General features: G+C 37.9%; 8 protein-coding genes across 10 annotated transcripts; 5 read left to right on the top strand and 3 right to left on the bottom strand.

Annotated features, from left to right (window-relative positions):
* The first annotated feature begins 6634 nt into the window (after positions 1–6634).
* LOC145778764 (glucosidase 2 subunit beta-like) lies at positions 6635–14894 on the top strand. 2 transcript variants are annotated; one of them, XM_082590340.1, is made up of 13 exons: positions 6635–6817; positions 7745–7906; positions 8494–8592; positions 9058–9185; positions 9425–9639; positions 9985–10066; positions 10499–10621; positions 11638–11787; positions 12217–12350; positions 12679–12768; positions 13006–13080; positions 13806–13905; positions 14274–14894. In XM_082590340.1, exons 1-13 carry the CDS (start codon positions 6712–6714, stop codon positions 14415–14417), a joined length of 1608 nt encoding a protein of 535 aa, XP_082446466.1. In that variant the 5' UTR covers positions 6635–6711; the 3' UTR covers positions 14418–14894. The 2 variants fall into 2 exon arrangements, with proteins under 2 accessions (XP_082446466.1, XP_082446467.1); XM_082590341.1 differs by lacking the exon at positions 11638–11787.
* A 17227-nt stretch (positions 14895–32121) lies between these two features.
* LOC145778006 (solute carrier family 35 member D2-like protein) lies at positions 32122–40284 on the bottom strand. Its single transcript, XM_082589387.1, has 9 exons — positions 40172–40284; positions 39550–39670; positions 38484–38623; positions 38158–38226; positions 37390–37492; positions 36782–36942; positions 36481–36642; positions 35715–35796; positions 32122–32586 (listed from the first exon to the last, which is right to left on the bottom strand). Exons 1-9 carry the CDS (start codon positions 40282–40284, stop codon positions 32554–32556), a joined length of 984 nt encoding a protein of 327 aa, XP_082445513.1. The 3' UTR covers positions 32122–32553.
* Positions 40285–52114: 11830 nt separating this feature from the next.
* LOC145778732 (cysteine-rich protein 2-binding protein-like) lies at positions 52115–73540 on the top strand. The gene is made up of 15 exons (XM_082590292.1): positions 52115–52298; positions 52651–52765; positions 58845–58973; positions 60674–60846; positions 64703–64827; positions 66034–66138; positions 66503–66641; positions 66851–66959; positions 67262–67379; positions 67609–67770; positions 67930–68045; positions 68339–68425; positions 68648–68815; positions 68955–69087; positions 69565–73540. Exons 1-15 carry the CDS (start codon positions 52151–52153, stop codon positions 69736–69738), a joined length of 2001 nt encoding a protein of 666 aa, XP_082446418.1. The 5' UTR covers positions 52115–52150; the 3' UTR covers positions 69739–73540.
* Positions 73541–76915: 3375 nt separating this feature from the next.
* LOC145778248 (uncharacterized) lies at positions 76916–87410 on the top strand. Its single transcript, XM_082589704.1, has 5 exons — positions 76916–78492; positions 85472–85756; positions 86164–86374; positions 86863–87025; positions 87181–87410. Exons 3-5 carry the CDS (start codon positions 86237–86239, stop codon positions 87336–87338), a joined length of 459 nt encoding a protein of 152 aa, XP_082445830.1. The 5' UTR covers positions 76916–78492; positions 85472–85756; positions 86164–86236; the 3' UTR covers positions 87339–87410.
* A 3536-nt stretch (positions 87411–90946) lies between these two features.
* On the top strand, positions 90947–96903 carry LOC145777991 (uncharacterized). Of its 2 annotated transcripts, XM_082589369.1 has the most exons (6): positions 90947–91037; positions 92091–92290; positions 92712–92834; positions 93380–93598; positions 95106–95610; positions 95961–96903. In XM_082589369.1, the coding sequence occupies exons 2-6, from the start codon at positions 92120–92122 to the stop codon at positions 96482–96484; spliced, it is 1542 nt and encodes a 513-aa protein (XP_082445495.1). In that variant the 5' UTR covers positions 90947–91037; positions 92091–92119; the 3' UTR covers positions 96485–96903. The 2 variants fall into 2 exon arrangements, with proteins under 2 accessions (XP_082445495.1, XP_082445494.1); XM_082589368.1 differs by lacking the exon at positions 90947–91037 and having other exon boundaries at positions 91982–92290.
* Positions 96330–104375, bottom strand: LOC145777992 (serine hydroxymethyltransferase, cytosolic-like). The gene is made up of 9 exons (XM_082589370.1): positions 104070–104375; positions 103150–103295; positions 102183–102313; positions 101667–101782; positions 101134–101277; positions 100403–100613; positions 99833–99940; positions 99174–99355; positions 96330–98946 (listed from the first exon to the last, which is right to left on the bottom strand). Exons 1-9 carry the CDS (start codon positions 104297–104299, stop codon positions 98772–98774), a joined length of 1443 nt encoding a protein of 480 aa, XP_082445496.1. The 5' UTR covers positions 104300–104375; the 3' UTR covers positions 96330–98771.
* Positions 104376–109348: 4973 nt separating this feature from the next.
* Positions 109349–130137, top strand: LOC145778100 (telomerase reverse transcriptase-like). The gene is made up of 16 exons (XM_082589514.1): positions 109349–110206; positions 110328–110514; positions 111728–111842; positions 112358–112559; positions 112787–112966; positions 113040–113113; positions 113757–113799; positions 113960–114049; positions 114368–114491; positions 114601–114688; positions 124697–124782; positions 124854–124970; positions 125711–125877; positions 125952–126138; positions 127440–127553; positions 129293–130137. The coding sequence occupies exons 1-16, from the start codon at positions 109358–109360 to the stop codon at positions 129403–129405; spliced, it is 2736 nt and encodes a 911-aa protein (XP_082445640.1). The 5' UTR covers positions 109349–109357; the 3' UTR covers positions 129406–130137.
* On the bottom strand, positions 129811–133607 carry LOC145778101 (tumor susceptibility gene 101 protein-like). The gene has a single exon (XM_082589515.1). It carries the CDS (start codon positions 133585–133587, stop codon positions 132340–132342), a length of 1248 nt encoding a protein of 415 aa, XP_082445641.1. The 5' UTR covers positions 133588–133607; the 3' UTR covers positions 129811–132339.
* Between the last annotated feature and the right edge of the window lie 7026 nt (positions 133608–140633).

The raw sequence follows: 140633 nt of genomic DNA, 5'->3' as shown, positions 1-140633 counted from the left end.
TGGCGTGGTTAACAGCTGATGGCAAAAGTAGCCATTTTTACATCATTTCAACGCCTTGCAATGTTGCCTTGAAATACAGTTGTCTGAACTTTTCGGCAGGATATGTATTCTAATTTTAACAATGAGGATTATTGCGTTACATTGATCGTTTGTTAAAAAGAAACGTCACAGAGAAGCAAGTCTCAGCTGGGTTCCGCACGTGCTTAGGCGAATGTGGCGACCTTATTCACGCTGATACTGATAGAAATAGAAGTTCTGCACAGAAGGGAGGGTGTTAGACTAACACTATTGTGTTAGTTAGTTAACACTATTGAGGGCTTACACTATTGAGTCACTAATGCGCATTTGTCTGGACGGTCCTGACATAGAGATTTACAACCCGCGCCGGCAGTAATCGCTTAGCACAACGATTCTATAACGCGAAAACCACGGAACAAGTGATCGTAGTTGCTTTTGTAATAAGAAAATTTGGATTGTTGTTTTCAATTGTGTTTATTGCGTCATTATACGACTGTCATTAACACTGATTTATTTGCAAGCAATCTGCTCCAGTATACTTCAGGGTCGGTTAATTAAGCCATCAACCATTGCAGAGTTATTCTGTTGTAGAAAATCGTCTTCTACAAACACGACTACACAATACTGTTAGTGTGATTTTGTGCAAAATCTACATGTAAAAAATAGGGATGGTAGAAGTAGGGGATTGCTTACTCAAAATTCAGGTGGACAACTGGAGGGTCACAATGTTATGACAAAATTTGATGCAACTACAGCTTGAGGTCTACTGCCATAATGTCGCATACTCAGGTGCAGTTTATATGACCTGCCCACGTGTGTACAAAGTTTGTATCGCCAAAACGAATGTATAAAAATGTGTAATATCATGTTTATTTAATAGTATTCAAATTATGATAATGCAGGGGTAGAATCCACGCTACAGTAGTAATGGTACGTAGCCTCACACTGCTGCAGTAAGGTTTTGCAGATTTTCTACCACCCAAAATTTTAACCAAATATAGCAATTCATTTGATGAGAATGAATTTACCTAGAATCAAAGAAAACGTTGTGCAGTTCTGCTAATTTTTGAACTTCTTAGTAACCCTCCAGCTGTCCATTTTGCAAGAAAAATCATTAAAGTGAGTCGTCCCGGTATTCCACTGTCCCTAGTAAAAAATATGTCCTGTTGAGATATTAAATGTCCGCTGAAAGGGCTAGTCTGGTAGGACATGCTTGACCGCCGGAAAAAAGTACAAATTTCGAGGCCTGTGCATTGAAGGAGGGGGCACGCTGCCAAACCTTGTGTTTTGCGATGAGAAGAAATTTGATGTCCAACATCATTTTAACAGTCAGAATGATCGTCTATGGTCAAGAGATGGTGACTTGAAACCCCGGCTAGTCACTCGGAGACAAGTAGTGGCATCAGTGATGTTGTGAGCCACAGTCATCGAATCAGGAAAAAGTCTATTGATTTTTGTGAATCAAGGAGTGAAATTGAACCAAGAAAACTACCGAAATGATATTCTTGAGGGTTCATGGGCAAAAAACACTTCAAAAATGTAATTGATCATTCCAACAAGATTCTGCCCCTTCACATGGAGCTAAGAGAGCGCAAAACTGGCTTTCGGCCAATGTGCCGTTTTTCATTTCCAAGGAAGAATGGCCTCCTTCATCCCCATACCTGAAACCCCTAGACTTTGGCATCTGGTCTTACCTGGAGAGCAACGTTTCGACTGAACACCACCAAAGTTTGGAAGCGGTGAAGGCTAATCTGAAAAAAGAATGGACCAAAATACTTCAAAGAGTTATTCGTGACTCTTGCAAGTCTTTTTCGAAGCGTCTCCGACTTGTTATTGACGCAAATGGCGAACACACTGAGTAAAACTTGTTTATCCTAAAAATTTATTTATTTGACAATGATTATATGTTTATTACTCAAAAATTGTCTAGCCTTTGTTAAATACAGTTGTAACGTTAATTTATTGATGACCCTGTATCTACGATGTCACAATTTTACTTATTCCTCCGGTACTTATTCATATCTAATCTGTAGGCAAAAGGTATAAATGGGGAACATATAAAAACTTCATTTTTGGTGGCGGGTTTGGGGGGGGCTTGAGCCCCCTTAGCTCCATGCTGGGTGCGCTATAGCTTCTCATAATGTAATTTTGGAAAGTTGTGAGTTTTTTCATGTTGCGGAGGTCCAATTTATACATTCTAGACCAGTGGTACTCAACCAGGGGTTCGCGGCTTCTTTTTTTTTTCGCTGAGTCTTTCAGTCATTTGTCCGAAATGACTTGAAAAAATTCAGTCATTTTTTCTGATGAAAATATTTCCTTTCAAGTAGCTTATACAACATTTATTTTTTCAGACATTTTGACCAATTTGACTATATATTTTTTCGGACATTTTAACCAAATTGAATATATTTTTTTTAGACATTTTGCTAAAAAATTGGTCAATGACCAAAAAAAAAAAACCTAGATCCGCAGGCCCCAAGGGGTCTGTGAAGCGATTTTAGAGAGTCCATGAAAGTTTCAGCATAATTGATAAATTGCAAAATTTAAAAATTGTTTGTGCTTTGTTTATTTATTAGCCTACAGTGATTCTTAAAGTGTAAGTCGCAACGCACTGGTGCGTCATTTGAAATTGCAAAGGACATTGCACAAAGGTTTGGTTTCTTAACTAAAAAATATCATATATAATTTTTAACGACTTAAACCTTGGGTATGTTCAACTTAGTTCTTTTGAGACAGCAGATTTTGTTTATCAATGATTAACTTGGAAATGCAAACGTTAGTCAGCAGTATATTACCACTCACCGTTTTGAAAATGACTGTGATTATAACGAATTAGTATTGATTACAAATGAAAAAAAGGAGAAGTTCTTTGTAACGGTTGAAAAATTTCTATTAAGTTTTAGTCAAATTTATAGAAAAACATCAAATGAGCATATAGATCACTGATGTTTGATTCTGTGTGCCAACATATAGCTCATAACATAATTTCGTCAATCTCATCAATCGTCAAGTGCGTTGTGAATTCAGCGAATTCTTCTAAGTGTGTTGCTTCGAAACTTATGTAACATATGATTTTATAAGGAAATGCAATAAATCAAAATTTCAAATAGGAATTTTTAAGGGTCTACGACTGCTTTGAAGGCACCAAAAGGGGTCCACCAAGACAAAAAGGTTGAGAACCACTGTTCTAGACTGTATAGCATGACTGATAAAACATTAAGTGTTGAAACTTTTTGATTTTAGTTTGATTGGGATTCTATTGGAGGTTAAGATCTTTTTATTCTTTTCGAATGTTGCCCAGTCTAGACCAATTTGGTGTTTCTCCATCATTGATCGAAGGCCAAGATATGCAGATTCTGATACTTGTTTTATCTGCTTTTCATATACAGTGAGATTGAGTGAGTTGTTGATTGTATCAGTTGTCATGCATTTGGTGTTGGACACATTTATTTGAAGGCCATTTTTGTATAAGACTGTCTGAACTTGTGCATTTGTTGCTTGTTAGCTGTTTTTGCATTGCATATTTATTTGTATATAATACTGTACTGTATGCATGACCGGCACAAGATTATTTTTTTAACCATAGGCTAGCTTTTAAGTTATTATTTTTTTCATGATCTGTGTCATGTCTGTATCGCAAACTGCTGTAAATCAAATTATTGTTATGATAAAAGATAGACGTAAAAGTAAAACGTGAAAAGTCAACACACATTATTACAGCTTTCTCAAAATCTTATTTTTATGCTTTTGCTTTGTAAATTTTTTTGCCAACTCCACCATGTTGAGCAATGAGCATGAAAGCATAATCACAAGTCCTAATGTTCATTTAAGATGGTCATCACTCATCAGGCCTATCCTGAAGTTCAGTTCAATTTATTGTTTTTCCTGGCGATAAACAAAAAGCATGCCCTGCCCATTGTAGAGCATGCCCTAAAAACGTTGTAGAGAAAGTATCAGTAAAATTTACCAAGCAATTGAATCATTTGGCACATTACCTAGTCCTATAATATCAATAATCATGCTTTTATTTGCGCCCATTGCTATAACATACAGTAGGCCTACACTGCGATCACAGATGCGATACAACAGACGACAGGAAGCAGCGAAGTGACATATAGTCTTCGAGTCAGCTGCCGCCCTTATTTTGGCTTGCCTTTAAGTGTCTTTCGCCGAGACACACAGCCGCGTGCTCTGGAGCGGTGTCGAACCCACGTCTCTTTCTACCTTGAAGTTATCGCTGCACTAATATTAACAGCGTATTTTGAGGTGTAATAGACTTTGGGAGTCTTCTAGCTATTGCTTTTAGTTAAAGTCATTGTCGTTTATGTTTTTGCTTTCTCTATGAGGCCAATATTGTTTTAATGTTTTGCATGTTTTTGTTTGAACCTAAAACTGACATACTGTCTCTTTAGTGCCTGATGCAAATAAAAAAATAAATAAAAATAAAAAATAAAAGAAACTGAACACCAAAGTGTCATGTTGAATCTTTCGTTTATTGATTTGTGCATATGGCTTAGCTTTTCAGACTGCATGCCACATTATCTACCTATGTCCTGTATATCGACCCCAACATAAATATGTGGACCCTTGGCCACCTGGAGATGCGGCCTGATTTGTCACATTTTGCAGATTCTGATTACAGCTACTGCTAGTGCTTGACTGACATTTTTCGAGATGTTTTTACTTTTTGCGGTTTCCTTATGACATAAAAGTTTTTTGTTACCTTGGGGAAACAATAGCAAATGAGAAAAAGTAAGTTGAAAAACGCAAAATCAGACTGTTATTGAAAAATTAATAGTCTGACTAAAATCTTCGAAATCAAATTTTCTTTGTTTTTCAACATGTGAGGATGTTAAAACCTATTGTGTCATCTGGGGAAAAGAATAAAGAAAGCGTAAAAATCTAATTTTTAGAAAAATTTCTTTAAACGTTCGCCCAAAGTTAGAAAAACCTGGAAATTTCTGAAAAATGTGACAAATCAGGCCGTATCTTTAGGTGGCCATGGTGGACCTAACAATGCTCAATAAACACGCGATCAATTGGCTGCTGTGCATGGATTTAACAACGTGACCTACGGCTGCCTGAAACGCAAAAAGAAGAGCCTAGTCTAAAACAGCAAAATACAAATCCACACTAAATTTTTGGCTTGGACTTTGTGGTCTCTTTTGTTGTTTCAACCTTCACTTCGTCAAATTGTAGAATTTTCTTTTTTTCTCGTAGCAGGCTCTTGTTGCAATGATGCAGGAACTTCTATTCTTTTGCAAATTCATCACAAAAATTGTTTGAAGTCTTCATGAAATCTGCATCTCAAAGAAACTCTTCATAGGTCTACTATACTGCCTTCATAGCATCCAACTGTATTTGTCATACTATGTCCTCTTAACATATGATTAGTTACCCATTGTGATCACTGGCCTCTGTCAATGTTTTTATCAATTTTGGTGAGGCATGTGACTGGGGCTATTAAAACAATTTTTGAATAGTACAAAGCAAAATCAAGACATGAAAATTTGAATTGGAACAAAAAATTTTTGTTATAATAGTTTTAAATGTGATTAAGATTTCCTCAAGATTTTATTATTACTAGGGCCCGCAAAAGTCAATAAAGTCAAAATTTTTTAAGGACCTCGTCTGTCCATGAATCAAAGAATAAAGTTGTTTTCAGCACCTGGGAGACTGTTTCTGAGAAGTTTATAGGTCAAAATAAAGTCAAAATTGACAAAAAAGTCAAAATTTTCAATGAAGTCAAAATTGTCAAATTATGGCTTTTGACAAATTTTTTGTGTTTCTTGAGAGTAATTTTGTCAAAATCCTAGAAGCATTGTAAATCAGTAACTGCGACACAATTAAACGATATTAACCCATAAAAGCAGGAAATATGTCTCAATGCCAACTTGCTGGATCAGCAGTAACTTTTATTGCAAATTGTCCATTGTTTATTCATTGTTACGTATTTAAATAATTCTTATAAAACACTTCTTCTTCACAAACGTCGTCTTTTCGAAGATCAACAGTTTGGATTTTAGGAATAGCTTACCGGTACTGACATTCTGTAATACAAAAATGCTTAAGCAAGCTAAATCGTCTTCAGCAAAAGTTAGACAGATTTGTCGAGATTTTCCTGATAAATGTAATGCAACTCCCGGGGGTGATTTAAGGTGCAATTTTTGCGAGTTTATAGTGAAGTGCGATACAAAGTATTTTGTTGAAAGCCACAGGAAAAGTAAATGCCATCAAGCTGGATTGGAGTGACAACAAGCATAGCAATCAAGGCAAACTTTTATTGAACAAGCTCCTTTTATTGAACACGTTAGGGTCTGAAATCGACAAAAATATTATGTTTGGGTAACTGGTATCAATTCAAGGAAGAACTGTGGCCTCTACAAATAAGCAATTTCGTTAGGTCAAAATTTGATAAAAATAAAGTCAAAAAAACTTTTTTTTAGGTCAAAATAAAAATGGCCCTAATTATTACTATACAGATTCACTTGAATTTAGTTTAACTTACTCTTTACCTTTCGCAAAAATATGGTAAAAATGTATCTGATTACAAACGAAAGTGACATTTTTGCTCAAGTGTTTTGTTTCACAAACTTACTGTAAATTTGCAGGCCTTGTAAAGCAAAAGTCTGACTGCATTTGCTGTGATGTTAATTTTTTTGGAACTGTGTATTAACCTAACTTAGTTTTAACATGTTAATTTACATTAAAAATGTCTTAATTTATATCCTTTACATCTTCATTTCAATAAGTGCAAACGATATTCAAGTAGACAGACCCAGAGGAGTGTCATTGACAAGTGAGTTTTATTTTTGTTAATTCACAGCATTCTCTTAAATTGTACTAGTACGATATTCACTATTCAAACGTGGAATAAAATAGGTGTGTTTTTTACATAGCATGTTAGGAAATTTTTGTACAGTGCCGGTAGCTGTTTATTCATTGTTGTTTGACAATACCCAGCAATAACATATCTGATGTATGTTATCAGAGAAATCAGGTTTTTTTAAACAAAAAGCAGTCCTTAATCTTGCTTTAATAAAATTTGCCTCAATTAGTTTAGCGGTGAGATGTACAATGCAATGAGATGTCCAATGCAATAAGATGTCCCTGCGCGGAATGGCCCGTTTCGGTGAGTCCGATTCGGTGAGTCCAATTCGGTGAGTCCGATTCCCTATTCAGTGATTTTTTGAATTTTTTTTTAAAGTTATTGGGTACCGTAGCCTAATTACCATTGCCCTTTTAGGGTTAGGGGTTAGGAGTTAGGAACTCACTGAATCGAACTCACAGAATCGGACTCACCGAATAGTAGCAGACCCGTCCCTGCGACAGGTTGGCCGAGACTAAGTGTCTTGATCCCCATTCTTTCAACTTGCTCTGTTTTTAAGTCATGGTATCTTTCATTCAAGTTGCTATAATTAGTGTACACTGTTAGCAGTACCGGTATTAAAAAGTTTAAAAGGTTAAAAAACCAAGGGTTGATTGGAGAAAAGATATGACACAGTACAATTTTATTTAAAAAGATTAGCTGTTAGGATCTGCAAATGTTTGCTTACTGTTAAATAGGCAAAAAGATAACATGGTAACCTTGTGTTTTCATTGTCGGAAGTATTGTATTTTTTCTGAGAGTATCATATACTGTAGTATCGCCTACCAGTACCTATGGTAGAATTTGTACATTACAATTCTGATTTACTCCTATGTATTCTTGTGTAAATGTTTGCAGAAAAAGTGCTGTATGACCGTGGTAGAGATTTTACATGTTTGGATGGAAGTAAAACCATAAATTTTCAATATATCAATGATGATTATTGTGATTGTCAAGATGGCTCAGACGAACCAGGGACTTCAGCTTGCCCTAATGGGGTTTTTCATTGCTCTAACACAGGTAAGCCTATATTTTGTTTTGTATATGACAGCCTATCTACATTCAGTTTTTCTCTTCACATTCGAAGAATAGATTAACAGTTAAAATACTTATATAGACCTGTTTTAAAAACAGTGTTTTTATGAATCTATACTTTATCATTTACTTAATCATTGTCTCTAAATACTGATTTTTACTTTGTTAGTAATTGTCATGTTGCTTAAGGCATTGTCAAGGATTTATAGTTGAGATTGTCTGGTTTCTACGTGGCTATTGCCTGAACTCTGAGAGTGCCTAACAATGGTAATTTCAGACAACACTTGCCTTTGAAAGGTCCTACTTAGATATGTTGTTGGAACCTAGCGTTCTGTGTAGAAGTCAAGTTACAATGATAAATAATAGTTTGTGCTTTTAGCAGCATGGTCGTTGCACACTTCACAATGTAGATACTAACGACCTGTTTTAGCCACTCGGTTATAAAAGCTAGTGCAATTAGCTATTACCACAGGAACTTGCAGCATCAGGTAAAAATTGTGAATAGTTTTTATATTGAACCACTACTCCATTAAACTTTTCTCCATAAAATTTAATAAGCAATTAAATTGCAGGTTATCAACCAAAAAATATCCCATCTTCACGAGTAAATGATGGTTTGTGTGACTGTTGTGATGGCAGTGATGAGTGGATAAATCAAAGTCTTTGTCCAAGTGTGTATATAATTATGAATTTTAGCTAGGTTTTATATGAATATTCACAGTTGAACCAGTATAATAGTAGTATATCTAACTTGCTCACAGCAATCATCACTTCTATCCTTATTTCGACAGAAGTAAATGCAAATAATACCATTTACAGAACAGATGCACGTGAAGCTTACTTTGGCAAGGAACTTAGGCCATGTGCTTAGAGTAGCGTTGAATGTTTCTTGATCATATTCTGTTGTTGATATTATGTTGATGTTCAAAGGCTTTTATGTGTTTCCTTGCTATTGGTTTAAGTACTAAGTTCTGTTGTTGATATTATGTTGATGTTCAAAGGCTTTTATGTGTTTCCTTGCTATTGGTTTAAGTACTAAGTTTTAAAATGCTGAGAAAATATAAAGGCGTTAGTTTAGTTGGTATAGAAGAAGTTTATATAAATTGGATTGATTTAAATATCAATTTTTTGTCAAGACACATGCGTTGAGTTGTGGAAGATCGCTAAAGAAGAATCGAGCAAACAGATGGAAGAAGCCAGTCAAGGTTATGTTAAAAGAAAATCGTTTTCTGAAACTGGCATTGCCAAGAAAGCAGAACGACAAGTATGCATAACATTATAACACTAATTTACTTTTGTAAACAATTTTCAATATGCAGTTTGGTAGATGTTGTCTTCACTTTGTGAAAATTATCAATGAAATAAGTTGAATAAGTAAATTTCATAGTGTCGTGTAAGCCGAGCTATATGCCATTGCAATGGCTCGAACACTGAAGTTTGAAAAAGCTTTGGGGTTATCTGTTTAAAAACATTAAGTGGTGAACAGTGCTACTTTTACTTCAGGAAGCACTGGCGCAAGAAGAAGCAAAACTTCTGCAAATACAAGAAGCAGAGACTTTATTGCAACAAGCAAAGGTAGAAGCTGAAGCCAAGGAGAGCCAAGCCAAAGAAGAGCGACGTAAGATCATGGAAGAGGATAAAGCGCAACGAGCTAAAGAGGACAATTTAAAACGGGGAGCAAGGGCCTTCGCAGAGATGGACACAGACAGGGATGCAAGGTGCCAGTTATGACATTTTGTAAACTTTTCATGTTATTTAAACTCTAATGTTCGCCATTTAGGCCGAAACGGTTTACCACAGTCTGCACTCTGCACTTATATATACAAGGATATTTTTTCTGTATATATTTCGAGAATTAGTACCGTAGTGCTTTACTGTTGATACAAATAAAAATTGTGCAATAAAATTACACCATACAGAGCTTAAAGATTTTTCATCGTTTTTGGAAAATAGCTATTGTCAAAGCATGAATTCGCCATTCTTACGTTTTTTGAAGGAAGGTAAAACATAATAGATTTAGCATAAAAAGTTCAAAGCTAAATGTATGAACGTCCGTTTAACAGTTTGACATCAAACGAACTTCAAGCTCACTATGAAGTAGACCCCGATGTGTCGGACGGAGATTTTACTGAAGTTGAAGCTCAGGTAAAATTTTGCTGAACTCCTAAGTCCTGACCCGCTAAGCAGTTTCTGGGAAATTTTGAAATTTTCATGCAATTGTTTTCGTTTTATTTCGAATGCAAACAATGAAATCGCTTTCTAATGACATTAAAACAAAGTAAATATGCTCAAAATTTAGATTTCTTACTCAAATTTTTCAATCTCTTGGTGAATCATCGAACTGCATCATTTGCATACTGAAGCATGCATCTCAGTTGTAAGCCATCTGCTCAGCACAGCTGTTAATACAATACGTGCTAAACAAAAACTTGATATTAAAGATGCTGAAAAATGACTGTATTGACTCGTAGACGTGACATCTAGGTTGAGTAATTTTTTTGTACATTGATGTTTGTACATCAGTTTGTTTTCACAATGCTCCTATGCTACAACTTTTTCAAGTTTTATTTCGTATAGGATCTTTTGTCGGGTGAATCGGTCGATTTGAAACAATTTATGGAGTCTGTTTGGGCAAAAATAAACCAAACATTTTTGACAAACATATCACCACACGTTGAAGAACAGGAAACACCAAAGGAGGTAAGTGCACTATATGCCAATGCCGTTGACTTTATTATAGCTTTTGTCAATAAACTGACGAAAATGTTCAATCGTCGACACAAGTCATAGCTTGTGGTTTGTTGAAATGGCATAACGCATTGACACGGCAGAAATTATTGAAGGTTTTTTAGCGAAAACAAATCGCTGCTTGTTTAGCAGTAGCTGAGTCTGTTTTGTGGTTATCGTATTACAATAGCTATATATAATTGCCAAGCAAGATCTTTTAGACTACATGTACAATAGACCCTGACAGCAAATCAGTGGTTTTTTTACATTTGATTCAAGGCTTACAGGCGTTGAAGCAACGTAAAAAAATGACTGATTTGCTGTCTGGGGAGGTAATGTAATGATTACGAAGTGACATGATATGTGTGAAGAGTTTTACGCGAATTTGAATACTTGGCATCAAAGTACACGTATAGTGTCTAGTGTTCTTACAAGTTGACTGATCAGGCATCGATGTTGAGCGAACGTCTGAAAGTTTCGCTTTAATTTATTGTGGGACGACAAGAACAGAGAAGAGCGTACTTGTCGGCTAGAGTCAATTACATATGAATCAATTTACAATACATGTGATGGTTTGAATTGCATCTTGACACTTTGAAAAGAAAAAAAGTTCAAGGAAAAGGCCCTGTAAAACTGTAGGTCTAAAACGCTTCACTAACAAAAGTTGCATGGAATAATCTTGTTTATGCGTTGAATTGTACTCACCGGAGAAGCGACGCATGTTTTCAGCTTGACATGTGCACTGTGCAGTGGCGTAGACGCGGTTTAGCAAAGAAAAAGTCAGATTAGTCGGTCTGTTGTAAACCGGTAAAAAGAAGTCGTAGATAGCGAATACAGACTACTGACCCAACAACAAACACACCAATGATATGTTTTTTTCGCTTGGAACGAATAAAGTTTTATTTCCACAACTTTGCTTTACAGTGTGAACTAAAAATAGAAATCTTGGATTAATTTTTTTTTCTGAGTAGCCTTTGATTGATTCGAAGGAAAAGAAACAGATAATGAACACGAAACGGGTAGTCAGAAAAAGGGAAGGGCAAGCGTTAGATGAGGATACAGACAAAGAAGAAGAAGATTACGATGATGAAGCCCACGATGAAAGTGATAAGGAGAATGAAGAATACGATGATGAGATTGTGAGGAAGGAATTGTTTATAGTTGTTAGCAGCACAATATGTCTATGAAGGTCGTCGGACCACTCGGCATGCGACAACTCAGCAAGTATACATCAGCTACTGCCAAGTCAGCAAATTGAATTTACGTGTTCGCGTCAGACTTGCTTAGTTATCGCTTGCTAAACTGAATTTGCTGACTTGCGACAAGCCAACTTTTGACTTGCTCAGTTATAAAGTTTTAGTGGTTTAAGGTTGAAGAGTTTATGAAGGTTTAGTGGCAGGACAGTTTCATTATTTTTTAAAAACAAAATACTTATTTAAATACTAATGAAGTAGTTCACGACAAACAGCATGTGCGTGTTGCAAGCAGTCATTTTTGAAAGCTTTTTAGCAACAGTTGTAGTTGGCCTGTCTCAATACGAGCAGTATTTAATGATCTCCTTTTTTCAGGAAACACCCGTGACCGACGAAGTGGAACTGTATTACGATGACGCAACACGATCGCTCATTGAAGCAGCCAATGAAGCCAGAAGAAAGTATCAAGAAAATCAAAATGAAAAGGGGAAGATTGAAAAAGAGATTGGGTAATTTACACTCTGTATCTAAAATGATCTGGCCTACATTCATCAATAAATTAATCAATATAAACCGCTGCAGTGCCATCGAAATCCATTTTCAACTCATCTTCATTTCTGCTTGGAACGTTTCACATATACCTCGAGTTTAATTTAATCTTTCACTTATATACCTAAAATAAAAGTTCATTTGTGTATTCTTATTCTAACAATTTAAACAAACAAATATTAGTTGTCAAAGCTTTACAGCCTCAACTATTATTTAGATCATCTCAGCAAAAAAAAATCAACAGAGTTGTTGTGAAAGTCTAATTTTGTCCATTTTTGTTTCTTTTAGGGAACTGAACAAAGCACTTGCCATCAACTTTGGTCCAGATGAAGCTTTTGAAGCATTGCAATCTCATTGTTACGAATTGATTACCATGGAGTGAGTTACTGGCACGCTGTGCTAACCTTTTTTTTTTGCAGCAAATTAAAAGGCAATTAGTGACGTTAAGAATCTATAATAATTTCACGATTTACTTGCAAAATGTGCGTAGTGCTGGAAACACCATTGGATAGTTTCAAACAGTTTTAAAAAGTACATTGCTTATTATGGAATCGTCATTTTTCGGTAGCTTTTGGAGTTTTGAGTTTCCGCTACGCAATATGTATTTTGTTTCAGGTACAAATACAAACTGTGCCTCTTTGACAAGATCTCTCAAAACCCGAAGAAAGGCGGTTCGGAAACAATTCTAGGGCAAGTTTGAAATTATGATTTTACGCAGCAGCTTGTTTATATGATTATTCTAAAATCGTGTCGTTAAATAGGCCAAATTTTGGAAATCCTTTTCGTTTGTCATTTTTGAATTTGTTTAAAAGTTGTTAAGTGTATAATGTTCAAATAAATGTTGCATGGAATTGATTAAATTTAAAAAAAAATAAAGCTTGAGGCTGCAAAAATATCGAACTCGAAACAAAACACTTTCTTTTCAAATATACTTCTGTCATCTCAGTGCAGTGAATGTGTGAGTAACTGAGTGTGTTGCTGAAGAACACACCGCAAAACCATTGAAACGAGCCTCCTCCGCCTACTAAATACAACGGAAGGTCTGCGTTTCTTGGATGACGAGACCAAACTCTGTCAGCCTTTCGGTGTGAAGAAAACATCGTTAATCTTGTTCTTAGACCAGGCTCAAACGATTAAGAATGTTGCAAGTCTTGAACGAGCAACTTAAAGGATAATCTCAGCGAACGCATTGAACGTTAGTGATTTTCATGTTGTAGAATGGCGTCTACGGAGTGTTGAACTTTCAAAGCAACGTTATCGAACGAATTCTTTGTGGTATAGATGCTATCATGATACTGAGAGTTATAGCCACTGAGAAAAAAAGCCTAAATACTAACTTATTGGAATTGCGTTTAAGCTGTTACCGTATTCGTCGTTTTGCTTATCACTTGATCTAATTTAACATTTCACTGTAGACGTTGGGGATCTTGGAGCGGGCCTTCAGGATTTGAGTTTTCAAAAATGAAATATGACAACGGACTCGCGTGCTGGAATGGACCAGCCCGTTCTGCAGAGGTAAGCATGCTTCAGATCACAAACAGTTTCAATCAATTACATGCGTTTTTTTTTTTACAAAAGTCATACGCAAATTTTTAGTCACAAGAAATCGAAACCTTTCCTTGCCATTGTGTGTGCTTGTGCAAAAGTCATACGCAAATTTTAATACGCATACGCAAACAGTTTCAATCAATTACATACGTTTTTTTTTTTTACAAAAGTCATACGCAAATTTTTAGTCACAAGAAATCGAAACCTTTCCTTGCCATTGTGTGTGCTTGTGCTATGTGTAGAAATGACCAGGTAACGTTAGTGAACGAACAACAGCGGTTAAGTTCATATTAGCGTCTACTTCATTAATTATTTATCTTGGTTTTTATACTCAGGTGAGAATCCGCTGCGGTGTTGAGCATAAGCTCTTGTCTGTCGATGAACCATCTCGGTGTGCTTACGTGGTGGAATTCGCAACACCTTGCGCATGTACAGAGCCCACAGATAACTTTGATTTTAATTCTAAAGACGAGCTATGATTATATCTGTCAGCTTGTTCATTTTCTTAGTATATTAATTTCACTTTTCATATTTTAGCGTAGTTCAAAAGTTTGAAGCAAGCTCTTAAACTAACATTGTTTTCGTAAGCTCCGTGTAAGTTGTTTCAATATATTTATACAAGCTGCATCTGCATATTATATACGGTAACTGCGAAATATGTTAGCAATGATCTAAACACCTAGTACGTAATCCATCCAGAAATGCACGGTTTGTTAAGAGAAATTTAAGAAGGTTCTTTGGGAATGAAATTGAAGTTTCTGCATTATTGTAACGTTTTGTGCAATTTTGTAATGTTGTTCGCTGTTAGGCTACTTCGTTATTTTACGGTATGCTGGATTCTTATGTATGCTACTAGCCACTGCACGTTACTTTTTTGTTTGTTTGACGCAAACTATGCCAAAATTCAACGATCTGTTTAAATTGTTTTTGAGCAAGTAAATAACACGATGCCACAACATGAAAATGTCGCACAGGGTTATTGGCTATGAGAAAACTTATTCTTACTTAAGCATTAGCGTTGGCACGGGATCCAGGGTGCATAAAATTGCATTTATGTATCCATTTTAGGGCCCCGAAATCTTTCCAGGGAACCCAAAAACGAACTAAATACGATGTATTCCTTGGAGTGCTATTGTTTGGTTTGGCTCAATGGTTACGCGCCCTGCTGAAGATCATGCCGCTGTGGTTCGACTCTCGTAGTGTGCGCTTGAGCAACGCATTTCAGGACTGCTCTCCATTCAGCGGCACCTAGTGAATGGAATAATTGCCCGGCAACAACACTTCAACAATCGGAAAACTTCACTCTGCCAATGTCGGTAACCGGCCCTGTGTCAAGAGCATCTACAAGTAGGTATGCGAAACTACCAGGAATAGCCTATCACGGCTTTGTCAGTCCGAGGATAAAAATGCAAAACCAACTAATTTCCCTGGCCTGTTAAGTGTGCCGAGCTGAAACTATTCTTTCAACGTCCCTTAGACAATCATCTCTTGCTTACTAGTGAAGCACAACTGATTCTTCACAGAACTGGCACATAATCTAGGAAAAAAGAACGTTATGGCAAAGCTTAATCAAGACACCTCTAAATTAGATAAAAATGATAGCGAGTTCAGAGATATTTTTCCAACATAAAGAAGTTGTCTGTAAACAAGGAATTTAGGATAGATGCCAACGCATTATTGGTACAATATATTACAATGGGACTCCTGCAAATATACAGTGTTTTCCCATTCGTGCGCTCCTAAAGTAATACCGGGTCCAAAACCAGGCATACTTTTGCTAACGCTACCGTACTACGCTATAGGTCTACAATGCTATTGCGGTGTCGTATCGTTAAACTGTCACGCGTGCAAGAAAATTGCAGCATGCGGTATTTAAACCGTAATACCTCTTGTATTTTTACTAGACTTGTATTTAAAGACAGGCAAAATATGTCGAAGTATAATATTGTAGTCGATTGTGTAATATTTGCGCTTAATAAATATAACTTATCAATGACTGCATCATAGGCTACTCGAGTACAATATCCTTGTTTAAATAAACCTGAGCTAAACCATCCAAACGTGGCTCGGCCTATTGTCCTACGTAAGAAATAGCACAAACCGGAGCGGATGCAGATCAGCAGCATTTTTTTTTTGTTTTTTACAAAACAGGAGCTGAAACGGAAGTCTAAAATTTTTGAACAGGATCAGGAGTTTAATTTCAAAACCGCATATAGCCTAAATTTATTTTTGTCTGAAAAGATTGCTCAGTTTTTAAAATATAATAATGTATTTCACACCAGGGTCCCACGAATTACCCATAAATAAGTACGCATATGCCACGTCGAATTAACCATAGTCCACGCCAAATTACTGAAAGGCTAAGTCGCGTTGAATTACCCATAAGTAGGCTACCATAAGCCACGTCGAATTACCCGTGAGTCCGGCCGAATTCGCTCACACGAATTACCCATAAGTCCGACCGAATTTGGTCCCACAAATTACCCATAAGTCCGTCGAATTGCCCATAAGTCGCATCGAATTACCCACAAACACCATAAGTAAGGTCGAATTACCCATGGCCATGAGTCCTTCCTAAAACCTATATCTTACTGAAGTAGGCTATCTCCTGACTTAATAACGAGGCATAAGTAAGAATACAACAGAAGTAGCCAACCTACCCATAGGCTAAGTTACATCGAATTACTCATAAGTCGCGTTGAATTAACAAGTCCGTCCGAATTACTTTATATGGTTTATGGGTAGGCCCTGTAGCGCACCTAGCATGGGGAAAAGGGGGCTCAAGCCCCCTTAACTCCGCCACCAAAAATGAAGTTTTTGTATGTTCCCCATTCATACCTTTTGCATACAGTGATGGGCATTATCGGCGATAAATTTTTATCGCTTATCGTTATCGCTCAATTGTTTTCTCAGTTATCGTTATCGCCAAAGGCAATATTTGATTATCGCCGATAAATTTTATTTCGGATCAACACACAAGTGGAAAGACCATGAAAAGTAATATTTTTACTAGTCACCTAGTTAACCGTATCTGTCACTGCTTCCTTTTGGCGTCAAGAGTTACTGGCCGAGACCATCAGGTCTACGTCTCTCTTACTGCTAATTACTCCGTCGGCTTATATCAAATAACAACGGGAAAAAATATGCCGTTGGTCAAAAGCTTTATCTATCACTTCAATCAATTTATTTCGCAAAATATATTCGTGATTGTGTATTTTAGGTAGAAAAGGTGATAAAGACTCGGTTTTTGACCTATTTTCGCCATTTCTTGGTCAAATTTCTCAGTTCGCATTTTATTTTGAAAGTCTTCTAGCATAGAACACAGAATTTCATCAATTTTGTTTTTCCGTTTCTGTGCAAACAGTATTCCAGGCACTTTTTACACTACAAAGCAATTTGCGCGAATAACAAATTACCTCCCTAATTATTGTCTGCCAGCAAAGGATGACTCATCGTCAGCGTGAATGTCTGAACTGTTGTAAAATGCCATATGTGAAAGTAACTAATGGGTTGGTGTCCATATTTACGTCGATTCCACGTCAAGTAATGTCGAATAATTGTACATAACCCTGTAGCAATTATTTTCGACTTGGATAGGCGATAGCGAAATTCTTTAGTCAAAAAATCTCATCTTAGGTAAATTTGACATTAGTAGATGTTAAATCAACACAACCTCTTCATTGACTTGCATGGCTGAAAGCGTTTTCCGCAAGCTAAGGAAATAAGCTCAATCATTTTGCAATACATGTAGTTTCAACTTCTGTTCATAAACAATACATTATGAAAAACTACTCAAAGTTGATGGATTGATTGACTTGGTCAAGGACGTTGTACTTTGGTCAAGACATTTAGCTACTTCAAATAACGCAACGCACATAAACTTCAATCCGAATGAATATTTGTATTTACCTAGATTATAATTCACTCTAATGTAAAAAGTACGTTGTTTTTCGTTTACTTCGTGTTTTTAATATTCTGTATGCTAGAATAGAGCAAGCATGTGATTACGGAAAATATATCATGTTTCTTTACATTGCACTACTCTATTTGCATTGATACAATAAATTTAATCCAAAGTTGAATAAAATCGTGTATATTCGATGTTTCAAAGCGTCAAAACAATTCAATTACTTTGCAGTGAAAATCATTTTCTTCTTCGATAACTTGCTAAAATTTGTAATAGAAATTTTATTACTTACCCAGCTAGCAAAATCCCCCAATTTTAAATCCCCCAAGTTGATTCAATGGAAAAATGGGTGATTTTTCTAGCTGGGCAGGCACCTATCTAGCCAGCAAAATCGGTCGTTGTTACATTGATTCAATGTCGTCGGGCGTTGAATCAACGTAAAAACGGCTGATTTTGCTAGCTGGATAGACATTGCCTGCACTATGGCTAAGCTGCGCCACTGTTTTGTCGACAGACAATGCGTAGTTTCAACTTATAGTGATGATGATGATTATGTGCCTGATCTGATACAGACGTTGGCGATCATGGTCTTCCAAACTTCTCTGTCATTTGCCATTCGTATAAAATCGTTCGTTTTGACTGTTGTGTTTGTGGCCCATTGATTCAAGCTGTTTAAATAAGTTAATCTTTGTCGACCTCTGCTTCTTTTTCCCTGTATCATCCCCAATAGAGCTAATTTTTCCAAATCTCCATGTCTGTGAATATGACCTACAAATTGCATCTGACGCCTTCTAACTGTTGTTATTAATCTCCTTTCTGCATTTGCCAATTTCATAACTTCGTCATTACTCTTCTTTTCAGTCCAAGATATCCTCAACATCCTTCTGAGAAACCACATCTCAGCAGCCTCTAGTCTTTTCTTCATATCTTTACTTATTGTCCAGCATTCACATCCGTAGGTTAGAATTGATTCTACATATGCTTTTAAAACTTTAATTTTGGTCTTTATTGTCATGTTGCGATTCCTGAAGACTGTGCTCATTTTACCGAAAGTATCCTTTGCTATGGCGATTCTCGATAAATCTACGAAAATATGTCGGATGCGGTTGGATGCGCACGTTTGAGCAAGCGTTCACTCAACTTTTTTACAGATTTTGTGAATTTGCTTTTTGATCATCGCAGTTAGCTCGAATTCGGCAACTTGTTTATAAACCAACAAAAACAGGGAAAGCACGTCGGAGGGAAATTTATAATCAAAAGAAAACCTCAATGAAATGAAATCTATTACACACATTAGTTAGAACAGAAGAACTTTTGGAGCATAAAATATGGGATTATATGATAATATAAAGTAAAACGAATATAAGGGCCAAACTACTTATAAACATTTGAATCTAAACGTTTCAAACAAAGCGGTTTTTATCGTCTGTAGAATAATAGAAATGGACTCCGTTTTAGATCAAATGTTTACCAATATTTTGGCTCATAGATTCCTGTTGGGTAAAAGAAATTTAATGTTATAACAACGTTTCGTATTCTTCAGCCTGGTTGACCCGTTCATTCAAATTACACTCCACTTGGTAACATTAATCGCGTAGGTGTGTTGATACAATGTCTCATGACGTTCCATCAACACAAAATCAGGCCATTTTGTACACTGGCAATACAGTGCGCTCAGCTAATTCACGTCGCATAAATGGCAGACTATAAAGCAGACTTGCAGTATACAGTAATGAAATATTACAAGTGGAGCAAGAGTTTTCTGAATAATATCAAACACTTCTTGGCCCAAATATTTACAACATCACTGCAACTCAGTTCACATAGTTTTGACGACCAGAATGATGAACGACTGACTTGAATAACTTATTTGCACGAGGGGCACAATTTGTATGCGTGTTTTATGCAAAGCGGGCTGGAGCACTTTTCACAACAATACACTGTTTTACCAATTTTCTTTCTTTTTGCTGTATATCCTGTACCTCTGATTCCGTCTAAACATGTAGAGCATTGCTTCTTTGAGGGTTGAGGTTGCTGATCCAACTGCGGAGGATTAGGCCTAATACTTCTTCCTAGGTACGACGCCATCGTCTTCCGTAAGTGATCATTGAGTGTTGGCGTGTTATCTAGACGATGCGACATGTGAGGCTTTATCAACGATAGAGCGAGCTCCCAACCTTCGAGGAAGCTTTCGTCTGCTCGTGCATCTGCCAATTGCATCCCTCTATTCATATAGCTAACCGTCATTGCGTTTACTCGAGCTACATCTAATAGATAGGAAAAGGCTGACACCGTCCATTTTGATGATTTTGGTTTGACAGAATAAAATCCCATCTTTTGGTCGACTACATCTGTACCACCTTTCGTAAAATCGTAAAATTTTATGATAGCTGGCTTCCTCTTACCGTCATCTTTAGTTACTCCTAGAATAGGAGTCATGGTTGAAAGTACCAGGACATTTCGCTTTGCGGAAGATTTCGGCTTGACCACGTAAGATGTAGCAGTAAGATGAGGTTTTGATTCTTCCCAATAAACTTTTGTACTGAGCGGTTCTCTATCGATAAGAGAGCTTATATCGCCAACACCTTTCCTGGCGGTTTGCCACGTTCCCACCAACGTGATTCGTTTCATCCACAGCTATTCTGCCAGCTCCAGCGATGTATAGAACCGGTCAAGGGAAATATTACGCCCTTCTAACGAGGTCGCTTGCTCTAAATTATACACAAGAGTGCGAACATATTCAAAAACATTGCTCAGGTAATGTGGTCCTGGATCTCCAGTTGGTTTTCCAGCATATGCAATGGACGTATATGTGTAGAGTACACGCGCACTGTTGATACTTCTAAATAGCAATCCGTATTTCGCTGGCTTGTTTCTATTGTACTGACGAAATGCTACTCCCACACGAGTAGCATACAACGTTTCGTCTAAAGACAAAAAATCTTCTGGAGTAACAACTGCCGCACAGTTTGTAATAAAAATTTCAAAAATTTCTCTCATTGCGGCAAATCGATCGCTCTTCCAACGACGGGTTCTGGATGACTTGTCGTCAAATCTGAGGTTGGCCGACAAGAATTTAAATCGATTCAACGACATTGTTGCAGCAAATATTGGATGGCCATACACATGAGAAAAAGAATGCTGAATTCTGTGAAAGGTATGCTTCAGTAACCCTCTCACGAACCATAGACCAATAAATGCTTCAATCTTTGTCGCATTAGTTTCCATCAAATATGGAGCACGCCAAGATACTCGCTGCTCATCCGATATCTTTGCCAATCGTTCTCGAATGCTTGCGTTGGTGCTTGCTACTATAATGTAAATTATTTCAACAGTGAAAAAATTGCGCCAGGCCGCGAATGATGTCATGGCGTTTCTATACGGAACATTGACTCCAGGAGTGTTATGAATAACATTAGCTGAACTTTGTCTCCCTATTCTTGTAGGACGATTAGTTGTCCACACCACACTTTCTTTAGTTCTCTTATCAATTACAACCGAAATTCGCTCTTCCTCCTGATCAGGACATGGTTGAAAATTGTCTTCGTCTAGCGCATTATCCACCGAATTGACGACATGATGCCTCCGTTGCTGCGATTGCCTCGGTCTTGCAATAATTACCTCCTCATCACTGCTTTCCCCCGACGTTATAGGATCGTTTTCGCCATCACACAACGGCAAATCCTCGTCACTGTCGGAAAAGTCTACTTCATTTTCGTCCTCTATGTTTGCAAGTATATTTGCAGCTTGAATAGCGTTATAAGTTTCATTCGAATTTGAAGCCATTACAAGGTATCTAGTTTTGTCCACCTGGAACATTCAATATTGCTATGACTAAGTACTGCTAATATGCATTTATCTCATTGTAGTTCTAAATGCTGGCATTTCCACAACAATCAAATTTCTAAGCATAATATATTCAAAGAATGGATTTCGCCATAGTAATAGCATCTTCAGCTAGCATAATTATGTAAAAAAAATTTATTGGTTAGAGTTGAAAGCACATTTATATTTAAATTTAAAATGCATGAAACAAACAAATAAAGCAAAATGTATTATAATGGTAAATAATTTTTTATCAAACAGTCTAAATAATTTCTGGTGTACATTACTCTGCATGCATATTATTCTATCCTCAAATATAACAGATTATAAAGTTTCAAACAAAACACTGTAAACCTGATGTTCTAACTGGATTCTAACAGTGAAATTGAAGTGGCACAAAATTTTGAAAGAAATATATAGGCCAACTGCAATGGTCAGATCATCTATACTAAATCTTCCGTTTATGTTGATTCCACGTTGGTAGATGTTCGATTGTCGGGACAAAAACAAACTGTTCCAGCCAGATACAAGACGAAGTTTTATCTCTAATCGTTGTAAGAGTTATATATTACATAGTAGGGTAATGTAAAACTGACGTAACACTGGAACAAATGTGATGTCGTAACAATAACAGCATGAATGTATTATGGGTTGAGTATTGAGTTGAGTCATTCTCTACGGCGTTTATAAAAGTTCAAAATACTTTATACTTCTATCACCACAGTGATTGACGTTGTTTTTGCAATGCCATCGTTGTCAACGTGGAACCTTTTTCGCTATAAATACCAGTTCATTTGTAGTGTTGTTCATTCGCAATTCAAAAGTTGTACTGAAGAGAGCTAAATGCTCGAAATCCGGATATACAACAAATTCATGTTGTGTATGAATTGGAATTAAAAGCGAATTGAAGTTCATCTGGTCCTTTGTCTTCATTCATAGAATTTGAGCATACGCTGACGACGACGACGACCACACGTTGAAGAAATGTAACATGAGAAAATGATGCGCATTCTCTTGTGCCAAGCCATGGAGGCAAGACCAAAATATCGCGTCGTTGGTCAGAGACCGACTCCCCATGAAGAATGGAATTTTAGCGCTGTCCCAGTTTGAATGACAAACACAAAATGAAACCGCACGCTAATAGTAAACTGTCAATCAAGCTATTGAATATCGGCAAATCTCTTGCATTTCATAACTGGCTGTGACAAAAGGTTTATTGTGAACTTCACAATTATCCGATACCAACATAATCGGGATTAAAATTTGGGGCAAGAAAAAAAAGTAAAAGTCAAGAAATCTCAGATTTTTAGCCTCACTGCTTCTATGTGAAATTGCTGAATTAGCAGAGGGCGAGACCATAAGGTCTACGCCAGTAACAGATACAGTGAAACTAAAATTGAAACCAGTTCTTCTTCAGTGCCTGAAGTGTGTGTGCACAGGTCGTTGTCAGGAGAGGGGGCACACTGACAACACAAAAATTTTTAGAGTTGCAAATTGCAATACAATGAAATGCACGCAGCAATTCAAATCAACACAACATCACTGAAACAAGTCATTGCGGAATATGATATTGCTTGAAGCATTTGACATGCAGACCGACATTACATTTTTTGCATCTTGTAGTAGGCTAGTTTTTGCATGACAATAGGCGCATCGAGTTGCGTGGTAAAATTATGCTAAATACAGTATAACCTTTCTTATTTAGGCTACCTATGCGACACAGCCTACCTCAATCAAATATTTTTATTCCCACTAATGCAATGCCTATAGCCTATTGTAATTCTTATCTCAACAACTCAGCGTTCTGCCATTGCTTTAATGATAATGTTCACTGTTCACAAAGAAAACAAAAAAAATTATCAGAAATTATCAGTAAATTACGATAGTTATGGTATTGTTCTAAAACAAACACGACTAATTTGACAAGCTTGATGGATTTTAAAGTATGCACATTTTTACTACCAATAACGCTTAAGATTACTGATAAATTTTCAAGCATTTTGCGTTTTTTGGAAGTTTTTTAATTATTGCTGACTTTGCTGTAAACAGCCCTTAAAGCAGAAAGCAAAATACAAAGTTTGGAATTTTTTATGGTATATTCATTTGATTTAATTATTTTGTCTACTGCACGTAAGCGGCAGTGTAACTCAATTGATAAAAGCATCCAACTGGTATCTAAAGGTATAATTATAAGCACGGCGGTTACCTCAGTGGTTTGATTCTGGATCAAGAGGTTGAAGATTCGATAACCACTGCCGCTGTTGCGATTCTATTCATGCAAAACTTACAAAAATTTTGTTCCTTTACAGTAGCCTATATTATGTTCGATTTTTCGTCATGTTGATGAAAACAGTTCGTGCTGCATGGGATGGGGCAGCGCTGATCAAGAAAAAAAATTATCGTTGTCGGACATTAGCCTATCGGCGATAATTTTATCGTTTATCGTTATCGCTTAACTTTTTTTTGATTTATCGTTTATCGTTATCGCTTTAGGCATTTTTCGTTTATCGATTATCGTTATCGCTTAACTGAAAAATGAGTTATCGCGCCCAACACTGTTTGCATACAGGTTAGATATGAATAAGACACAACAATACAACAGGGCTGAGCATTATAACAATATATTTTACATAGAGCTTCGGTAGAGAGTTTGTCTTGTTCAACCATATAGGCATAGGCCTACGAAGCCGAGTAACGTGATCAAGTTTAACATCTTTGCGTAGTTTTGTGTTTCTATATGTAATAAACTTGAAGATGTGAAACTTGACCACGTTACTCGGCTTCATATGCTTATATAATTTCAACTTCTTGAAGGTAAAATTACATTAGGAAAAGGCAACTACGCATAAATAGCCTAGCTACGGTGCAAAAAAAAATTGAATTTTGGTGTCAAATTGGGATTTGCCTTTGCGTAAAATTTTAAATGAGTCAGCAGAGAATTTTCGATTTGTGCAAAAAGAACACTCCATGATATGGTCTTTGATAGGGATTGTAGATCATAGGGATGCAAAACTTCATCCGCTTTTGGCTTATCCGCAACACTAGAAGGGTTACGTTTTTTTGTAATTTACAAAATATTTTACTTTTTATGGGTTATATAAGAAGAGTGAAGTTGGTTTTAAAGTAATTTAAGGTTTTTAGTTGAAAGCAAGCCAGCAGTAAAGCGTAAAAAAAATGTTAAATTGGCAATTGACCCTTCTAATGTTGAAGGAACAACGGAGTTGCGCGTCCCGTAATGTACCGTCCCTATAGACCTACGAAAGCCTATATAATAGTTGTTTTCCAAAGTAGCAGGTCTAGTTAATAAAGAACAACTTATTTAAATCAACTAGATCCATGACAACATTTATTACAGTCACAAAAAAGAATTTAATATACAGTACTGCATAAATTTACCTTCTCCACATGTATCAGTTTACTTTTTTCAAAAAAAATGATAAAATTCTGATTTTTGTATGCTTGGATGCACATTGCACACTGACACTGTGACATTGCAGAAAAAACGTGACATGCCCTTAAAGCCTTATCCATAAACCATCAAAATAATGAATTGGGTTTCATCTTTCAGGAAGTTTTGTTTAATTTTCCAGACGAAAATAATCATGAGTTAAAAATTGTACCAAAATACTCAAAAAAAAAAACACTTTCACAATTTTATGCCACAAAAGCACGAGTTAGCTGCATGGTGCAATTTTTGCAGGCATTATTTTCACAGATCTTCCACCTAATGACAATATTTTTGAGTAACATTTTTTGTACATATCTGTAGGGAGGGTGTATCAAATTACCTTCCGTATCAACTTACCTTCCCTTTCCCAATCGTAAAAATATTCTCCATCTTTGAACCGTTCTGCTGGACGTTCCTCCCAAATGCCCACCTATTGATGCACATCCCTGGAAAGGTAATTTAATACTGAATCCCGATGCATGCAAAATTTAAGTGGCATATGTTGCGGAATATAGTTTTATTCGAAGATGTTTGGAGAGGTATTTCTTATGTAAAATCGTATTATTTTCTTGAATATTGTAAAAACATCTTCCATTTTTGAACCGTTCTGCTGGACGTTCCTCCCAAATGCCCACCTATTGATGCACATCCCTGGAAAGGTAATTTAATACTAAATCCGATGCATGCAAAATTTAAGTGGCATATGTTGCGGAATATAGTTTTATTCGAAGATGTTTGGAGAGGTATTTTTTATGCAAAAAGTCGTATTATTTTCTTAAATATTGTAAAATTATCCTCCATCTTTGAACAGTTCTGCTGGACGTTCCTCCCAAATGCCCACCTATTGATGCACATCCCTGGAAAGGTAATTTAATACTAAATCCGATGCATGCAAAATTTAAGTGGCATATGTTGCGGAATATAGTTTCATTCGAAGATGTTTGGAGTGGTATTTTTTATGCAAAAAGTCGTATTACTTTCTTGAATATCGTGAAAATATCCTCCATCTTTGAACCGTTCTGCTGGACGTTCCTCCCAAATGCCCACCTATTGATGCACATCCCTGGAAAGGTAATTTAATACTAAATCCGATGCATGCAAAATTTAAGTGGCATATGTTGCGGAATATAGTTTTATTCGAAGATGTTTGGAGAGGTGTTTTTTATGCAAAAAGTCGTATTATTTTCTTGAATATTGTAAAAATATCTTCTATCTTTGAACCGTTCTGCTGAGCGTTCCTCCCAAATGCCCACCTATTGATGCACATCCCTGGAAAGGTAATTTAATACTGAATCCGATGCATGCAAAATTTAAGTGGCATATGTTGCGGAATATTGTTTTATTTGAAGATGTTTGGAGAGGTATTTCTTATGTAAAATCGTATTATTTTCTTGAATATTGTAAAAACATCTTCCATCTTTGAACCGTTCTGCTGGACGTTCCTCCCAAATGCCCACCTATTGATGCACATCCCTGGAAAGGTAATTTAATACTGAATCCGATGCATGCAAAATTTAAGTGGCATATGTTGCGGAATATAGTTTCATTTGAAGATGTTTGGAGTGGTGTTTTTTATGCAAAAAGTCGTATTATTTTCTTGAATATCGTGAAAATATCCTCCATCTTTGAACCGTTCTGCTGGACGTTCCTCCCAAATGCCCACCTATTGATGCACATTCCTGGAAAGGTAATTTAATACTGAATCTGATGCATGCAAAATTTAAGTGGCATATGTTGCGGAATATAGTTTTATTCGAAGATGTTTGGAGAGGTATTTTTTATGCAAAAAGTCGTATTATTTTCTTGAATCTCGTAAAAGTATCTTCCATCTTTGAACCGTTCTGCTGGACGTTCCTCCCAAATGCCCACCTATTGATGCACATCCCTGGAAAGGTAATTTAATACTGAATCCGATGCATGCAAAATTTAAGTGGCATATGTTGCGGAATATAGTTTTATTTGAAGATGTTTGGAAAGGTGTTTTTTATGCAAAAAGTCGTATTATTTTCTTGAATATTGTAAAAATATTTTCCATCTTTGAACCGTTCTGCTGGACGTTCCTCCCAAATGCCCACCTATTGATGCACATCCCTGGAAAGGTAATTTAATACTGAATCCGATGCATGCAAAATTTAAGTGGCATATGTTGCGGAATATAGTTTTATTTGAAGATGTTTGGAAAGGTGTTTTTTATGCAAAAAGTCGTATTATTTTCTTGAATATTGTAAAAATATTTTCCATCTTTGAACCGTTCTGCTGGACGTTCCTCCCAAATGCCCACCTATTGATGCACATCTCTGGAAAGGTAATTTAATACTGAATCCGATGCATGCAAAATTTAAGTGGCATATGTTGCGAAATATAGTTTTATTTGAAGATGTTTGGAGAGATATTTGTTTTGTAAAATCGTATTATTTTCTTGAATATCGTAAAATTATCCTCCATCTTTGAACCGTTCTGCTGGACGTTCCTCCCAAATGCCCACCTATTGATGCACATCCCTGGAAAGGTAATTTAATACTAGATCCGATGCATGCAAAATTTAAGTGGCATATGTTGCGGAATATAGTTTTATTCGAAGATGTTTGGAGAGGTATTTTTTATGCAAAAAGTCGTATTATTTTCTTGAATATCTTAAAAATATCTTCCATCTTTGAACCGTTCTGCTGGACGTTCCTCCCAAATGCCCACCTATTGATGCACATCCTTGGAAAGGTAATGTAATACTGAATCCGATGCATGCAAAATTTAAGTGGCATATGTTGCGGAATATTGTTTTATTTGAAGATGTTTGGAGAGGTATTTTTTATGCAAAAATCTTATTATTTTCTTGAATATTGTAAAAATATCCTCCATCTTTGAACCGTTCTGCTGGACGTTCCTCCCAAATGCCCACTTATTAATGCACATCTCTGGAAAGGTAATTTAATACTGAATCCGATGCATGCAAATTTTAAGTGGCATATGTTGCGGAATATAGTTTTATTCGAAGATGTTTGGAGAGGTATTTTTTATGCAAAAAGTTGTATTATTTTCTTGAATATTGTAAAATTATCCTCCATCTTTGAACCGTTCTGCTGGACGTTCCTCCCAAATGCCCACCTATTGATGCACATCCCTGGAAAGGTAATTTAATACTAAATCCGATGCATGCAAAATTTAAGTGGCATATGTTGCGGAATATAGTTTCATTCGAAGATGTTTGGAGTGGTATTTTTTATGCAAAAAGTCGTATTATTTTCTTGAATATCGTGAAAATATCTTCCATCTTTGAACCGTTCTGCTGGACGTTCCTCCCAAATGCCCACCTATTGATGCACATCCCTGGAAAGGTAATTTAATACTAGATCCGATGCATGCAAAATTTAAGTGGCATATGTTGCGGAATATAGTTTTATTCGAAGATGTTTGGAGAGGTATTTTTTATGCAAAAAATCGTATTATTTTCTTGAATCTCGTAAAAATATCCTCCATCTTTGAACCGTTCTGCTGGACGTTCCTCCCAAATGCCCACCTATTGATGCACATCCCTGGAAAGGTAATTTAATACTAAATCCGATGCATGCAAAATTTAAGTGGCATATGTTGCGGAATATAGTTTTATTCGAAGATGTTTGGAAAAGTGTTTTTTATGCAAAAAGTCGTATTATTTTCTTGAATATTGTAAAAATATTTTCCATCTTTGAACCGTTCTGCTGGACGTTCCTCCCAAATGCCCACCTATTGATGCACATCTCTGGAAAGGTAATTTAATACTGAATCCGATGCATGCAAAATTTAAGTGGCATATGTTGCGGAATATAGTTTTATTTGAAGATGTTTGGAGAGATATTTGTTTTGTAAAATCGTATTATTTTCTTGAATATCGTAAAATTATCCTCCATCTTTGAACCGTTCTGCTGGACGTTCCTCCCAAATGCCCACCTATTGATGCACATCCCTGGAAAGGTAATTTAATACTAGATCCGATGCATGCAAAATTTAAGTGGCATATGTTGCGGAATATAGTTTTATTCGAAGATGTTTGGAGAGGTATTTTTTATGCAAAAAGTCGTATTATTTTCTTGAATATCTTAAAAATATCCTCCATCTTTGAACCGTTCTGCTGGACGTTCCTCCCAAATGCCCACCTATTGATGCACATCCTTGGAAAGGTAATTTAATACTAGATCCGATGCATGCAAAATTTAAGTGGCATATGTTGCGGAATATAGTTTTATTTGAAGATGTTTGGAGAGGTGTTTTTTATGCAAAAATCGTATTATTTTCTTGAATATTGTAAAAATATCCTCCATCTTTGAACCGTTCTGCTGGACGTTCCTCCCAAATGCCCACCTATTGATGCACATCTCTGGAAAGGTAATTTAATACTGAATCCGATGCATGCAAAATTTAAGTGGCATATGTTGCGGAATATAGTTTTATTCGAAGATGTTTGGAGAGGTATTTTTTATGCAAAAATCGTATTATTTTCATGAATATTGTAAAATTATCCTCCATCTTTGAACCGTTCTGCTGGACGTTCCTCCCAAATGCCCACCTATTGATGCACATCCCTGGAAAGGTAATTTAATACTAAATCCGATGCATGCAAAATTTAAGTGGCATATGTTGCGGAATATAGTTTTATTCGAAGATGTTTGGAGTGGTATTTTTTATGCAAAAAGTCGTATTATTTTCTTGAATATCGTGAAAATATCCTCCATCTTTGAACCGTTCTGCTGGACGTTCCTCCCAAATGCCCACCTATTGATGCACATCCCTGGAAAGGTAATTTAATACTAAATCCGATGCATGCAAAATTTAAGTGGCATATGTTGCGGAATATAGTTTTATTTGAAGATGTTTGGAGAGGTGTTTTTTATGCAAAAAGTCGTATTATTTTCTTGAATATTGTAAAAATATCTTCTATCTTTGAACCGTTCTGCTGAGCGTTCCTCCCAAATGCCCACCTATTGATGCACATCCCTGGAAAGGTAATTTAATACTGAATCCGATGCATGGAAAATTTAAGTGGCATATGTTGCGGAATATAGTTTTATTTAAGATTTTTCGAAGGTATGTCATGTCGCACTTTATGCCTCGCACTTATTCACGGATATCTTTTTTAGGTGGAAAGCGGAAAAATTATTCTGCCAGAATGACGGTGGTATTTCATCCACTAGTTGCTGCTGAATGGAGAGTTGTGCTTTGGTATGTGTTGCTCAAGTGTATCCCCGGAAAGTCAAACCAGCTCCGCTTGATCTTGCAGTTCCTTCATTCTTGAAGTCGGAGGCTTAACCATCTGAGCTATCGGGGAGACTGGTGTAACGGCCCAGAAGTTAAGGTAACGTCCAGACGTGTGTATCGAATCGGTGCTGCTGCCGTCGCCGTCCAGAATTTGCTGGGACCAAGAGTTATCAGAGTTGCCAAACATTTTAAACACTTCAAAAAAATCAGAATGATAATTTTAAGCATTGATTAATCTTGTTGAAAAATTATACATTACTTTAAGACCAACAAGTTAATTAAACTTTCAATGTGCTTTTTTGTTTTCTGTAAATGTTGTAGCCTAATAAACTTAAATATGTTAAATCTGATTAAGTTACTTGGCTTCGTATGCCTATCGTTCAACAAGACTTCTTAAAAATTTAAATGTTATGTTTTCATACTTTGTCGATAAGTAGCCTACCTTTTGTTTGCACGCAATGACAAGCAAAATTGATCCAACGTAGCTTTAGTTTTACGTTTTATGAAATTAGAAAAAAAAGACTTTTGGTTGGGCTACGTAGGAATTGGCTTAGATTATCATAGGCTAATTGTCTGCTAGGTTTTCATTGAAATAAGTTTTGACAAAGATATTCGTGCTTAGAATAATTTATTGAAGTGAATAAATTATTGCAATGAGTTCACCACTTTTCCCCAGTTACATTTCTAACTGTACAAAAAGTTTCCTTTTTGCGGCATTTTAACTTGATTCTAAAAATTGCATTTAAGCTCCTTGCAGAAATCTCACCCGGATCGATAGGAATGCATTTTAATTTCTTCTGGTCACTTTAAAATATCTTTCTTATTATTGATATGTGTTTCCAAGAAACAGTGGATGTGCTAATGGGGAGACTAGTATCAAAATGTCAGGATGTATTTAGTGTTCTCTCCGAGACGCATGTGTCTTACCGTATTCGGCTTGCACCAGTAGGCCTACCCAGTATTGAATTATGACTGATGCGACTTTTCGTTGTGGTATCAGAGTTTTACATTTGCGGTTGCCATTCATATATCTACCTTGATTGCACTTCCATGGCCATCTGTCTGAAAATGTCCAAATTAGACTAATTCTGCGCGATTACAATGGAATTGGTTATTCCAATAAAGACAGGCAAGACACAACAATAACACAGGGTTGAGCATTACAACAGTAGGCCAATTTTACATATTTACAAATAGTTCAACATTCAAACGTTTTCGGCTTAACTTAAGCCCTCATCAGGGCTTAAATCAGTCTGCAAATATTTATAAACTACAATAAATTTCACTTCTTGACAGTAACTACCGTAGCTAACTAACTAAACAACTAACTAAAAGCATCGAGAAATAAAGGTTTTTAAAAGTAACACAGTTCATTTTTTATGTCTACAGTGGCTCAAGAAGTCTCATCTTTAATTTGTCTTCTGACCGAGAAAGTGTCCTTGGAATTATTACATATTTTTGGTGCCACCGAATGGAAAGCTGTGTTGTTGCTTACTATAGGCTACTGCAATTTGCAAGTGCATAAATTCAATTTGAAAACAAGTTTCCAAATTGTTGGCAAAAGGCGTAGGCTAATTTTGTAAAAAGGCGCGATGAATGAAATTTATCCTCCTCTGGGGTGTATGCAATAGAATGCTAACAGTGCTTCATGTTGCATTGCGGCATTGCCACATAGACTTATTTAAATGCGGCTGTTGGCAACAACACTACAGTACGTGGTCTTCCTTACAATAATCAGTGTTGCCAGATGCTTTTCTAATTTAAACCAAATGTGTAATACATATTATGTATTTGCGAGATAAATGCAATAATCACTTTGCATTGCAAATATATAAGTTTAGCTCAGGCTCTCTAACTACTGTGAATCGCACACCTGGTTGGATTTAGGCTGCGGAAAAGACATTAGACTACCCCCTTCCAATCAAAGGGTGTTCAAAACGAAACACTTCACGAAAAACTTGATTCAAAACAAAACCCGAGAAAAAGCCATAAGACAATAAAGCATAAAACTTGTATGAAAAATATTTTCGAAAAAATTTACTAATATCTAGATGTATTGCACACAATTGCTTCATCATCATCTTTTGTTGACACATAAGTTACAAAATCTTAATTTAATGTCACCATCTAATATGTTGTTCTGTAGAACGTTTTATAGAAATCTTCTTCCTACTACTTCCAATTTCGCACTGGAAAAAAAGGATATCTAAACTTCACGTTTGGCAGGATAGTAAAATATCTAAAAAAAAGAAAAAAAAACCACAAGTCACAACCTGTCCACTGAAACCACGCAAAAAACTTGAAACAAACTCTTTATCAGCGCTGATGAAACCTTTAAGCATAATTCACAAGCGAATACGTGGCATAGCGAGGCGGCAAAGGTTTCTTACGTTTGGTAGCCTTAGTCACCGTTTAACTGAAATCACCCATTAATAAATCATAAACTTTAATTTCTGTAAAAAATGTACCTTCGCGAAGCACAATAGGCTACGTGAACTAAAGAAGAAAAACGTGTATTGGCAATTTTTCTTTAGAAGAGGTGGAAATGTAACGAGCAACGACCACGACATGAGCGCATTTTTTGGGAGCTACGTTTTTATCGCAGAACAATATTGACCAGTAACAAAAAAATTCTTACAGAACATGAAATAGGCCTACAAGAACATGGGACTCCTGAGTCTAGATTGTATCTGCGTTTTGTTGTTGAATTTTCGTTTATATTTCAGCTTTCACGTTGTTGCATTATTATAGGCATTTGTATTGTACATTTGTACACAATTAAAACATGTCTTGCGGTAGGTTGGAAACTAAAAACCTATCTGGCAGTTTTATTTCATTGGATTAATATTGGTACAAAAAGGTACATACGTGTCCAGCTTATTATCACTTTTTTTTTCATTGATGCTACAACAGCAAAAAGATTTTGCTTGATCTTTAAACCAAATAAGCTATCTGACCAAACGTCCACTTAAAATATTAGCTAAATCCGCCACCACTATCGTTGAATTTGTGTTTTCACTCTAAGCGTCCCGCTTTGCCACGTATTCCACTGTATGTGGACATACAAATCATCTTGCTTCAATTTTTAAAAACTTACTGTCAGTAGTTTAGCTTTGGTAGGAAAATTGACAGAAATTTATTAACTACAAAGTGGATAAAATACATTAAAACTAGATACATTACATTTTTTCACACCAGCTCGGTGGAAGTTTCGACTATTTACCACAGCGTAAGATACTAATTTTCAAAAACTTCACCAAAACTAAATTCGAGGCACATGCACCACCAGCCTTGCATATAAATCAAACACTCGGTAAATTAGAAACCATGGACACCAACACCCACAAACCGCCACTCGCAACATATGAAAACACAAACTTCCTCGTTTCAGGATTCTTTTGGCAACATTCGTCTTTAGTTATACGCTTGAGGAACGTTTTCGTAAAGTTACCGTAATTTGTTTTCATGCAATCAATTAGAAACACTGGCTTTGGTGGTGGGTAGTTTGAATCAAAGAAACCTTAAGCAACGCAGAGCATTCACAACGATAGGAGCCAATTTCTATGGACCTATTGGACCACCTACACAGTAATGTAGGCTTATAGTTGCAGCCCAATGAAAAATATAAGACAGTTATCAATGCAAAATTACCGAAAAGCAACAGATGCTCATGCTAGTTGGATATTAAACCTAAATACTGCGAATTGTGATATAGTGTTGTAACGATTGTGCGACGAACAGCTCATGGTCAAGAACAATGGCGCATTGTATCCAACTCTCAACACGAGGAACATAATGATGATGATGTTGTAACGATGTGCAATGTGCATTTTCTACCGCAGTACAACGTGTGTAAACAAAGCCAGATTACTTTCAATAACGTAGTAACTTATGCGTTGAAAGTAATGGCGTTGAAACCTTGGGACAAAACTAAGATAAGTTGGTGTCTCGGGCCTAAAAACAAGTTATGTTCTTGGGGTATGAGCACTTTGAGCAGCATGAATAACAAAGGGTTGACAATATTGATCGATAAGCACCTTGTAATAACAGTCAAATTAAAACAACTATGTACTGTGGATTGTAGACAAAAATGCGCTGCAGGGAATACTATGCAGGTGAGAAGCCTATTACTTTAAAAATTAACAAAAAAAAATGTAATCTAAACTATAGCAGTAATATGAAGTAATGTAAAAAAAAAACAATATATACCATACTGCATATCTACAAACATACGTAAAAAGCTAAAAACAATAACAAAACAATACTAAACGATAGAATGCCTAGAAATGAGCTTTCTTCTCTTTGCAATGCGCTGGGTTTTGAAGCGTGGAGCACAAAAAATTAAAATTGCTACTTAAGTTACAAGCAATTAAACATGCTAACTTAATATGACTAGAAACAAAGGAAATATATTAAACGAGAGAAGAAAGCTAAATTTCAACCTAAATAAATTATAAGTTCTAATGCACTGATTTATCGCATTGAAAAAGTTAATACAAAAAAGTAAAAAATTGGATGTGCAGCTGGGTTGCAACATAGAGATGGAGAGTATTTGGTTCTTTGAACCAAGTCAGCAGTTTTAAACGTCGTAGTAATATAGTTGCTTCATCGAAAGCACTCTATATAGGCGGTTAACGCCTTTAAGAAATATAACCATTTGCAAACAATCTTTCCAAGCTTTTCCAAGTATGATCTAAGCCACATTATTGTGGTTTTAATCAGGCCTTAGGGTAATGATTCTAATGAATGGCTTGGTCAGTTCTGCTTATCAAATCAGTACAGATAGGTTTGTGCCTGGTGTTAACTTCAGCGTATGTTGTTATCTATTCTTTCAAACGCATACTGTAGCAAGACGAAAAACAAAACGCGTTTGAAACCTAAAACCCTCGAGATATAACTTTTTTTAGTTTTTATTTAATTGGTTTAGGTTTGCAAGAATAGAAAGTTTTAATGCACTTGGCGACTTTTGTTCTTGAATTTTGTGTTCTGTTTGCCACACCTTGACTCGACACAAGATATCTATGTTGAACGCTTTATAGAATATATACTATAGGCCTACTCAACCATAATTCTCAAGATAAAAGGTTCACATACTAACCGCAAAAAAAACAAGATGATAAGCATTTAGCAATCACTTCATAAATACCAAGAATCAAAGCTGCGTTGTTAGATGTGCAATTGCAAACAAAAAGAACAGCACCAAAATAAACGAAGTGACTACAGGAGTTACACACAATCCAGTGAGATTGCTTCTTTCATAATAAATAAGCAAACTGAACGGACTGAATGCGACACAACAGACATAAACAAAAAAAAAAAAAAAAACAAACAACACAAAACTACTCCAAAAATACAAAGGCGTTATACTGGTTCTCGTAATGGGGCGGTGGTTTTCTTCTTCCGTTTGTCCAAGAATGCGATGTAAGAATAAACAATTCCCCCGATCACACTGGAAAGTATTTGTAACGTCAAACCGACTGTTTCTTGCCTCTTAAACTACAATTGCTAAGAAACCTATCAGGTGATAAAATCCCTTCGTAAGAGTATGTAACTGCTTTCCCTTTTTTGTTGTACCCTTCGGTTACGAGAGATCGAATAAATGTTTGAACAGAGAAAATGTTTCGTGACGTCAAACAGGCGCGATCACGTAAACTTGTCGCAGGTTCAACGGCAGAAGCAGTCATTAGGCTACGAAGAAGTTAATATTGAAATTTGTTCCCTTGTCGGTAACAACAACATTTGCACGTGCTCTCGTACATCATCAGCACACAGAGTGATGGCATTGATATAACACCATAGATTAGATGGGTAATGCTTTTCTAACAATTTCAGACAACTGATTTGTCACATACAAAAGATTCGTGTCATGTAGCGACAAAATAGCACCGTGTGTTGAAACTGCAGTGGGGTCACTAAAAATCTATCGTTCTACCTTACGATAGCATGTTTATAACAAGTATAAATTTTCAGCATAAAATACAAAAATTCAGTTTGTGGTGCTATTATCACTTTTTAATTATTTCGCTTTGATAAGCAGGCATTTTTAACTTAAACTTTACACAAATAAAAACCGTAAAGTTGAAAACGATCAAACAATTGATTGAAACCAATGGTCAACTCGCAGCCAACTTACCTTATATTAATACCCATAAAGTTTGTCCATGAAAAAATATAATCGCCTCCAAAATACATTCCAAAGTAAGTGATGGCGATGTTTTTTATGCAACCCACCACTGTCGTAGTGAGAGCGGAGTTATAATTAGTGCAAAGTGTGATGGAAAACATTAAAATAAACCTGAAAAAAGATCAGACATTTATAATAAAAACGCACCAAGTTGAATAAACCTTTTGTTTGTTTGAATAAATCTCAAGAAAAGGTTTGCAATTTGTTGACATTACGTCCATATACAGTATCATTCGAAACAACTGCTTACCCCATGAAACAAGAGAGACAAAATTGAACAAAAAAAGCGGGATCGGTCCAGCTGCTGAATTCAGCAGTTTTGCTGAAGTCACCAGTGGCAACCAGCAGTAATGTGGATGGGACGATCATGAACAAACTGTTGTAGAAAATAATTCCATACTTTCCAAGTTCCTGAAACAAAATTTATTATTTTTTAAACGCATTTTGGCTTTCGTGATTGCATTTTGTTGTGGGTTATTGTGAAGCAGAAAAAAATGTGTATAGCCTATCGAACGTCGCAACTCAAATTCGCTAGACTGCCAAGGACTACACATCGCCAAATTCGTTACACACATTCAAAACACGAGATATCGCGAAAACACGTTCCAACTCGGCACATTTAGTGCGACATTTTTGAAATTTGTCCAACTGACGGCTTGTGTACTAAATTGAACAAAACTGGTAGTTATCTGACAGAATTATTGACCTTTTTTAAAACATCTCAAATGAGCAGGTCAAAACACATCTCCCCTTCCTCTGTTTTGCGGGGCATCGTCTCTTTTCACCAGCCTATTCAACGTCTATGTATGTATATTGTAATGTATACCCTAGTTTGTAATCAAAGTCTCGTCCACTTACATTTGCATTGAGTTGTTTTTTGATATAGACGTTGTTAGAAGCAGTGAAGATATCATTAAAAAATATAAAAATGTATCCAACTAAATCGAAAGCCAAATCATCACTGCAAAATAAGACATCATTGAGATAATGTTACTTTGAAACTAATTAACAATTCGCACACGTGTATGATAATAAAAACGAATTAGTGACATATACAATATATTGGCTGAAATGTTGTATTCTTTATGCTTGGAAAAAGTAAAGCTGAAAAATTTGTTTGATATTCAACAAACAGAAATCTGCAATATTATAATTGCAGATTTCAATAAGCAGCATAAGTCAGTCGTCCACTGGAATTAAAAAAAATGTTTTGATATAAGATTTAATATTTACAATATCAAATGTACAGTTGTACACTCACTGAATAATTACATATAGCATGAAATGTTAGGCTTAGTTGATATTCATTTACTGCTGACATATGCTACAGTACCGTACATGCACATTTCATAAGTGTCTAACTTTTTCAAACTTGATGGCAGGTACGTAGGTATTTTGGCAGCATGCATTAAGTTTTGTGCATCATAGGGAGGAATCATTAGTGTACAATAAAGTGGAAATGGTCAACAAATATTTATAGTCAATAGAACATGACCTAAGCGGCCAAGTTATTTCTATTAAAAGCTAAAAGGATTAATAAAATTGATATTCTTGCAAAAAGTATACAACATAAAATTTGTAGTTTTTGTAGGAAATTTGTTTTTTAAAAATCAAGTTTCTGATTACCTGGCAGCAATAATAGATCCTCCAATCATTGCTAGTACAGAAAGTACAATTGGTCTTGAAGGTTTTTTGCTAAAACCACACAAATATACAAGTTAATATAAAGAAATCTTTACATGTTAACTGATTTAAATAGGTAATTTCACTATTAAAAACCAATAATACAGTGTGCACTATATAACATTTTTAGTAATTCAAAAACTTAAGCCTTGAAATTAGATTTGGAGACTGCTACATTTCCGTTGATTCTGGTTGCTTCAATAGAAAATAAAAAAATTTCAGATTATGTCACCACACCATTACATATACCTCCAACACAACAAAAATACCTTAGAATTACAATCTCCAAAATCATTGTTAACAAAATAGTGAACCTCCGCAGAACAGTAAACATGGGTAAGCTAATTTTCTTCGTACCCCCTAAACCACACAACAAATTTCCAAAATACAACAATGGCAAAGGAAATATCTGTAAAACAAAAATTGTTCATAATTTTCCAAGACGTGATGACAACATGTGCACATTCAAAAACTTAAATTTCTGAAAATAGGTAGCGATGCACCGGAGGCAAGATTTTGGCCAGAGATTCCTGCCTTTGTTAATATCTACCTCATATATATAATCAATTTTTTAACCAAGAGGTTGTTGGCAGTAGCGTTGACAGGGTGGTCCAGGGGGTATTTTTGGACCTGAGATGATGTTAAGAACTCATTCTGAGGGGCTTGGAAACTTAAAGAAACCACCTCGTATTTGTTGGATATGGAATGTTTTTCTTAGAAGTGTCTGAACTTGGGGCCTTAGAGTCTCATTGATACTGGGCCCAAGTTCTCCTTTCAACGGCCCTGGTTGTTGGTACACCACTCTTATCAAGCAGTGAAGCAATAACCAAGCAGTCTTAAAGAAATTGCTTTATGGCAATGTTTACGGTTCTTTAAAGGGGTTCATTTATGAGTAAACATTTGGGTAATTTTTAAATTTGGCTGTGTTTTCTATCCACCTGATGTAATATTGTTTTTAAGATATTGAAGATTTATTGACTTCCTTGAACCCATTTTCAATCGTACATGAACATTTACAGCTAACATATGTAATTGTATATTTTTACATTACTGCAATACCATAAAGAAACATAAAACTATATTTATCCAAGGTCATGAATTCGACCACAGCTATACACACACACACATCGGACCCACTATCACCTCTGGCCTGGAGCCGAAGTTGAAAAAAGTGGTTGGAGCCGAAACTGGAGAGTGTTCCATCACTTAAGATAGGTTAAAAATTAACAGGTTTTTAATAGATGCTCTCGGGAACAATAAATGATAAAATACAATTAAATCGACAATGCTCTTTTTCAATTTTAAAATATTCATACTAATAAAAAACAATTTTACCTTTTTTGGAAGACTCAAATTAAAATCTGGGAAAGACACAAATCCCAATAACTTAGCAACCATTAACAGAACAATTCCAGCAATCATTTGGCCTATGCCAAGGAATTGAGCAGATGGAAACCTGAAATAATGAAAATGAATACATGGTCATGTTGCCAATAGACAAGATTCATAATATACATTGTTAATGTTTATTTTACCGCACATAGTACGTAAGAGTTATGATACAAATTAGAGGAAAAACATTGATTTATTTGTGATTACGCACTGACCAGTCTAGCCTACTGTTAATTATAACCCATTAATTAAAACATGTTTTATCAGATTTGTCTAATGGATAGTAGGATAAGGTAATACTGTTAATTATTATCCATTAAGCAAATCCAATAAAACATGACCATACTGCGGTCAGACTTTAACTCACAAATCATTGGCCAAGTTGTCAACCTGGGCAAAGTGGTGCTGTTTTAAGGTACCGGTAGCCTATTGACTAGTCAATTGTGGAATTTCTATAATTTTATCATCTCTTGGTGTATGATTACAGATGTTCGGTTACCTCCAGAAGACTTAATAAAATTTGTGACAAATCACAGGACTAACATTAGTCTATAATATCACTTACTTGTAGTTTGTTAGAATACTCTTGTTCACTATCATAATTAATATAGACGAAGCTCCATAGAATAAAGCAGACAATATTCGTTTTGCAGCAGTTACTTCAGTGCCAAATTCCATAGTCACAAATCAGTAATGGACCTACAGCTTTTGTTTATAAGCTAAACAAGAGAAGCAGTGACTATAATTATGGTGGCCATAACCTCTGAAGCTTTGGTCCCTCAGTCATTTGAACATGAAGTTGCTTTTAGATTGATTGATTCCTCAAAATGCCTGCCCTGTTAGCTCAGTGGTTACACGCCCGGCTCAAGATCACATGGCGCTGGTTCGACTCTCGGGGTGTGCGCTTGAGCAACATATTTCAGGACTGCTCTTCATTCAGCAGCACCTAATGAATGGAATAATTCCACGGCAACAACACTTCAACAATCGGAAAACTTCACTCTGCCAATCTCGGTAACTGGCCCTGTGTTAAGGGATGCAACCTAGTTCGTACCTTGAACAGTTCGTACCCTCAGTTCGTACCCTGAAAAGATCGAGAGAAAAAATTAAAAAAAGCGGAAGTCGCTGATCGCAGCTTCCGCAAACATTTTAAAATTTTCCCCCTGAAAAGATCGAAAGAAAGATAGCACAAAGCCGAAATCGCTGATCGCAGTTTCCGCAAACATTTTTCCGCAGTTTCCGCTAACCCTAACCATAGACTAATATGCTCTAACCTTAACTGATCGCAGTTTCCGCAAACATTTTCCCGTAGTTTCCGCTAACCTTTACCCTAACTCTAGTCTCTTACCATAGAGTAATCTATGCTTTAACCCTAACCCTCGCTGATCGCAGTTTCCGCTTGTAACCCTAACTCTAACAATCGAGTAATCTATGCTCTCTAACCCTCGCTGATAGCAGTTTCCGCAAACATTTTTCCGCAGTTTCCGCTAACCTTTACCCTAACCATAGAGTAATCTATGCTCTAACCCTAACCCTATTTTTCGCAGCAGACAAAATAAAAGGTTTCTCTCTCTCCTCGCTGATCGCAGTTCCGCAAATATTTTTCCGCAGTTCCATTTTTCCGCAGTTTCCACTAACCCTAACCCTCGAGTTTGTTTGCGGAAACTCCAATCAGCGAGTTCGGCTTTGTGCTATTAAACTGCGATCAGCGACTTCGGCTTTTTTTAATTTTTTCTCTCGATCTTTTCAGGGTACGAACTGAGGGTACGAACTGTTCAAGGTACGAACTAGGTTGCACCCGTGTTAAGAGCCTCTACAAGTATGCGAAACTACCAGGAATAACCTATCAAGGCTTTGTCAGTCCAAAGATAAAAATTCAAAACCCACCAAACCAGCCATCCTCAGGCACTGGCACCAGGGTTGCCAGATTGATAAAACAAAAAAGCCAAATGCATCCCCAAAAAAGGCCAAATTATAAAAAAAAGGCCAAACCTGAGGTTCTGTTCGCTTTGTTGAAATCAGTGGTGTTTTTGCACTTACTTTCAACAACAAATTAGATAGTATATACCGTAGGCTACCCAGTTTCCAGAGGTGGGCAATAGCGCGCTACTTTGGTAGCGCCGCTACTTTTTTGGTAAAAGTAGCGGTAGCGGCGCTACTTTTTAGTTGGAGTAACGTCTGCAGTAGCGGCGCTACTTTTTTTCCAAAGTAGCGCTAGCGGGAGAGGCGCTACTTTTTGCCAACCTCTGCCAGTTTCTATTGTTCTACATGTTATCTGTTGAAAAAGAATTGCTTAGTAAAATTCCTGAAAAAATGCAATCCATAAAATACAAACAGATAAGTATGGAAACAATTACAATACAACTGAAATATGTATATAACATTAATAGGCTAAGCATCATTCTGTAGACTAAAAAGCCATTAACGTCCACCAGTGAGAGCCTGGTGACTAGAGATGCAGCGAACTCAAAATTTTTATCCGCACCGCCACTGAATCACCTATCCGCACACCGCACCGCACACCGCAATTTATCTGGAACTTTGACACTGCACCGCACACCGCAAATTACAAAATTTTCAAAAAATGTTTTACGCCTTATTTTTTAGAAAGTCAATTGTGGCAAAAAGCACCCAGGGCATATAACTGGTACCGGTAACCTACCGGTACAGTTGTGCACTATAATAACTAGGCTAACCAGATCATATTCTCTTACCAGCAATGCATCTAAGTTCTAAGACATCATGCTTTTTAAAATAGAATGTTCCTGGATCCACTATCAGGACTTTTGAACAGTTTTTGTAAGCAATAATACAATTTTAATGTCAGTGGCTGTATGAACTACACACAACACAGACAGACAAGATGTCAAGAGTAAAACTTATAGCCTGAACTCACTAGGCTAACTGTTACAGTAACTAATGCGGTAGTTGCGCTAGGCCTATAGCCTGGTAACTGAGCTTATCAGCTAGGCTATTAACCAAAAACACTCGTACAGCTTCCTCACAAGCCAGCCCCAAAAACCCTGCCAACTGCAAGCCATTTGCACAGCTTTGAGCTTTCCAGCTCAGCGTTGCCAGATGCCGGAAGCTGCTTGGCACCAAAAAGTAACTAAAATTTCACCAGATTGCATTCAATTTCACCAGATAGTTAAAACACCCTAAATAAAGCAATTTTGCCTAAAAATACAAATAGTTTTTGAGACATAAGACTAAAATGAAACGAATATGCAAAAGGTATGTTTTGTCACACATTGCATACACGGATTATAACTGTAGCAGTCATAATTATCAGTATAAACATCAAAAGTTCTTAACCAAAAAAGTTGTTGTTTTTACTTTAAAAGCGGAAATTTTCACTGCCAGGGTTAAAATGCACTCCAAGATGCAATAACATCCCGATGAAAAAAATTGAAAGACTTTTGGATATCCATTAAAATGAAACAAGTGGCCACTGTATGCATGTGTATTGTGTAGCGGCCGTAGCCTATGTAAGTCCGCCCCGATGGCTCAGTGGTTACGCGCCGGGCTCAAGATCACACGGCGCTGGTTCGACTCTCGGGGTGTGCGTTTGAGCAACGCATTTCAGGACTGCTCTCCATTCAGCGGCACCTAGTGAATGGAATAATTTCTCGGCAACAAGACTTCAACAATCGGAAAACTTCACTCTGCCAATCTCGGTAACCGGCCCTGCGTCAAGTGCCTCTACAAGTATGCGAACAAGTACCAGGAATAACCTATGAAGGCTTTGTCAGTCCGAGGATAAAGATTCAAAAAACCAAACCAAGGTCACTGATGTTGATCTACGAAATCGGAGTGTCTTGGAAGCTGACTTTGTTCAGCCCCCATCTTATGGAGATGCCTCAACGTGGTGTAGAGGTGAACAAAGGCTGAAAATTAGGCTCATTTTTAGCAACTCCTGGGGCTAATAGACACACGTAAAAGTCCCCAACGGCAATCTCTTTTTGGCGGAAAAGGGTAGTGTCTGACGGGCCTCAATGAACAGAGCACCCGGCAAACCGTTGCAACCGGTTCCCCTGAATCTGCACGTTCCGATCTTATTGCACCGCAGTGGACATGGATCTGGCCAAGAGTGTGTGCGTAGGCAGCGTAGCCCTCGCGTAGTCACGACCACCTTAAACAACCACACAAGCGAATGACCTTTGTCTCAATTTGGACCAGGACCGAACAAAGCCCAATGACGATAATATTACCGGTAACGGGGGCAGGCTTGGTAAAGCTGGAAACCTCCAGCTCGGTCTCACACATTGGCGGCGGATCTATGATGATCGTCTCCCACCCTCCATACAATGTGACTTTTGCCCACGTTTTTTCCATCATAAACTGGGCCTCCAAAGCCACATAGGCCTACGACATCACCATCCAAAACCAAGTTCAATTTGAAGACAAAACCAATGCTCGGACACGAGCTGGAGCCGACGAACGACGACGATGTAAGGTCACTGATGTTGATAAACTTCTAGTTTTGGGGCAAAAAACAACCTCCTTCACTAATTTTAAATATAAAACTTGCCTTTTTGGACAGTTTTTTAGTAAAAAGAATTCTCCAAAAAGAATTGTCTCGTCACTGCCTGCAACCATGCCAGTAGCAAAAGCTACACGTTTGCTGGTAGGCTACAGTGCTGCTGTCAGATTCAAAAGATTGATTGAAGAGCGCAAATTTGTCACTCTGAACTTGCAACACACTGCAAGGGGTATCTGCTTGACTCGAAGATCCATGGTCTCTTCGCAGATTCCCGTTGCTGGGAATTCTTTTTTTATTGCATTGCTGTATTTAATGTACTATATTTACCTACAACGAAATAAATCAATCAATGGGGAATATTTCACCAGATTTCACCAAAACGTTGTTTGGTTCCAAGGTCAAAAAGCGTGGTACCAAAGACCACTAAATTTCACCAGAATTTTTTTATTTGGTATCCTATTTCCCCATCTGGCAACGCTGTTCCAGCTTAGGGTTTCCGAAAAAAAACTGATTAGTGTTTCCAATTTAAATTTGAAGTTTCATAACTGACTTTCTTGAAAAGTTAAAAGTTTACGTTTACAAAAGTTTAATTTCTTGAAAGTTTACGCGGCAAACGGCGCGGCGCGGCTTTTTCATTTCAACTTTCCACGCGGCGCGGCGCGGCACGGCACGCGGCGAAAAAGTCATAAGCGGCCGCGCACGCGGCGCGGCGCGGCTTGCATCACTACTGGTGACTAGTGAGCAGAGGAAAAAGGAGATAATATTGGCATATCACTTAATGCAGTATATATGAAATAGTAGCCTATATATGTACAATATTTATACCCAATACAATTACTGGTAGGCTACGGTACATTAAACACCCAACACTGCAAAATCAGAGATATCAATTGCATTTATGTCCAACATCCTTCCACAATGAACACTCCTTATTCTAGGAATACTAGCGCCTCTGCCATTTCGTTACTGCTAGTTTCACTATAAACAATATCAGATGTAAAACGCCTTATCATTATGGCACTGGCATCAAACTTTGTGCAACATTTTTCATTCAGCAGCATGTCCGTTCGTATTCGCAAAATCGCTTCCAAAAGCTCACTCTGCATTTTGTTTCGTGGTTTTGTTTTCACTGCAGTAAGTAATGAAAAAATCCTCTCTACTGCACTACTGCATTACTGCCAGGGATGCAGAGACAAGTTAAAGCATAGCTAGCAGGTCTTTGAAATGGGCATGATGTAAAACGCTACACCAAAACTTTTCACTGTTGCTAGAGATAACCAAAAGAACTATGAAAACCAAAAGAAAAAAAGGCCAAATGCCAATCGGGAAACTAGAAAAGGCCAAAAAAAGGCCAAGCGGCCAAACAAAAATTGTCCGGCCAAAAACTTTTCAAAAAGGCCAAATTTCTGAAATTTGGCCGTAAAAAGGCCAATCTGGCAACCCTGACTGGCACTGTCGCCTTTTTCTGGTAGGCACTTTAACATGCAGATATCCAATCCAGCACGAACCAATCAGAAGCTACGCTTTTCACGACGTCATCAAGATTGCGTTTGGGAAGAATAAAGGAAAAACGCAAATTCTAGCTAAATTAAATCAACGCTTTGCCATCGGTTGGCTTGGCGCATTGGGTTGGGGCGGTAGTAGTCATTACAATGACGTGGGTTTGATTCCCACCTCTGCTATAGCTCTTTTTTCTTCTGTAATTACCAAACAAAGTTCAAAGTAATTATTAATTCTCTGGCTGAATGCTGGAATGGTCACAATAGCAGATAACGTAGCATCTCATTGGTTCGTGGTTGGATTGGATACGCGCGTGGATTATTAGAAATCTGCTTGTTAAAGTGCCTACCTTTTTTTCTGGGCATTGTCAGAGTTGCCAGTTCAAATTGGACCAGTTTTGCGAATTACAGTTTGGGTTACGGATTGGGATTCAATTAATCAATCATTTTATTTTTCGTCATTAATGCGTCCGGGACGAAAAAAATACTAACTACAAAAATCGATATAAACCTACCAGCACGTTAACAAACGGGAAAAGATGGCAAAACCTTGAAAGGTTTAAAACGTGCCTGAATGAAAAATTATGTAGTAGGCTATATATCAGTAGTTAGCACGGCCACAAAACCCAAAAAAACAAATAGCAAAAAATAAAACAAAAACAGAGAAGCACACATGTAGTATTGAATGACAGCCTAATGAAAAGTGTTGTGGAGGGAATTTGCCAGTTCTAATATTGATGTGGATGAGCAGTCATAATAATAATAATAATAATAGGATGGAGAAAGAATTAAGACCACAGTCTCTATATCATCTAAGAGACTGTGTTAAGACTATGGTCGGCCTTCTTTAAATGTAGCAAACCTCGCAAACGCAGCAAACCTAGCAAATTTAGCAAACCTCGCAAACCACAAGGTTACCAGATGGTATTTTTTATTGTATTTTTTTAAATTTCTTGGCGCTTTATTTATCCGGTAGGCCTACCTGTTTTTTAAAACCATTTTGAATATGTTATTTGTTTAGTATTGATGTTCTATTTTCATCTATAAAAAGATATCAAAACCTCTGCTTTGTTGGTTATGGTTAGTTTTGATATAAATACGTTTAAAGCAATGCCTTTGCGATCAACATTTGTGAGATATGGAAAGTTAATAGCCTATTAACGCCATATTTGGTAGTCAGACATTCGGAAATCAGTACTTAATCCCTTAGACCAGGGGTGTCAAACTCAAATGTACACCGGGAAAAAATTAAAAAATCGGTACAAGTCGCTGGCCAGACTAGTTTAATATTTATTGCAAAATATATTTCAAGGAACTTCCGACTTTGCAACAATAATACAGTAGGTGATTTTGCCAGCGATTTTGAGCATAGTGGTTGCGCATTTACCGAAACATGATTACAGTTTGAAAAAAGTAAACTTATGTCAAGACCTATCTAAAGTCAAGATAGGGCTATTAAATAAAGAAAAATATCAGTTGTATTCCTTGCTTATGGCTTTCACTACAGCCTTCTCAAAACTAAAACCGAAAAACACAAATATGCCAAAACACAAGCAATTTTGTGACTCCGACTCAAAACTACCAAAACTTGGCGGAAATTACGCAGAAAAATCATGTCTTTCCAACACTGAGGGCAAGTGTGACTAAAAAAGATTTGAGCAAGACCATCCAAACGTGGCTCGGTCATGGTCGTGCGGTAATAATTTTTCAGGTACTTTAGTGAACCGAAACATCGCTCATTAGAGGCAGTTGGAACTGGAATCGTAGCAAAGATTTGAAGTAATTTATGGATAGAATAATCGGATAAGTGCCGAGTTGTTCAGCAGCTTGACACGTATCCACAAAAGTCGCAGGTCGTTTATCTACAGAAACTGCAAACCAATTCGCTCTCCTTCGCAAAACCGCAAACCAATTCGCCGCTCTTGTATTGTTTTTTCCACATGTGCTGTTGATGCAAATAAAAAGAACTTCTCACTTCTCTCCATCTTCGCAATTCAATAGCAGCTGCAAAGCAATTGCTGGTTCAACATCCAGCATTTCGTGGTAGGCTAGAAGTCGAAAAACTCGTCGATCGGGCAGTCCTCATCTTCATGACTCCATGAAGGCAGAAATGTCCTGACTTTAAAAGCTAGCGAGCAGTGCTCATAAAATCTCTCGTGAATTTGTGCCATGCAATTGTCAAGAAAAGGAAGAAAAACTGTTGACAAATTACATTGCAAAAAGTATACCCCCCCCCCCCCCCCGCGCTAGGATGTATCATCCAAGCTATTATGTCTTGCGCTACGAATTTTTATGCAAATTTGTATTTTTTCTACCTGATCATTAACTGGGGGGGGAGGGGGAGGGTGCATCGCCCTTTATCCTCCCTCCTAAATACGCTACTGGACGTAGGCTACGGTACATCATCGGTATCAGGCCCGGATTAGAGGGGAAGAGGGGGAAGTTGCCCCGGGCCCCCCGACTTTTGAAGGGCCCTCCTATGTGGAAAAAAATGTGATTTTGTGTTATTTTTTTCCTATTGGCCTTTAAAGTTTCTGCAAAATGCTGTGCAGTACTGGACTGATGCTACTGCAGACGTAGAGATGGTTTTTCGCGCCGTAGGCGCCAAAAATTTTTTTGCACGGGGGCCCCCCCGATCTAAAAGTGCCCCGGGCCCCCATCAGCTAAATCCGGCCCTGATCGGTATGTCCACCAGACATTTGACCACGAGAGTTCGGGAGCATCTGAACTTTAGGGAGTTAAAGAAAAGTGCTATCAAAGACTACACTGTAAATGAAAAAGGTTCGTTTAGGGTTCTTTTAGGGTTCTTTTTTCGAGAAAAACTCTAAGCTTAGGGTTCTTTTAACAAAAAAGGTTCTTTATTGCAAAAAGAACCCTTTGCTTATCAAAAGAACCCTAGGCCTAGGGTTCTTTTTCGCAACTTGGTTCGAAAAGAACCCTACAGAAAGGTTCTTTTCGAAAAGGTTTTTTTTGGAACCTTTCTGTGAGATTATTTTAACAACAACGCAACTATATATGAAGATATTACAAATTAAAATCGTATTAGGCTACTTTCTTGAATATCGTAAAAAAATCCTCCATGTTTTAACCATTCTGCTGGACGTTCCTCCCAAATGCCCACCTATTGATGCACATCTCTGGAAAGGTAATTTAATACTGAATCCGATGCATGCAAAATTTAAGTGGCATATATTGCGGAATATAGTTTTATTCGAAGATGTTTGGAGAGGTGTTTTTTATGCAAAAAGTCGTATTATTTTCTTGAATATCGTAAAAATATCCTCCATCTTTGAACCGTTCTGCTGGACGTTCCTCCCAAATGCCCACCTATTGATGCACATCCCTGGAAAGGTAATTTAATACTAAATCCGATGCATGCAAAATTTAAGTGGCATATGTTGCGGAATATAGTTTTATTCGAAGATGTTTGGAGAGGGTTTTTTTATGCAAAAAGACGTATTATTTTCATGAATATTGTAAAAATATCCTCCATCTTTGAACCGTTCTGCTGGACGTTCCTCCCAAATGCCCACCTATTGATGCACATCCCTGGAAAGGTAATTTAATACTAAATCCGATGCATGCAAAATTTAAGTGGCATATGTTGCGGAATATAGTTTTATTCGAAGATGTTTGGAGAGGTATTTTTTATGCAAAAATCGTATTACTTTCTTGAATATCGTGAAAATATCCTCCATTTTTGAACCGTTCTGCTGGACGTTCCTCCCAAATGCCCACCTATTGATGCACATCCCTGGAAAGGTAATTTAATACTAAATCCGATGCATGCAAAATTTAAGTGGCATATGTTGCGAAATATAGTTTTATTCGAAGATGTTTGGAGAGATGTTTTTTATGCAAAAAGTCATAATATTTTCTTGAATATTGTAAAAATATCCTCCATCTTTGAACCGTTCTGCTGGACGTTCCTCCCAAATGCCCACCTATTGATGCACATCCCTGAAAAGGTAATTTAATACTAGATCCGATGCATGCAAAATTTAAGTGGCATATGTTGCGGAATATAGTTTTATTCGAAGATGTTTGGAGAGGTGTTTTTTATGCAAAAAGTCGTATTATTTTCTTGAATATCGTGAAAATATCCTCCATCTTTGAACCGTTCTGCTGGACGTTCCTCCCAAATGCCCACCTATTGATGCACATCCTTGGAAAGGTAATTTAATACTAAATCCGATGCATGCAAAATTTAAGTGGCATATGTTGCGGAATATAGTTTTATTCGAAGATGTTTGGAGAGGTGTTTTTTATGCAAAAATCGTATTATTTTCATGAATATTGTAAAATTATCCTCCATCTTTGAACCGTTCTGCTGGACGTTCCTCCCAAATGCCCACCTATTGATGCACATCCCTGGAAAGGTAATTTAATACTAAATCCGATGCATGCAAAATTTAAGTGGCATATATTGCGGAATATAGTTTTATTCGAAGATGTTTGGAGTGGTATTTCTTATGCAAAAATCGTAATATTTTCTTGAATATCGTGAAAATATCCTCCATCTTTGAACCGTTCTGCTGGACGTTCCTCCCAAATGCCCACCTATTGATGCACATCCCTGGAAAGGTAATTTAATACTAACACCGATGCATGCAAAATTTAAGTGGCATATGTTGCGAAATATAGTTTTATTCGAAGATGTTTGGAGAGGTGTTTTTTATGCAAAAAGTCGTATTATTTTCTTGAATATTGTAAAAATATCCTCCATCTTTGAACCGTTCTGCTGAGCGTTCCTCCCAAATGCCCACCTATTGATGCACATTCCTGGAAAGGTAATTTAATACTGAATCCGATGCATGCAAAATTTAAGTGGCATATGTTGCGGAATATAGTTTTATTCGAAGATGTTTGGAGAGGTATTTTTCATGTAAAATCGTATTATTTTCTTGAATATTGTAAAAATATTTTCTATCTTTGAACCGTTCTGCTGGACGTTCCTCCCAAATGCCCACCTATTGATGCACATTCCTGGAAAGGTAATTTAATACTGAATCTGATGCATACAAAATTTAAGTGGCATATGTTGCGGAATATAGTTTTATTCAAAGATGTTTGGAGAGGTGTTTTTTATGCAAAAAGTCGTATTATTTTCTTGAATATTGTAAAAATATTTTCCATCTTTGAACCGTTCTGCTGGACGTTCCTCCCAAATGCCCACCTATTGATGCACATCTCTGGAAAGGTAATTTAATACTAAATCCGATGCATGCAAAATTTAAGTGGCATATGTTGCGGAATATAGTTTTATTCGAAGATGTTTGGAGAGGTGTTTTTTATGCAAAAATCGTATTACTTTCTTGAATATCGTGAAAATTACCTCCATCTTTGAACCGTTCTGCTGGACGTTCCTCCCAAATGCCCACCTATTGATGCACATCCCTGGAAAGGTAATTTAATACTGAATCCGATGCATGCAAAATTTAAGTGGCATATGTTGCGGAATATAGTTTTATTCGAAGATGTTTGGAGAGGTGTTTTTTATGCAAAAAGTCATAATATTTTCTTGAATATTGTAAAAATATCTTCCATCTTTGAACCGTTCTGCTGGACGTTCCTCCCAAATGCCCACCTATTGATGCACATCCCTGAAAAGGTAATTTAATACTAGATCTGATGCATGCAAAATTTAAGTGGCATATGTTGCGGAATATAGTTTTATTCGAAGATGTTTGGAGTGGTATTTTTTATGCAAAAATCGTATTATTTTCTTGAATATCGTGAAAATATCCTCCATCTTTGAACCGTTCTGCTGGACGTTCCTCCCAAATGCCCACCTATTGATGCACGTCCCTGGAAAGGTAATTTAATACTGAATCCGATGCATGCAAAATTTAAGTGGCATATGTTGCGGAATATAGTTTTATTTAAGATTTTTCGAAGGTATGTCATGTCGCACTTTATGCCTCGCACTTATTCACGGATATCTTTTTTAGGTGGAAAGCGGAAAAATTATTCTGCCAGAATGACGGTGGTGATGAAATAACTCACTTCAACGATCAGAAACTTCACTCTGTCAAACTCGGTGACTAGGCCTGTGTCAGGATTAAGCTCTCATTCTGAGGATGAAGACTCCTACAATCAAATTGATAGGCTACGTTATTTATTTGAATGCACTTGGCTATTTTTACACACTTGTTGCCATCGTTACAATCAGGTGTTGCCAGAGTTAGAATTAAGGTTAGGAATGGTTAAGGTAAGGGTTAGAGTTAGGAATAAGGTTAGGATTTTAATCTTTGCCCTGGACTAAAAAAAAGTTGTTTGTTTTTAATAGCTTTAACTTTTTTCAAATTAGGGCAGAATTCCTTATCTAGCAACACTATTGAGGCTATATTTACGCTATACAGTAGTGTGCATTACAATGTAGCCACAGCCTATTTATGTATTTGTTAGATAAAGTTAGCTACTGCACTATCACTCCCACTGCTTTTGACTATGATGAAGTTATCATAGGCTATTCTTTTCTATTGATACAGGAATACTAGCGTTTAAGTTCTACATAGCTCTACCGACATTGTTTCTGACTTGCTGTAGTATTTACATCGTCATGTCTGATGTAGATCATGTTGATGTTACAAGTACTGAAGAAACTGTTGGAGGTGAAATTGAACTATCTAAATGTGCATATTGTGGATGTCAGAAAGATGGAGTTTTAATATTTCATTGCGTCCAATGTCGTTGCTGGATTCATGCTAGTATGTTAATCTTATTTTAAAATGTTTCTTGAAGAAAATGAAGTTTGTTGCTAATTTTTTTATGGATTCTAATTGTCTCCACAATAATAGTATATATATTATATATAATATATATTATATTAAATGTTTGTTAAACTATGGAAATAACTTTTCTTTACTACTTTTTTGTTTACAATAGCTTTTCCTTTTAAATTTTTTTTGTAACAATAACTTATTTTTCTAATATGTAAATTTGCAAATGTGTTGTGCTTAATACAAACTTGGTGGTTATGGTAAAGTTTTTCATGATAGTTATATCATAATTGATAGTGTATTGAAAGTAAAGATACATTTCATTAACTGTTGGTATTAGGTTGTCTTCATTCTGGACCACCATCCTTTCTACTTGGTGACAACTACTTCATATTTAAATGTGCTAACTGTTCTGGTGATAATAGTGAAAGCTTCAAAAGAATGAAACTAACATGGTAATACTTAGTGTTGCTATAGAGACTGATCAGTGATCACAATATATATATATATTAGGGTGGAGTGAAAAAAATAAAAATCACTAATTCAAAAAACGTCCCCTCTCAATAGTTGCCTTTGGTCCCAAAACTAAGTTTAAAAGTGGTTTTGGGGTGTTGCCTCGAATACTCAGGTGACAACCTTGACGCAAAGGTCATGAGGGGGTCAAATCTCATAAAAATGTCATAACTCTGTGAGCGGTGATGTTAGAGAGCTAATTTTGATGCCAAAAGAAGCAGAATGTGCACTTTCCTATTTGTCCCAAAAGAAGTTTTTTTCGAAATTTTGCTAGATATATGGTTATTTTCACAAAATGTAATTTTCAGGTCAAATATGAATAACACATAGCATTATGCACAGTTTAACATCACCATAACATAATCACTCCACAAGAAATCAGCACAATGAGTATGATATATCTCTAACCAATGAAACACACATTTGAGTGGTCTTAGAGCAAGCACAAGCACAGCATGGTAACAACAAACAAATATGAAATTGGGTTTCATAATATTACAATAGCCTAGACGACAGACGTTAAATGCCAGTTTTATGCAGGGGGAAATGGTATGGGCAGGAAGAGCTACGATTGAAATTGCTTTTTGGTATTGTATTGCTTCATCAGTTTTCGTGACCGAATCTTTAGCCTGATCAGACCGTCACGTCTGTTGAAGCCAGCTACTGCTGATGAAGCTTCGGTTACAAGCTTTATGTGGCGCTCCACAGCTTAATTGTGGTATGGGTGGCGCATAATGAGCTTTTCTTCTCTGGTTTTTTTGATGTCGCAGTTACTCAGGTGTGGAATTGCTGGTGGTTTGTTGGTTTGGTCAGAATTTAAGTTCACAAGTTTGTAGTAAGATTTAGCATGAACGTTGATTGCTGGAACATTGAATTTTTTCACATGGACAGAAGCTACGGATTCTTCCTCATCGGATGGCTCGTTTTGGACTGGTGCTGCTTCGCTTTCAGGCACTTCATTTTCGATTGAAAAGTGTTCAATGACCCCTCTCAAACTAAGGATTTTGTTCACAGCTAAATGACGAACTGTTTCATCTGCCAACATCCCCAAGAAAATGTTTTCTTGATGCGCAAAGAATGCATTTCGCGTAAGGACATCCAGTGCAATCTTCTTGACTTTATTGTTCGGAAATTTGACGACTCTTTGTAGCATATTGAAGAAGTTTTTCGGTCCATCTGTGATCGTGTGGTAGTGCTTGATTTCAAACTATGCCGGAAAGTAAACTCTAATGCAAAATTCTGCGATTGTTGTCAATGTTGTGGTTGGTTGTTGTATAGAAACATAGAAACGGGGTATGCGACAGGCCAAGGTCAGCCACCTTGCATGGGAAAGTCCTCCAACTTCGAGAAGCTTGAGATCTTCATCAACAGTGTCCAACATTACGACCATGCAGATTCTGTACCCATAATTTTCGTCATTTAGCTGTGAACAAAATCCTTAGTTTGAGGGGAGTCATCGAACAATTTTCAATCGAAAATGAAGTGCCTGAAAGCGAAGCAGCACCAGTCCAAAACGAGCCATCCGATGGGAAAGAATCCGTAGCTTCTGTCCATGTGAAAAAATTCAATCATGCTAAATCTTACTACAAACTTGTGAACTTAAATTCTGACCAAACCAACGAACCACCAGCAATTCCACACCTGAGTAACTGCAACATCGAAAAAATCAGAAAAGAAAAGCTCATTATTTGCCACCCATGCCACAATTAAGCTGTGGAGCGCCACATAAAGCTTGTAACCGAAGCTTCATCAGTAATAGCTGGTTTCAACAGACGTGACGGTCTGATCAGGCTAAAGATTCGGTTACGAAAACTGATGAAGCAATACAATACCAAAAAGCAATTTCAATCTTAGGTCTTCCTGCCCATACCATTCCCCCCTGCATAAAACTGGCATTTAACGTCTGTCGTCTAGGCTATTGTAATATTATGAAACCCAATTTTATATTTGTTTGTTGTTACCATCCTGTGCTTGTGCTTGCTCTAAAACCACTCAAATGTGTGTTTCATTGGTTAGAGATATATCATACTCATTATGGTGATGTTAACTGTGCATAATGCTATATGTTATTCATATTTGACCTGAAAATTACATTTTGTGAAAATAACCATATTTCTAGCAAAATTTCGAAAAAAACTTCTTTTGGGACAGATAGGAAAGTGCACATTCTGCTTCTTTTGGCATCAAAATTAGCTCTCTAACATCACCGCTCACAGAGTTATGGCATTTTTATGGGATTTGACCCCCGCATGACCTTTGCGTCAAGGTTGTCACCTGAGTATTCGAGGCAACATCCCAAAAACACTTTTAAACTTAGTTTTGGGACCAAAGGCAACTATTGAGAGGGGACGTTTTTTGAATTAGTGATTTTTATTTTTTTCACTCCACCCTAATATATATATACAGTTCTAAATGGCATCTTGTTCTGTGCAATGGCAGTTTGTTCTAAACAAAGCAAGATATTGTATTGCTTTGCTGAAAGTGTTGAGTACTATAAGAATTGCAATATTTACTTCAATACCTAGTTAAGAAAGCAGCGTTGTGCAATTTCTGCTTGTTTGTTATAGTTTGTTTTATCAAGTATTTTTAACAAAAAGGAGAGAGAGAACAAATATAACATGTCAACTGTGCTAGCTGCTAGGTGCAACTAAAGAATGAATACTCTGAACAAAGAACATAGATCTAAGTACACAACACCTACCAATTATGATGTCACACAATTTATGTTGATGCTAAACGTTCCATCAACAAGTATTTTTCTAATTTCATAGCTACTAGATTAGGGTTTCCCAAACTGTGGTCTGCGACGACTGCACAGGTAGTCCGTGGCGATATGACAAGAAATTAAAAAGTCACACATAGGCTATACGTTGTACTAGAGGTCGACCGATATATCGGTCAGCCGATATGTATCGGCCGATATCAGGTGTAGCCGATATATCGTATCGGCTATTTTTCGCCGATAAACATCGGCCAGCAAAAGCACACTCAAAACCATCCATGCATGCCTTTAGAAGAAACACAAGTTTCTCAAACGTGCTTACATAGCACAAACAATTGCTGTGAGAATAAAATTTCCCGCCCATTCTAGTGCGAGCATCTAGAAAATGTTAATACTGTATCCCTTAGCTTCAATTCAAGCAGGAGAAATTTCGAGTTTTACGTTGCTTCAACGATTGATGACATTGAATCAGTGTAACAAAGGTAAATTTTTCGCTAAGAATCGTTGGGAGTGCGGGTGTACTTCTACACTAACCACGCACAGCTTATTTCAAGTCTTACGTCACAATGCATGGCTTTGATCTCCGAGTGATATTGATAAGGCAAGATTCGTTACAAAATGAGATCATACGAGTAGGCTATCGCAGCAAGATGCCGCAAAATTTGTCAAGTTTTGGTATTACAGTAAGAAAGAAAAGGTCCAGGGAAAATTAACTTTTGTTCACATGACACGCAAAAAAAACCCGAAGAAAAAATCCTAGTGAAACTTTGCACAGAAGAAAATAGTAGCGTCATTGTAGAAGTTGCAAAAATAAACCCAAAGAAAAAAGCCTAGTGAAACTTTGCACAGAAGAAAATAGTAGCGTCATTATAGAAGTTTTCCGATTCGTGCCCAGAGCATTGTGACGCAAGAAGCCACACGACCTCTTTCGGTGGAAGTTATGCGGCGTAATTAAGCAAGCAACCACCTGCGCCGAGTCCCGGGCGGGTGGGCCGCGCCCGCCGGACATTTCAGGAATTAAAAAAGAAATTAATTCAATTTTAAGTCCAAAAATTTCTGTAACCATCTGCCACCTTCTAATACTAGCCTACTTACCTTATTCGCAAGGTTTTGTCGCCATATGATAGGCCCTACTAGACCTACTAATTAAGCGATTAGTTTTCGTCAATTATTGCCATGTTACATTCATGCAACATTAAACAACGTTGATTCGTCGTTAAACGAGCAAAAGTGTCCAGCCGCGCCGTTTGTCTCCACTCTGCCACTCGTAAGCCCAGTGCTATAAATCAAGTAAATTGTGCAAACCTGTAAGGAACGTAATTCGCAGCAAAAGTCTGACCGCAATTTCCACTGCTGTTACATCGTTTTAACATCGCCAGATGTTAAATCGGTGTAAAAACTGTAGCATTGTTCTTCAAAGGAGTAATTTTCTCTCAAACGACGTCATCAATTAACTCTGCTGCTAAAATGCTCTATGTTGTCGTCTCAACCATCACAGTTGCGTCTGTTACGTCACTGATATTAAACTGTGCACTGCTGAACAGTGCACACGTGTTGGTTTGGCCGGATGAAACCGTTGGTTGTCACTCATTAGTTGCAATTCAGCTCCTTCGTTAACTGTTCTATTGTAGATTCAATGTAAGCTCGGTTCAATAGCGCAGTTTATCGCTAGATATTTGCAATTTATAGTAGTAGGAACTAGGAAGCCTAGATCTTGGACCTTGGTGGCAGGAAAACAACAGTGGAGTTCTACATTATTATTGGTGATCACGACGTGACGTGACAGTATGTGTTCGCCCGCCCAGCTATTTTGAAAACTCGGCGCCTATGACAGCAACCAATGCATAAACTTTCTTGGACTGGTTTGTTGCTTAATAACCTTGTTGGTAACAAATTTTTCGTAATTGATATATATCGGCCGATATATATCGGTATCGGCCTAAAAATTTCATAAATATCGGTATCGGCCTGAAAAAGTGATATCGGTCGAGCTCTACGTTGTACAGTACGTACCCTGTCAAAGATAATAATTGCCGCAATTCTTTACAACTTAAATAATTTCGAAAGCTTTTGCTATCCAGTATCGTAAATCCTGCTTGTTGCACCTTTGTTGCAGTTAAAAAGTTGTTTAAGAAAAATTCTCAAACATTTTACTTACTCAAAACAAAATAACAGCATTCATAAAGAAATTTAACATATTATGGAAAACAAGGATAAATGATAACGTTGTGAACATGTTTCCTGTTCTGTGTGACTACATTACCAACAAACCCTTAATTAATACAGAGTTGATTTGCTCTGACGTTACATAACATTTGGAATCGCTTTCTGCACATTTCAAGAAGTACTTTTTAAAATAGTCAAGAGACATATGAGAATTTTGACTGGATATTAAACCCTTCTGTTGTTACAAAGACTGATCTGTCAGGACGCGAAGAAGAATTAGCCGAATTATCATCAGATTGAACTTTTATGCTTAGTTTCAATGAAACAGCTATTGCATCTTTCTGGTTGAGTGTTGTTCAGGAGTACCCATTGCTATCGCAAAAGGCAACTAAAATTTTATTGCCTTTTGCCACGACCTACATGTGTGAGACAGCATTTTGAGCTCTTACCAACATGAAGACAAAATGCAGGTCCAGACTTTCCGTGGACCCTGACTTACGAGTTTGCTTTTCACAAATAACTCCGAGAATTGATGACTTATGCAATCCCATCCGTCCCATTGATGTTGTCAGTTTTTTAAATAAACAAAATTCGGTTTTTTTCATTTTTACCTTTGTATTGGGGGTTTGCGAATAAACAGATTCACAAATAGTGGTGCGTAGCCCAAAAAAGTTTGGGAAACCCTGTACTAGATAAACTTGCTACTTTTGGAAGCTGTTTTTTTTCAATATAAACAATTTTTCACAATCAACTGTAGTTATTTACAGTATATATATATATTAAATAAAGTTGGCTTTATAGAACTGATGATAAAAATGGGTCTGCTACTATTCGGTGAGTCCGATTCGGTGAGTTCCTAACCTCTAACCCCTAACCCTAAAACGGCAATGATAATTAGGCTACGGTACCCGATAATTTAAAAAAAAATTGAAAAAATCCCCCGTTAAGGGATCGGACTTACCAAATCGGACTCACCGAAACGGGCCATTTCGGATAAAAATAGCTTAGTTTTAAAAATGCTAACTAGGTAGGCTAGCATGAATAAGTTTTAGTTTCTACATTTTCGTTTCTTGCTTATTAATTGTAGTTACTATAGTTTTAACAATTTCAGCTTATTTGTGTTTTTTCTGAAGGAGCCAAGTTATAACAATTGCTCTGTACAATATGGCTCAAACCAGTCTTGGAAAGCAAGGATTTTTCAAATGGAAAGAAGAATTATGTGAATTTGTAGACAAAAATTGGGAAATTTTTTTTGGTAAAAAGTAAGTCAGTGCACATTTCTTGAAGTTACAAGAAAGCTGTTACTGCTGTAGTTACTTGATTTTATCTGTAGACCTTGCATGAATGTAAAAATGACTGGTTTGTTTGGGATTGTCCCAAAGCTTAGGCTATGTTTCTTCATACCGTAACTGCCAATCTTGATAAAACCGGCATTGACAACTCAAAAGAATCTACAGGTATGCAAAACAATCAGGAATAACCTATCAATGCTTTGTCAGTCCAAGGATAAAGATTCAAAAACCAACCATCTCTCTCTTGTCTTGTGAAACTTAAAAACAAGCCAAAAATTCACTCATGTGTACAGCCGTACAGATTGCATTCCTTTCGCCCAAAGCGAAAGCAAACCTAGCAACCGTAGCAGGATTCCATATTATGAACAAAAAGTTTTTCACGCCGCTTTGAGATTTCATTTCGGTCATTTCTATTTCGCCTCTCATGTAAACATAGCCTGCTTTTGGAATTAATTGCTTGATGATAACTGATCAATATGCGAACTTCCAGCCTTCTATATTTTTTACCTGTCTTAAAAGGATGTAATATGTGTTTGTGGCATTTATACTGTATCTTTATGCAAAGTAGCAGAGATATTAAATCGTTGGGGTTGAAATGCAGATGAAAACTGCAATTTCATTTCAAAATTAAGATTGAAAACAAAAGACCTTTTGTAGTGGACGTAATGAGTAACAATCCGCGTACTAGCTGTAATCAATACAGCGACATCCCGAGCACAGTAGTAGTGGAGATGACCTAAGAGCGAGGACTATATTCTTGTGTAGTAGTTTATTGCAGTAAAAAAGAACGAACCGTCACTATCAGAACGTAAAAAGGAGTCAAGGGCTAACCGCTCTGACATCAAAAAATTAACCCATGAACAGAATGCAAAACAAAACTGCGGAACAATGACTTCCACACCTGGAACAAACTTAAGACCAACAGTAATAATAAAAATAATACCCACACCAAGACATACTGGCATGCTGACATACTGCTATATAGATACACTAAAGCACACTCTGTGAAAAATAAATGCTGGTTCATTCAGCTTAAAAGAAACTTGTCTTGATTAAACAGGTGCAGCTCAGAGCATGTAGCCATGACACATTGATTATGCGGCATGTAACAAAATAACGTAAAACCGATGCAGAACTATGTATGTGTATCGATGTCCCAATTGCAAGAATGCAACCAAGCACCATACGGCATTCCAATCCATTTCCAATCCTGAGAATAGTGAAAAACACTAAGACGCCGTGAGAAAAACGCAGAAATGACTTATGGAGAGCCTGAAGGCCGAAGGGTTACACAGACTCCATACTCATCCAGAGCCAATAATAAGCGACGTCATGGAACGTAAAAACGATGTACGATTGTACGTAAAACTCGCAGGAGCTACATCTTTCGTGTTAATAGGAAAGTTGACTACACACATTGAATTCACACATTCAAGTCATTAAATTGATGGGTACACAAAATATGGATATACATCCGAAGTAAATACATATTAGTTGGATATGAGGAATGTCATGATAAAAATACTGTTGTGCACTGATAGCACTACAACATCGTAAACACATGTACTGTTTTCTAAATTAATTGCTCTTATAATTTTTGTTTCATAAACAGAAGGGTGTAGAAAGAAGTGTTGTTTTGATACACTTTTTCATATTTGTACATTGTTTAGCAAAAAGCGTTCACCACAGTGGCACTGCTCAGTTGGTAGTGTGTTGTCGTCTGGGAATCCACATCGCTATCTAAGTGGATATGGATTGTTCAAGGAAACTGGTTGGTGGAGACTTGTCGACCCAACAAAAGTTCCAGAGTATGAGCCAACTTCAGCTGTACCGTCAGTCACAAGTACGCAATCTGAGATTTTTAATATATTATAGAGATGTACCGATACCAATATTTTGGCCGATACCGATATCACTTTTTTAGGCCGATACCGATACTGATACCGATATTTTGGCCGATACTTTGATGTCACAAAAAGAAGCAATTTTGGTATTTGCAAGGAATTATATCAAATGCTAAGTTTTACCTTATTTGCATAAAACTATTAAAAAAAGCTTTGAATTGGCATAATTTATTAAAGATTCAAGAATCCAATCTCAACCGCATTGTTGTGTCATAATAGTAGGTTTTAGTAATGAAAGGCCACCGTAATTGATGATTGGGGTATAAGGAAAGAAACATTACATCATAATTGGGGTTTCTGAAAAATTAATAAAGTGTTTGCGCAAACTCTCCAAATAGGCTATCATAATTAATAATAAGATGTAAAATGTAAACCAAGTGATTTGTGTAGTCGCACAAAAAACTATTCGACAAGTAATGTGCAACCTAAGGGCGCTTGTCGTTTGGTTGAAAAGCTTTTGCCAGGCCAAGACTAACCAGGCGGCAAAAATGCACAATTCTGCATCGCTCCCACCCCGCCAAATGCTCAAAAAACCCGTGCAACTTGGCTGCCCCCAGCAAGCCGGCTCCACCAGTCGGCGATTCAACTTCCATCCTTAGCCGCAATAAACTCACCAAGCCAAAACAATGTCACGGCAGAATAAGTAGGCCCAAAAAGAAAGCAATGGGACCACGAATCCTCACCAAACCAATCAAAATGGTCTTGTTGCGCCCAAAATGACAACCTCATTGCGAAGAAAGGAGCGTCCCCCCCGGCCACCAGCACAAGGCTGAGCACTCACCAGCACAGCGAGCTGCCGTGACCCGCCAACCACAACGGTGCAGCTTCCACACTAGCCATTTCAATTCTTGCTACAAAACGGCTGCCGAGAAACATATAGTTGATTGGATGATCTAAATGGCTAGCGTAGAAGCTACACCGTTATGGCCAGCGAATCGCAACAGCCCGCCGCACCAGTGAGCGCCCAGCCCCGTGCCGACAGCAGGAAAGGACACTCCCCCCCCCCACAATGAGTCCGCCATCCCAGGCGCAACAAGACTACTTATTGATTAGTTCAGTGAGGATTTGCACTCCCACCGCCCCACCCCGAGCCCACCCACTCCGCCACAACATTGTTCAAGCCTGGTGATGGTGAGTCCACCACAACGAAAGGCGGAAACCAAATCACAAACTGACAGAACCAGCCCACCAAAAAACAACCAAGCCACATGGGTCCCTCAAACGTCCAGCAACGCAAAAACGATGCAAAACTACACATTCCCGCCACCTGGGTAGTCTTGACCTGGTTTTATCCTCTGCTGAGAGTAAGAAAAAAAAACACAAATGATAAATATTGGAGAAATTGAGTCTCCTTCACAACTTAAGAATCGAACAACGCAAAACTGCTGAAACAAAACGTTTTGTTTGAGTGAAAGAATCACTGTAAGCAAACAATGCCAAAAGGTGCGTGCATGATGGGACTGCATGATGGGAATCATGGGACTGTGAGGTATCAAAAATTTGAACAGGTTGTTATTTTTCTACTTCAATGTGACGTTAGTTACTACTTTAAAAAATCTATATCTTTGCTTCCGCAGAAAATCCGCAGCAAACGCCTTTTTTATATACATGTTTAGTATCGGCCACAGTGTCGGCCAAATTTTGCTGATAGCGATGCCGATACCGATACTCAAAAAATGGCCGATATCACCGATACCGATGCCGATACCGATATATCGGTACATCTCTAATATATTACGGTAGTTTGCGACTTGGTTTTAACATAATTACAACCATGTCTTCAAATGGACATAATTATAGAAACGGACAAATTTTCTTACGTGGATCTGCTAAATATTCTGCTTTAAACGGTTTCTTTTGATTCCAAAGTATTTTATCAACGCGTCCTCTGTTTTTTCAAGTCGAATTTTTCGAAATGTGTGAACAAAGTCACTGACGTGAGGAGAACCTCTCCGATTTTTTCGGAATTCGAAATTCCAGACGATTGTTAATTGCAAATCGGTGCTTTTTGATGTAAAAATTAAAACGAGTAATGTATTCTAAAATGCATGTTTGCAGAATAAATTTTTGTGGTTATTTTTTTAGTAAACCTGTCTCCGATTCGCTTGGGTGTTTGCTTTCGGTACACGATATCTGAGCGAGCCCAACTGGGCGAAACCCACTTGGGCGAGGACCCAAGTGGGCGACGGTAGCGAAAGTTTAGCCGTTCGGAACGCTGGTGACTGGTGACATAAATAATTTATCTAGTTGCTTTGCACCGTCACGATTTATAGTGAAGCTACTGATTTGCGTATTAGCTACTGATTTGCGTGTGGTTAGTGCAACAAGCTGTGTCCTTTGCTACTGAACGTCAACTGATATTTTTTAATCCGAATGCTCTAGACCAGGGGCGTGCAACTGTTTATCTCAATGGGCCACAACGTACAATTATAATGAAGCTGAGGGCCAGTCTATCGAATAACACATGAATTTATATGAAAAATTTATTTAATGGAAACGTACACACAATCGTTACACATTGAGTGAGTGATTAATGAGATGTCTGATATCTTCTCTGTCCAGAGATCTTGCCAATGTCAGCTTTGACGGAGGAAGTGGCAACTCGAAGTTGACTTGACAAGTGCTCATCTGTAAGCTGATTCCTGCATTTTGTCTTGAACAGCTTCATTTTTGAAAAGAACTGCTCTCATAATGCAATGCTATCATGCTATAATAATTAGCAGAGTGTTTTGCACAGTAGTGTCGCTTGATATTGTACTCTTTCATTACTGCTATAGTGTATTGACAAATCAGGCAAACAACATCTTGATTGTGTTGAACAACGAAGTAATTTATACAGCACTCATTGTTGGACTTCCGGCTTTCATAATCAACCTTCCTTTTCTTACTTGTAGACATTTTTACTATGCTAAGCTTTTTGTAGAATAAATATTAATATATTCACCACACTGCACCCATAAAGTAAGATTTATGTTAGGGAACGTTCAAATATTACGTAACGCTTTTTTTTCCGAATTTTTGACCCCCCCTCCCCCATGTAACGCCAACGTAACGCTTTTTTCAATCCCCCCTCCCCCATGTAACGCTTTTTCACTACGAATTCAGCACAAAAAACTACCATTCCGTACTCAAAAGCGTTACGTAACGTTTTGCTTGAACCCCCTCCCCCCCGATGTGACGCTAACGTAACGCTTTGCATAAACCCCCCCTCCCCCTCGAAGGCGTTACGTAATATTTGAACGTTCCCTTGCTGAATCATTGCCAGAAGAACAAGGCGGTTTTCTACAACGCTTACTAATGACGCAACAATAATGCTAATGATGTATTCATAATAATGCTAAAAGTCAATAACGCTAATGATGATGTTACAAATAACAACATCTTCCGATCTAACAGTGAAAAGCATTTAAAAATAATGGGCTACTTGATGAAGAATGTGCGGGCCACGTAAATGGGTACCGCGGGCCGTTCTCTGGCCCGCGGGCCGTATGTTGCACACCTCTGCTCTAGACGCTGCGTAGGCGCATCAGCAGTTTACAGAAGAACACATTGTGACTGCCAGTCATTAATTAAACAACTTCGCAGTGGTTGCCTGATGATTCTGCTGCCTGTCGTTTATACCGAAAAATGTTTCAACAGAATGCACCATCGGCATCGGTATTGCGACTCACAAGTTTCGATAACGGTTAGAGAGCAATCGATAACGGCAATCTATCATACTGTTTTTTGTCACCAACAAAATATCGCTGACAGTTTGCGATTAAAGATTTGCTCATTTTGGTGTATTTCCAATAGAATCTCGCTACACTCGCAAGTCTCACTTTGGAAGTTCATCCGCCCGCTCAAACTCTCGCAAGCGTCATCATGCCTCGCTGGCACAACAGACTAATGAAAGTAAAGCAAAACATGCGTCTCTGAAGGTAAGGTTAACTTGGAAAATATTTTCGCCTATTCACACCTGACATATCTAGATGATTTTGTTACTTGTCGATTTTGAGCAATTATTCAAATCATCTCGAAGTTCATATTTTCCTTTAGTGAGCGTAATTTCAAATCAGTAAACATATGCCGTGTGCGTAAAGGGAATTGGAAAAGAAACTCCGGAAACAACAGCCACTCTTTCAAGAAAACTAGACGAAAATATTAAGTCTGTGACAAACACAGGTAGCTGGGAGAAAACCAAGCTAAGTCAGGTTAGGTTTGTTGGAGGCTGGACGCATGAACAAATGTTCAGCTTGCCTAGCGATCAAATCAGTGCATTGATGCATTTCTTCTTTCCAGTCACTCAGCTAAATGCTTTCATTTACTTAATTATCTAACAGCACTAATGGCATTTCGGATCAGTTGGCAAGTCAAGGGCACATATTGCATTTTTAGTTCCAATTTTCTTAGCGATAGAAACTTCTTGATTAAAATCTTTCTTACGATCAAGAAAGATTTTGAAACTTTTTTTAATTTTTTTGTTGGTATAGTTTCAAATTTTGCTTCTAGTGCTAGTCATAGCTGATTTTAGCCAGCAAATTAGTTCCTTTTTTACTTTAATATTTATATACATGCTACGATGTTGAAACGGACGAAATTACTGCCTGGGGTATCATTGCCACCTACAACCGACGCATTGATCTGCATTATCTTCATATTTACTTACATTATTAATTCAAACACGATATTGCATGATTGAAATTGGCAAGCTTTCGTGTTGATACATTATTATAATTTCCCTTGTCACCACACTACCAATCTTAATTTATTTTTCATAACTGTATTGTCGTAAACTACTTGTACCGTATTGTTTAATCCAGTTAGCCTTCTATCGCTGTTGCTGCAAATTTTCTGACAGTTCAAATCTTAATTTTGTATTACTATTGCTGCCACGAATGGTTGTTTGTCTGTAAATAGAAAAAAAAATGACACGTTCTATCAAGAAATCGGCATCGGTTAGAATCCAAATGAAAAGAAGCCGAGTCGGAAATGCTTCCTCAGACAGCAAAATCCGTCATTTTTACATTTATTCAACGTCTGCAGACGTTACAAGCAATGTAAAAATGACGGATTTTGCTGTCTGGGTCTTGACCCTAAACGGTTTCTCACATTGCTCCTCGATGAAATCCACTTTGTCCTTACAGGAAATGCACAGCCACGATAGCCGTGGTTCTGCGGATTCCCCACTGTCAGGTGTATTTGCTGCCTCTGACTCTGTTCCACCATCCCCGTCAAGCTCGCTTTCTTCAGTGAGGAAATATTTTGTATCACTTTGGTTGTGTTCCAACCGTCTTTTGGTAACATCTATGGTCGGCTAATTTCTCGAAACCGAGAAGCTTTGATGTTATTAAATCTGAAGAGATTTCACACTAAATTGTTAACATGTTAGAAACCTGCTTTAAAACGTTGTCAGATTTGCATTTGCGAAACTAAGATATGTTTACTCATTTTATTTCTGTATTGGGACATTGCGGGCCTATGAAGTGAACGAAAATTTATAACCGCTTTTGATCAAGTACTATTACTTGTGGACTTACAAAGTAAGGACTTATGTGCTTGGTCGATCATTACTGCTCATATTGTCTCACAATTGACTGTACTTTATGCTCATAGGATAGCAAAGCAGCATTGACAAAAGAAGTACGCGTTGATCCTTTGTTGCCTCTGGTGGCCATAAGTGACGACGAAGATGATCCTGAAGGTGGCGTATTAAAGAACATGAAAATGCGCGAATGGGATGAGGATACCAATGGTAACTAATCACTAAATGTAGTTTAATTTCAAAATAAACAATAAAGCGAATCGCAAATCACCGCTGTTCTAGTGAGTACTCAGCTTTGCGCTGATAGCCAGCACGAAAGCTCCCTTCTTTTCCATACCGTACCATCAAACTCTCTTACTGTACCAACCTAATATTTTGTTTTGGTCCCAATTATTTAACCATCTGGTTTTACTTCTCAGCAAGTAAAGATTCCTCAGACAAAAGCGATCTGCTTGGGATTTCAAAAGGTCGTATGAAGCAAGAGAAAGGCGCAACCGGTGAAGAACAAACCGCTCCAGCTAGACCCAGGTAACTGTTCAGTGTTTACTTTCATTTTTCTTCCGTTTTTTTGCTTTCGTCTTCCCAGATGTCGGGGTAGGACGGGGTCTGGCAAGGCACATCCTCCGCTTTCACTCATTTACATCCAAGAGGCTAGTGGTGGCCATACGCCACCGCTTTCTGTCATCCTTGATATTTTCAGCAGGTTGCTCAATCCTTTGACCTGATATTTTCAAATAAACTGTCTCTGTGGTTACATGAAATGTCGATTTTTGTAACCTTTAAATTGAGCTCATTGTAGTTGGAACTAATAAAAACAACTTTATGTATAGAGTTCAAATGATGAGTTTGTACGACGAACAAAAATTGTTGAAAAAACTGCTTTCGTTACCAAGCACCGATGAAAACTTACAAGCTCGCTGCCTGAAAAGAAAACTTTTGCTCCGTCAGGTAAATTGTTGTGCACGTTCTTATTTTCCAATCTAAATATCAAAAGACAACTTGAGGTTTTTATCGCTAGTGACGTTTTTGCAATTTTAAAACAACGCAACACGGCTTTGAGGAACCCCGCTTGAATCCCTCGGATGTAATTTGCTAGCCATTTTCAAGCAAACAAAGTTTTTCTTTTATATACAGTAAAACGTAAGTGTTTCTATCTTACACAACTTAAACTTTGCAGAAAAAGAGGGAAGTTGGACTTCCTGTGTTGAACTTTGACGCCACAGTGCGACAGCTTCGTGCCAAAGAGAAGGGAGTTGGACTGGATCGATCACTGGATTATAGAGGAGGCGACAAAGCTTTTTTCCCATCATCTGATTACCGAATTCTTGATCGATTTCTTGTACGTTGCCCATCCTACCTGTATTTTTCGTCGCACGTAACTTCTCTTTTACTCTGATCGGTTACTTCGATCAATCCTTGTAAAGTGGGGAGACTTCACGTACCAGGATTTTGTGTAGTTCTTCACAGCTATGTTAATATTTTGATGTTGTTGCTACAGAGTCACGAGCGTAGATTACTCAATCGTCGAGACGAAGGACGAACTTTTCGTCAAAAGTTAGTTGGCTATGATGACACTGCAGATCGACAATCGATCGTCAGTCCTTACACGCAAAGGCATGTTCCTTATTTTATGGTGGACTGGTTGAGTTTTTTTCATACTTTAATGGCTCTGCGTTAGAAACATCTCGTCCCTTTTTAAACAGTAGTTTTTCGTTGACTTGCGCTAAAAATATTCCTAATTGAAAAATGTTCTGAGATCTTTTGCGACTCCAACATAAAGTCGCTTTTGTGATAGGTTAAACGTTGCATCGATTTATTGTGCAACTGACTTTCGATTTTTGCAAACTATTGTCTCTTTTTAAAAGCTTGCATACTGCATAGCAACCGCTATAGTTGAATTTTTTCAGAATGCTTAAACCTTTCATTCGTCGAGATTTTGAAACTAAACCCCCGAAGTTGAAGTTGTTGGAAGAAATTGTGAGTCATCATCACAGGTAACAAAAACAATAAAGGGGGTTTCTATGCGCTTTAGATCTATTCGCTTTTACCATTTGAGTTCAATTTAGGCGACATTTTTGAATTAACGAATGCTGATCATGGATTTGTTGAGGTTTTCTAAACACTCTTGATAAATTCTGCAAATGCTGAGTGATCATTACTTAAGATTGCTATGTCGTAACTAAACCTATCACTTTGCACCCTTCTTTTGTGTTCAGATCCGATTTGTCATGGCGGAGAACAGAGCCAGCCCCGATTGATTTCTGCTACGTCTTGCCTCAGCACATTCCAACAGTTAACGCTTTATGCGACCACTTCTTCTGGCCCGGAGTCGATCTATCCGAGAGCCTCCAATACCCAGACTTCAGTGTGGTTGCTTTGTATAAGTATGTATTAGGTTGCTGCACTGTAACAGCAAAGTTCTTTTCGATAATAAATCAAACTTTATGTTTTCTAAATTTCCTATTTTGGTATATCATATTCGTCTGTACATAGTGTTCTGATACTGATTAACATTGTATTTAGGAAAATGGTGATCGGATTTGGTTTTTTGGTTCCCGATGTTTCCTTCAACGAAGCGTACATTTCTTTTCTATTAGTTCATCCAGACTGGCAGCGTGCTGGCATAGGGACGTTTATGCTGTATCACCTTATGCAAGTATGTGGCTGTTAGTGTTATCAGAGAGTGATCGCTAATCCGAGGCTTGAACATCATTGGTATGAGCAATCATTCATCAAACAGATGTTGGTTTTAGGACTGAGAGCAGTTTCTGTAGTTTCTTGAGGCGTTGAACTACTGACACGAGCCCGGTCACCGATTTTGACAACATGCTGTTTCAGTTCGTTTAACTTGTTGTTCTCTAAACTCTGTCATCTACTGGATGCCACTAAATGGAGAGCATGCTGTAAAAAACGTTATTCAACTTTCAATGTCTGGAGTGGAATCACCATCGCTTGATTTTTCTGTTTATTTTTTCGGCGTAACCGCTTGATTAAGAGATCATTCAAAGAAAATCGGCAAGTTATAGCTATGCAAGATAAATTGTAAGACGCATGTTTTGCTGAAAATTTTTGCTTTTTTACTTCCTCTTCAACTGAGTATGACTGATACAAAAACCTTTTTCGTTTACCACAGACTTGCATGGGAAAGGACGTCACTCTACACGTGTCCGCTTCTAATACAGCAATGCTGCTGTACCAGCGCTTCGGGTTCAAGCCTGAAAGATTCGAAGCTGACTTCTACGACAAGTACATGCCACCGGACACCATGCAATGCACGCATGCTTTCTTCATGCGCTTACGCAGATAACCCATAAGGTGATGCAGATAACGCTCTGTCCAACCGTCATCTTATCCAGTGTGCTGAAGTGATGCAAAGTGGAAGATTATGACTCGCAATGGTCGATAAGAACGAATGCGTTGTCAACGGAGTGAAAGAACTTCATGCTTGCTGCGTCAGTTAGTTTTTACGTCGCTTAATCGTTTAAAAGCGCCAGTGCAATGATACACAAAAGCAGTAAAGTAAGCGCCACGGAAAGCACAGGACTTCAATTTTGTTAGAAATGTTGCTGTTTTTGTGATTTTGTTTCAATGCTATGATTGCTGCTGGCAAGGATGTGGTGAGAATTGTAACAAGTTTCACAAACTCGCAAGAATTATAATTATTAGGGTTGGTCGCGAAATGGACTTTTTCACCAAATCGAAAACCTCAAATGGTTATTTGAAAATAGGCCCAAAAAAAACACTCCATGCCAAATCTGAGCTCATTTGGTCTAGGAATGGCTTGCGAAAATGCATTTGAAATTTCCCAAAAATCCTGATTTTTCGGGAAAAATGCCACTTACCATTTTTTCTCCAGAACTTGAAACAAAAATTTCTGTCACACTATATTGATGAAATGCATGCCCTTATACAATTTAGATGTCATTGTACTCCTTTAAAGGCCAATTCAACTAGGATTATGTCTCAAAACTACTTGTTTGAAAATGTGAAAAAAACGCCAAATATGCATGATGACGAATACAATTGAAATAACGTGTATTGTATACTGCAGTGTATTATACTGATTATTGCAGCACACATTTAAAGCATTTTCTCATTTAAAGCAAAATGCACACACATTTAAAGCAAAATGTGAAAAAAACGCCAAATATGCATGATGACGAATACAATTGAAATAACGTGTATTGTATACTGCAGTGTATTATACTGTTTATTGCAGCACACATTTAAAGCATTTTCTCATTTAAAGCAAAATGCACACACATTTAAAGCAAAATGTGAAAAAAAACGCCAAATATGCATGATGACGAATACAATTGAAATAACGTGTATTGTATACTGCAGTGTATTATACTGTTTATTGCAGCACACATTTAAAGCATTTTCTCAATTGTTCGAAGTTTTGTACCATTCAAGCTGAAGTACATAGAAACATATTATGCAAAAGCATCTATGAAAGCAGTTCGGCTGCAGTCAGTCAATTCATTCATCAATGGTTGCTCCATCATAACTGCCACTTTGGTGCACAAATGAAATCCTTCTTCGAATCAGATATTGGATGAATGGCTCTTGAGTTAAGCTTCGACAGAATTTGGCCCTCCCTAGTGCCTCAAGGTTGGCCTTCACATTACCAACACGACCATGTTCACTAACGTACAACCGGCAAACTCTGGAGGCCAAAGTCAACCATCGAGCATGGTTTAAGGGGCAGATATTGATGCTCTCTAGTCGGGCTGGTACAGATCCATTTCGAATAGCTGCACAAACATCATACAGATACCGTTGATCATCCGATAAATCATAGACAATCTCTTGAAGTAGTTCTCGGATAGGTGGGGCATTCTCGATCGGTTGGAAATTGATATCGATAGGTAGGTATTCAGCAGACTTACAAAGCTGCCCAATAGGTCCTTTGAATGACCTATTGACCTATCACCGGTAGTTTCTCCATCAAGTTTGATAAAAAGATGCCGGAATGGCAACTCATTTATGTGCAGCATACATATCAGCCAGACAAGCCGATGGTCCAAATGATTTTCTTATAATGTGATAACCCCGCCATGCATTCCAACGTTAACATTTGCTGAGTCACATCCGATGAACTTCAAACTGGTCAGCCAATTTTTTTCTTTTAGGGTAGCCGATAAGAATTGCTGAATGTCCTTACTCTGTACGCTTTGAGGAGTGAAGTGAGTTAGGTACCTGCCACCAGGCTGTTTCACTACAGAATAATGTTCTTCTTTGGCCACGTGCTTGCCGCTGCTTCCTGGTCGTGGAACAAGTGTTTGATCTTTACGGCCATCAAAATACACATCTTGGACCAAAGCCGGGCACACTGCGATGGAATTGCAATCCACATTTTCATTTCTAAGATATTCCTTATCTCTTTGGATTTTAGTCTTATCAATTATTTGTGAAGTATCATCTTCCGTAACGATGCCGATATCAACTAAGAGAGCGGTACATATCACTGCTGTTGCTCGAATGGACACACCATATCTTTCACTTTCGCGTACAGTATTTTCAAAAATCTTCTTTTGTGAAGCCAATCGAGAACTTGATACGTTTTTGGTATTGACAGTTCTGGCGTATCAGCAACAACATCCCTAAATGAAGACGTAACAGAGGAAACAATTGATGACGAGTCATCGGTATCATCAGTATTAGTAGAGTCTCCCTGAATGTCACTGGCAAATGTGCTGCAATGTGCAGCTGCGGATCTAGATCTTTTCTTTGCTTGTTTCCGTACTTGCTCTCTTAGTGCTGCAGTTCCAGTTGGATCGACACTTTGAAGTTGAAAACTTGAGCGATCACTATCCCTTAACCGCTGATCCCACACAAAATGCAGATCAATCAATGGTATTTGATCCTCTTTTGGGCACTTGCATTTGATATGAGCTTTCATATCACATCCACAATTGTGCCTTTTGAAGTAAAGTTAATCCGTTTTTTCTTGGTGAGATGGTTTGCTTTGAGATCTTCATTTTCTTTAAGGAGCCTAACCAATTTGGTTTTCATAGTCTTGTCTGGAATTAGTGGAATATTGGTACACAGATTTTGAGGTTAATTGATTTCACATCTGACATTATTTGTGAAAGGACAGCTTCTTCGTCCCCATCCCCCAGGCATCTTTCCCTAAGGAGATTCACTTTCTTCAAAATATCCTTAGATATTGGAAGTTGTGCTTAGGGTAGCTTTCTAGATGGACCAACAATCGGGCATGCATTTTTTCTGGTTATTTTCAATTTTGACAGCATTGTAATCAGTCTACATTAACACTACCTCTCTCTTACAGTATAATTTTGTGAATGATGCAATATTGCATAATTGAGCAATTTTTTCACATTTTAAAGTAGTTTTTAACATAATCATGAGGTGAATTGTGACCTTGAAAAGGGTATAGTGGTATCTAAATTGTATAAGGAGATGCATTTCACCAATATTGGATCACAGAATAATTGTTTTTAAGTTCTGGATAAAAAAATAATAAATGCCATTTTCGCCCAAAAGTCTATATTTTTGGAAATTTCAAATGCATTTTCGCAAGCTATTTCTGGTCCAAATCAGCTCAGATTTGGCATGGAGTATTTTTTCGGGCCTATTTTTACATATCCATTTAAGGTTTTCGAATTGGTGAAAAAGTCCATTTCGCGACCCACCCTAATAATTATTTCATTGGTTGTGATGAAATAAAGCTATTTTGTGGGAAACATTTCGAGAAAGCCGATGCTTGAACCAAATCTTTTCATGGCAGCGATATGAGGTTGCACTACGACTTCAGGTTAACAACCCAGACAGCAAATCAACTATTTTTTTTTGCATCAATTCAACATCTGTCAGATGTTTCAAGCTTCCTAGCTCAGAACCTACCAGTCAAATAGTTTTGGAAAAGATTAAGCAGGACCATTCTTCGTGTTGAGGTTCCACGTCTGACGTGATGAAATTGTATTTTGAGAAATCAAGATTTTATTACAGTACTTTCTGTTTCAAAGATGTCACAACGTTTCTGCTTTTCAAAAAAAGTTTTATTGTTTATAAGTTATTATCTTTATAATGGTGACAAAATATATTTGCTCGTGCAACTGCAAAAAATTTCAAATACATATAAATTCAAATTTTGCTTGCGTTTACCCATCAAGGCAAGTAAAGATTGCCGGCCGCTGATTTGGTTTTGAATGTTAATCCTCTGACACTGACATACTGAACGAATCGATGAGAACAATTTGACAAAACAAGTTTTGAATGAGGTAGTGATGGGAAAAATGAGAAAAGGGAAACATGGCAAGATTCTGTGAAGGATAACCTGACAAAAAATGAAAATCAAAGATGTAGAGATATGGAAGAGTCACGGCAGACAACTAGTCGACCCTGATGTTTCGGAATGAAGACCAGGCTTCTTTGAAGCAAAAAAGAGAGAAAGATCGTCGGACTGAAAAAGCCTTTAATAAGATTTTCCTGGTAGTTTCCCATACTTGTAGCCTAGAGGGTTTGAACCACTTACGCAAGGCCGGTTACCAAGATTGGCAGAGTGAGATTTTTGTCTGAATTATTCCATCCACTAGGTGCCGCTGAATGGAGAGCAGTCTTGAAATGCGTTGCTCAAGCGCACACCCCGAAAGCTGAACCGGCGCAGCTTGATCTTGAGTCGGGCTCGTAACCACTAAGCTAACGAGGTGAACATATGCGATGAACTGCATTAGCCTATGTAATAATGATTTTTGTAGGGGAAGGTGACCATAGTTGTGCAATTTTAATCAAAAACTGAAGCATGAGTAAAGTTAGCAAACAAACGTTATGATGTGGTTATAGACAGTACAAGCATTTACCAACAAAAAACACTACAAAAATCAAGTTTTGCAGATAAACTGATAGGTGCTTTTGACGTTTTAAAATGGTGACTAAAATTGCACAACTATGGTCATGGGTGTCCATAGTTGTGTTCTCTGATTCCTTAATTGTGCAACGGTTTTGTGTATTAACTTTAATATTGCAGTAGAACGGAGTGCAGGCAATGCAAGCTCTATGAAGCTCAAGCTCCACAAGTAAGCTCACTTTCTTAGAGAACCAACATCTATTCAAAATGACAACTTATCTGATATCTCAAAAACCAGGGGAAAATGCAACAAACTAACATTTACAGGCACAGCAACAGCTCGCAAACAGTACGCACGAGAAATCTATTACCTAGCCTATTAGAAATTAGCACATTACTCAGAGGCATCACACGAGGAGTGTCATGCTTGATCAACCATGCATGAAATGGCACATGCACATTGCACAACTATGGTCACCTTCTCCCACATGTGAATGAGCCCGGCAACGAGTCACCAAAGGCGAAATACCTCCCCAAGGAAAATTTGAAAAAAAACACACCTTAAAATTTCCCATTCTGAGAGTATTTTCAGGCTAAATCAATAGTAAAACTTCGCCAAATGATGCTGTAACAGAGTGTAAAATTTGTACATAAAATATTTCGGCAGAAGCAATTGCCTCACCCCCAACCTGACTACGCCCCTGCATCTTGGTAATCATCATCGATTAAAAAAGTTTTACTCTTTTATCCTGTGATATTTAGTAAAGGCCTTTAGCAGGGGTTCTTAAACTTTCTTTAACGCGCACCCCTTAAACAAAATTTTGGTTTGCGTGGACCCCCTTTGTGGCCTAGTCTGAGAAACTTTTTTGATCGGCATGAATTGGACATAACGCAATAAAATTATAATGAATTGATAACAAAATTTATGTTTTATTAAATTTAGGACATAGCAAATTCAGATTGTTTTTCAATATCTTTGGTTTAATTTCATAATGTGAAGAATGCTGCTGTTTGTCTTCAACAAGAACATAAATTGTGGCTTCGTGTTTGATAGGGCTGATAGGATAGTTGTTTGAACTTAATCTTTTTTCTTTTGAAAAATTTATTCCATTTTTGAAATTATACACTAAGATTTTCATTGGGCCTTCATGGACCCCCTAAAACTAGTCCGCGTACCCCTTGGGGGTCCACGGACCCCAGTTTAAGAACTCCTGCAGAGTCTACCGCATCGGTCACTCCCCCATAAACATTGGCTCGTGAAAAACACGTGAAATTCTGGGGGAACTCGTGTAATACTGGGGTACGTTTTTTTTACACTTCTTTAACACGTGATTAACACGAGATTTTTTACACATGTCATCAATTGCAATAATGCTTTATATCATATTTGAAGTAAGTTTTTCAACTCTAGAATATCAATTGATACGTTTTATGTTAATATCTTTGAAAAATTTCTGCAGTTGCATATTCACTTGTTTCTGCATACTCACGTGTTTTTAACGTGTCATACACGTGTTTTTTACACGCCAGTACCAAGTTTGTTTCATCTTGTTTTTCTCGTTTAAAATAATTTTTCAACTCTAGTAGGCTATTTGATACGTATTATGTTAATATCTTTAAAAAATTTCTCCAATTGCATACTCATTTTTTTCTGCATACTCACGTGTTTTTAACGTGTTATACACGTGTTTTTTACACGCCAGTACCAAGTTTGTTTCATCTTGTTTTTCTCGTTTAAAATAATTTTTCTACTCTAGTAAGCTATTTGATACGTTTTATGTTAATACTTTTAAAAAACTTCTCCAATTGCGTATCCATTTTTTTCTGCATACTCACGTGTTTTTAACGTGTTATACACTTGTTTTTTACACGCCAGTACCAAGTTTGTTTCATCTTGTTTCTCTCGTTTAAAATAATTTTTCAACTCTAGTAGGCTTTTTGATACGTTTTATGTTAATATGTTTAAAAAAATTCTCCAATTGCGTATTCATTTTTTTCTGCATACTCACGTGTTTTTAACGTGTTATACACGTGTTTTTTACACGCCAGTACCAAGTTCGTTTCATCTTGTTTTTCTCGTTTAAAGTAATTTTTAAACTCTAGTAGGCTATTTCCTATTTGATGCGTTTTATGTTAATATCTTTAAAAAATCTCTGCAATTGCATATTCACTTTTTTTTGTATACTCACGTGTTTTTAACGTGTTATACACGTGTTTTTACACGCCAGTACCAAGTTTTTTTATCTTGTTTTTCTCGTTTAAAGTAATATTTCAACTCTAGTAGGCTATTTGATGTGTTTTATGATAATATCTTTAAAAAAATTCGGCAGTTGCATATTCACTTCTTTTGTATACTCACGTGTTTTTAACGTGTTATACACGTGTTTTTTTCACGCTAGTAGCAAGTTTGTTTCACCTTGTTTCTCTCGTTTAAAATAAATTTTCAACTCTATTAGGCTATTTGTTGTGTTTTATGTTAATGTCTTTACAATAGGAATTGTGCAACTCAGGAATACAGTATTATGTAATTTTCATTAAAACCGAATGTCTCCCCTTTATTTTTCGTAAACCTTATATCGCGGTTAACAGCGGTCACCTGATTAAATATCCCTGTAAGTCTGTGACATAAAAAAATGGCACAGAATTTCACCAAGAATTTGCGTATCAGCTTAGGAGAGGACTTTTTAGAGTGACTGTTAAGTAGGCTACAAGGTTTGTGTTAATTAATCTTCCATTTATATTTAGAAATCATTAACTGATTTAAATCTACCGAAAAGCGCCTGAAGATAAAAGGTTCAATCTTTCTTTTTACCAAAAGATTGTGCACGAATCGCGATGAACATACCGAAATGGTGCAGTGCTGTTCAAAAAGGTAGCGAAAAGCTGTGCCTGTTTTTTGTCATCTATCGAAGTATGGTACCTACCTACAGGCTACAGGGCTTGCTGTAGAGTGTAGACAGTGCATTTATTTCTATTGTATGAATAGTTTTACTCGATTGGCCTATCATTTAATGTGCAGTCTTGAGAAACAACACTGATTGAAAATGCTTTACTGTCTGTGTTAAGTAAGTCCAGTCTATTTTGTGCTTCTGTAGATTAAATATATGAAGACTATGACTGAGAGCATTTTCAGTCGTAGACTTTATATCAAGAGGTGAAATTGATCTTGTCCTAGCAGGCCTCGAAATTCACGGCGGACACCGCGGACATGTCCGCCGTCACAGCATGTGATGTCCGCGGGAAGTACCCTCCAGATCGGTCATATTTGTCCGCCGAGAAATAACACAGGAACCAGCGATACAAATCGTCATGGCATAGCACGAACAATATTGTTGCGAGAATATAATTTCCCGCGCATTCTAGCGCGCATCTAAACAATGTGAATAGGCCTACTGTATTCCTTAGCTTCCACTCAAGCAGGAAAATTTTCGATTTTTACGTTGCTTCAACGATTGATGACATTGAATCAGCGTAACAAAGACGAATTCTTCGCCAAGAATCGATGCGAGTACCGGTACTTCTACACTAATCACGCGCAACTTAGTTCAAGTCTTATTTCACAAAGTCTGGCTTTGATCTCCGAGTAATTTTGAAAAGGCAAGGTTGGTTACAAAATTTTTGAAGTTTTGGTATTACAGTAAGAAAAGGCCCAAGGAAAATTCACTTTCGCTCACATGACACGCAAAAATAAACCTAAAGAAAAATGCCTAAGAAACTTTGCACAGCAGAAAATAGTAGCGTTAGTGTGGAAGTTTTCCTTCTCGTGCCCAGAGCATTGTGACACAAGAAGCCACACGACCTCTTTTGGTGGTTCCAAGTTAATCAGATATGCGGCGCTTTGACTCTTTCAGCGCACGTCGTTGGTCTGATGAAAGCCTTTCAGAGTAACTTTGCTGAAATTTTAAAAAGCCTTCTAAACCGTAGCTAACTAGCTATAGTTCTCAAATGGTGAAGAATTATCAAGATAAAGTGATTAAACATGACGATCGACGCTAAATCTGGTGTGTCCGTCGTGAGACTCAATTTGTCCGCCGAGATAGCTGCTCAGACCGGACACGTTTGTCCGCCGTAAACAAAAACGAATTTCGAGGCCTGTCCTAGAGAAATGGATATTTCATGATAATGATGTTTTGGAATGTTATTGGCCTGAGCTTCCGGTTACAAGGTTCGCCAGTTATGCCTACAAAATTCAGATGTCAATCCAAATTGGAAAAAGTATCATGTACGAATTATGTATATACAAAACAGGTAAACATTAATATTAATTTATACTACCCATTAAGTTATAATACATACGGCACCTAAATAAAAGTTGGAAACAATCAGAGGTAGGGTTTTGCCAGTAGAGTACCCAATGGCCGGCTATATTATACATATATATAATTATGGTGACTTAAGAGTTAAGAGTTGGAATTCACTGGCCTTATGATTCTCTCTTACTAATTTACATTGCCAAGTGTCAAGGTTGTTTCATTCAACAATCAACATGTACCTATATGTATATAATATGTTTTCCAATATATGGAGTTTTGTGCAACAAAATTTATGTTTGCTCTGTTGTTTCTGTTGCAGCACAGCTGCTTGTTAGGGTGTTGCAGGCGCCCCATGAAATTTAAATCTTGGTTTCACCATGCTTACCTTTTTTGTGGTACTGTGTTTAGATCAGTAGACCACAAATATGAAGTTTCATAAATTTTCATCGACATTTACCTCCACCGCCGAGGCCATTTTGAGACCCACTTTTTGAAATTTTTCATGTATTTTGCCACTAGAGGGCAGTGTATAAGTTTTGCAATATTGGGGTATATTTAAAGGATGCCCTATGATGTTCTGAATTGTTTAAAAAAAAAATTGGAGAAATGGGATAAGTATATCCTAAAATATTCAAGTTTTGTCACTAATTTTTTGCACAATACTGCCCCTAGTGGTGAAAAGAAAAATTAAAATATCTTGAAAACTACTCATCATATTGTTATGGAACTTGCATGCACCTCCCATTTTTATGGGTAAGGAATTTGATTTTAGCAATATTTTTGCAAAATATTAACACTAGAGGGCGGTAGTTCTAATTTTGAACTATTTTCGTGTGAAAAGGCGATATTGTTGCATTTCTTGAGCTGTGCTTCTGAAAAATACAATTTCATGGTTTATGCACAACAAAATTTATTCAATTGTAAAGAAACTGCATGCATACCTGTACTACTGTATATCAATAAATCCAAACAGGCAATGTGAGTCTTAGTTAACACAATTTCCGCAAAGGCATTTTTGTGTTGATAAACGACGTTTTCTAAGATTTGGTATCTTTCTTCAATCCTCCTCCACCGCTTGAATATAGTTTTGCAGATTTTTTTCTTGTTTTGCTACATGAAGAAAGTCGGATACCAGTTTTACCCGTCTCTCTGCTGTGTCATTACAGACTCTGAGTGCACTTATGATACCATTAGCAGAAGCATTGCTATCATCTATTTCCCACTCTTTTGGGTGTTTGACATGAAAAGTTGTTGAAATGTGCAAAAGTTCAAAAAACATTTTGCTGCTGGCATTTGCATAGGAGCACAATGACAATGAGTTATCATTAACAATGTCTGGCAGCTCTGGCTTACCGTATCCATTACCAAACCTGTTTGTAACCTGGCCATGGAAACTTGCATTTAAATGCAGCAGAGTTCTAGCCAAAGCTTCCTTTTCATCAAGAGTGACTTGTTCGAATGTTCGTCCCATAGAGCTAATGGGATCAGCTCCCCAGTTACATACCATGTGTGCCTACCTAAAGCTTTTAAAGCAGCAATACTGATAGTTTTGTCTACTGCATCATAGCTTTTGATATTACTTACCAGTTGCAAATCTTCTCGGGGTGCTGATGCAGCAATTGGACAGTTGAACCACCATCCATTAAATTAATACAAAAGCACAAAGGTCAACAAATCACTCTCATTTTTGTGTTTGTGACTTGAAAATGATTCCTTGCGGTAGAAAGTCTTACAGCATAACTGTCTTATAGCAATAGAGCTGCTTTCACATCCACCTTGCTCGATGGACTGTACCACATTTCATGAAGTTGTACTGTCCACTGTTGATTCCAATCTACACCGTCAGGCGTCATCAGGTCTAAAAGTTCTTTGTAATCACCCCTCTGATAATTTTGCATATCTCTCTCAAACTTTATGTGCTTACACTTTTCTGCTTTGAGTTGTTACAAATTCTCCTAACTTTTTTGAGGATTTTTGGTGTGCACTGTGCAGTACAGCTGCAGCATGTGGGGTTGCATTGAATCCTTTGTTCCGGAATCTTTCGAATAGTTCAATGCCTGGAGATCTTGACGTTTCGACTTACAGGGCTTCCCACACATGAGAAAGTATAACTTCTCCAATATGTTTTCTGCATGCTAGGCAGAGAAGTGGTTTGTCTAGCTTTATTTGAAAAAAAAATGCATGCAGCAGAGAGATGGCTTGAAAAAAGTTTTTGGGTGTTGTTTTAAATTTTTCTTTTTTTAAGGCCATTTCTCTGCTGCATGCATTTCTCTCTGCTGTCCATCGAGCAAGGTGGATGGGAAAGCAGCTCTATTGCTATGAGATAGTAATGCTGCAAGACTTTCTACCGCAAGGAATCATTTCCAAGTCACAAATACAAAACATAGAGTGATTTGTTGACCTTTGCAGTTTTGTATTTAATGGATGGTGGTTCAACTGTCCAATTGCTGCATCAGCACCCCGAGAAGATTTGCAACTGGTAAGTGACATCAAAAGCTATGCTGCAGTAGACAAAATTATCAGTCTTGCTGCTTTAAAAGCTTTAGGTAGGCACACATGGTATGTAACTGGGGAGCTGATCCCAATAGTTCTATGGGACAAACAAGTCACTATTGATGAATAGGAAGCTTTGGCTGGAACTCTGCTGCGTTTAAATGCAAGTTTCCATGGCCAGGTTACAAACAGGTTTGGTAATGGATACGGTAAGCCAGAGCTGCCAGACATTGTTAATGGTAACTCACTGTCATTGTGCTCCTATGCAAATGCCAGCAGCAAAATGTTATTTGAACTTTTGCACATTTCAACAACTTTTCTTGTCAAACACCCAAAAAAGTGGGAAATAGATGATAGCTATGCGTCTGCTAATGGTATCATAAGTGCACTCAAAGTCTGTAATGATTCAGCAGAGAGAGTGGTAAAAGTGGTATCCGACTTTCTTCATCTAGCAAAACAAGAAAAAAATCTGCAAAACTATATTCAAGTGGTGGAGGAGAATCGAAGAAAGATACCAAATCTTAGAAAACGTCATTTATCAACACAATGAAGATGCACAACTGCCTTTGCGGAAATTGTGTTAACTAAGACTCACATTGCCTGTTTGGATTTATTGATATAGTACATGCATGCATGCAGTTTCTTTACAATAGAATAAATTTTGTTGTGCATAAACCATGAAATTGTATTCTTCAGAAGCACAGCTCAAGAAATGCAACAATATCGCCTTTTCACAGGAAAATAGTTCAAAATTAGAACTACCGCCCTCTAGTGGTAATATTTTGCAAAAATATTGCTGAAATCAAACTCCTTACCCATGAAAATGGGGGGTGCATGCAAGTTCCATAACAATATGATGAGTAGTTTTCAAGATATTTTAATTTTTCTTTTTACCACTAGGGGCAGTATTGTGCAAAAAATTAGTGACAAAACTTGAATATTTTAGGATATACTTATCCCATTTCTCCAATTTTTTTTTTAAACAATTTAGAACATCATAGAGCATCTTTTAAATGTACCTCCAATATTGCAAAACTTATACACTGCCCTCTAGTGGCAAAATACATGAAAAATTTCAAAAAGTGGGCCTCAAAATGGCCTCGGCGGTGGAGGTAAACGTCGATGAAAATTTATGAAACTTCATATTTGTGATCTACTGAGCTAAACACAGTACCACAAAAAAGGTAAGCAAAATCCGGGAGGGTCGGGGCGCCTGCAACACCCTACTGCTTGTCTTAATTAGCTGTCAATTTTTTGATATGTAATTTCCATTTAACCGCTTTAGCAGGTTGTTAGGTAGAGATGTACCGATACCAATATTTTGGCCGATACCGATATCACTTTTTTAGGCCGATACCGATATTTTGGCCGATACTTTAGTGTTACAAAAAGAAGCAATTTTGGTATTTGCAAGTAATTATATCAAATGCTAAGTTTTACCTTATTTGCATAAAACTATTAAAAAAGCTTCGAATTGGCATATTATACCAATTCAAAGTTTTTTTAATAGTTTTATGCAAATAAGGTAAAACTTAAAGCACAAGATCAAAAGTAAAACCACAAGATCTTGTGCTAAAACACAAGCCGTGGCTGGCACCACCGCGACTGACACAGTGACAAATTAGTTTAAAACGAAAAAATCCCCTAAATTCAGAATTAGTTGTGTTCAAGTTTGGCGCTTACAATAAATAAATTCCAAAATACGCCACAAAACCAACCAAATTTTGAAATTTATAGAGCAGCAAGGGGAACTTCAAATGGGCAACATTAGGTGCCAAAGGGGGCATTATTACGTCATTATGAGTGACAATGGACGGATTTGGAAGTCCTTGGCACTTGAAGATTCAAGAATCCAATCCCAACTCAATGTTGTTGCATAATAGTAGGTTTTAGTAATGAAAGGCCACCGTGATTGAGAACTGGGGTATAAGGGAAGAAACATTACATCATAATTGGGGTTTCTGAAAAATTAATAAAGGGTTTGCGCAAACTCTCCAAATAAGCAATCATAATTGATAATAAGATGTAAAATGTAAACCAAGTCATTTGTGTAGTCGTACAAAAACTATTCGACAAGTAATGTGCAACCTAAGGGCGGTAGGCACTTTAACATACTGATATCCCATTGAACCACGAACCATCAACCAATCAGAAGCTTCGCTGTTCATGACGTCATCAAGGTTGTGTTTCTCGGAACAAAGGAAAAATGCAACTTCCCACCACTGCTATTGCTCGTTTGTTGTGTAATTACCAAAAAAAGTTTAAAGTAATAATGAACTCTCTGGCTGAATGCTGAAATGGCCACAATTGGACGGACAACCTAACATCTGATGGTTCGGGTTCGTTCAATTGGATATCAGTATGTCAAAGGTCCTACCCCTAAGGGCGCTTGTCGTTTGGTTGAGAAGCTTTTGCCAGGCCAAGATTACCAAGGTAGCAAAAATGTATAATTTTGCATCGTTTTTACGTTGCTAAACGTTTAAAAAACCCATGTAACTTGGTTGTTTTTATTAAGCTGATTCTATCAGTTTGTGATTTAATTTCCACCTTTCGTTGTAATAAACTCATCAAGCTTAAACAATGTCAGAGTAAGTAGGCTGCGCAACAAACTCCCACAGCCACAGTTATCACCACTTGCTGCTGACAAGTCAAAGAACATCTATGTCTTTTGATATTGCCTATTTGCGTTGCATTTTTCTGTTTTTTTTTTATAGTGATACTTGCTCTTCGCTATTTCTGTTACGTTTAGATGATGTCACGTTATTATGCCGATTTGTGATATAATAATTTAATTCATGACGTTGTATGGATGAAAAACTTTTACAAGTTTTATACTCTGCTGAGAGTAAAAAAGAAACACAAATGATAAATATTGGAGAAATTGAGTCTCCTTACACAACTTAAAAATCGAACAACGCAAAACTGCTGAAACAAAATGTTTTGTTTAAGTGAAAGAATCACTCTAAGCAACCAATGTTGAACAGGTTGTTATTTTTCTACATCAATGTAACGTTAGTTACAACATTAAAAAAATTATATCTTTGCTTTTGTAGAAAATCCCCAGCAAACGCCTTTTTCTACGTGTTTAGTATCGGCCACAGTATCGGCCAAATTTTGCCGATACCGATACTCAAAAAATGGCCGATATCACCGATACCGATATATCGGTACATCTCTATTGTTAGGTATTATTCTATATGCAATATGCATGAGATCTTATTCTTCAGTGTATCGTTTTTACTAAGCTTGATCACTGTTATGGGAAGATGACATGTTAACATTTTGCAACACATAATTTGGCTAAAGCACTGATAAAGTTACAACATGCTGAAAATACTTCGAGACCAGCATGTGCCCCAGTTGGAGCGCGATACATTGGACAGTCCAGAATAACATAGTCGTCAGTTTGTTTTTGTGTGCGACACTTGTAGGTGTAGAGTGAGCCAAGCATATCACTAAATATATTTTGTTTAAGCAAGGGAAGCAATAAGGCTGGCGGGGGGTTAGAGCGTGCCAAAAGCACGCATATTTTAGGGGAGTCCGGGGGCATGCTCCCCCGTAAAAAATTTGCAAAATTACACTCAAATTATGCATTATAGCGCTTTCTGGAAACACTTTCAGGGTAATAATTGTATGAAATTTGTAGGCAGATAAACAGCTATTAACTTATTAAAGGTAGCTGTTACACACGAATGGGCAAAAATTGCGGCTAAAATTAGAGAACACAAAAAACTCAGCTACACAAAAACCCAACAGAGTAAGCGATTCTGAAGTTGCTTCCACAGATTAGTTTAAAGAAGCGTAAATCGCATCAACTTTGCGCGATTTACGATTTGCAAAATTTATTGGTGTCTTTCTGTGTGTCTAAAACAAATCCTGGGGGTGTTAATAGCCAGATGTCTTGGAAAACGATTTAAATTTATACAAATTATATTATATTTTCAACAAAGGGTTCAACTTCGGAATCCAAACTTTGAAAATTTGGGGGGGCATGGCCCCTTTTGCCCCCCTGGCTACGCTTATGCAGTAATGATGACAAACGAAAGAAACGCCCCAGTACAGTGCCAGCCTTAGGGTATTTCGGGCCCTGTGCGAAATATGCTTTGCGGGCCCCAATGACAATGATCCAATTCAGTAGCGTAGCTAGGTATTTTGAAAGGGGAAGAGGGGTGGTTTGACGGTCGGCGGGCGAAGCCTGGCAGCGTAATTGCCGAAGGCGACACCCAGCGGCGGGGGATCTGGGAGTCCTCCCCCAGAAAACTTTGAAAAATTACGTTGAATTTGGGGCATTCTTTGAGCATGTTCAACAAAAATTTGGGTATGAATATTACTGTAAAAAGGTGTGTAATTTCCATTTAACCGCTTTAGCAGATTGTTATTATTCCATATGCAATATGCATGAGATCTTATTCTCCAGTGTATTGTTTTTCCTAATCTTGATCACTGTTATCGGAAGATGACCTGTTAATATTTTGCAACAGATGATTTGGCCAAAGCACTGATAAAGTTACAACATGCTGAAAATACTTCTGATTTGGCTTCAACAGCAGCTAGTGAAGAAGAAATAAATGATAGTAGACAACCTAAATCGAAAAGAAGAAAGCGGTCTTCCTCTGTGAGGGCACCACAGCAATCAAGTCCAGAGCGTGAACAATCAGTCCTTGATTTTCACTTGGATGACAATCAGTTGAATGTTGCAATCGACACTACGCCTGAAGTGACCAAGAACATATCTTGTGACGAATTTGTTGCGCTGCAAAGTGAAGGTTTGCACCTGGTTAAATTAAAATCTTGAAACTTGTTCGATTTACTTCGCTCAACAATTGCTCAGCTGCATCGGTGTGATGATATAGTTTTAGCTATAATTCTTCACGTCGTTTATTTATGTTTACTCTCTTTTTTATCCTACGTAACTCCCATCTTTACTCACAAGCAGCGCATTTTGAAAATTCAATTTCTCGAATTTTGGAAGATCTGTTGAGTCTCTCACGTGAGCGCCCCTACAAGAGCATTGTTCTTAATTGGCAGTATTATTTACCACTCGCTTTTCTTGTTTGGCAGCTGCTTAAATCACAACTGCCCTAGCCTGGGAGCTATTCTTTTTGTATTGTCAAAGCAAAGCACCTTTGATAACACCAAATCATGTTAAAGCAACTATTTATTTTTCACACAGTTCGACGAATTCGAATTGCTCAACTGGAAATTATGGGAATTTTAATTCTGTCAACGAATAATTGGATATAATAATGACAAACGAAAGAAGCGCCCCAGCTCAACAAATAGAGGAACCCCCTTCGGACATTCCATCTTTTCCCATCAACAGCCTGGAGGATTTTGATCAGCTTGAACACAACCTGGGAAACAGCACTGTTCAAAATAAACTGGTAATTTTTTTTTTTACTGTTAACATGGCTGTGGAATCGGTATCACAACTCCGACTCTCCTCATAGAATAGACATACAAGAAATACTGGTTATTTTCACCCTCTTTAAAACAGTTTTGCAATGTCGTACTGCTGCAAATTTATTGAAACTTTCAACCAGCATTGACTGCAGCAAAACAACGATTCATTGATTTGCAGCAAAACAACAAATTATACATTTCCCAAAGTTTTTGACACTCTGACAATGGATAATTTTAAAATTCCTCGCAATGTAGAGCATTCCTCAATTTTATATAGGGGTCGGAGTCAGTGCAATTTTTAAAACTCCGACTCCTTTGGCTAAACAATAAACATTGTTACGGCTCTGACTCCACGGCCCTGACTGTTAACAATGAAATTTAACAGCTTGCAGTATGAGTGCGCTCTACTTTTATTCTATGGAACATAACCGTGAAGTCTAAATTTTATATGATAAATGTTGTTTTGCAGATTTCTTATTTGAGTCGGTATTTTTCGACGGACTACAAAAAGAGCGTAAAGCAACTTCTTTCTGGAGTATTTACGGATAAGCTTATGACGAAGTTTAATTGGATGGGTCAACGCGGCTCCAAGCGCCCAATTAAAGATTGCAAATTTATTTTTGTAATTTATGGTGCGTAGCCTAAACTTTAGATTTTGCACGTATACCCTGCTTAATGAACGTATGTTGCAATCTATTTTTAATATATTTGATCCGTGAAGAATTCTGTATATCTATTGCTAGCCTATTGCTTTTGTGACTAAGCACTAACTCTTTTTTGCTTACAGCATCAGTTCGAACATACAGTTACACAAAAGACACAACCATGGGCGATGTTAAAGCTGTTGTGCAAGAATTCCTCAAATCAGCTGAAAAGAAAATAAGAAGACAGTTAGTTGCAAGGACATCTTCATCCAGCACGTTTCGCCCAACTGATGATGTGTGAAACAGCTGTACTGTCTTCAGTTATATCTGTGTTTTTTGGCATGTGTGATTTTGGTACCAAATAAATTGCCATATTAAACACGGGTTTGATGTGTAAAACACGGGTTTAGAAGTCGTGTAAAACACGGGTTAGAAGTCGTGTAAAAACACGGGTTGCGTTTGTGCAAACACCCGTGTAAAACACGGGTTTAGAAGTCGTGTAAAACACGGGTTAGATGCCGCGTAAAACACGGGTTTAGAAGTCGTGTAAAACACGGGTTAGATGCCGTGTAAAACACGGGTTTAGAAGTCGTGTAAAACACGGGTTAGAAGTCGTGAAAAACACGGGTTAGATGACGTGTAAAACACGGGTTTAGAAGTCGTGAAAAACACGGGTTGCGTTTGTGCAAACACCCGTGTAATACACGGGTGCACATCACGGGTTTTACACGAGAAACTGGGGTAAAAAAACACGTATCTTTCTCGTGTTTTTCACGAGCCAATGTTTATGGGGTCGCTTTGATTTTTATGAATAACGAAATCTTTTCCATTTCGAAAAAAGAAACCTTTTGCTCGCCAAGTTAATCCGGAAAGAAACTAAGACTAAAACCATTTTGGGTAATTGGTTTAACCCAAAACTTCTAAATATAGCAGCCTAATATAGCTTTGTTTGGTATGGTATTTAAATATCCAGTAGCTATAAATCAGCAAGCAACTTTCATAAAAGTATGAGCAATAGCCAACTTTGTGATAATAAATTTGCATTTTTAATTTTTTTGTTTTACTTTTGTCCGTGAAAGCCTAAATATTGTCTATTTTACGAGCTTCTACTTCATTGTTTTGGAGGTTTTTACAAAATCTCATATTTCGCTTCGATTTTGTTTGTTCTTCCAACATCTGATTAAATTCACATCGTGAAGTTCCCATTGAAACGGTTGCCAAGATCAACAACACGTTTGATTGATGACTTTGCCAAGTGACAAAATCGCTTATTTAGTTGCGTTGAAACAACGTCTATGGACATTCAAGCGGTTAGCTTAATATCTATAATAATCTCTTTGTCTGCTGGTCGGTCAATAGTTACTACTATTTTTCCATAAACATGTCCTGTGTTTATCTAACCTAAGAGCTATTAATCTACAAAAAGATGTGGTATTGTAGCTCTTGGTTGTGAATACGCTGTGTCGATTGTATTTGTCAGTAGCCTATTTACACAGGGTTTGTTTTATTGGTAATTTTGTTTGAAGCAAATCATTCAACATTAGCAATGAGATATTACGAAAACGAATAACTTGAAGAAAATTCAAAAGCAAAACGGGTTTGTGTTTTGTTCAAGATGTAAGAAAAGAAATGTAGGCTAACATTTCAAGGTGTTCTATAACAGAGAATACCGATTTTGTGAAGGATAAACTGTATGACATGTGTGTACAAGAAATTATGGACATAGCCTATTTCATTGGGGTAGCACATTTGCATAAAAGAAGAAGTAGCCTAAATGATATTTAAAACTAGTCTAATCTTATTAGATTGTTCTGGTCCAATAATAATAATGCGGAAGCCAAAACATCACATAAAGTGGTCATTTCATTACAGCGCTCGAAAGGGCGCTAGGATGTCTTTGGCAATAGAGCCCTTCAACATGCTCTGTACTGTAAGAGAAGCTTAACCTGTAACATAGGCATAGGCTACTTAATTATTTTGCACTGGTGACTAAATTCAGTTTCAAAACTAAACATTCAAACGAAACTTAAATGTAGAAACGCTGTGTATTTCATAAAAGTATTCAACTGCTTTGTGTGTAGTGAATTGTTTTTCTAAAATAAATCCCCCAAGCCTTAAAGTTGCGCAGATTAGACAACGCGATGCCACATAGTCTTCTATTATATCCGAAGCTGAAAATAAAAATATAGAATTGTTATTAGGCCTACTGTCATTCAGTTGGTGGAATTCATCGCGGGGCGGAGTAGCTTAATAGGCCTAGTCTAAAACCTAAAACCATTCCATAAGATATAAAAGGTCAGACTAAATAATCAATTTACTTTTTGTGACTGATTTAATTGCCATAAATGCATAAAACAAGAAAGAAAGTGATTCAACAGTAACCTATATAAAGAAAATACCCAGAAATCGTGCATGTGGACTTTTGCAGAAACATTTTCTAGCAAGTTAAGTGTATACAAGAGGCTGCATTTGTTTGGTACCGTATCACGGTTCCTTTGAGAACGTCGATTTCGAATTTTGACAACGTTTATTTGATGATTGTATGTTCTATCATGTGTAAATTAACCGGAAATGATTTCGTTTAAGCTATACAGTTTATCAAATAACAACCAATAATTCCGGATGATTTTATTGTTAAATGCAAGGAGAATGCTGATGTAAAACAAACTTTGTCAAAAAGCATAAATTGGTGTTGATTTTTATCATGGATTGCATTTAAGCATTATTTAATTGCGCGCAATAGAAATAGCACTAAATTTAAAACGCGATTTAATAAATTTACCATGTTTGTAAAAGGACTCAAATAGTCATTGATGATCTGATCAATCACCGTTTCAACTGACTATGTAGCTTAATATGTAAAAACGCCATATTTTATTTGGTGGCTACAGTAACTCAAAAACAAACCTGTCTTCAACTGCAATTGTTTTGAAATTTATATCGTGAAGAGTTTGAAAGTTGCACAGCTTCAACATTCTCATCAACGTAATCCTTCTAAGTATTTCACGTTCACATATAAAAAATATCATACAATAACTGGTATGAATACCATAAATGACTGATCAATGCTATCAATGGTGCCAAACGTGCTGTTTTTAACATGCAATGGGAATCTTGTTACTGTAATTTTAAAGCAAACGATCTGTTTTTGGAAGGCTACAACGTACAAAATTATTTGAATTCTCAAACAGGTTAGTGACGTCAGGAGAAAAGTCACTTGACAAAAAAAGATGCTTCGAAGAGTGCTCGTTGCTAACTGGTGTCACAAGTGGGCCTCCTTGTGTTCTGTGAAGTAGCTCACGAAACAAAGCCCATTCAGTCAAATATTTACAATGCTATTTGAAATGATATGACTGAAACTAGTTTTAGATTTACTTTTACCTAAAGTAATAGTAGCAGCTTATTTAATTATCAAGCTAAGAGATAATATGCAAAAGAGACAACCTTTTCCAACTGTACAATAGAAATAAACAGGCTATTAATCTACTGTACTTTTAATGGTGAGGTCGTTACAAAAATAACGTTCTACTACTAAATTATCCGGTTTCCTAGTGAGGTAGCCCAGTTGCAACAATAGAGAATTATTTGTCATGTATACATATAAGTTATTTTCTAAAAAAAAATGTTGGCTGCGTAGTTGAGTGACGTCAGAGACGGCAGAACGCTCAAAAGAACGTTGGTTCGACATTTGTGTAGAGCGCCTGGCTGGGTTGTGACAAAACACTAAATGGCCTAGTATGCTCTACGACGGACATGAAGACTGGCTTCTTTGTCTTTCCATCCACTTAAATTTAACATCCACCATGTCCGGCTTTTAAATTTAGCTTCATTACAACGTCTAGATGAAGTGAAATAAAATCAGTTGTTTATCAAAATCCATAGTTTTCAGACTTAAAGAAAGCGTGAGCATATTATGGAATGAAAGTGAAATTTCATGTAGCCCTACAGATTTTTTTTTCATGTGGATAAATAGAAGTTTTCCATGGTTGTTCCTTGGAAGGTCAGTTGGTGTTGGTTGGTGCTGTTTTCATATCAAAACTTCTTGCAAAAGTTTGAGACTAGCCTACTTCTGATGCTCATCCAGAAATGTTATTTACTAATTTGTTTAATACCATAATCTAAATAATGAAAAACTCCGATTAAATTGTTATGTTTCAAAATGAGTGATAAAACAACTGAAACTTATTTCAGTGGCCAGTCGAGAAATTTATAGTTTAGAACAGGGGTCACCAAACTTTTTTCTTTGAGGGCCGGATTGCTGCGAGATTATCACATGCGGCCGGATGCAAATTGTGAAAAAATATAGGCTACAACTATTTAGAATCTCCATTGACTTGAATTGAGCACAATGAATAACAAAGTCACCAGTAGAATAGCAAAGTTGTGATGAAAATCGAAAGGTTGCTGAAAAAGTTATCCCCTGCTGTGATACACTACAGGGCATCGTGCTCTTGAAACAATATGGAAAAATCATTAGCAGGTTGCGTGTAGCTCAACAGCAATGTCAGTCCTTTACAAAAAGTTTGGTAACTTTTTTTCTTAACAGTTCTGGCTAGTGCAGTTGTTATTTCCGCAGCACGTGGCGGGCCGGATGAAATCAGTTCGCGGGCCGTAGTTTGGTGACCCCTGGTTTAGAATATGCTGTGGTTGATGATGGAATTTCGAACGTAAGATCCTCGGTAACAAATGGAAGGTTACAGGAATTTACAGTAGCCCTAGGTTCTGCAAGCTTGAAAACCTAGTAGCTACATTTCGATTGTTACTCTTGTGTTTAGTGCAATTGATCCAAGATACGAAGGTTTAGGCCCTACTTACGAAAAAATGCGACTTTTTTCATGTACTATTCCGTGCTTTCAATCAATAGAGTAAACACTTTCTAAAAAGTTTGATTGATTTTTTATGGCCTTGATCATTAGTTCAAACTACTTTTACTATTTAGCAAAATTAAGCTACAGCTTTGTTGTTTTCATAAAGTTTGATGTTGTCTGGTATAGTAAGTGAAGATGTGGAATAGTAAGGGAGCTAATTTCTGTGTCTGTGATATCAATAACAGAGTCAACTGAAGCACCGTACATAGATCTCATGGCCCTCCACTTTGCTATTCGAAATAAACTGTTCTCTGATATTCGGTCTTTGGTGGAAGGCGGTGCAGATGTCAATGCAAGAGACAGGGACAGTCGCACTCCTCTTGTGATGTGTTGCCTTGACAACGATGAGTCATGGAGTGCAGGGGTGGCAAGAATGCTTTTACAAGTGAGTAGCGAGTTGCCTACGTTTAAAAGTAGATCAGGCGTAATTTTATAAATACATTGCATAGTATATTTCAGAATTTAAGGCTAAAGTTCAACTAGTAATTGAAACTTAATTGAAGATGTGATGAGCTATTATCTAATTGCTTGGCTATGGTTAAGTTACAATATAGGCTACAACAGTTAAAAAATGAGCAAAAGATCCATCCTGTTGAATGGCCCATGATGTCCAATATGCTACTAACTATTTATCCTTTTCGTTTTTTGCTCAACATAGGCTGTTTTAAAGCTGGTGATAGGCCTAATTCAATATTTGATATGTTATTGATAATGTGAAGGGTAGTGTTATGCATTTTTCTCATGACGTTCTGCATAGCATGACATGATTTTTTTACATTCTTCAACCAGAATTTTACCTTATTCAGGAAGGGGCAAAAGTTGGAATTCTAGACAAGCATGGAAGAAATGCGCTCATGTTAAATTCAGCATTTGGACGTCCAAAGTTAAACGAACTTTTTCTAAAAGCTGTTGATTTTGATCTCAACAAAGTAAGCAACCAACAGCCGCCTAATTCGGGAAGCCTCTATTCGTTCAGATTCTAGCCAGCTTGTTTCTTGACAAGGTCGCAATCTTCTCCTTCTCGCTTTATCCCACAATGTGGAGTTGACGGTGCAAACTTTTGATTTCCAAGCAGTCTGTTGTGCACATCCTCTTCACACAATGCCACAGGTTCCATATACTCCCTAATCGTAATGCAATCATTTAATTTTCCTTTAGGCTGCGGCTTTCTTTCTTTAGCTTCACCACTACCTACCGTTGAACTATTTAACCAATCTAATCACTTTCTTTCCTTGCAACTTGCCCACGCAGTGCCCCACAAAAAAAAAACGGTTCAAATCGTTTTTTTTTTTTTGTGACTTTAAGCATTCAAATTCTTTTAGGCCTACTTTTGTGTAATTCATTTTTGTGTAGGCCTACATTTTTTTAATTCAAAAAACTTTAACACAAATTTTAATTAAAAAGTTGAAACCATCAATAGCATCATTTTGAATTTCGGTTATAATTAGCCTAAGTTTAATCTTTTATTTTGCAGAAAGATGTCTTGGGAAACACAGCTTTGCATTTTTCAGCGTTACGCGGTGATAAAAATATTACGTCAAAACTTTTAAGAGCTCTCAAGCAAGCAGGCTTGAATATCAATGTAAGAAATCGTATGGGACAAACAGCAGCGGGCTTGGCTCTTCAACAAGGCCACCTGTCCTGTGTTGAAGCGTTTCAAGAACAACATTGCTTGCCAGATTTTGGTACAAAGGTAGGCTAAGTGTGGAATAAAAAGGCTGAAAAACCAATGAACATAACCTATTCATCATAATCCATCGTCGGTTTGTTTCCCACTAGTGGGGGGGGCCGATTGTTTCCGCGCAGCAGTTGTTTTAATCCCTTTTCTCCATTTAACCCTGTCCCTTGCATCTTCCTCCTTCAGTCCGATTTTTTTAAATTCATCCTTCACTTGTTGTTTCCACGTTCTTCTTGGACGACCGCGTTTCCTCTTCCCATCCACCTTTAGATCTAGTGCCTTTCTAAGAAAACTTCCTTCCTCCCTCCTTATCACATGTCCATACCATCTTACTCCCCGCATCTTACTCCATTTGCCCTTGCCAGTTGGTCTATGGTCTCTCTAATCTCTAGCATATCCAACAATTCTTCAGTCCTTTTTTCCCTTCTCGTTTTCACCCCACACATTGCTCTCACCATTGACCTTTCCGTTTTTCTCAGGATTGCCGGTTTACTCTCTCTCAATACCCATGTCTCGCTACCATATAGCATTGCAGGCCGCACACAGCTCCGATATACTTTTCCTTTCATCCTTAGTGAAAATTTTCTGCCATGCAACATTTCCCCACATTCCCTGAACTTTGCCCAGCCCAATCTTGCTCTTGTTGTCACCGCTGCTTCACATCCACCACTTCCATTTATCCGATCACCCAGATAACAGAAGTCTGTCACTGTTTCGATGCCATGGCAGAACTCATCATCATGGCCTTCCACTTCTTTCCTTCCTTTACTGCATTTCCCACAAACAAAACACTTCGCCAATCTTGTTGCGCTCTCTTGACATTAGCACATCTTGCATGTACCCACTTTCCACATTCCATGCATTGCATTGAATTTTTCATCACTCTCTTGCCACATATTCCACAGGGATCTACTTTGTTCTCAACAACTGTTCCTTCTGCTCCACTCACCATCACTTTTGTTTTTTCAAGATTCACCGTCATACGCTTGGTTTCTCTCAAACTTTCTCTCCAGTCCCTCCATACTATTACTTGTCAAAACCAGGTCGTCTGCATACAAAGTTTCACTCAATAAGCCCTCCCTCACTCCTTCAGTTACAACGTCAACCACAATAGCAAATATCAGAGGTGACAAAACTGATCCTTGGTGTACACCAACCTTCACAAAAAACTCGTTTGAATAATTTGATCCAACTCTCACTTTTGTTCTTGCATCCTCATACATAGACATCACAGCTCTCACTAATACCTCCGGTATACCTCTTTTCCTCATTGCCCACTCCATCACTTTCCTTGGTACTCTGTCAAATGCCTTTTCTAAGTCGACGAAACACATATATAGTTTTCTCTGCTTCTCTCGGTATTCCTCCTGCATTCTTCTCAATATAAACAGAGCATCCACTGTACCTTTCCTGGCATAAATCCAAACTGCATATCATTTAATTTCACCAATGTTCTCAACCTCTTTTTCTAGTATATTATTGTGGGATAAAGGGTAGCCTATTAATTTGTTGTTTTTAATAGGTTCCAGGGGTTTTACTGATGAAACCATGGAGTACGGAAATGCAGTTTTTGGAAGATCCGAGTTTAATTTTAAAAAACACTGTAAGTGAAGTGTTGCTTGGAGCGAGGCTCCATTTATCACGCTCAGATATCAACGTCCATCAGTTCCGTCGGGGATCAAGAATACCGGACAACGTTCTTCTGAAAACTAAACTGAATAAGCCCAAGCACAGGAGCATCAAATCTGGTGCAAAAAAGAATAGAAAAAGTGTGGAGCCGACAAAACATGCTGTGCAGTTCAACAAAAAAAGAACTTTTTTTCTCGACACAAATGTGATGAACTCAAGAAAGCGGCAGACTAAGTCAGCTTCTTGGAGGGACGATATGCCGGGTTTGATTGACGTGCTTCACGTACAAGTGTCACCGTCGTACAGGTCCACTGCAATTGCAACACCGCAAACGTACAGCGAGATTTTTGATCCCCCAGAACTTACAGCACAGCCCCAGGCCGAAGAACAAAGTACTGGTAAGTATAGCCTACTAAACTTGGAGAGGTTACCAACGCGTGTTTTTGTATTGCGATCATGATCTTCTTCTAACTGAAGATGGCTATGATTGCGGTATATCTATCGGAGATATTGGTTGCTCTTTACAAGAAAAACAGCTTCAGCGGCACAGTCATTAGCCTACCATAAAATATTATAAATTTAATCCTTAAACTGTATTCACCGAAAGTACTGAGAATTGTACCTTGCAAATAAATAATACAACAAATAAACAATAAATGCTATTAGGCCTAATACTACAAAAAATGCTTACTGTGAACTAGTCACTAATGTTAATGTAAATTGACATATAGGCTATATGTGTTTGCAGAAAAGGAAACCTCACCCACAACGCCGCTGAATCGTAAAAAGAGTTCCATGATTCTGGGCGGGTCACATTCAAAGTCAAAAGCTGACTTGTACGATTCCTTCGCAGCCCAGTCGTCCACTGAAGGAAAGCGACGAGGGAGAAAAGGGTCTCAGCATGCAGCAGACAACGCGACGTTGCAAAAACGTAAAACAAACGATAAACTGTCGCTGGTTGCAACAGGAACAGCACAACACCCGACTTTGGAAACGTCGCGTTCCAATAATAGCGACCAAGAGCTGCAAGAGCTGCCCAATAATTTTTCGACAAAGTATCCATCTCCTTCAAAGCCAGATGATTCTAAAACTGTTAAAACACTTCCACAAACAGAAGTCAAACTTCTCAACTCCGCTGTATTGACAACGACTAAAACTGCAGCAACTCTCAACACCAACGAACGAAATAAGGAGATAAACGATGCTAGTAACACAAGCCCAACAACAAAGATAGCGCTCTCCGACATTGCCGAAGAAACGATTTTAACGTGAACAAGTTTTCAGTTGATTGCTGACAATCGTGATACGCTGTTTGACTAAGTCAACACCCAGCGGCATCCTTCTAGGGATTATGTGAACATCCCAAAACTTCTGCTATTTCAAAGTTACCGACGATAAAACCTCGCAAATGTAAACAGTTGTAAGTCTGGCGGAACAGTATAGACAGTGGGCAACGTAAAAATACGAATCAGCGAAACGTTTTTGCACATCTCATCAATTTTGAATCGACATAGTTATATACGTATATGAATAACACTACAGACTAAATAAAACAGAACGTTTCAAGGTAGCTTGGCTGTACCCTAGTAACCTACTCAGACAGAGCTGTAAGCTTAGTCTCTAACTACAGCAGCTGCCTCGTATCAACTTCAATTAAATCATTGCACGAATAATAACATTACGCAACAAAATTAGCTGCAAAGAGGTTGGATTGAATTGCTTTCAAACTAAACTTGACAAAATCGATCCGAGCGACGTGCAAGATAATTTTGCAGAATACGATAATAGCTGCAAAAGCGAAAGAGCAGTGTTGAATTAAACTACAAGTTGGGTGGAAAACATGACACAGTGTTGTTGGATGGCTGACTGAAATGTGCGAATGGAGGTTTTAGTCCTCCGGTGCCTAATCAAATTGAGTGTCCTGCAGGTTTTTTGAACCTCATTCAACGTCGTAAAAGCGTAAAAATGACATTGGTTGTGAATAAAGATTTGTCTTTCATTCCATGGTAGATCAATTGAGTACCATGAAAAGTTTAACTTCACCATGGCATGAAATTTTGCATAAAATTATTACTTAGCAACACTGGTACATCAAATCAACGGTGAAAAATTGTCTTTAGAATAAAATACATCAAACACAGTTGAACAAACAGTACACCTCATAAAATAGCTAGGAAGTTAAGACAAGCATTTAAAACGGTAAAAGATTCGTGAACTTTGTCTGCAAATGCAATATTAATAATAATCAGCACTAAAATATTTTCTTCACCACCAGCAAATCAGTTGCGTTTACTGCTATGCACGTGGAATTAATTTTTACTAAGATTGCAGTGCCTCTATCTACAGCGCGGGCTTTAATATTTACTACACTGCAGTCTTTTTGTGGATTGTATAACCCTAAAGCACATCTAAGCGAGAAACTACACAAAATTTAATAAGCAAATCCAGCCCAACTAAAGTGACAAATACATCATACCATAGCGAGCAACATAGTCTACTATTGTAGCAAACAAGAGAAAACGTTGATACTCAGAAAGAAAAACGGTTTGCTAAAGTTTTTACTCTAAACATTTAGGTAGCTTGATTGTTTCTAAATTCCCAAAAAAGCACTTTGAAGGTTATATGCGTAGCAAAAATCACAGAAACAGATCACCAAAGATTATTTTCATCTTAATTTGGGTTTTTAAAACTTAACTCTTTGGGTGTCTTGTGGTAAATATACAGTCGACTTGACAATTTTACAGCAATAAAAATTGTAAAAGGTGTTTTTGATAAAACTGAACAATGCAACGTCGCACAGCTGAAAGAGCACTTGGAGAAGGAACAGACTTGTTGAGGTGTGAAAGACAAGTAGAAAAAAATTAACAAAAATAATTAAAAAATTTAAAACTGAAAAACAAACTTGTGTTTTCTGATTAATTTTGCTTCAGTGCGTTTTGCCTGTCTTTCACACCTGATCTGATCCGTTCCCTTGTCAAGGCATGTTCGAGTTGTGCGATATCAGACTGTGCTGTTTAGCTCCACAAGAATAGCTTATAATTTTTAGTATAAAAGATTTTCAAAGAAAACCGAAAACGCTCAAAACGGTTGTTTTACTTTGGCATCATCAATTAAATTTTTATGTAATAATGATAAACCAGGTAATGTTACTTTTTTGATTCTTATGAGAAAACAACGCTAACGCAATACCAAGCTTTATTATCCTACTCTAGTAGATCTAATCAACCGCGATTCAAGCAAAGTTACTTGAAACAACACGTTGTGAAGTGACGATCAATATTGGTGGGTTGTAGCCAGAAAACGTCAAACTGCGACAGTTAAAACTGGTTGGCATGATCGTTTCTCTTTCAAAACGACAACATTTTCAATTTGTGATCGTTTCGAAATGTGAGCACAAAAGATATAAACCGATAACGATAGATCATGTAGGCACTGAATGAGTTGCAATGTCCAACTTTTGTTTGGTTTCATATCTCATTCACTAAAACTGCTATTGACATAGTTTGCATAATATTCATTCGAATATCCTGCAACATACTTCATTGGACTATTTCTGTGCTTAAAGGTTCTTGAGGCCAGGTATAGGGAATGCGCGGGAAAACGCAGTTACTTCGTCTTTTAGTGCTCGGACCGTTGGCAGCACAGTCGGATCGTTGTACAGCTTTTGTTTGAAGTCTTTGAACGTTGCTTTGGGTCCAAGAGATTTTTGAATTTCCACTGACAATTGTACGCCGCTGTTGATAAAGGGTAAAATACAAAGTTAAGAAAAGAGTTGTTAGAATGTTTACGTGCGTAAATTTTCGTAAAATGTCACAACGATTTGCTGGATCGCAAAATCAGAATATAAAAATCGAGACGGCGTTTTTTTCTACTTGTGCAACTCTTAAAAAATCCACTACGTTGAAGACCAAATTCCATTACATTGGACAAAATTTCTCTTGTTATGTGGCAACGACGTTACCTGTCAATGAAGTCACAGACTCTCTCAAAATCAGCTTCTTCTAAACCCCTTGACGTGAGAGCAGGCGACCCCAGTCGCAATCCGCTTGGTCGTAGGGCGGACCTGTCTCCAGGGCAGGTGTTCTTGTTGCAAGCGACGCCAATCGCTTCCAGCACCTTGTCTGCTCTGTTACCATCAGTACCCTGCAAGGTATCAGTACCCAGAAACATGTAAGTTAACAGTGGCCACCTCCACCTAAATGTTTCTGATTTAAATGAGTTTTTGTCATTACTGTTTGCAACACAAGGTTCTTACATGGGAACCATATTGTAGACGGGTTTCCTTGCCTTGCCATCCACTTAATTCAAATCTGCAGCCATCAGGCGTATATTTGAGACACATGTACATTGTACAATTCACATTCTTGATTACTGTATGAGCGGCCAAAATAAGTGCATAAAGTGTTTCTAAATTTTGAATAACGTTAAAGGCAGTGGTTGCACGCTTGTGTTTTTGGGACTTAAACGACTACGAAAGCAGAAATACCAGTTTTTCAAGAATTGTCAGTTTAATAATGATCATACAAGTAAATACTAAATTAAAGATGTCACACTGAGAATAAAAGTTGATTTGAGCGCAATAAAAACACAATTGTAGATTCAAACCAGGAATATTCAAACCTTGTTCTTTAAGTTGACTAAGATGAGATGGGTGTCAGTGCCACCAGTAACGACGTCATATCCCTTCTTCATTAAAACCCGTGCAAGAGTTTTGGCGTTTTTAACAACCTGTAAATATAAAGAGTTAGTCCCGGCCAGCACAACCGGTCTATTTTACATTTCTTAAAAAAGACCAGTTTTTCAGCCTGGTATATGGTCGGGCAATGCGTTGATTCGACATCGTAGTGACAAAATTGATAAATAATCAAGGTACTTGACAGCAACGTCTGCTTTTATACCGTTACCTGAGATTTTATCACAATTAGACAGCAACGTATCCTGGCCTGGTCATTTCATTGCAATGCTGACGTAACACCTCATGCGAAGCCTAGTTAACAAAATCTCCTGTTTTGATTGTCAACAGTCGTTCGCAATCAATAACAAAACAACATGTTTTGCTAGCTGGGAATAGCAGCGCCGATGCGGTTAAATTCACATCAAAGCTACGACAAAATATGCACATAATTTGAATGTAGCAATCAATTTAATCTCCAAGCGCAATCAAGCATTGGACAAAAATAAATTAATTACCTTTTCTTGATACTGAACAAATCTCGGAGTGTTTGCTTGTTGTAAGCATACGGCGACCCCGGCAATTGCGTGGTTGTGTGGACCGCCCTGCAATCCGGGAAACACAGCTTCGTTGATTGGTCGCTCCAGGTTGTACATGATCCCAGGCCTGTCACCTGACGCCGCAAACCTCGTTCCTTTCCGATAAAATATAATTCCTGCGCGAGGGCCTCTGCAATGAAAACGCAGAATATAGCGGGTGGTATTTTTATGTTGAATAATCGTCAAAAATAGTTTTTTTTTGAAGTTGAAATTATTTTTTGGTGCTTTTGTTCCAAGCCAACGCGATGGTGAACTATTGTGGTTTGCTATGTTCTGTGTACGCTCTTGCAAAATGCTAATGCCCCAATTTCGGATGCTCTCAATTGCCAACTAAACACGAAAATATACGTCAAAAATAGGTTTTGAACTTGTTTTCATGTTTAGCTGGATATTGAGAGCATCCGAAATTGGAGCAATAGCATTTTGCAAGAGGGCACTCAAAACATCGCAAACCACGAAAGTTCAACATCGTGTGTGCTTTGGACAAAGTACCAAAAATAATGTCAACACAAAGCGAAGCACACGATGAATCAGGTCTGTATGCTTTTGACTGCGCAGCGACTTTGACTTTTGACAGCTGCGCAGCTCTGCAGGGTTACGCTTGCAAAACACAAAGTCTATAGGCAAATATTTCACTCTATTATTCTCACCTTAACGTCTTGTGAGTTGTGCTTGTCACAATATCGCAATAGTCAAAAGGCGATGGAACTACACGAGCCGCGACCAAGCCGCTGATGTGCGCCATATCCGCCATCAGGTAGCACTTGTTCTGATCAGCAATCTGTCTCATTCGTCTGTGTAATAAAACGCTCGTTAGAATCGTTGAATAAAAGAAAACAATACAAAAACTTTCACATATAATGATTGACTGTGACACGAAACATGACAATTTTGAAACGTTAAAAATTTCTGCAAGTCTTTTAACTGAGTTTTTAAAAGGAAGTTCAGTTTAAAAATAGAAAATGTTTAAAACGATTAAGGGCATTATGAAAACAAGGTCAAGAAAAAGATAATAATTGAACAAACTGTTCTATTCTGATAGTTTTACGCAATTCAATTTTGTTTTCTATGCTATCCACTATATTTTTATGCAAACTACAAAAAAGATGCATTGTTTTGCAACTCAGCCATAAACCAAAACAAGTTCAACCACCAGATACATTTGGAAACATTCAAGTCTTACTTGTAATCAATAAGGCGAGGATAACAGCTCATCCCAGCAATTATTAGTTTGGGTTTGAACAGCAAAGCATTGGAAGCCAACTGGTCATAATCTATCAATGCCGTTTCAGGGTTGACCTGAGAGGTACAAATAATGTTCTAATAGTATTACAAATGGCACTTTGGAGTTTAATAAAGTGCTAAAATAAGAACCAATCTATCTTTTCTCTCTATCTGTATGGCGGTATATCAGAGTGTTGAAAATATACTTTCTTGGTTTATAGAAGTTTTTACAAATGCTATGCACTCTAACCAAACGTATTTAAACAAATCATTTTAGGCTGACTGCTGCTAATCGGCTGAGTGTTTTGTAATTTCATTCTAATACATTATTGTATTGTCGTTGCATCAACCTAATATGTACACTTTGTACAGTTCCAAGGGTTTGAACAAAATACATAAATATGCAAATGCAACTAAAGCAAAACTGTTCAGGCAGTTAGAAAAACTATATCAACAATTTAGTTTGGTCATTTACCTTGTATGGCATGGATTCAAAAAAGATAGATGTTGCTGAAATCTTTTTCTTTTCAGTCATGAAACCATGCGTCAAGTGGCCACCATCGGGCAGATCTAATCCCATAATTCTTCCATGAGGCTCAACAATGGCTAGAAAAATGTAATGCATAATGTGATTGTTGCAAGCAATTACATACATTCATAAAGGATTAACAACGATTTTTCATTTTAAATCTGGGACTCTCTCTGTTTTGTGTTCAAATGTCATGTCTATACATTGTACAAGTTCACTTGTTGGCATGACGTGAACTGTACATACACTGGTATGTCAACGCAACATTTAGCTTTGAGAGTGAGGAAGCATTGGAATTTAACTGTTCTCAACAGAAAAAGTTTCATTCAAAATTATATACTCGATTGCCAAACTTGTTCAAATAATAAATCATCCCTAGAGTCTTTTAGAATTGTACATACATGCTTCACCAAATCTGATACTAAAATCCAGGAGGCTTTGTTAAAAAAATCCTGCAATCCTCAATTCAATAGGCAGTTTCGCCGCAGGCGTCACCTATCTGCTAAATGTCTTTACGTAATTTTGCATCATTGATGAGTGTAATTTCCTTGCGCGATCAAGCATCATGTGATTTTGTCTCTCCTCTGCCTTGCCATTTCATTCTTGTGCATTTCTTTTTGTGTATGTAGATCAGTTGGTTACTTAATAAGAGCCAAAAGCGTTCGAATTTTTACTTTTGTTTTCATGTTATTATGTTAAATGTTGTGTGGTTGTTAGGTTTTATTTGTCTATGATTGAACAAAAATTCTAGAACATTTTTTTCTAATCAAGATACATTAAGGACATGTTGGGGATTGAAAAAGTACTATATATATCTTGAAAACAATGTGATATACCAATTGTTTTCAAGATGAACAGCAGGAAATGATGAATCCTGTATTCCTGTATGGTAAACACATGTGTACCACTTCACCTGTATAAACAGCAAAGTTGGCAGGTGAGCCAGAATACGATTGAACATTCACACCCCACTCATCTGGGCTTAAGTTGTAAAGTGTTAAAGCTCTTTTTTGACATAAACGTTCCACTTCATCTATGTTTTCTGTTCCACCATAATATCTGTCAATTAAAAAACAAGCAATAAATGCATATTTTAGTACTGTACTTAAAATTAAATTACCCTTGAATCACTTTTCTAGTGCTAAAATTGAAAAGTTACCGCCAGACTAATACACTATATACGAACCTTTGATATACAATGAGCAAAGCATTCAACAAATCAATCTGATGTCTCTTTGTGCAGCCACACATTAAACACTCAATTGTTGGGAAAAAATTTGAAAGTGTAAAAGCATTAAAATCTTTACAAACTTTTAAAAATTTAAATACCAGAATGATTGATATACAACATAATATAGGCCTATAATGCCGCATAAAAGATTTATTTAAAACAAACAACAAAAATGGATACCGGTACTTATTGTAACATACACAAATGAAACCTAACAACCAGATGGCATATAACATTAACAATAATAACATGAAAATAAACTAAAAATTACAAACGTTTTCGGCCATACTGATGTTAGCCCTTTTGAAGTAACCAACTGACTGATGTTCTTCATAAAATAAAATTACAAAATTAAGCTACATACACAAAAATTGAAAGAAAGAAACATATAAGAATGAAACAACAAGAAAATGAAATAAAACATTTCATGTTATTATGTTAAATGTCATCTGCTTGTCAGGTTTTATTTGTCTATGGTTAAAAAATCATTTCTCTACCAAAATTGTATTGTAACATACCGTACACTTGTAACTGAAACAATACGCATAGCATTTTTTGCTACTTATATATATGCAAAATGCATACAATATTAAAACATTTACCTCACGCCAGGATAACCTTCTGAATATTTATTATTGAGACAAGAGCCAAGTGCCTGTAGAACAGCAGCACTGGTAAAATTTTCTGAAGCAATTAATTCTAAACCATCTCGTTGTCTCTCTTTTTCATTTCGAATAATCTGAAAAATCTCTGGGTCATTTTCTTCCAATGATTCCTCAAGCCAAGCTGCATTGGAAATCTTTGAAGTAGGATTAAGTGCTTGTTGCTCCATTATCTGCTATGCATCGAAAGCGTTATTGCAATGCCTTACAGCTGATTACTATTTGGCTACAATCTAGGCTACTCAAATTTTCTGAAACATAGGATAAAACTGCTAAGTTTTTAACATATTTTTGACAGCATTGAATGTAAAGAAATTAATTTATATGTAAAAAAAAAGTTTTTCTCCATTTGCATGCAAAACACAATGTAAAAAACTAATGAAGGAACCGAATGCTACCATATGTTTAAGCCACTTGAATTTCAATTCACTGCCAAGATGGACAATATATTTTAGCCACAACTAAACAAGCTTTCATACCACCGTGGGACCAACAAAAGAATGTAAAAACTAGCCTATATAAAAATTATAAAATGTAATTTTAACATACGTAATAAGAGAAATAAAAAGTGTGCCCCGTTATTACTATGAGACTATACGGTGACATATTCTCACAAATCAAATGTGAAAGGCTTTTGAATATTACCGTAACTCATAGGCTACAATGGCTATCTCCACACCATATACGAAGTAGGAATTTCACAAAACAAATTATAGAGTCTTTTAAAGTAGACTAACCTCACAAATGCCATAAAAGTTATGGTACATTGGAAATCATAACAAAACTATTTCTAGTTCTATGCTCAAACAACCAACAAAGTTCTCTTCCCTTCCACTTGCAAAACCCTGCAAGCTGCAGCAAGCCAGCAACAACAAACACATTGTGTTCTTTAAATTGTGCGTTTATAATCACCTGAGCGTGAGTGGACCAGCTGAGAGAACGCTCATTGGCTTATTTTAGGGTGAGGGCAACTTTTGATCTCGCCCGATATTGCAGCATTTGCAGTTTCGTACGCATGCGTTACGTTTTGTCCTGTTGAATTAAATTTAACGTTGTATTTATGTTGGCGAAATACATTAAGCGGATAAGTGTATAAAATAAATTTTGATTCAGGAAACAAGGATAATAATAATAAAAATAAAATGTCACCTGATCCAGGAGCACCGGAACGATTTTTGACTGGGGGGCAGGATTATGAAAAAAAGGCACTTTTGTGGCTGAAAGGCCGATTTTTTTAAAGTTTTAAAATAAGGTATAGCGATAATGTTCATCTATCAGCTTATTATCGAGTAATGATACAAGTATCGGGTATACAAAGAACAATATGGCACGGAAGGGCATCATGCTATGTTATAATGATGTTGGTCACAGCACAGCAGTAAACCATAATCTCTTCGTGAGAAAATTGTAACATAAAGTTCCCGGATCCGATCGTCTGTATGTAATGACCGAAAAGAAACACTCTTCTGAAAACGTCTATTCGAGTATTGTATTTCTGTATAAAATCTGTAGCCTAAATAGCCCTTGTTTTGATAGTCCGTTACCTAATTGCAATATGTGTGTGTGTATTAGTTTGTTTTTTGTGATGTTGTTGGGTTCAGTCGTGTTCTCATTGCTTTAAGAATTGGCGCTCCAGTTGTTGCAGGAACGAGGAGGCGACTGATTCTTAACTAATTTATCTACTTGTTTAAAAGTATCAGGTTTGGTGGCCGTGCTTAACTATATTTATCGATGCATATACCGCAATATTACATCTTTTCATGCACGTCTTAAACCATTATGGTTTTGCCACCTTTTCCTTTTGTTGGTTTTGTTACTGTATTTCTTTTGCATTCCGACAAGGAAAATAAATTGAATTGACTATGAAAACAATAATATAGATGGAAACACGTGTGGTCTGGACCCACTCATGCGTAAACTATAAACACAAGAAGTTAAAGCAGTGATGAGCAACCTTTTTGTGACTGTGGACCATAAATTTTTTTTTGAAATCTCTGTGGACCATAGCCTTTTTTGTATATCACATTTATAATTGTTTATAACTATTTTTGCTTTTTTATGAACAGGAGGAGCCATTTTAAGAACAACTTAAAACCTAAAAAAAGCCAGGTAGCATACTGGTTAGCAACCTTACTCAGGCAATGCATAGTGCACACTGAATATACTTCAACGGCATATAAGATAATCAGTTTTCTGCTCTATTGCTCAGTCAGTTAGTTTTACCAATATCGTTATGTTATCCGCTAACTGGTAACTATTCAGCACTTTCAACTCATCTCCGTAGCGCGGAAAAAATAGCAAAACAGCTGACCGTAAACACAGGCGAAACATAGGGATTACCCAAGAAATCGTAAACACATATTTATAATATTGTTTGGGGGCCAATGATATGTCAGAAGCACAGTGAATACGGAGTTAAATTGCTAATAACTTAGCATTGGTATAATACAATGCCATAACAATATGGAAATAACTTTACCCAAAGTGTGTGTGTCTTGAATTATTTTAGCCGTGGACCACCGAAAATTCTCTGTGGACCACTTGTGGTCCACCTGGACCACGTTGCTCTTCACTGAGTTAAAGAACTCAAGAAGGAAGAAATGGAAAGAGATGCAGATTGCATATCACTGAAAGGCAAACTACTGTCCACAAGGTTGAAGCGAAGACCAGAAGTGACAACCACTTAACCAAGTGATTAGATATGCTTCTGGACTCGAAATTGGTCAATTGGTTAGGATAGCTCAATTGATTAGCGCGTAACTTCTGGAACAAAGAAGCTTCAAGATCAAGCGGCGCTGGTTTGACTCTCGGGGTGTGCGCTTGAGCAACGCACGCTAAGGACTGCTCTCCATTCAGCGAACCATCAGCATCTAATGGATGGAATAGTTCCCCGGCAACAAACCTTCAACAATCGGAAACTTCACTCTGTCATTCTCGATGACCGGGCTTGCGTCAGTGATTCGAAGCCTCTACAACAGTGGTTCCCAACCTGGGGGTCACGACCCCCAAGGGGGTCGCAGAGCATTTTATAGGGGGTCACGAAGCTGTTGCTCATACAACAACAAAAGTGAATGTAAGTAGGACGAGGTACCGGTCCGCTAGTAGTACGTGCCAGGATACGTTTACACGGAATGGCCCGTTTCGGTGAGTCCGATCCCTTAACGGGGGATTTTTTCAATTTTTTTTAAAAGTTATTGGGTATTGTAGCCTAATTATCATTGCCGTTTTAGGGTTAGGGGTTTGGGGTTAGGGTTAGAGGTTAGGAACTCACCGAATCGGACTCACCGAATAGTAGCAGTAGCAGACCCACGTTTACATGACGTTTCATTGAGCCCAAAATGAAAATTTTCCGTTTCGGTTAGTCTGCCAGACTCGTAGTCTGTTTGCATGCGATGACCGAAATGAGATTCGTGGCGGTCTGGATTTCATGTCTGTAATTCAACAGAAATGAAACCGAAATGAAGCGGTTGCGGGTGATGTAAACGCACAGCAATGAGATCCTACCAACGAGATTAGCCCTAGTGCTAATAGTTTGTGGTCTGTTTAAGTATTTATTTGTAGTCAGTGTAGGAGGAAGACAGAACTTGAACATTACATCAGTGCAATAGCTTTGTGTTTTTGAAATCATAATGATAGACATTTTCAACTGGGACTGGAATGCTGGTTGTTTAATTTAAGTGAGCAATTAGCAATTGCGAACCAGCAATACAAAGTCACTCTCTCAATTTTGGTGTGAAATGTATGATTCATACCCACAGATTTCTAAGCTGGCTTTTCAAGTATTACAGCCCTTTGTTGCGACGTATCTAAGTGAGAGTGGTTTTTCAGCTCTTCTGCATATGAAAATGAAGGAAAGAAATATAATGGATGTGGAAGACGACATGAGACTGGCTCTGTCTAGCTCGCAAGTTCGTCGAATTTCACGGTTAGCTGCAGACCTACAAGGTCAACCATCGCATTGATTTGTCAATAATTAATTGCAAGAACAACATTTTTATTGCTGCCTTTTGTTGTATTATTTGTTAATAGTATACTTGCATTTAGGAGAGAATATAAGTGGGGGTCGCGGTATCTACGAAATTTTTTAAAAGGGGTCACCAAGACAAAAAGGTTGGGAACGACTGCTCTACAAGTATGCGAAACTGCCAGGATTAAGCTTTGCAAGAAGCTTTCCCAGTCCAAGGATAAAGATTCAATCAATTAAATAAGATTAGCAGCTAAACTGACCACGAGTTGTCAGTTTTGCAATTCGCGAAGCTGCTCAATGAATTTGAATTATAACTTCATTGACTTATCGTTATTCAACAACTAATTTTTAAATAGACCTAGGACTAGTCCTAGGTCTGTAGCCTCCTTAGGTTTAGTAAAAAACTATACTTTAGTTTATGACAACTATTTTTGTCACGAGTATGTTTCTTAACTGTTTGTGTATGTACAATGTACATGTTGTGAGTGGCAGCAAAGTTTGGTGACTTTTTGGTCTTCTGCTGCCATTCTTGTCTAAACTATTTGCCAGAGGTGGCCAATAGCATGCTGCTTTTGTAGCACCGCTACTTTCTTTTCAATGTACCAGAAAGGCACTACATTTCTTTTGGTTGTACTCCCACTACCTATTACTTTCCAAAGGAAAAAAATTGACTTGTTTTTGGAGATTTTTCATGGAAACAATGAGTGAAAAAATCAAATCAGAAATCATTCAGTTATAGTGAGAAACATCAAGCCACATTGATACCGAAAAGAGTGCTATCGCATGAAACATCGATACAGATTAGTTATTATTTATTTCTGCTGGCGAATAAACAAAAATGTATATACACAACACAAGACACAAAAAAAATTCGCACAGCAAGGATGGCAGCGAGAGACCACAGTACAGAAAGAAAAATCAATTGTGGAGTCCTTTTAGACAAAAGCAAGTCCTTGAGCTTTCCTAGTGCCATTTCATAATGTCTCTTTATTAAATACAACAGTACAACACCCCCATTCCTTCCAGTGTTGTGGTGGAAAGATTTTTCTCCGCTGTAAAATATATGCTGAATCCATAGCCACTGTAGCCCAAGTAGCGGGTAGTGCATTGCTTATAAAGGAGATGGCATCTACCTCTGCTATTTTCCATGTATATTTCTTGTGTTTGCACAAGTTTTTTCTTTCTTGCCAATAAAAATTAATAAATTCAACTTAATAGATTTTTTTATATACCGTAGGTGATTACTGTTTGAATACATTTTATGGAAAATTCAAAGTATTCATCAACAGGTCTGTATATATTACCTTTATGGCAGATTTTATATTCCAAGGCACATGGAAATGAAGTCCAAGATGAATCATTTCCTTTTTCAAATTCTTTGCATAAACATTCAGTTAGTGTCACATCCGCAAGAAAATTAGTCAAGTTGGTGTTTGAAAATGCAAAAGAAACAAATCTGACAGTGCAAAAAGTTAATTGTAACAATTTCAGTCAATCAGCTGTTTCTTCTAAATTGACCACAGACCGTTTCCAATCTTCACTGCTACTAAAGAACATGCAAAATCAAAAAGTATCAAAAATAGATCCACCTGAAAAACAGAAATATAGAGATGATCTTGTTTTTTCTACTAATAATTTTCCATTGGTAACAAAGAATAGGACAACTTATGCATTGAAGTCTAATTGTGCTATTGATAACTGTTCTCCTTCACGGTTTGTACATGCATTTGAAAATCATATCAAATCTATCGAACATGAAGCTGCTAAATCATCACATAGTGTGATATTGAAAAGTTCTACAAAAAAGTTAAATTTTGTAAATGCATTTGGGCCAACTGTGTTATCGCTGATGAAAGGTCACAAGAACATTGGGAAGCAATCAACTTCAAAATGTTCAAGAAGAATTCACATCAGAAGGCATTTGAGGAAAGCAGTTAATGTTTTTTATTTGATTTTGAAGAACTGTGCATGTGACAACATGTATTACCTACTGGAAGTCCACTGTCCCATATCTGCCTACAAAAACTTATTGTCAAAGAAAACACAGACAAACCAGGAGCTTAAACAAGAAATTTTACAATTATTAGACTTGCACACTTCCAGTTACAAAGTAAGTTACATTTAATAGTGTTGCTTGTCTGTTTTGAAAATATCTAAAGATTATTAACGATACCATTGCTTTAGTGCTGCAAATGCCAAGACTTTTGTCAACGTTAATTTTACTTATACAGGTTTTTCTGTTTCTACGTTCAGTTATCAAGCAGAAATTTCCTATGAATACGGTTTGGGGAAACCAACACAATGAGTCGGCCTTTTTTAACAATTTAAAAACATTTTTAAGTTGTCGTCGGTATGACAAAATCATGATAGATGATTTGATTTCTAATATTGAACTCTCTGACATTCCATGGATAGCAGGTATGGGTCACAAACCTAAAATTTATATGTGTGTGTAACTGTGTATGTAATGTAGTGTGCTTAGAGCAGCTTGCAGTTTTTGAAGACTCTTTTTGCTTTATTCCAAGTACAATATTTCCTTCACTAAAATTTGAAAAATTTGCATATTCTTTTCAAACTAAGGAGGAAAATGATTGGAACGTCTGGTCACTCTAATCAAACAATGAAGAATCCCAAATGTAGATACTAAACTCATGTTCAGTTTCACAAACTACTGTCTTTATCTTCGGTGCTATAAAATGTTGTAATGTTTTACGTTGGTAAATGTTAATGTAAAATATTGTTATTGTCTATGTAAATGTTGGTAATTGCCTGATTAGTTAATCAAAGATCAGTAGTTACAAAGTTCATAAAAATAAATTAACCTAAAATTTAGCTAAATGCAATTGCATTTTAGCCTAAATTTAATTGAAATTAATCTAAAATATATGATTTTTGTAAGTTTTAGTACTTTTTCCTGAAACCAAATTATTCCTCGGATGCAATAGGGATATGATCCTTGTTATGGTTTATGTTCAAAGTCTTCACATTAGTTTTATCAATTTTTAGATGTGCAAATGCATAATTTACATGGTGTATATATAGAATGTGCTTAACTTTCCAGGTGTGATCAAAGTGAAACAACCTGCAATAAATATCAAACAAATATTTTTCTATAAATGACTGCGTAATTTTGGTAGTGAACATTGCCATTTCATAGATGTGAAGTAGATACTGGATAGGTTTACTATTGTACCTACATATCCTATGCTAATACACTATCAGATTGTTTTAGTGAACAACCATCAAGCTGACAGTTTTTTGAGGACCGATAATGCTTACACAGTCCAGATTTTTAACAAATTTGCTACTGTTGGTCATGGAAATATAACCTTTAGAAAATGGACTTTTTATCAAGTATTGGCATAAGAAACATGCATCAGTGCAGACTAAGAGGCTAATTTTATTTATTTGATCATCCATCATGCCTCTTCTCTAGCTCGTAAAAGGGAGATTTAGTAATTTTTGTAACATGAATGATTTCAATAACATTTTAACATTTGATTATTTTTCATTATGTATTGGCAAGATTCTTTCAAAATCTCTCAACTGTTTTATCATCTCAGTTTTGTAATCCACATTTATGATTATTTTTTATTCTCTTGAACTTAAGTTGTTGTTTCTTTATGAAAAGGTCCACATCTCAAGGAATCTTTTTGCAAGTTTATGAAATGGATGATGTTGCATTTTGTCTTCATATTGTTGAGAAAGTTTTTTTACATCACCGAGCATGCTTGCTTTCGCAACAGGTAGTGTATATAAATTATATATGTTATGGTATTGTAGGTCAATCCTGGTGTTTTGGAATGAACACCACTTTTCTTTAAAGCAAAAATGAAGAGAGAAAGAGAGAGAGAGTCATATATTTTTATAAACGTAATACTTCAATATTTTGGAGGAAAAATACAACAATACTTTTTTTTATAATTACAGCTAAATACAGCACATTTAGTGCAATGTGCTTTAACATTAACTGCTTGAAAAAAAACGTTAGCACTGAAAACCAGCTTAACATAAAATTTCTGGAAAAACTGTGGTTTTAGACTGGGGTTAACAAATTGATAATGGATTTAAGACTTGTCCACAAAATCATTTAGCTTCACATCCCATTCTCTCTTTTCTTTTAAATGTTGCTTACAATTTCAAAAGTGTTAGTATTTGATAATTTGGGACATTGCCATAAAATAAAACAATGTTTGCCATGCAAAATCAACTGTAAGTATGAGAATCACTGCTATAAAATTATTTTCTTTACATTTTGTAGGTTACTATACTTCAGACAAGAAGTGTGGGCACAGTTGATACTTCGAGGGTCACAAGTAATTGTGAACAAGGGTATTTGGCTTCCGCTATCGGAACAAATTGATTCACAGACTCAATATCAAGTTCGGTTTTGCCCAAAAGCACAAGGACTAAGACCCATAATGAAAAGTGCAAAAAACAATCCTCATCTTTCCTTAACCATGGTATGTTTGTCCAATGTCGAATTTTACAGGAGCCAAATTAATTCACCTTTTTCATAGCTAACTTGTTTTCTTTTTGTCAGTTGTCGCAAAATATTATTGGTGTTGCATTTCATTTGCATCTGCGGAGATAAAAGTTTGTGATTCGCTGATTCCTACCATAAACTGCTTCATTTTGAGCTTTCGTTTGTTTATATGTGATCACAATAATTATGATGACCTATTTTTAGATTTCACCACAAGAAATGTTGAAAGTGCTTCAACATGTTTGCAAAAAGTATCCGAAAATATTAGGGTGCTCTGCCCAGAGTCGGGATGATATTTACTTCAAGTGGAAATCGTTTTGGGAAAAATGCACTTTGAGGTGTAAATATAATGAAAAAACGACACTGGATTTATATTTTGTGAAGGTAAGGTCAGAGCTGTTCCCTCAGCTATTATTATAGAGTTTGTGCAGAAAGACTAACCAGAATTACCGCGCAGGTTGATGTTGATCGATGTTTTGATACAATACCAGTGGAACAATTACTGCTTATAATTCGGGAAATATTTGATAGGTATGTAAATATATCAATAAGCATACTTGAATTTTGCGAAATAATTCTACTGATATTTCTCAATCGCAACTGTTTTGTTTAGACACAACATACACAGCACTACGTGTATTTCATTTTCGACCGCTCTTAATTTTTAATAATTTTGTAAAGTATTACTATTAGGAAGAACGCTCGTTTTTGTTTCAATGAATAGTGAGCAAATTTGTCTCCCTTATGCTTTGGAAAATTAAACTTTCTGAAAATAAAGGATTTTGACCTTATTTTACCACAAGATACTTGTTGAAGGCCTATTCAGAAATTATTTTCGAGGTAAAGGAATTAAACCACAAGGGAGTTTTGTTATTTACGCTACGCTGTTGTGGCGTTGTTCCAACATAGCACAGTTTCTTTTTTGATTAACTGGTTGACGTTTCTTGTTCAGCGTCTGATTAAGTTTTTGTGTTACAAATCTTTTACTCGATCACATATGTTTTTCAATGAAAGCTTTCTGGGGTATAGTAGGTTATCCTTATAAGTACACTGTGCATTTACACATGTGCAACATGTTCTTGTTTCTTGTTAATGCTACGTGTTCTTATCTTATTAAAGCCTTCAATTCTGCATGCACGTTAGGTGTGTTTAAAACAACCATTTATATTTGCAGAACTGCTCATGTAGACATTCATCACTTATCGAAAGGTTCTCAGGTAGTAGCATAGTAATCACGATAGTTTTTATAAAAGATTTTGTAATAGATTCTCTCCTACACCCCGTCAATACACTAATCCACATAACGGTTTTTCCCTTGCATTGCCAGTTTCTATATTACGGCACCAGTCTGTTAGCTTTATAAAGTTTATGTTGCAGAGATACACACGGATTGGTGATTGCTGTGACGCAATGTACTTGACGTTGGTCAGATCGTTAAAAAGTGTTACACTTGATGTCATGGGAAAGGTAGTTTGAAAGAGAATTTTCTGGTTGGTTTTCTTTTGAATAACATATCTTTGAACAGAAGCGACATGCTTTGCCTTCTGTGATGCCAACCTTAGTGTTGTCAATCGGTTTTGGTTTAGATGTGGTCTGGGCCCATTTACTAGTCTATGTTTCAGACATGTCAGGCAGATGTATTTGATATCAGTGCCACACTGTAGCCTAAATTGCTCATACAACAACGACTTGAAATGCGCTCACACCCGTTTGTTCAAGCAAACGATATATTTCATGTGAAAACGTTCTTTAAACCTGCTTTCCTTCTAATCTAAATGTTTTTAGAAATTCATCAAATTGAAAGGAATTCCTCAAGGCTGGTGCTTGTCTTCATTGCTCTGTGATTTGTTTTATGGCAACATGGAAATACGTTACTTGCAAGATTTTATGAAATCTGAACCGACAAAAAGTAAGGCTTCAGACTCAGCAGTCACTAGACAGCTTGTCAATTACGTACTGTGCTTAGCGAATGTGTGTTGCTCAACTTGAACCAAAAAAAATATATCTTTGAATTTCAGCTGATGCTCCTTTGAATGTTCTGATGCGATATGTGGATGACTTTATGTTTGTTACAAGTTGCAAAGCCACAGCGGTTGAGTTTCTAAGGTAAACTCAAAAGCATTATCTTTGCAATTTATCTTTTTTAAAGTTATTGCTGCGCAATGGCAGAACATGCCCTGCTTCTGTTGTAATGATCAGAAACTGAAAAAAAAACATCTGCCTACCGTTACATGGGACTGCATAAACGAGCTGTCTAGTATACTATGATTCGTGTAGGCTTTTATGGGAACTCATGAAGTACCGTACTTTGCACAGTATCAAATTGTTGAAGTTACACCACAATTGCGTCGTCGGGGTGTCTATATTATTACCCTAAACCCATTCTTTTGCTGAGTGCTAAGCAGACATAAGATTATGTACCACTGTAAAGTCTTACCTTTTTCCAAACTTGTGGGGGTGTCCAAACTTTTTTCCCAGGTGGGCCAATAGTTTCCGACAATCTTTTTTTGCTTAAACAATGGTGTACACTGTACACGTAGCAATATTGTATTATGTAATGCCATTTTCATACAACAAAGCAATATGCAGGTTTAAGTATTTCATTGTAGCCTATACATATCACGGGATATCATAAGTTAGACTGTATAAGTTATCTGCTTTTCAATCAGATATTAACACAGCTATGTTGGTGTCAAAGATGAAACTGACGTCTTGATTTCTATACTCAGGTCAAGTCTGGTTCGAGGTTAATGGTAGGCAAGCATAAAATATCACTTTGATGGGAGTCGCTCAGCTTTAATCTCAGGCGGTTCTTGTTCAAGTTCATAAACGAGAACGCGTGCTCACACAAATAAGTTGAACCGAACAAGCTCAACGTTTTTTTTTAACAAACTTTCGCATTTCTGGAAATTTGTTTTTATCCAGCTGCTGGTAAGAGACACGAAAGATATTGTTGTTGGCTTCGCACTGAAGCTCAATAGACCTTTCCCGCAGCTCTGTGCAATAAAGCGTGACGTTGAAAACAATCACGCTGGCTGCTTCATAGGCAAGCACCAAATTGTTTGTGAATAGTTCAGTTCAGTTGTTTTTATTTCTGACCATCATATCAAAACAATACACTTTAGCATAGCAAAGGTCGAGAAAAGGGTAGAAGCGACAAAACGCGAACGTTAAAACGTACTTGAGACCGAAGTAAGTTATTGAGTTGAAAGAAATTTGGCACGGTCGCAACACCTTCAGAAAAATTTAAGATATAAAGGGAAAATAAAAAAATAAAATGTTACAAAACAAAAACAACATATATTTAGGCTATAGCTTTATTAGCCCACATAGCTTTAGCTGATATATTTAAGATTTGTATGGACAGTTGCTATGAAGATCGGCCATGGTGCGTTATCAAGAGTGCTGATGGTCGTAAGGGGAACACGTCTTGATGCGTTTAGCTCATAGCAAAGAAGAGCAAGGCAGGCAAAGAAAATCCCACAAAGAAATCCTACCACGGGCAAAGCCATTTCAAGCGCAACGCACCATAGGCCTTGCACGACTCACAAAATAGATAGGCTATAACTTGACAACATGAAAACAATGACAAAAACAAATAAAACAAACTAGCAAAAACAACATCATCATCTTGCGAAAATTCAATTAAACCCAGGGAAGTTATGTCTTGAACATATCAAGCGTCTTCTTCTTTCGTTTGAGACTAGATCAAATTTCAGGGCAGGTGGTGGAGAGCCAGGTGAGTGTAGCTTCGTCCAGCGTTGCTATACCATGCGTTCCATTTGGTGCCTTGTAGATGGGACATTCGAGAACGACATGGTCAGCAGTTTGTTCCTCCGCGCCGCATTCGCAGGCCGATGAGTGGTTGATTCGCCGGCCGATGAGAGATGAACATATCAAGCGTGTTTTAATAAAAGTTGCGTTGATAAAGCGATAATTTTAGACCCCACTGAATACTGGATAACTTGTTGAGTAGCCTAGTTAGTAGAATCTGCGTAAAAACATGGAATCAACGTTAAAAAACAAGGTTCTGACTGTTAAATTTTATTCAAGTTACCTTTTTATGAAAAACAAGCCAAGTGATACAATGATAAGCCACTTATTTAATGGGCTCTAATAACTGCGTATAAGCTATGGCGCTTGAAGGAACTGCTGGTAGTGTGTTAATGTCTAAGCAAAACGCTGTTGGTCTTCAATTCTGATAGACTTACAATTTCTTTCTGCTTTAGCTACTATGTCTTTATAATAATAAATGAGAATTACTGTCTTATTTGCTACAATAAGTAGGCTAAGTGGGTTTCAGTTTGTAGCCTTTTTTGCTTCTTTACTTGTGAAAGCAATGCAGCCTATCACTTATGGTCTACTTGCACTGAATATGAATCAACTGAAGTAGGCTAATAAGCTGGACTGCCATTCAATCAAGGCCGTAGCCTAACTTCGTCAGTTGGGGCTCCGATACAATAATGAGGCCTCCATTTGTTTCTGTGCTTAGGCTATTATAGAACGTAGAAATGACATATGTAAGCTAAAGCTCGCACGAGCTGCAGACCACGAAACACCCGTGTCTGTCAGTTCTTGTTACAATCAGCTGCTGACAAACATGTATTGTTACTATGAGCTTATACCTTGTTTTGGCCGCCTTTTGGCTCAATTGCCCAACGGGTCAACCTGTTGATGAAGACGTAGGGGCACACACTTCGCATTTGCCCAAACTCATCCAATAAAAACTGGATTTCCGCATAAGTTTGGTGATTACTTTGGATATGAAATCGAAGTTACGTTTTAATCTTTTTTTCCGACCACAGAAGGATTTCAATCACAGTAGAATTCGCCTATAACGGCTTCGTTTATAACGTCAATTCGCCTATTGCGTCACATTTCGCTCGGTCCCGGCAGAATTCCTATCTTTTACGTACATTGTAGTTCGGCTACAACAGCATCGCCTATAACGTCAATTCGCATGTAACAGCACCCCTTATTGGTCCCCAGACGTCTTTTGTTCGTTTATAACGTCACTTTAAGCCATCACCTTCACCACGAACGGTCAGTCTTTTAATCCAGTTAGCGCTGCTGCTTGCAAAATGTCTTCCCTTTATTTTGCTACGTCGTTCGCAGCAGGGACTTTAATTAACTGAATTAACTTTTTTCCCGCGTGAAAAACTATCACGTGTAAAAAGCAGCTCTACAGCTGACCTAACAACTCAAAGCAACAGTTGTACGTGCAGTACTGTAGTGTATAAACTAGAAGCCGCAGTGCTACACAGTACAGTTGTCGAAAGAGATCTCTGAAGCAAAATGCCAAACAAACGAAGACATTTCCCTCTTTGGAAAAAATATGAAATTGTTGGCTGATTCAACAGCGGTAAGGCTACAAGCGTATCAGAGCTTGCAAAAGAATATGAAATTCCGAGGTCATCATTGGAAACAATCTCTTTCTTCAACACCTCTTTCTTTAATCAAAAGACAGTTTTGGAAATAGTTTGCGGTAGTTCGTCTATAACGTCTATTCGGCTATAACGTCAGTTTTTGCAAATCCCCTGGAGGTGCCGTTATAGGCGAATTCTACTGTATTTGTTTGTTTAGCCTACCCAGTTTTATAATCCACCCAGTAAAGTTGACATGAAGTCCAGTAATAGGCTAGCTTAATCACGTTTTTTTGCTCCCATTGCAACAATATATAGGCTAGAGTAGCCTACGTAGCCTTCACTGCGATCACAAATGCAACACAATAGCCTAAAAGGCAACGGAGAGATATATAGCCTAGTTGTCGAGTCAGCTGCTACCCTTATTTTAGCATGCCATTAAGTGTCTTTGCCGAGACAAAGCCGCAAACTCTGGAGCGGTGTCGAACCGACGTCCTTTGCAAACGTTTTCATCACTCAACCATGCAGTAATTGTTTGTACTTAATTAGAGTTCTATAGTGTTAAAAAGTTTTGGACAACAGTTAGTAGGCTAATAATTTAATTAAGTTGTATTAGTCTAACCAAAAAGTATGGTATTGGGGATTCCACTTGCGCTGTAGTCCAATTTAAAATAAATGCGTGTGTGTTGCAAACTTGTGATGCGATTATTCCTATTTCGACAGAAAGTAATAATTGCCAAAAATACATAGGCCTATGCTGTCTCATTCTGTGTCAATATATTAGTTCCATAAGAATAAAAGAAGCCGAACTAAATACAAACATTAAGTGGCTAGAAACCTGGAGTGACTAAATGCATAGGGTACCGTAAGCTAGGACAAAAACATCAAATTAATAAACGGAAATGCTGCACGAAAAAAATATAAGTGTAGATTCTAAATGAAATGATAACACGATTAGGCTACCTACTTTAGTTGTTAACTCAAATATTTTTGAAATAAAATTTATCAATGCGTGGTCATTTCGTTCAGTAGTCCCGTGCAGTAGGCTATAGCGCTGTGCCGGCGGTAGTTAGGCCCATGGGCTAAGGCCCTATAGTAAATTCAAATTATTTCTAAAAATAAATAACTTAATTGTAATGCTCAACAAAGTACTTTTAGTACAAAATGTATGACTAAAATGAGCGATGGTTCGATCAAAACGTTCAAAAACTTTGCTTCCCTAGTACGATTTCGTGGTTTGTTTTCAACGTCACGCTTCATTGGTTGGCTGCGGGAAAGGTCTATTACCAGCGGTCGTTGAATTTGCTGGCAAGAAAATGAATGAATGCTGGACTGTATCACTCATTACCAGTGCTTCCACTTTTATTTTGACAATTGATAAATCCTCTTCAGTTTCCTTTTCTATCCTGAAAAATCCCCTTTTTCTCAGTCGGAAATCCTTCAAAATTTCCTTCATAGGCGAGGTTATTTTTGACGTTATTTAAGTTAAAAAAAGTGCCAATACAACTTTAAAGTTATTTTAATCTCACCTAAGTTACGTTTTAACCTGAAAGAACAGAAAATCAGTGAATTGAAGAAGTGGTATAGTATTCAAATCGCTACAAAAAAACAAAACCTTGCAGGCAGTAGCATGGCTGATTTAGTTGACAAACCGAATCTGATAACATAAAGTTGCTGAATAAATTACAAAGGTTAGCTTGATTTTTTTCAGTAGCAACGGTATGTCGAAGCAACGCTGTTTTATTAGAACAGTACCGTAGGCGATACAAAAGCAGCACATATTTTACAATAACATAGTTTACTTCCTTTGTTCACTGTCCAGCCAAAAAACTGCTTGTCAGTTAGTCGGTTCTGGGATATTTACCTGGCCTGGAGTCCTGGACATCATTTACCAATTACCACTCTCATCTTTCCCACATGGACTCTTTAACCTATCCCTAACACCGAAAATATACAGCTGGTACTGTAAATGTGCAGTAACGAATTATCCATCAATTAACAAATTTATTTTTGTGTTTAGTTCGGTTTTCCTTGATGCGCTAACTTGTTCAACTCTACAAGGCGAGGCTATCTCTTTTTTCTCTTTGTCAGTAACGTCTTCACAATCATCTGAGACTGATGAAAAACTTTAGGATAGGGAACGTTCAAATATTACGTAACGCCTTCGAGGGGGAGGGGGGGTTTATGCAAAGCGTTACGTTAGCGTCACATCTGAGGGGGAGGGGGTTCAAGCAAAACGTTACGTAACGCTTTCGAGTACGGAATGGTAGTTTTTTGTGCTGAATTCGTAGTGAAAAAGCGTTACGTTGGCGTTACATGGGGGAGGGGGGGGGGTCAAAAATTCGGAAAAAAAGCGTTACGTAATATTTGAACGTTCCCATACTAGGCCTATTCATGATACTGACTCAGTCTGACTGTGTACACCATACGGTACAATTATAGGCTACATGTCGTATACACAGCCTAGCTAGCTCTATTATGGGTGCAACCTAATTCGTATCCTGAACACTTGGTACGGTACCCTCATTTCGTACCCTGAAAACTAACTCACTCACTGCACTCACGTCAAATTCCCAAAATGGCGAGAATAGAAATCAAGTGACGAAAAGGCGAGGATTGGAAAGAGAGTGAGAGGAGGTTTCGGATGGCGAGTGACGACGGAAACCAGCTGATCATCGTTATTCCAGTCGTTTTTAGAACTTTTGAATGGAAATATTAATAAAAATTTGTTTAATATTGCTAAAAACAACAATTCCCTTTTTAAGACAAAATTTCCTTGTAAAATTGTTAAAATCCCTAAAAAATCCTTCTGGTTTTCATTTCCCTTTTTTATCCTTCGAAGCGTTGAAAAATCCCTTTTTCGGGATAAAATCCTTCAGTAGAAGCACTGCTCATTACAACACTCTCAAACAACAATAGTTGGTTTTGCGATTATGACGCAACAATGATTTCAACTTTCTCGCCTGGATTGGTCGGTGTGAAAATACTGTCTTCATCATTTTTTTTAAACAATGCAAGTTTAATTTGTATGCTCTCTGTATGTCTGCAGGCCAAAAATAACACATTGTGCAACAACAGGTGCGGGCCATACAAAAATGTCTCGCGTGCCGGACTTTGGACACCCCTGCTTTAGTATGAACCGACAAGGCATCGAACCTACGCTTTCCGATTTAGAAGCAAACACTCCAACGTCTAACCGGCTTGCTAACTGTTTACTGAGGCGGTTAACAAGAGTGCTTGTCATTCGGCTACATCTTCCAAACGATTGGAGTTAAAGGTGATGATGATGATGATGGCGTATGAGCGATCTTTCCAGGCTAGATTGGAGGGCAGGAAATCTTCAGCCACTCAGCAGTCTCGTCGTCCAGGACCCTCAGACCATGCGCACCGTGTGGAGGCCGGTGGGTTAAGCAGTGGTGGATGACATGGTCTGCGGTCTGTTCCGTGGCACCACACTCGCATTCTGATGAAGGAGCCAGGCCCCACTTGTACATGTCCGAACGAAAGCGGCCGACGCCAGTTCGCAGGCGGTTTAGCCTGACCCACGCAAGCCTTGCGAGGGACATCCCTGGTGGACGGGGATCGGCGTCGGGTATGAAGTCACGGAGCGTGGAGGTGTGATTTTGCCACTCCGTGTTCCACATGTGGTTCGTCCAGTGTGCCGCACTTAAACCAAGTTCTTCTGCGTTCTTAAGGAGTTGTTGTGCGGCAGGCACAAAGGGGCGTCTTGATTTCAACCGCTGCTTTATAGGTGGTGGTCTCTTGAATGTTGTATGGAGGAGATGGTCGGGGTCCAAAGCGCGGCGAGCGAGAGAAATCGTGGCTCCTTTACGGCGTAGCTCAGCGGGTTGGATGCCTGCTAGGATGGGTAGGCAGTCCGTTGGAGTGGGACGCAGGCATCCAGTCACAGTACGCAGTGCATCGTTGATAGCGGTATCAATCTGGTGGGTGTGAGAACTACGGCGCGCAGTACTCAGCGGTGGAATGAACAATGGCTAGGGTAGCTGTACGAAGAGTTTTAGCACCAGCTCCCCAGCCGGAACCCGCAAATCGCCTCAAAAGTGCGACGCGTGTAGATAGTTTTTTGCGCAGTGACTTCAAGTGCCGGCGGTTCGTGAATGACCTGTCCAGGTTTATGCCGAGGTATGTAGGTTCGGCACAGTAGGGCAGGCGTTCCCCATCAATCTTGATGTTTATCTCACGCTGTGCCTCCCGGTTATTAAGGTGGAAGGCCGCCGACACTGTCTTTGACTTGCTGAGCTGTAGCTTCCATTTCTGGAGGTATGCTGATAGTGTTTGCATGTCTTGGCTGAGGTTCCTCTCCACTGACTGCCAGTTTCCTGCTGAGTGCAGGAGTGCCAGGTCGTCTGCGTAAGCACATTTCCTGGAGATGGTGGGGGGCAAGTCGTAGGTGTATATATTGAACAGGAGAGGAGCCAAGACTGAGCCCTGTGGGACGCCGTTTTTAAGCCGGCGTAGCCTGCTTCGACGACCGCTACCGGTTGTGAGGGTAAAACTGCGGTTTTGCACAAGTTCCATCATCATATGGACCATGTGTCTGTCAGGGAGCAGACGGAGTAACTTGCAGGTAAGGCCGCTATGCCATACGGTATCATAGGCAGCCGTGAGATCAACAAACACGGCGCCAGCCTTCTTCTTAGCCGAGAAGCTGTCCTCAATGTCTTAGGTCATAAGTGTGACCTGATCTACGGTTGATCGTCCGTGTTGGAAACCAGCTTGTTCACGGGGGAGCTGCGGATCTATTATTGGTTCGACACGGGCGTAGATGAGTCTCTCGAGGATCTTGAAGGGGATGCAGAGCAGTGTGATTGGACGGTAACTCTTCGGGTCCCCTGGGGGCTTCTTCGGCTTAGGAACTGCAACCACAAGGGCTCTTCTCCAGATTCTGGGAATTTTCAGGTGGCGCAAACAGCAGGAAAGGAAGTCTTTTAACCAGGACTTTAAGGAGGCAGAAGCATGGAGTATCAACTCCGGGCATAGGTGGTCAGGGCCCGGGGCTTTACCTGGCTTTATGTGCTGGAGTGCGGCGGAAAATTCTTCCGGGGTGAACTCACCCGAGATGTTGTCCCCGTCTGGGGTTGTTACCCTCCAGAGGTCCGTCATTTCTTGCAAGACGGATCTATCTGACTCACGGTCTCTCGATTTGTATTTCCCGTTCTCCACAAGTTGTGAGGCGATGGAATTTGCTGAAACGGAACATTGTTGACAAGAGGCACGTGATCTGCCAGTTAGGTTGTTCAGTGTACTCCATGCTATGCGGCTGGAGTGCGTGAAGTCGATTGATTCAACGGCTTCTGTCCAGCGCTCCTTCCTCTTTAAGTCCAGCCTTGCCAGCAGAGCTGTGGCTGAGCTGTTGGTGTCATTGCCCTGAGGGGCGTGGAGGAAGTCGGAGTAGAGGCTTTCGCACTCCTTATCCCAGCACGGTATGGAGGTCTTTCGTCGGCCGCAGGGGATGGATTGTTTTTCCGCTGATGTTATTGCATCACAAAAGTCTTGGTAGGCTTCTTCCACGTTGTTGGTGTGAGGGGATGGGAGATACTGTGTGGCTTCATTGGTGAGGAGGCTATAGTACTCCCAGTTAGCCATTCTGAAGTTCCATCGCTTAACAGGCTTGCTCGGGACAGGCATTATGAGCGTTAGAGCCGTGATAATCGAGGGTCGATGTTGGGACCTGGGGAACTTCTCTAGCACACGTCTGTCCGGTTGGCAATTATCGGAGTCATCACTTGCGAAAGCCAGATCGGGGTTTGTACCAGTGTTCCAGCGTCCGGAGAAGAAGCTCGCTGCACCCTTGGGATCGTGCAGTAAGGTGAGGTTATTATTGGCTGACCATGAGGCCAGGCTTTCTCCGTCGGTGTTGGTGGTGTTGTATCCCCAATCAACGTGGTGGCAATTAAAATCACCAGCATGGAGGCTGGGTTGGGGGAACACTGGGATGGCTGTTGGTGTTAAGCGTGAGGGTGGTGGCTTATAGACATTGATGATGTGATAGCCTGATATGTCTATGCATAACCACTCTATCTCCGATTGGGCACTGGACTGGTCTATTGGCGTCCAGCTCAGTTGCTCATGGACAAACGTGGCGAGGCTGTGTTTCCTGCTGATGGTTGCGCCTGCGAGTGTGAATTTGGGTAATACCAACTTATCCACAGATGTGCAGTGGGTCTCCTGAAGGAGAATAACGAGGGCCTGATGTTTTGTGGCCAGATACTCGATGATGCTGAGCTTGCTGGCCGTAATGCCCTCGGTGTTCAGCTGCAGTACGGTGGGTCGTCGGTACTTTTCGACAGAGGAGCTGCCGCGCCCTGAGAAGGGCGTTTCCCTATCCACCCTGCGCTGAACCTGGGCCTGTTTTGCTCGAGTGTGACAAGCTTCGCTTCGCATATCTTTTTTCTTAAAGATATGGTACTGACGGGAGGGACCACGAGAAGGTGTTGTCCTTTGAGAGCTTTTCAATTTGAATTTACTTGGTTGCTGATTTGGAATCATAATCAAAAGTGGACAAACGGTGGAATATGTTACTTCTATTGATTAGTTTCACAAAATATTATAATTCTTTTCATCATTTTTATCCAATGCAGTATTCCGATTAATCACACTCCCTGTCGTTTTGTGCCCTTAAACCTTCGACTTTTACAGATATTGCAGAGACATCGTCTTGTTAAAGCTAACTTAGGCTTTCTTGGACGTTATCCTTGAACAATTGAATGAACATGTTATACAATTGCAGAAAAATGCAGAATGGCTTTAAAGAGTACGGATTTCGCATTAACGAAAAGAAAACAGTTGTAAATTTCACCTACAAACAAGAGAACGGTAATTGTTTGCTCATGTATTATATTTCTTGGACAAAGTTAGCCTTTTCTAATTTTTTTCTTTTAATTTAGATCATCATCAAATCACGATGTTGGAGCAAAATAATTCCTTTCCCTGGTTTGGTTTTTCCTTTCCCACCTGCTATGTTGCAAGAACTGCAAGATTATCCCATGAAAGTTGCAGCCAAGGTTTCTAAACTTTAAAATTAAGATATTAATTTTATTTTTCTAATTTTGGGTGAGAGAGAGAGATTGTTTATATTTCAGAACCCCACTTTCAGAGTAGGTGATGGAAAGCCAGGTTGGTGTAGATTCGTCCAGTGTTGTCGTGCTTTTCATGTGGTGCGTGCTTTGTAGATGGACGGCACACCCAAAAGTAGCATGGTCAGCAGTTGGTTCTTTTGTGCCACATTCGCAGGCCGACGAAGGATCCAAATCCCACATGCGCTGCGCATAACTCGAATTCGGTTTAGCTTGACCCTCATGGGCTGGTTCATCCCGAGAGTCAAGATTGCAAATTTTCGCGTCATTTATTTTGTTAACAAAATCTAAGTAAAAGTGTGCAGTTATTTTAATGTGATTCTTTAATTCTAGGCCATCCAGGCCCGGATGTAGGGGGGGGGGCAGAGGGTGCAGGTGCCCCGGCCCCCTTTTTGAAGGGGGCCCCCGACGTGGAAAAAATGTGATTTTGTGTTATTATTTTTTTTCTTTCATCCTTTGAAGTTTGTACAAATACTGTGCAGTGCTGGATTAATGCTACTGTAGAGGTGGTTTTTCGCGCCCCCGGCGCGGAAATTTTTTTTGCACGGGGCCCCCCGATATAAAAGTACCCCGGGCCCTCCATCACCTAAATCCGGCCCTGAGGCCATAGTCTGTCGTTTGTAACTGATATTGTACCGTAGTATCTGAAATAGTTCTATTATTTTCAGATGCATACAATAATGGCGGGGTTTCAATCGATTTTTCAAGATATTCACGTTTTAAAACTATCCGTGATTGCATCACTGTTCAGCCTTCAGCTACAAACTACGCTGTATTCAAATCTCTCAGAAGAAGTTTGAGACTACGCGTAGCTGCTATATGCTTTGATGTAAAAGTAAGTCACATCTCTTTTGAACAACCAAAACAGTTCGCTTATTCGTATTGTAATCCAACTGCTTTACGTTGCAGATTAACTCTTCGTTTCGTGTGCTACGAAATGTATATGAGCTTGCATGCATGGCCGTGCTGCAGTGGCTTGCGCATAATCTGTGCAAACCTGTCGAATACCGTAAAGCATATCCCGGTGAAGTGGTGCTGGTCGTTAACAGACTTGCAACTGTTGTTGGGTTGTCTGCTATCCGAAAAAAAGTACCAGGTTAGTGCACCTAAAACAAGTTATCGAAAGAAGGGGATACGAAGGCTTTTAATACGTCTGACAATAGAAGAGCTTCTGTTTATCGTAAATAATCTGTGTTTACCGTAAAATGATGATTGGCACCGATAGTAGTTTAATAAATCTTGCTATGGTAACCTGCATTGCGTTATTAGCATCAGGCCTGGATACTCACTGCATGCTCATTTCAACTACCCGTATACTTGCTTTACATCTAGCCTACTGCAAAGGTTTTGTTATGAAAAACAGCTTGCTAGTAACTTTTCAACTGTCTTTCCAAACAAGTATATATAACATTTAGTAACTGTCTTCTGTAGCTGACTATACTAGCTGCATTACAAAACTTTCTGCAATTTTGAAAAGAACCGCATGTTTCACGCGCTACAAACTACCGCCCTGGTAGTGTCATAAAAACAAGGCAATCGCTGTGAGCCTTCGCATCCCCTTCTTTAGATATCCCTGACCTAAAAACATTTTGCCTCACTAGTTGGATAAGTTAGACTTTCTCGATTTCATTTACTGAGCATACAAGCAACCTGCAAGTTACGCGGTACTATATTTGCAAACTCGTTTTGCAACCCAGGGATATCTAAAGAAGGGGATGCGAAGGCTCACAGCGATTGCCTTATTCTTATGACACTACCAGGGCGGTAGTTTGTAGTGCGTAAAACATGCAGTTCTTTTCACAATTGCAGAAAGTTTTGTTGTGCAACTGGTACAGTCAGCTACAGATGACAGTTAGTAAATGTTACATAGAGCATATTTAAAGAATACTTGTTTGGAAAGACAGTTGAAAAGTTACAAGTTAGCTGCTTTTTTTAACAAAGTCTTTGCAGTAGGCCAGATTTAAAGCAAATAAACGGGTAGTTGAATTAACAAGTAACCATGAGCGTGCAGTGAGTATCCAGGCTTGATACTGATAGCGCAATGCAGGTTATCATAACAAGAGTTATTAAACTACTAACAGTGCCGATTGTCAGTTTACGGTAAACAGAGATTATTTACGATAAACAGAAGCCCTTCTATTGTCAGACGTATTAAAAGCCTTCATATCCCCTTCTCTAGATATCCCTGTTGCAACCTACCTCAGCCGATGACTATATCTCCTCAACCAGATGGTCCTAAACTCGCATTTTCAACCGGTTCTACCATTTAAAACCTCGACGCCCTTTTCCCCGTTATGTATATGAATTCACATTCCTTGTTTTGTGGTTGCCCTTGCAGTCGTACAATTGGACAGAGTTAGCACCTTTCATGTCATAGTTACTGTTTTTCTTTTATAGGACAAAAGTTTCCCACTCGTGCTATGGTACTGTGGATATTTTTCAAAGCATTCTACAAAATGTTGCTCCGCTATCAGTCGTGCTATAAAAGGATTTGCGTTCGACTGTTAAATGGTAAGACATTTTCGTTTTGCAGATCTCGTTAAAAATTTAGAAGCATTGTTTTTTTTTGTTTAAAATTTCAGTTCAATAGCACTGTGAAGACTTTGTTTATTCGTTCACATGACGTAAATCAGGGGTGTGCGAACTTGCAGCACTGCTGGGCCAAATACACATAACCAGCTTGGTCTGCGGGTCACAACCAGAAATGTCCATTGTTTAGTGTTTACTATTTCATGACGAATGTGCCAATAAATGACCACGCAGCTACCTCACGCTTAACTGGCCTAAAGGCAGTGGCGTAGCTAGGGAATGTGCCGCCCGGGGCGGATTCAGATTTTGCCGCCCCTTCAAGAAAAAGCATAAGAAAATAAAAATTTTTTAATTGACTTAAAGTGGAATTATTGTATGTTTTGAATCAGTAGCGTAGCCAGTAGTTTTGAAAGGGGGGGTTTTAAGGGCCGGCGGGCGAAGCCCGACGGCGTCCTCGCCAAAGACGACACCCAGCGGCGGGGGGTCTGGGGGACCTCCCCCAGAAAATTTTGAAAAATTAGTTTGGATTTGGTGCATTCTGAGAGCATTTTCAACAAAAATGTGGGTATAAATATTCCTGTAAAATGGTGCTGTCCGGTGGCATAGCAAAAGGATAAGATCATGTTTTCTTGGGAATTTTTCGGTAACTTAATAAAGCTAAGTTTCTATGTTTTCTTGTTGCTAATTCCTGGCTGAGATATTTGAATGTTTGGTATTGGCAAAACTCGCTTTTTTAATGGAGTTTCGTTTAAAATTAGGCAAACTTTGTTTTGGAGACATAGAGACTGAAAGCATCATTCTCAATATCGTGACGTCACATGCGTGCCAAAGGGGGGGTTGTAACCCCCAAACCCCTCCTCCCCCTTGGCTACGCCACTGTTTTGAACGTTGCCATTCTGTTTGCTTTTATTTTCCGTGTAATTTTGCATTATCAACAACAACAAAAAACTTCCTGTCTGAAAGTGCCGCCCCCCAGACGTGCCGCCCGGGGCGGTCCGCCCCCCCCCCCCCTAGCTACGCCACTGCCTAAAGGCACCTCAGACAGAGCACGGATAGCGGGAACTGCAGCGCGATGCTCAGCGGATGGATGTTCACCTATTCACACACAACACGCGAGTAGGCCATTTAATCGCAAAACAGCAGCGGATTTTTGTGTTTTTTCGGCGTGCGGACGGCTTGCGTGCGAGATGCAGGTAAAGGCTTGTTTGCTTAATTTTACACTGGTTGAACCTGTCGGGTTGCCAAACAAAAAGTATGTTTACTAAACGTTGCAAACTTGAAACATAAATGAAAATCGTCTAGAGAGCCACACCTTATTGAAAATTTGGACCTTTCCGCGGGCCACAGTTAGCACACCGCTGACGTAAATGAATGATAGTAACGGAATTGAAGTAAATTAGACAATTTTTTGTTATAATGGAAAACTAAACTTGCGATAAACGACGTGCCAAAAATAAAGCACTATTTGGCGTAATTTCCTCACGAAACTTATGAGATTGGGTTGATATCTTTGTTTGTGAGTTAAGAAACATTTTTTGCAAAATTATGTATTGTACTCGGACTCATCTCTATTCTCCACCCAGGGGGTCATGTAGCCAAGCCATAACTTTGAGCTTCGCAATTTTGACCCAATGATGAGGTAACGTACGGTTGCAGGAATGAGTGTGGTTAGCATTGTTTGTTGACGCAACTCGAAATGATCAATTTGCATTTCTTCACAGGAATGAAGATACAAGAGAAAAAGTTACCCAATAAAAACTGGCGACATTGCAACAGACTTTTGCAATCTGTTACAGCCAACTTCCCGAAGCAATTAAGACATCTCCGTGCTTGAATCCATGCAAAGATAGATGAAGTAGCTCCTTTTATTTTTCGGCAACCCGTGAACCATGATATGACGTCTCCTCTCTCCGGGGGGCATATTTGAGCAGCCCATACAAAGTTAAATATCAATTTGTTGATGCAACTATGTTTTTTCTAATTTATTTTATTTTGAATGGATGATGTAAATAACAAATCATCATCAGTTAGTCATGGAAGACAACTACAAGGCTGTCGTGCAGTTAAAGCTGTCAACACCCAATTTTCGTGTTTACTTACAAATCTGAATCTTTGTTGATCTAACATTGCCGCTTTTGCCCACTTAGAAACTGCGGCAGTATAAATATGTTTTATGCGTTGAAAGAACGCACTTAAAGTTTCAACCTGTCTTCAAGAAGTTGCGAGAACAACAAAGCGACACAGAGTTGACATGTATTACTGGTGAAAATATACTGTACAATGAAATACCAGTACGGAAATGTGGTTTTGTATAAGTAACTTGAAGCAAAACTCTTGTGGTGATAAAATACATAGCGAGTTGCAACATAAATCTTTGAATGGGCAATAACGCTGATATTGCGTAATTGTTTAAATCGTCTTAGGTGAGGAAATTGCGTCTACTCTACAGTCTACACTCTACATGATTTGTTTTGTTCTTTTACGTGATACACTAATAGTTTTAATGTTTGCGAACGAAATGCCACAGTAACTGAAGTGTTTTGGATTACAATCGAATCGAAAGGTTCTTTCCAAGTTTCGACAGCATTCTTTATGCAGAGTTACTACTTAATTACGATCCAGACGATGTGCATGAGATACCAATATGCCAAAACATATTTTAATTGCAAACCCACACAACTCAACCAACAACAAAGAATATTTACACCCCTCTGCGTTCGTTCAGAACAACTTGTAAATCGCTTGGACTTCAGAAATATGTCCCATAGTCCCAACTATCAAAGCATAGCTACAATACCAAACGTTCACATAACTGGAAGAACAATGATACATCCCCAATACAAACAGAACAAGAATATCACTTATGAATTTGTGAATACTGATAGAAAATGACTGGTTTTGAAAGCACGTCTTTTCTAAATAAAGCCACAACACACAAAACATACTTCTGCAACCGTCTTGCTCCTGCAGCGGGGATCTTGCACACTTCAGAGGTAGTGACTCGTATATGGGCCGGTGGAGAGAGCTCGGAATTAACAATGAGCCTACTGTATTGCACATTTGAGACCTTGGTTCTTGCTGTTATATTACCTAGTGCCAACTTTAGTCGTGACCTTCACGTTACTCTTCTGAGTAAATGCACAGCAAACTGTCCAGTAATGTTCACACTACACATCATTATGTTTGTTGTACTGTACAAAACATCTTACTGCACAATACAATCAGGCGTCATTAAGTCACGGTAAAGTTACGAAAAAGATAGGCTTGAGGTAGGCCAGAAGCCGAAAAAGTTTGGAAGTCGCTGACGTATAGCCCACAGCCCGACCACAACGCAACATCAACCAGTACAGCAACAACGAAGTGATTGAAACAAGGACAAGTGCAAGAAACGTGTTACTTTTGTTGTATCTGGAGCTTTTCTCCGTATGATAATATTATTGTTAGAAAGAGAATCGTTGTCCATCTTGCAAAACACTTGACAAAAATGTGTGAATAACACAATTGCAAAGTAGACAATCATTTTCCTTTCGGTTTGGTAATGACACAGAGTTAAAATCAACATAAGCTACTGTAGCGTCGACTTTCATCAATGGTGTTAAAGCCATCCATCTGTCACTTTAAAACTCCTTTGAGCGCTTTTCAGACAGGAGTAAGATTATCAGACGTTTCTTGAAGAAGCGTTGACGCAAAATAAAATTGTTCTTATTACATTATTTAAAACACATGTATTGCAGCTCCGAAGGTAAGATACCAATCAGGGTTGCTGGATTTGTTGCATTCATTGTACGATGACAATAGTGATAACTAGTGTTGCAACAACAATAATATTATTTGTTACAGCTGTGGTGCACAAGATCACAATTACTATCGATCTTCATTCAACAGGATTAGAATTGCCTATAATGACTCGTTACGAATTTTACACAATATGCCTCGTTATGCTAGTGCATATGAATGCAATTCTCTACTAAAAGCTTTAATGTCTTCTGACACTCTGTATAAATCTAAATTCTTTGAACACTCCAATGACATGCTCTGCGTTTCATTCATATTATTTTGTTCTTTGTGATTTTTTCTTTGCTTTCATTCTTTGTCAAGTTTTGCTGAGCCAACCGCAGTCCATTGTATCTACCAGTGATTGTGCTGAATTGTCTTCTGGCTATTTTTGCGCCGTTGCTGTGTATGTGCAACTGTATACCATTTATTATTTTGTTTTGTTTACTCGAATATGGACATTCTTGTCTGACGCAAATAAATAATAATATGTGTGCCACAAGAACACTTGAACATTTTTTAACATCGGTACTGTACAATGTACATATTTTCTTGAGTAAACGACGCATGTGGGCGAAAGGCGCCCTCAATCAGGAATACGGTACACAAAGTTGTTCAAAAACCAGCAGTCCCAAGAGGTGTTAAAATACACCATATTGGAAGCGTTCAACTGGGCAATCATATTAAATTGTAAGGTAGGCTAATAACAGGATTTTTAGTAATTTCATTGTTTTTTTTAAAAACATACTTTTGACAAGGAGCTGCGTGGCATTCGTTGAGCACAACAAGGGGTTCTACAATGGAAAAAAAGTTGAAGTACAATGAATGGGTGTTCGTTCCAAAACCGAAAAAAGCCTTTACATACAGTCAGTTTGCTATGGTATACTGTAGTACGGTACAAACCAGTAAACCATGCAATGACATAATTTCGTAAGCCATATTATTCATGAGAAATAAAACAAAAAAAATAAACAGATAACAACCATACAATTCTTTAATACACACTGGCCAGTCCTGCAGATTTCCTTGCCTTTTGAATTACAGCTCGGAGTGTAAACTGTTGACGAGATAAGGCTCGCACATGTTTGAGAAATGTATCAACATCAACCACATTCTTGTGCAAGGCCTCACCAAGGTAGTAAATTGCATCTTCCAGTCCTTGCTCTTCTGCAAATGATGAAACAATTTGTCTGTGAACAGGTGTGGTTGCCGTCACAACTTCGTCTACTTCTAAATCATCTTGACGGTTTTGAAGTTTATCGATTTCTTGCTTTAGCTCTGCATTTTTTGTTTCTAACGTTATAGCATTGCTGTCAGCTTCATTGATTTCATTTTCTAATCTCTTTAAAATTGCATCCAACTTTTCCTTCCCAGCTCTCAGATCTTTCTCAGTTTGTTTAAGCAGTGCCATTTCGGAATCTGCTTGGGCAAGAGTATCTTTCATGCGTCGTTTTAGCTTATCATTCACGGCAGATAGCAATGATGCCCTAATCATTGTGTCGTCAATACCAGGTTGCTTCACTTGAGTTGCTGTCACTTGGGGTGGAGTAGGATAAGGGGGATTTGTAGTGCCCATTGTTTGAGGAAGGGGATACCCTGGATATTGCTGAAAACCAGAATTTTGAGGTGGATAAGGTGTTTGTTGATTCATGGCGGGAGGGTATGGGGTGGTGGAAGAAAAGCTTGGCTGGTAATTTGTTGTGGGTGGCCCTTGTGCAGCATAACCTGTTGGTGGGTAAGGAAGATTTGACTGAGGAGTCGATGGAAAAGCTTGTGGGGGTGGTGGTCGAGAAGGCGCCATTTGCTTTGCGAAAACAGGTGGTTCATTTGCAAAAACCGTTATCATAAGCTGAATACACCCAACTAAGTTATGACTGTGAGGTCGCCATTCATTGAGATATGGCAAATAAATTCTTCCGTTCGTGTCCACATGCTTTCCTTGGCGCACCTGCATTGCGCTAGTGGGCTTCACGAAGCATAACGGAGGCAGGGATGGGTGAGGTTCTTGAAGCCAAAGAGCAATGGGAATATTATATGTTTTACCTTGATACGTAACTGGAACAGTTCCCTTCAAGCATACTAAGTTTTTACTAGAGCCGTCATTGTAAATAAATTGTTCCATAGTCGGTTTTAAATCTTTGTAATGTCTCAATGCCTTGATAGCATCTTGCTTAGCTGCTTCAAGTTGAGTGTATTTTCCTAGCATATTAGATTTCAGCCAGTTTTCATAATGCCGTGTCATTTTGAATCACTAAAATTCTAAGCAGTATTGGCATACAAAAACTGAAAGCATAAAACTATACATGTTACAATTGGTTAATTGGAGACAATGTGTTCGACCAAATACTAGCACTATAAAACATGCTAAATAAGTGATTACCGGTAGTTCCTTGAGATTAGGATGCGGTTAAAAAGCTCAAATGGAAAAAAGTACCATACAATTGGCATACAGTGCTTTACTGCTACCTTTACAATGGTGGCTAAACCTTACATCCTAGTATACTTTTGAGCAGTTGCCTCTTACACTGATAGGACAGAATTGTGGTAGTCAAATGCATAAAATTGGTTTAACTTGTATTCTTATGCTATTAAAAACCAGATTTTGGTTGTATGGAATCAGAAATAGCATGTTTACAACTGCAAACAGGAAACTTTTGATTAAAACTTTTTTCTTTTTTTAAATGTTAATAAAACACATGTTGTACCGGTATATAAACTGTCACTGATTTTCAAGCATGTATTTTACATGAAAAACAAAATGACTTAAAATAAATCTAAAATTAACTGTTTACAAAAATACAGAGGCCAATGTGGGAAACGTGGTAACACAAATGTAAATCTGGTGTAATATTCATACAATTCACCATCGTGAATCTGGGGAGGTAAAAGGATAGACCCTCGGCCCCAGAGGCTCACGCGACGACGACTATCAAACTTGCAGAATATAATCAAACAAAAGCAGAATCTTTGGAATGATGTCTACTGTTTGAATTTAGTCAGGTACAATGGTCAAAAGATATGAGACCACAGGTAATTTTTCTTCACATTTTATGATTCCAATAAGTTTTCCAATTGTTGAAGTGATGTTGCCGGAAAATTATTCCATTCACTAGGTACTGCTGAATGGAGAGCAGTCCTGAAATGCGTTGCTCAAGCACACCCCGAGAGTCGAACTTGCGCTGCGTGATCTTGAGCTGGGCACGTAACCACTGAGGTAACGGGGCAGACCTTAGCTCAGTGCTTTTCATTTATGCTTTCTATCCTTTTCAATTGTGAATAGCCTAGAAAAGTTTGACTGTTCAAGTTTTCTAATTGTGCTGAAATTTGATAATTTCTTATTGGAGGTAAAGTTTTGCTCATGAAAAAAGAGAATGTGGTAATGTTTACCTGCAACTTTTACAGCGCAAGTGTTTGCTCTAGATCACTCTGTCAAATTTTCTTTTAGTACAGTTATACTAATCCTAAATTGGGTGAATGACTGATTGTATACACACTGATTGACTGATTGTATATACATCTCTACTGTTAAAAAGTAGCTGTAAAATTAACTATACGGATTCATAAAAAAAATTATCAATATGTATCAGTTTTACTTTCAATTACTGATGCCATTTCACAATCCATAATTGTAAGTCGGCAATAATTTTGCCGAAATAAAAATATGCTAAAATTTTGAAGGTTGATACTGCAGCGCCTGCCTTTTTTCAGAAACAACAAAATTTTTACAGGTAACCAAACAAAGCTGTCAAAATACTTTAGTTAGACCTTTTTTTTTTTGATAAATAACACATTTTTTTGCTGAAAAATTACACAATCAATCTAAAATAACATTTGCCTCCACTGAGTTGTTAAACTACCTCAATTATTTTTCTATATGTTGGATAAATGACACACAACCAATCAAAAAACACTGACTTCACTTTTAGCCATCAACCGAGTCTGAGTTATTGATTGAATTTTTATCCTCTGACTGAAAAAGCTTCTTTGAGAGCTTAATCCTGGCAGTCTTGCATACTTGTAATATACAGGATTTCAATCACTGACGCAGGCCTAGTCACCGAGATTGACAAACTGGAGTTTCCGATTGTTGAAGTGTTGTTGCCGGAGAATTATCCCATCCATTAGTTGCCGATAAATGGAGAGCAATCCTTAAAGTGCGTTGCTCAAGCGCACACCTCAAGAATCGAACCAGCGCCGCTTGATCTTGAAGCTTCTTCGTTTGAGAAGTCACATGCCAACCAACTGAGCTATTGGGGCAGACACCTGCCCTTGACCATCAAACTGCTGCGTATGATATTACAGTTTCACAATGGTTTCACATAAGCATAGTGACAGCGCCCACATGTAGTAAAAGTGCCATAGAGATAAAAAAACACGGAACAGCTATAGGCTATCTACCGACATAAAGATATAGCCACTTCCATATTTTTAAAGTTTTGCCCTTTTTTCCTTTTATTGATTCTGAGTTTATGGTGTATGCACAAACTTTTGTTTTAAAAAAACATATGCATGCTTAAGTGTATGATGTTATGCTCAAGTGATGTATGGTGATTATAACCTCAGAGAGGTCATGGTAATTATAGCCTGGGCTGTCACTTTTATATGCCTAGCTGAGAAGCAGCACAATTTTATGACTCTTGAACATGATAATTAAAACAGCTGATGTGATGTGTATTGAAAGTATTGACTAATATCTAATTTCCCTCAGAGCTATATTGACTGATCAACATAAAATAGCTTATTTCTACCTTCAGACAATTTAACCATTTGAGTACGATAATGTGCAAAGTTACAGTTTAAACTACAGATAGATTCCGCTATCGTGGCACCTTTTCGAAGGTCCTTTTAGGTGAGTTCTACCATAAACGGTTCTACCCAAAACACACAGAATGAACATAGTTGATGCATGACTTTTTTAGTGATTCAATCCCGAAGCTTGCGTGCTCACCCAGTATTCCTCATACCGTAGTGGGGTAGTTCTTTATTTCTCAACACAGCCTTTACGCATCAGCGACTTCCAATCACCTGACTTCTGGAAATAGGTGTCGCTGTTTTCAGTTTGTCACATTATTTCTGGCCATCGCAACGAATGCATGTGTGACCAGTAGCGCTGACAGGGAGTACTTTTGAGTATTTTTTTGAGGCCCAGTCTTGAATGGGGCTCGGCCAACAAGCTGACAAATAGGATTACTCATAATGAGATTATATTTTTGGTCTTTGGCTTCTCTCATAAATTTGAAAAAGAAAACATTTTTAATAATTTGTAAATAGAAAGCAATCCCATATTCTTGCAATTCCTGGTGGTACTCAAAATATTTACGGAGAAAAATGGTTTTGTTTTGGTGTTTACGAAACCCAGTTAGAAACCCTGCTCGTCTGCACGAGTAGAGGTTGTAATCATCCGCGTCATTGCTTGATCGTACCGTCTGATTGACAGTGACGTTCGGTGGCTTAAACCGTTGGGAAAGCAACTTGGAAATATGCTGCAGCAAGGTAGTAGGCACGAAGGGCGTAACCGTCGGGCGAAGCCCGAAGGCGTGTTGCCGAAGACAACACTTCCAGCGAGGGGGCTGAGGGGCCTCCCCAGAAATTTTTGAAAAACCCTTTCAATTTGGTGCGCTCTGAGAGCATTTCCAAAACAAATCAAAAATAAAAATCTGTCAAATTGTGCTTCGCCTATGTCGTGATCATACATCCATTTAATGTTTAGAAGTCATGAACAATCTTAATTTTAACGTTGCAGGACCAAAATCCTGTGTTAGACATGGAATAGTCTAATAGTTGTCTAAATATTTAATTTGTCATGAATGTTCATTCATGAATGTTCACCACCAGGGATGTCCCTCACAAGGCTTGCCTGGGTCAGGCTAAACCGCCTGCGAACTGGCGTCGGCCGCTTTCGTTCGGACATGCACAAGTGGGGCCTGGCTCCTTCATCAGAATGCGAGTGTGGTGGCACGGAACAGACCGCAGACCATGTCATCCACCACTGCTTAACCCACCGGCCTCCACACGGTGCGCATGGTCTGAGGGTCCTGGACGACGAGACTGCTGAGTGGCTGAAGATTTCCTGCCCTCCAATCTAGCCTGGAAAGATCGCTCATACGCCATCATCATTCTCAGATATTCAGTTAGGCCTACACTAAAAAAACTAACACTTAGGCCTAAACATTACAACCGCAAGCAATTTGTACAAAAAGCTGGATAAGTTTGCCTCCTGCGTATAGAAGCCGAACTAAATATTGCATCTGCACCTGAACGTTCATTGGCGAAGTAACGTTATATCAATGCTGTAAAAAGGGCAAAGGCATAACTATGAAAGCTAGTAGGCTAAAGTACATGGCGAGGAGACATCAAAAAACAGCAACAATCTTTTTGGCATTATGATGCTGTGCTGTGTACCGTGACGAGAGACCATTCTGACGAGTTAGTCTAGCCGCTCTAGCGAATGTACGCATTGACGTCACTGGGAAAGCAACTCTAACCATAACACATCTGATTGGCTAAGCAGCTGGTGATGTTTTGCAAAACGGGTGCGGATTGGATAAAACGAAGGCGTTTTTTGACATTTTTGAACCTGGGGAAAGAAACTTTGATAGTTGCTTCCCTGAAGCCTCAGTGGTTGTTTCTGACAGGAGCATTTGCGTTAATTGGCATTTATAAGCAAGACATGCGGTTTGGTGAGGACTTAGACTACTCACAAGCGTTACGAGTAATTCTAGTCACAAATACAGTAATTTTCAAGTTAAAATAGACGTGATAAAAATAATAAGAAGTTAAACCTAGAATTCAGTCATTATATTTTGCATAGTTTTCGCTCAGGTAAGCACTGCTTTCCTTGCTTTCCCTCACCGATCGTCACTGCTGATTGAATACCGTAGCCTACAAGTGAAACAAAGACTGGTCATTCTGATTGTAGTTACCGAACTGATAAAGATTTTTGTAAGAACACAACAAATTGGCGACGAGGTTCTGGAACCACTAAATAGACCTAACCTAACATGTGTGTAGATTTATCAGTAAAATAGTAAGATTGCAAATACTTCTAGCCTACTAACTTTTTGTTTCTTGTGTTTTTTGTCTACAGAGGTTCTACAGGGTCTACAGAAGTTTTTCCATCCTCTTCGGCCAATTGCCATCTTTCGGTGAAGCGGTGGCTATTTGTGCTCCAACCAGTTGTTCTATATCAATATCTTGCACCGGATCGTCATGCTATTATTATTATTTATTAGCGTCAGACAAAGCTGTTCATATCCAAAACAAAGCAACGAAATTGTCTGTTTGTCCGAATTGGATTACTTTTTTTGTTAAACGCGTAAAACATAGGGTAATCTAAGTTTTTTATATTACTGTGAGTCTGTGACATGCCATGCAGTAGCCTACTACACAGTGGCACGGGGAACTATTTTTCTCTAGGGGAGGGGGGGCTGAAGCCTGAAGCTATCGAAGTGTTGTCAGCTGCTGGGGGGCTTCCCCCCTTATGTGGGAGGACATTCAAAACTGGTGATATGAAAACAACAGTTTGTAGAAATGATCGAGTGCTCACACGCTTCCGAAGATTGCTTTTCGCTCAAGCGTTTTTCTATGAACTGTGTCATGAGTTCTTTGACATCGACAGTGTCCAAAATGTTTTGGTGTACATGCAACAAGGTCTCAACCACGTTTTCAGGCGTCTTAGAGCAGAAAAAGGCAGAGCTCCACGAATTTCGCGTTTCTTTGAAAAGATCTAGTGTTTGAGGGTTTAGTCGCGATAGTATCTCAGCAAGCTTTTGAATGGAGTTTGCGGTTTTTCTACTTACAACATCGCTGAGCAAGGTAAGTTCCGTTTTTAGGCGATTTTTTCTGATGGCATCGGGTAAGCTGATCTCAGTATAAAATCTTTCCTCACCGTTTGCACAGCTCAGAAGGGTCTTCTCTCTGTTGGCTGCTGTAATCAGATCCGCCTGGTCGAATCTTCGATCAAGATCAGCTTGAACCAAATCAAGGGCTTCGATGTATTGCCGTTTCCACGCTACTTCTCCCGCAGACGACAAAGCATCCGATTCCTATGTGTTTCGAAATCTTGCTGGAGTTCTGCTCACTCGGGGATCTTTTGGCCATCTTTAAGTTATCGGCAGACGCAAAGACGTTCGCTGCTTCCATAAGCCTGGAAACGGATTCATCTTTTCTGAGATTTTTTATCCGTTCGCGGAGAATGGTGATGGATTTCAAAGCTGAAGAAGCAGAGATCTTCTTGTTTTGGAGCTGTCTTGCGACGGCTTCTGTACAGTGTACACTGCAGGCTGAAAAACTTCACAGCTGCAGGTAATCGCAAAATAAAGCTGCATCGTGCGTGCTTGTTTTACGATGTACCGCCTTATTTGTAGGGAGGGTGGCTACTGCCGCTACTGCTAGGTAGGCCTATAGCTCCCTGTGATTGACGACTCTTTATTGCGAATGGTGAGCGCGCCGACCACACGTAACAAGAACTCAATTCATCGTAGCAATTATAGTTCGAATAATTTTCTAAAAAAAATGTTATGTAGCCCTACCTTAAGTTGTCAGAATTTTCTAAGGGAGGGCAGAAGAAATTATCGAAAATTCCAGGGGTGCTGCAGCCCCTTGAGCACCCCTACTTCCCGCGCTTTTGCTACTACATCCAGGCTAGCGGGGCCTGTCGTTTTTGCATTGATTCAACGTTTGCTGACGTTGGTTTGGTGTAGAGGTGACGAGTTTAGCTGGCTGGGATCTTATATTTATCGCTTTATCTTTATCGACGTAACTCAGTAGCGCACCCAGAAAAAATTTAGGGGGGGGCTAATTCAGAAATGTCAGCCGAGTGATTTGCGACATTAGTGACAGTGACAATAGGCCAATACCCATCCCTTTGATTAATATTTAAAGGCAAACGGCCCACAATTTACCGGTACGGTAGCCGATACATCAGGATTTGTTTTCTTAATCAGATTAAACCTTGGCCTAGTGCAGGGGTTCTTAACCTTTTTGTCTCGTCTACCCCTTGCCAAATTAAAAAACTAAAATTTACCCCCACCGTTTTGGTAGCCCCTTGTGATGTCATCGTGTCCAATCAACCATGCGAAGAAATGCAAAACACCCTTTTTTGTCTGGATTTACCTTGGCAAATATCAAAAACAAGCTGTTTATTTGCCGAAGACACGATTGTTCTTGACGGGGTCCTGTGAAAAATAACGTCTACTCAAATGACTTTTGTGCTTGCTTTTCACGAACAATTTAGGAGATTCTTGGAACAGTCGTTGAAAGAGCTACTCGAATGTCGTCTTTGGGAAC

The sequence above is a fragment of the Aplidium turbinatum genome, chromosome 10, assembly GCF_918807975.1.
Source record: "Aplidium turbinatum chromosome 10, kaAplTurb1.1, whole genome shotgun sequence".
Lineage (NCBI taxonomy): Eukaryota > Metazoa > Chordata > Ascidiacea > Aplousobranchia > Polyclinidae > Aplidium > Aplidium turbinatum.
Note: the sequence above shows the minus strand (reverse complement) of the source record. Positions and strands in the feature narration are given on the sequence as shown.

What these genes read in the sequence shown, in the direction of transcription:
- LOC145778764 (XM_082590340.1), top strand. Translation starts at nt 6,712, where the DNA reads ATGTTAATTTACATTAAAAATGTCTTAATTTATATCCTTTACATCTTC. An exon ending in AAATCAAAGTCTTTGTCCAA is followed by an intron (nt 8,593 to 9,057) that starts GTGTGTATATAA and finishes TTTTTTGTCAAG; the next exon opens with ACACATGCGTTGAGTTGTGG. An exon ending in AAGAATACGATGATGAGATT is followed by an intron (nt 11,788 to 12,216) that starts GTGAGGAAGGAA and finishes TCCTTTTTTCAG; the next exon opens with GAAACACCCGTGACCGACGA.
- LOC145778006 (XM_082589387.1), bottom strand. Translation starts at nt 40,284, where the DNA reads ATGGAATTTGGCACTGAAGTAACTGCTGCAAAACGAATATTGTCTGCT. An exon ending in AGTATTCTAACAAACTACAA is followed by an intron (nt 39,671 to 40,171) that starts GTAAGTGATATT and finishes TCATTATTTCAG; the next exon opens with GTTTCCATCTGCTCAATTCC. An exon ending in GGATCTATTATTGCTGCCAG is followed by an intron (nt 37,493 to 38,157) that starts GTAATCAGAAAC and finishes CTTATTTTGCAG; the next exon opens with TGATGATTTGGCTTTCGATT.
- LOC145778732 (XM_082590292.1), top strand. Translation starts at nt 52,151, where the DNA reads ATGTCTGATGTAGATCATGTTGATGTTACAAGTACTGAAGAAACTGTT. An exon ending in CAAAACATGCGTCTCTGAAG is followed by an intron (nt 64,828 to 66,033) that starts GTAAGGTTAACT and finishes TTGTCCTTACAG; the next exon opens with GAAATGCACAGCCACGATAG. An exon ending in ATTGTGAGTCATCATCACAG is followed by an intron (nt 68,426 to 68,647) that starts GTAACAAAAACA and finishes TTTTGTGTTCAG; the next exon opens with ATCCGATTTGTCATGGCGGA.
- LOC145778248 (XM_082589704.1), top strand. Translation starts at nt 86,237, where the DNA reads ATGACAAACGAAAGAAGCGCCCCAGCTCAACAAATAGAGGAACCCCCT. An exon ending in GCACTGTTCAAAATAAACTG is followed by an intron (nt 86,375 to 86,862) that starts GTAATTTTTTTT and finishes GTTGTTTTGCAG; the next exon opens with ATTTCTTATTTGAGTCGGTA. An exon ending in ATTTATTTTTGTAATTTATG is followed by an intron (nt 87,026 to 87,180) that starts GTGCGTAGCCTA and finishes TTTTGCTTACAG; the next exon opens with CATCAGTTCGAACATACAGT.
- LOC145777991 (XM_082589369.1), top strand. Translation starts at nt 92,120, where the DNA reads ATGGCCCTCCACTTTGCTATTCGAAATAAACTGTTCTCTGATATTCGG. An exon ending in TGCCAGATTTTGGTACAAAG is followed by an intron (nt 93,599 to 95,105) that starts GTAGGCTAAGTG and finishes TGTTTTTAATAG; the next exon opens with GTTCCAGGGGTTTTACTGAT. An exon ending in GGCCGAAGAACAAAGTACTG is followed by an intron (nt 95,611 to 95,960) that starts GTAAGTATAGCC and finishes ATGTGTTTGCAG; the next exon opens with AAAAGGAAACCTCACCCACA.
- LOC145777992 (XM_082589370.1), bottom strand. Translation starts at nt 104,299, where the DNA reads ATGGAGCAACAAGCACTTAATCCTACTTCAAAGATTTCCAATGCAGCT. An exon ending in CAACTTTGCTGTTTATACAG is followed by an intron (nt 102,314 to 103,149) that starts GTGAAGTGGTAC and finishes ACATTTTTCTAG; the next exon opens with CCATTGTTGAGCCTCATGGA. An exon ending in ACAACTCACAAGACGTTAAG is followed by an intron (nt 100,614 to 101,133) that starts GTGAGAATAATA and finishes TTTTCATTGCAG; the next exon opens with AGGCCCTCGCGCAGGAATTA.
- LOC145778100 (XM_082589514.1), top strand. Translation starts at nt 109,358, where the DNA reads ATGGAAAATTCAAAGTATTCATCAACAGGTCTGTATATATTACCTTTA. An exon ending in CACTTGATGTCATGGGAAAG is followed by an intron (nt 114,050 to 114,367) that starts GTAGTTTGAAAG and finishes AAATGTTTTTAG; the next exon opens with AAATTCATCAAATTGAAAGG. An exon ending in GAAATCTGAACCGACAAAAA is followed by an intron (nt 114,492 to 114,600) that starts GTAAGGCTTCAG and finishes TTTGAATTTCAG; the next exon opens with CTGATGCTCCTTTGAATGTT.
- LOC145778101 (XM_082589515.1), bottom strand. Translation starts at nt 133,587, where the DNA reads ATGACACGGCATTATGAAAACTGGCTGAAATCTAATATGCTAGGAAAA.